General features: G+C 41.7%; 1 protein-coding gene across 1 annotated transcript; it reads right to left on the bottom strand.

The window, feature by feature from the left end:
• Positions 1–8,630: 8,630 nt before the first annotated feature.
• F13A1 (coagulation factor XIII A chain) lies at positions 8,631–65,884 on the bottom strand. The gene is made up of 15 exons (XM_057369133.1): positions 65,826–65,884; positions 64,740–64,893; positions 58,994–59,182; positions 47,638–47,889; positions 40,909–41,027; positions 35,194–35,301; positions 32,528–32,702; positions 28,982–29,120; positions 22,720–22,823; positions 21,821–21,909; positions 20,785–20,938; positions 19,922–20,209; positions 16,496–16,656; positions 13,800–13,936; positions 8,631–9,832 (listed from the first exon to the last, which is right to left on the bottom strand). Exons 2-15 carry the CDS (start codon positions 64,885–64,887, stop codon positions 9,688–9,690), a joined length of 2,208 nt encoding a protein of 735 aa, XP_057225116.1. The 5' UTR covers positions 64,888–64,893; positions 65,826–65,884; the 3' UTR covers positions 8,631–9,687.
• Positions 65,885–103,948: the final 38,064 nt, after the last annotated feature.

The following is a 103,948-nucleotide window of genomic DNA, read 5'->3' as shown; positions in this document are numbered from 1 at the left end:
CAAAACAAAACATAAAAAACAGCAGTGGTTGTTCTGAGGATCACTTTCTGGAGTCTGTGGCTCAGCACTAGTCCTTGGCTCCAGACAATGCTTGCAAGAAGTATGAACCTTTCCCAATTTTAAACAGGACACAAAATAGAGACTTGAACAATGATGCCCAGGAATCAACTGCAGAGCTAATTAATCCTGAATCACCTTCCAGCTCTATCTGGCTGACATCATTGCTTCCCTTGGCAAATGACTGATCCTCAGAAATTCCCCATTTGTCTGCCCTCATGAATGAGTTTAGTTAGCTCCTATAGTATGGAACTATTGTCCCTGTTCAGGGGCTCTGATTTTATTCCCATCATTCCCCTTGATCCTCCAGTTACTTTTGGTCAATATGTGTGACAACACGAGAAGCAACAACCAGACTTCTGAAGAAGATTTAACAGCTCTTCTTTTCGTTATGGTTTATCTTTCCTGGTGTGCTCTAGGCAGAGCTCCTGACTTCATGGCCCATGCCCTTCATCAGAAACTTGTTGAGTGGGTTGCAATAGCAAATGGATGTACTGTAACCCAGCCAGACATCAACAGTATAGCTCAAAATTAATGAAGCATGAAAAATAAAAAAGGAAGAGGAAAATCACCATTATATTCTGTTATTTGGTGACTCCCCATGTGTATTATTTTATTTACAAGGGATGGAGAAGTGAAGCAAGAAGTCAAAACTCTCTGCCCTCACTGGTGACTGTGATGGGCCAAGAAAAAGGGAGCTGGTATAGGCAATTACCAAACTCCTCTCAGCTACCTCCCAGCCACATCAATGTTCAAGTTCCAGCTCCAACTTCATCACCCTGGGTTTATGGTGCACCAAAGCTCTGAGCTGGTAGGGGCTGAAAGACTGAGAGCCTCTGGAGTGTCTCACACTGTAAGTCCATCAGCCTCAATGGTGGTGACTTTCCCTAAGGAGGCTCACCAGGATTTGCCTGAAAGCCCTGATCCTACTGGAAGACATACAATATCAATTAAAACAACAAATTGTAAAAATAACAAATTAAAAGAGCTGGACAATTAAGTCTTTGTAAATTTTTTTACTGCAGTGGCCCATCACTTCAGCCACTCTACTGCCATTGAAAGAAGCACAGAATACTCCCACTCTCAAGCTGCTGCACAGACAGCCTGCACCAAGCATGTGTTGCCACAAACATTTCAAAAGGGGGATCCCACCACCAGTACAATGGACACAGATACCCTGCTCCTTGGCCAGTTTTGCCTTCTGCCCTTCAGCTCTGTGACATGCCCTCATTTTTTTTTTTTTTTTGTGGATTCTGTAATGTGTCTGAAGTTTCTTCCTTAAATTAAATGAGGCCAAGGAAGTAGAGAAAGGTCTGGGGTGAGGGATCAATGAACACCACAAGCCCAGCTTGTCCTGCTCTTCCCACCCACTGGCTCTTCAAGCCCTGCTCAGAAAGCAGAGTCACTCTTTCTTCATAGGCATTCTGCTGTACACCAAGACTGCATTTTTCTGCATTCTCCCCGTAACAGGGAGGGTGGTGAGAAACCCAAAGTTGCCTGGAAAACCAAGATGCTCAATTAACAGCTGATTTTTGAGAGGAGTTAGATTTCCTGCCACATTTAATGGATTCAGTGTGTGACCCTCATTAACCGCTCCCGCAGCAATGAGTTGGCTACCCCTGCACCCAGGGGCCCTGTGCCATGAATCCGTCATCCAGAGCCACAAACAGCAGATTGCTCATCCCAAACAGACCCACCAGCCCATCACCAGAGGAGGGCACTGCCAGTGAACATACACACAGCCTAACAGTGATTGTCTTCAACTTGTTCTCCTGCTGATCCCTTCCCTTATCCATTACATTTCTGCAGATAATGACATTGGGATCCRAGAGGCAGGGGCTGCACTCAGACCAAAGTCCTTCCTGCCCAACCTCACAAACCATCCATCCTGGCCAAGTGAGGGACTATTCCTGTGGAAAAATGTGTGTGATAGATCTATACACAGGTGATGAGCACCCTGCAAAGGGGCTGACTTAGTATCAGTCACACATTCCTGTTTCTGAGCACTTTGCTGCGTCACCTGCTAATGCCTTCTACACAAGCCCAGCACGAGAAGGGTAAGGCACATACCTAGAAAGGAAAAATGTCTGGAGTATCTCTACATGCTTGGACCTGTCCTGTCAGAACAACCAACTGTGGACAAAACAGACAAAATCAAGGATAATGTAGTGCTATAATCTTGGAAAGCTTCAGCCTGTAGCTGTGGCCCAGCATCATTATTATTTTAGCCCATGTTTTGTTTCTAAGCACCTGTTTTCTAGGYACAGATTTTGTGCAAAACAGATCTATAGGTTGAACAAATTGTTGTGGATAAAAAGCACCCAAGAATGGGTGTGAGCCATAAAGTCCCTTTCCTGCTGCAGGAAGAGAGATATTTGACTGCTGTTTGAGCAGTGATATAAAGGAACCAAGATCCACTTGATGACAGGAATTACAGATTCAGAAAGAAAGTAGCATAATCAGTTGGACTGCTGGCATGTCTGTGTTGCTCTGGACAAAGCCTCTTCTGCCTCTCTCCCTCAACATTGTCTCTAGTTGTATTTGTTTCCCGCCACACAGTTTCGAAATACGTAAAAATCACACGTAGAGGTTCTTTTACTTTCTTAAATTCTTACACTCCCTGTCTGAAGTCTGTTTTTTTTTCCCCCATTTTCTTCAAAATGGTGGCTTTTCCCATTTACTTAACCTTACACTTTCAGTTGTAACCACAGTTGGATGCAAGTTAATTTGCAGTTTGATGATGACACTTCCCCAATGCTGAGTCTCTGAACACAAAGGTATTTTTTTTTCTTGGGCACCAGTAATGCTGATTGAGGTCAACAGAGCTTTGGGAATAGGTTTTATTACTGAAAAGCTCTTCCAGAACTAGCTGATTGGAGCAAAAAGTATTGKTTTATATTGCAAAAACTGTGGCTACCTAACTTAAACCAGTTGAAAGGCAGAAAATAATTCATCAGCATGTTGCAGTGGGGTTTATAATGGCCCTGTGCAAAGCTTATCTTAGTAAAGGAAAATGTCTTCCCACCAACTAAACTGTTTAGGCAGCAGAGGYTTTGAACATCATCTTTATAACAGTYCCTAAATTAGCTCAAGTTGTTTGTTCTATAAAGGACAACAAACCCAACYAACTTTTAAACAAACAGCAGGGCAAACTTTTCCAGCTGCAGAGGGGATCTGGAGGCAGTGTGCATCACCAGAGAAGTACACAGCATTTGGTTAAAAGGACACCAGTTCYCCAAGTGTGCATCTTGGTACAAGCRTGGGTACAGCCAGATCAGCATAAAGGTATTTCCTTTAGGAGATCACACAGGGTTAGTGTGCCACTCTGAGAGAGCACCAGCAACTCYTGCTGATACAAAACCAGACCTGAGGGAGACCAGAGAATGTTATCCCATAAAGCTGGGCTACCAAGCATTCCTACCATTGCTTCTGAAGGTGCACTTTCCTTATCTCCTGTTGCAGTGAGCAGTGGTGGTGTGACAACTTTTGTACCAGTACACCTACACAGAAAATACTGAATGCTTCCGTGCTCTCAGATCGCATTGCCCAGGCAGATCTCTGCCATGTAGCTGTCACAGATGCTGAGGCCTTGACCATCCCTCACATTTTCTGAACAGGAACAGGTTTTTGAAACAATTGCTTGCAGTGTTTTAGTTCATATCACCGTGATCTAAGAGCACATATTTGATCAGCTCAGTTTTGTCTGAACTGATTGAAGAGTGAAGAGCGATTGAAAATTGCATCAAAGGCTCTCCAAGGGCTCACAGCTATTGAGACCAGAAATGGGCAAGTCTAACATAAACCCTGCAAAATACAGGGTAGCTATTGGGTACTCAATGCCAGCTCCTGCACTCTAAAGATCTGCTCCTGTAAAACTCASTAAAGCAAACATAGGTGAAGAATATTAAAATTGAGCTACAGCTGACTAGATTTTACCCCTTACCCTGTGAGTTTTTTCCTGTGCAGCTGTCTGAAGTTCACAGCAGCATTTCACTATTATTCTGCAGGCTATTTCCATACAGAGSAATTTTGCAATCCGATAAAACAACCTGAAGAGCACCACACAACCACTGAGATTCTGAGACATATTTGCTTTGAAGAAGAGCAGCATGCAGATAACATTTAAGAGCATCTCARAATCCTMTGAATCTACATAGTGAAGAAAAAAMCAGTTGGTTTTCAAATGTTAATGCCCTACTTATTGCCAGTAAACTGCAGTAGAAAGATGGTCCATGGTCTTATCAAGAGCAGTCACACTTGTATGACAGTCAGGTATTTCATGAAACAATGCATGCAAAAGCAAAATATGTGTTCAACCAGGTCTTGCAACAAGAACAGGTTTTGATCCTGTTTCAGCCACAGCTGAGCCCAGGTTTAACCTAATAAATCTGGGACCAAGAGACCCACATTCTCCCTGCACAGGTAGGTCAGTCACTCATTAGCAGTGTCCTTTCAAAATGAGATGCTTAAAACTGCTGTGTCGAAATAGTWCTTAAAGTGACATAATATTGGGAGAAGTTCAAAGGAGAGAAACAAGACTGATCACAAGCATGGAAGAGTTACCATGCACAAAGTGACTGAGGTAGGACTCTTATATCTGAAGAAGATGTGATTTGGGTGAAATGCATTTCAGATGTCTATGAATATCTAGTTCACATGCCAGAGAGGGAAGGCCTCTGATTCTCCCAGTACCAGATATACATGATGTCAAAGGAGGTCATTGGGAGAATGAGGTTCAAAGTAAATCCAAGATATTTTCTTGTATCTGTTGATAGCACACCTGGGAATCTCCTTGGTAAATGCCCAAATCTAACAAAGTTGTGAAAGAGCACAAAAGAAAGAGCCGCCACAGCTCTCAAACAGAGATTTTATGTTGCATTTGTGCCCAACTAGGATATTCCTGTTGCATAAGCAAAATACTTCCATTTTCAACACCACTCATTGCTATTACCATTTTCATTAAACCAGATGTTTCCCACTCCTTCAATTAAGGTTGTCATGAAGCACTTGGATTGCTCAAAATGACAGGAAAATGTATTTTGTACATGAAACTCTATTCTTCCAACATACTAGGAAAGAAAGCAGACACTTCAAACTTTGCACAAGTTAGTCTAACATGCCAGTTCACTGATTCATCACTTAATTCATTATATTGCCAACTCATTGCCAACTCTGATTCATAACTCACAACTCATGCAGCAATGAACAAAACAGTTACCTAGTAGACAGTGAGAGTGCTCAATCTTCCTCCCCCATCAATTGTGGGAGTCCCCTGTTTCACACCTGGAAGCACAAAAGCCTCGGCAGTCTGGCTGCTGTTGGATCCACTTCAAAAGATTTTTGGGTAAGCCAATGTATTTATAACTGCCAGCTTGGAAGCTTGATCTACACCATTTCCATAAGTTAGTGAATTCTGAGGAAATTGTCACACAATCARTACACAAGGATTATGGCTGCAGGAGACAGCAAGCTGCAGGTGATGGCAGCTGCATAATGACCTCCTCCCCCTCCATCCATCACATCCTGCCTATGTGTCATTGTGCCTTTCAGAGGTGCTGCTTCCAGCGTACATCAGTGCCTTGTGTTCACTCTGTGGTAGCCAAAATTTGAGCAGGAGAAGCGTGAATGTTTGTGAAGGTCCCTTTTATTCCCAGACTAATCCTGTGGAGACCAGACAGGTACAACCCTGTTTGAGTTGGGCTGAAGGTGACATGGAAAAGGCTGAGCCTGGCCYGGACCTCTTCATAGCACACACTCATCTCTCCCTTACTAATTCAGCAATCATGCCAGCTCAAATATACAAGACAAATCCTCTCCTACCATCAACACTTACAGTACACTTTTGACTTTCCTCTTTCATAACAGGGATATTAATTCTGGTTTTCCCACCTCCTCTGATCTGGTTGTTTTCCTCTGTTGTGCTATCACTCAAACTCAGAAGAGAACACCAGCAGCCACAGCCTTCTCCTTGGGGAAAACAAGGACAAACATGAAAGCAATATGCTGAGAAAAGGGCATAGCAGGAAGGAAAGTATCCAGCAGCAGAAAAGGACGGGGGGCCAGGTGTGTCACCAATTTGGCAAAGCATTTATTGATTAGTTTGAGTTCAAACCAATTATCACTGGTAGAACCAGYCACTAGAAAAGTCAATGCTCAGTCACATTTTCTCATTTTGTTGCACAAATCAGATGCTGCTATTGCTTGTGAAAGATCACAGGTTGGTGATAACCTAGGAGCACAGGCATCGGGGCTCGTCAAGCTTTTTACCTGCAAGAACAATTATTTACTGACCTCGTATCTCCTACTGGCTTTCTTTTAGTTTTTGCTGTGCTTTATCCAATTGCATGGTCAAATGCTTGCTGTTACGTGTCCTYTTTGTGACTAGTAGACAGTAAGAGCAGATAATTATTCTGAGTAGAATGAACTGTTTATGACCCCAAAATAAAATGTAGCATAAAGGTTTACTAGGATGGGATGGTAACGGGGGCCTTGACAGTGCAGGTGYAGGATGATACGGGAGGCCTCGGGCCACAAACAGCTCTGGTCAAAGGGTACAACATTAGCAGGTAGGTAAGACAGGTTTTAGATGTAATGAAGGAGACCAAACAATGGGTACCCAAAACATGCAAAATGCATCACATGTAGCAAATTAGGATCCACTGTGTAGTCAAATCAATAAAAAAAGAACAAGATGTGGAGTGTACTAGGAAGTGTGTAAAAATGACCTCTGATGTATCATAGGGTGAGGAGGAAGAAACTTTCTTTTGTACTTATCCCAATGAAGAGGAAGATAAACTCTCCCCACTAATATCAGACTCTGCTTAATGGAGGACCTGGGACACTGGTGACTTGCTGTAACACATGCCCCCACCCAGAATGAAGATATCACAGGGGCAGTGTAGAAGTGCATGAAAAAGCAGAGGAAGTGGAGTATGCTATAAAGTTTATGTCTACCAGTTTTGCCTAATATGATCTGGACTAGAAATATTAGTATAGTTATAATAAAAATACAGAAATATTATTCCTTCCTAATTATTTCAGCTACTAGTAATTCTCTGATTAGATTATTTTTAACAAGACAAACAATATATTCTTCCCAGGTCTGCCTGTAAGGTGCTGGAGTTTCCTTTTGATCATAACAAGATTTGGAATGTGACAAATTGATGGCTACTGGAGCAACCTGCCCCACATCTTGGATATAACAAGCTGGTAACAAATGAGGTGTGCTTTGTTTGTATTTGGTAACTCTGAGTTGYTGGACTGCGGGATCTGTGGAGGCAGAGTTTTGGTTTTGGACTATTTCCTCCCAGTGCATCTCTAAGCTCTGATGGTTGTGTTGAGGATACAAGTTCAACCCACTCAAATAAGACCCTCACCAAAAATACAATTTTATGAGCATGGCTCAGAAGCAAATKTTATAATTTTTACAGTAAAGATGCACCAAATGCAACTGGTCTACAGTGCTACTATGTAGAAAAAATTGATCAAAATACACAACACAAGACACAAGTGCAATCAGACAAGCTTTATTTTAAATTCTTGTTACACTGTATTTATAAATTGTCTGGAATAGAAAGCAGGTTTATATGCAAGAGCACAAAATGGGTAATTTTATTATAAGATGTAGATCTTGGTGAGACTGCCTAATTACTTAACAGAGATTGTCACTTTGCACTGACAACACATTGYTCAGTCTCTTCTACCCCAGAGGACTTACATGGGAGACTTTGACATTGCAAAGTTTCTAATGTTATCACATAAGATATATAAAATGAGGGTGTGTCCTTGCCTGAAGTGAAAGCCCCCAAAAGTTTGGTTTTCCTGCATCCTGAGGTACTCCCAGAGTATATGAGGTAATATGAATTTTTGCTTTGCTCCCCAAGCTTTAATAAAAAGAGCAGCCCACATTTCTCCTCTCCCAGGACTTGTTCATTTTTAACAGCTGGTTACAGTTTTGCAGGAGGCACTGTGGGCAATGTGTGAAGGTGTGGCAACAAGAGCAGTAGGAGAGAAGGCATCTCCCTTGCTTTTCACTGAAACCAACAAATGACATGGCCATACAATAAAGCCCCAGTGTTTAAAGTGCAAAGAGGTTCCTTTTAAGTCCTTTAGAAGCTCAGCTGCCTCCTCTGTGCTGTTAATACACAACATGCTCTTAAACACACACTGTGGCCTGTGGAGGGGAGTTGCTGCGGCTTGTGGCACATGCATCTTTGTCTCATGAAAAAGATCCCAAAAAGAATTTCAGGAAAGTTGAGAAATGAACATACACACACACACCCCTGCTGCCCTAGCACAATGGGGTACGGGGCTTAGGATAGAGTGGGACCCTGCATGGAATGGCAGATTTGGAGCAGTTTCTGGGCCACCAGGACCTCAAGGGAGGAGCGATACCCTGGAAGGCCCCACTGCACCTCCCAGAAGAATATGCTGTGAAAAAAGCAGGAACAAGATCCAGCCTGTGTAAGCTTCTGACTCACTGGACAAATTTTTATTCCTTTCACAAAGGAGTTTCTGTCCCTCTGTATCCCTGGGGTTACTCATGTAACATGTCCTGTTTTAACTCTTGTCCTGTTTTAGTCATGGTTCTTGGGAACTTTCAGGCCCGTTTTAGTCTAAACTCATCTTCATATTTTCAGTCCAAACTCACCCCCAGCTCAGTGCAGGATATTAGCAAGGCTTGTGGGACTTGCAGGAAATGACCCCCAAGCTCCCTGCTCYATTCCTCTTTCTTCCATCCCATATGCCAGCCTGGACTGCTCTGGGACAGCAAACACTGCTGATACACCCATGTGGGAAATGTATCTACAGGGCAAGTACAGGAGAGAAAAAAAGGCAGAGAACAGTGAAGAGAGAGCACATCACACACACGAGATAGGGCCAGCAAATGCATGTTTGGTGTGATAAACTCTGAGCAGGGGCAGAAAAACTGCATTTTCACCCAGCAAAGCAGAGGAACAGCAAATCAACAGCATACAGGGTGTGATGAGGGTATGAAGAGAGTATGTGTGCATGCCTGCATACATGAAAGARTAGGAGAAAAAGCTTAGGGAAACTGCAAGAGGGAACAAGGGGCTGAGAATATTCTGGAGATAAAACATCCTGAGAGATGCTTGCAGCAAAGTGAGCTCTCATGAACCAGAACATTATTAATTTGTAAGATAAAGCAGACCCTTTAGCTAGAAATACCTGCTTCTATTGCAGCCTGAATGATCTATCATAACATTGTGGAATTCAGTCTAAGAATTTATAATACCAGATTCTTCAATTTTTTTCTTCCTTTTCCAGTGAAATACCAGGTCTTAATTAAAACTAAAGTTCAGATTACTCTGGCAAATGGAGCTTTTCAAATTCCCTTGCAGCCCTAATGCAAAAGACCATAAATACAAGTGAACTATAGGAATAATATGACCTAGAATTGCCTTTAATTACATGTATCTAATTTTAAATCATTGATCATCCAGGTGCTTTTTTATGCTCTCCCCCATCATACCACTCAGTTTGCTTTATCAAATCCTTTCAGCACAAGGATGACCAAAATAAAAATAAGCAGATTTATACCTCTCCCTCAGCTACCTCCTACCATGATATTTTGAAGTATAGCTAAATGAGAGAAGGCAGCACCTTGATTCATGGTTTCTGAATCTGGACATTCAGCTCACCATACACATGCCTCAAAGCATCAGAATTCAGGCTTGCAATCAGCTTCCGTAAACCTGGTCGCATTGGGATGCATTTTACTTCCCAGGTYAATGTAGAATTCATGGGGATTCTCCTGTAGAAAAAAAGAAAAGTATCAATATCGTGGTCAGTCAGCCAATGATCTCAACCTGACAAACACCAGCAGAAACCGATCATGTAACATGGATAATGTGGATGGATAATGTAACATGTCTCAAATCTTTTATGTTCCACTCATTCTCATAAATGTAATATAAATTATTCTCTCCATCTTCTATTCCTCTCAGAACTGACCCTGTCAAAGCCTTTTCTAGCCTTTCCTCCAGGCTAATTTTAAATTTCCAAAATGAATCCATTTTCTTCTGCCTCCTGTCAGTTCCTCTCATGATTACTTTCAGAATTACTTTCTTTATATCTAACATACTTTTCTTCTACTTTATAATTCAATTTTTTCCTGTTTATTATAGCCTATAGCCTGGTGGTGGTTWCTCAAAGGGTTAAATAAGTCCTTGCTATGAAGTGTCCAGGGCATTTCCCTGCAAACACAATGCAGGGCTGATGAGATGCTGAACCCCTCTGCCTCTCCTACCCTGAACCATGTGGCCACAGTGGTTAACATCAGCAGATCTCTTTTGAAGTGGCCAYTTCAGATGACTTCCTCACATCCATACAAACAAGCCAAAGTACTCTTGGGAGTCCTGCTGGTGGTGGTTACTCCTTTACATTATGTATGACTCTTGATAAYTCACATGTAAAACAATGGTATTCTGCACTGCTCTTGATTTTCATGATTTTTGCTACAATTAGGCACAGAGAGCCTCAAGTATTCAGTCTCTGTGTTTTCTCAGTGCTTTCACAATGTTCTGTATGCAGATTTTGAAGACTGGTATGGATTGATTGATTGATTGATTGATTGATTGATTGATTGATTGATTGTGTTTGGGGCATGTTGGGATACAACTGCTCCAAAAGAACCAATAGACAAATAGTGTAGTGGGGAGCCATTTATGAAAATAAATGATTTTTTCCTCAGCATTAAATTAGAGGATGATGAGTTCAAGCAGTGGTCTTATCGCATATGGCTACAGTGTTCTGAAAACACCTGAACAAAGTGAGAGCAAAGCAARCCTATACTTCAGTTTCTCATTCTATAGTGTTTCATATTCTCACCTGGTAAGATTTGGTTCTCAGGTGCCATGTCCTRTGCCAGGGTCAGGACAGAAATGTCTGCCCAGGCTTAGCACAAGCTGCCATGACACAAGAAACCTTAATTAGCTCTAAATGAGYTAGCCTGGAATCCTCCCACCTGAGTATTTGTTTCAGTGCAAGTGTGCCCCTGGTAAAATGAGAGATACTCCAGCTCCTTAGAGGTTAGCTTAGGTAKCTCTACATGGTACTGCACTGCATTTTGCATATACAGATATAGGTACCTTGGGGCATGTATCCAGTTTTAGAAACAAAAAGCAGAGAAAGATCATAATTTTGGTGKGAGCGTGCGCAGACTGCTTCCAGCAAGCATTCCCCTCTTTTTATCTTYGTTATTAATGAGAGATATCTTATTCCCCTCAGCTGCTCTGCTTGCACCCACCAGATGCCCACTAAAATGGAATCATAATAAAGCAATGACTTCAAYAGCTGAAGAAGGTAAAATACCTGTTAGAGTCTATGGGAATTATCTGCAAGGGATCATCTGTATGGAAAGTGAAGAAGTTATTATACAAGTCTGCTGGACAGACCACAATTCTTGAGTAGTTGGGGGGTCAGAATCTCTAAGGATGAAGGGTTTTAGGCCACAACTTTGCAGTGCTATAGTGAGCGAGGGTAGCGCTACCACCCATGTTTTACAGTGCTATCATCTCAGTACCTATGTATTTATATGTGTGTGTGTGTGTGTGTGTGTGTGTGTGCGTGCAGGGAGACAATAGCTGTGCTGGGAACCAAAACCCACCTTTTCCTGTCTCTCTACTATGCTAATACTAGCTTAGCTTTGACATACAGAAACACCCAGAATGACTTACCTGCTAGTGTGAAAGCATGCTTGGCTATAATCCTTTGAGCACTATCCATCACTGCCTGGTTAATTCTCATTTGTCATGCAAAGACTATGCCCCATGTAGGAATTGCTGCTGCCAAAGGCTTTTCCATAACTCATGCTCCTCATTTGTCTGAGGCTAATAGCTAAATATCAATATCGATATCTATATATAGACTTTATGAATGATCAAGACTGAAGCCCCCAGGCCAGTACATTGCTAGAATAATGTTGTATCAGCTGGGTCACACATGACCTGTTTTGTGGAGCCACTCAAGTGATACTGAAAAGCTACCTTAAAAGCACAGAGGTCAAAAACCTTATCCCCACAAAGAGCTGTACTAGCYCCATCCCATATGTGACTGTCCCTGGTAAATAGGAAAGCATTGGAAGGGGGGGATAGCTTAGAATGTGTTTAATTCTCTTTGCAAATGGAGTAAAGACACCCTGATTTTCCTGGGAGAGAGCTCAGTGATGAATGATTCTGCATAACATGCTGAGCCATCACCACACTGGAGCCATTTATCACTTTGAATGCATGGAGACAAATGTGATTATTATTTAAATAAACTACAACTGCCCCTTGCTCRGTCCTCTGTGTGTATCACCTGCATCCTACATTCATCTCAGAGAACTTAAATCTTAAAATGACTAAGCYGATCCATTTCCATTTTAAATGCTGCCAAGGGCATTACTGAAAAGGGGAAAACACAGTGACTCCAAGGAAAATTATGTGYGTTCCATGAGTCATTTTTCTCCCCTAACTCTTGTGGCTTTGATGCACCTGACAATTTGCATCCTTGAGGATGAGGGCAGTCCACAGAAGCTTTTGGATTGAAAAGGATGCAGAACAACAGAGAAACCTGGGCACGGCTGGGCAGCAAAGAGGGCTATTGCTACAACTTGTGTAACTCTTGCGGACCATGCTGAGTCATGCTCAGCAGCACCYGTGACATATCATGTGCACAAAGCAAACACGGTATGTTGCCCTTTCACAATTATTTTTCTATCAGCTCCACTCTGGAGACTGCTTTTGATCTTTTTATCCCCGTCCCTGGTGCAGTCAGGCTCAGACCACCCCTGCCGGCTGCAGAGGATGCTGACAATTTATGCAGCTGCTGAAGCACAGGCAATTTTTCAAACTCGTTTTTTACACACCTGGGGACCATCAGCTCAGGTAATGATAGATACTAAGCCCAGACAGATAGATGCCCAGGACTAAGCAATAGCCTCAAAATTTTCAAAGTTTCTCCATTATATACCCTTGGCTAATGCTAAGCTCATAACACTGAACTCAAATGGAAAAAGGATTTAAACCTTGCTTAGTGTAGGGGTATCATGGTGTCAGCGTGAGGTGTGATTCTGAGAGTAATGAAGGTGGCTTTCCTTGTCCTCAGGTCTGGGAGCACCCAGGTCTGGGARCATGGCTGTGTGCCAGGGCAGCCCTGTGCAGCGGAGCTTCTGGGGGGAGCTGTGTGCTCACACACATGCCACAGCTATGCCAGCACGCTCTGCAAACAACGCACATTTTGTGTCTTGACAYGAGCTTGAAAAGATCATCTGAGGTACCTGAACGTCTTTATAATCATGATTAACACGAGCAGAGAAAAGCCCTTTCTGAAAAACAGCACAAGACTCGATTTGCACATGCTGAGTGAGCGGCAGTAAACACTTCAAGTGCGGGATAAATCTTCCTCTCTGTGATAGCAGCTCGTAGGTGCTATTGTCAAGTGCTAAAAATAATGTAATACAGTGAAAAAGTAAACTTGGCACTAGCAGCTACCCAGAAACACTATCCATTTCTCCAACCCTGGTACTGAACAGATGAAATGCTCTCACAGTCTCTCTGGACAGCCCGACTTCGTCTGAGTATTGAGACCTATAGCTCCCCTGTGTATTGTATTTTAAAGCACAGAGAGAGTGTTTGAATTAAACTACTCAGCACAGCATTAGTTAAGTGTCTCTTGTGAGCTTCCTACTGTGAGCAAGCARGGGACAAACTCCCAGCTGGTTGTGCTTTCTTTCCTACCCGAACTGCTTTCTTATTGTTCTCAGCACRCCAGGTCCCTCGAGGCGCAGCGTGACGTTCTCCAGGGTTTGTTTCAGAGRATTGGTGAATTCCACAATCACGGACATTTCTTTACCAGCTACCAGTTCACCTTTGGTCTGCAAACAAGGAAAGGACAATGCACCAGAAAGTGATAATAACAGGCACACAGCACTTTCAAGACAGGACAATGGAGCACACAGCAAAACAGCACAAGGCAAAGAAAGCCCAGTGAGAAGAAAAATGTTGGAGGGGCTCATAGGTAYCACGGCACAGTTTTCCACCCATTACAGTTTTCCCTCAAACCACATGGCAGATCAAGAGGCAGGCCCTCAATTCCATAGAAAACCACAAATCTTCATGTTCGGTTCAGGAGCTGAAGGTGCAGCTGAGGGGGACTCCAGCTGAGGGTGCCTCTCTCTCAGACTGTGCCCCCCTCCTCAGGCTCCCCACAGCACTGAGGAGATCTGCTCAGGACACAAGCTCCAGAAGAAAAGGGCAGGACTTATTACCCTAAATCAGAAGCACCCGGCTACAGTGGTTGTACMCTCAAAACCACCATGCCCATCTTCCCCTTGCTTTTGCATTCTCTTTTCATGCTCCAAAGGCTTTCTAACCCTGCACATGTGCTCTATGGAGGCCTGAAGGCCAGTTTTCTTCCAAATCCATGGTCCATCAACTGATTTAAAGGGCCTTGAGAAAGGTAATTAAGAACAAGTATCTTGTTAATAAATTTGAAGTGCTGTTTTAAGGAAGTATGACATTTGCAAAAAGCTGCATAGACACTTGTCTAAGGAATCACTCTGTGCCAAATACCAATGCAATGATTCAAGTAGAGGAGGAGATACAGCTAAGCTCTCAATTTACAAAAGGACATCAGTGGCAATTTCAGAACTCCTGGCTCAGCTCGAGATCTTATATCCTTCTTATTTCAATTGACCATTTAAGGTGACTGGGTGTGATTTAAAATCATCCTAAAGTCCCACACATGCAGCTSAGACCATGATATGTATTTGCTGATYTTATTTYTGCAAMCTGGTCTCAAGCTTAGAATACAGTGTAATTTCCTCAACTGTTGAGTCTGACAATCTCCTTAGACTAACAGAGGAATATCAAAGATGTATTCAAAGACATGACAGGAGATACGATTTTTCATTCTTCACTCTCACATTAAGAAATCCAGTGTGTCAGTCACTTTCACTGATCAAACTTGGCAAGAAAACTAAATAGATAAACATTCTCACATTTCTTTAAAAAGAAATAAATGAAAATTTCCTCTATCAATACATGCACATGTACACACACACACGCACACACATTCTTTAAAAAATCCAGCTTTTAAAATTTCAGTGTATTTTCATRCATTACAAAGAACAAAAGAGAGAAATTTGGTTTTACTAAAAAACATTGGTTTTAGACAACAGCCTATCCTGTATGCTAAAAATCCTTTCTTCAGAATAGCAGGGAGGAYAAACTATTTTGAAGTTGAAAATCTGAGATGATGTAAAAGATGTTCTGTTTAAATACTGAATTGAAAGAATTCTTTACTTTTTAAATTTGATTACTGAAGACAGGTTATTTGAAGTAGAATTTATCTGTTTTATTTATCTCTCTAGAATGCTCAGTAAACCAGAAATACAATTATTTGATCAGGACACCATGGTATTTCTGAAGATCATGAACCAGAGTGGATGTTTTGCAAACTTTGCTGTAGTTTTGATCCATACTTTTAAAACAGCTTTTTCTGTGTAATGCTGCAGTTGCTACATAAAATATTATATAGATCATTGATTCAAATAAATGTATAAGGGGGAAAAGTTATATACATTTAGATTTCTTTCAAGATCATGGATTTTAGGGGGCTGTATTCATGCTTGTATAAAGCTACCTGAACAGGTGTTCTGTTTTTTTTTTCTAGTATTAGGAGAAAAGCAGATCCAAATTCCATCATTCGAAGCAGAGGCAAGCTTGGTGCTTTTGAAAACAATGCAATTTATTTAGATGCTCAGTTATGAATTGAGAAATCTAAATCCCAGCCCTGTGCTTGCCATACAACATAGGCTCTTTGTCCTATCACAAGCATTACACTTCTCCACTTTCACAGGTATTATAGTTCTGCAGAAATGCTTCAACTTTCAGAGAATAACACTGACACTACACTCACAGAGTGGCAGCAAAGCACTGAAATCCTCAGGCATTGTCCCAAATCATGTTGCCTGTTCAAGTCTGGAGAAACTTTCCACAATACCTGCAGAAGCTCTCGCAGCAAAACCACTTCAATTGCAGTGTTCTTCATTCTTCAACAAGAAGCCCCTGTGCTGTGTTGCTTTAAATATAATAGACTTTTGAAGTGGATAARGAACTTGAGTGACTTGAGTGAGTAATCTCTCTTACCCTTTGAGTTTCTTCAGCTTTCTCWGATCTTTTCCCTGCTTTCCTCCACTGAGATAATTTCAGCTCTTTACCACCAGTGCTGCTGTCAGCCTCTCTCTTCAATGTAGGGACACTCAATACATTATATAATGCACCGATACACCCTCACACACTCCAGCCAGACCCTGATCTGTAAGTTAGACACTCTGATGTGCACACATATACATACACTCCTCCCCACAGRTCAATGTGACAGCTTTGTAGACAATACCCCATGCATCACTCCCACCACAACCCTGAGCTACCTTGATCCTCAGGGTGGGAACTTCCAGGATGATGGCCTTCTGCACGGCCAGAATCTTGCCCGTTTCATTGATCCGYGCAGTCACAAAGAAATGAAAGGAGGCTTGCTCCAGCAGCTCACTCATGTACTCACTCGATTTGATCACAACGTCAAAAGAGCTGGCTGAGGGGAGAAATGGGAAAGAAAAAAGGYATCTGAAGCAATCTGATCACTGACTGCTCCTCCCATCACAGCCAATATCAGTTACATGAGTGCCTTGGAAAAAAGGTGGCCTTATGAGCCAAAGAATGGCTTTGATTTTTTTCCCCAAACTGACTTCATTTCTTTACTTCACCATTTCCCCTWTAATTTTTTCCTCTTTCCATTTAGCTGTGAGCTCCCAGGGGCAAGGACTGAGTTTGTGCATAGCCTCTGCCCACTACCCTCAGCTGGGCCAAAGGTCACTGTTAAATGTTTCTAGGAGCTACCACAAAATAAAATGAGCAGGAAGACTGGAAATAAATATCTAGTGGGAACAAAGGTCCAAAACAGCTTTTGAGTGTCATTCCTGTAAATATTTGCTATTTCACTTTATTCCTATGTTTTCTTTGCCTTTCTTCKTGGCACAGGGATGTCACCCGAGCAGCAGCTGGGAAGTGTGAGCCCATCCAGGCTGCCTAGGAGATCATCTGCTCTCCAGGACATGTCTGGATATCTGCCTTTTCTCTACACTAGCCTGCAAAATCTGGCAAGAAGGTGTTCCTGTCACCAGCATGATCTCCAGAGAGCTTTCATGTGCTTCCTGACAATAATTATTGGAAGGAACAAGTCCCTGTAGGCTAGACAGTTGAGAAGCAGGGAATCATTAATTTTAACTATATTGAACTGCAATTCCCAGGCCAACAATGGTGTGAGAATGTGATGCAGAGAATCAGACCTGCTAACTAACTGACCAAGAAAAATATATAGACCTGGAGSTCTTCTCTCTATAAACATTCATTATAAGCCTAGTAAACACATCAAGGTCTCCCATCTGTTACCTATGATGATTACTGTTATCCATTATTTGTATTGTATTTGTGACACACACTGWAAACACTGAGATAATTGAACTCAGTGTTTGGGTTGGGTAAATGACATTCACCCCTTTTCACTCTTTTGATCCGCTCACATCAAAACCAGTTCCTTGTTTTGGTTTCCAAGCTATTCCCTTGGAAGCCACCTGACCTGGATTTACTAGGCCAGCCTTAAATTTACTTGATGTGTTCTTGWTCCCTTCCTCTCACTCCTTATCTTATGCAAAGGAATTTCCCATAATGCCCTTATCTGTAAATTATAAATCAGGTGAGGTATTTCTCATCTAAGAAGTAAATAAATAAATTAGCTACAAACCAGGAGAAATTTGCTTTACAGTGGAAGAAAAGACAAACTTTTCAGTTTAACTTCAATCACTGTAGGGAAAAAAAAAGAAGAAATTTCCACTTCCTTAGAACTGGTTGTGCTGGAAAGCCAAGGGAGACACAACACTGAGTTGCCTTACAGTCTTCCAAAATAATGGAGAAAACTAAATATAACTCAGTAGATCTGAGAGCACCTTTGAAGGCACTGGAAGTTTTAAGCTATCTGAATCCTCAAAGATGTTTTCAACCCACACAATTCCTTTAATCATTATTCTGAAAATCATTCGTTCATTTCCAGTTTGAAAACTTAGCTTGCTCAATTCTTTTAATAGCATGGGCTGAAAGAATGCCTTTAACACGTCTTTCTTGTACTGTAATTTTTTGGTTACTTATATATATACAMACATAYGTACACACATGCTTCTTGCCCTGAAGAAAGCTTACAAATCCTGCTTGAGTGCCTTTGAAGGTACCCTCCCATTACACCCCTGACAGAGCGTTCTCATGCACTTGCAGATAATCACACACCCTTCCTTCACACCAYCCACCTGCTCAGACACTATTCCTGATTCCACATGTACTTCTTTCCAAGGCAAAGGTGAAAGAATTCATGCTCAAACTTCATGTATCACCTTCATAAATKGTGTAATTTGTGAGGAGTTTTTGTCCTGGTGCAGGACAAAGTGCCCCACAAGTTGATGACTGTAGCTCAGATATAAGCTAATTTCCACCCTTGAAAAGTGGGAATAACTTCAGAAATGTTTCATTAGCCAGAAGCAGTGATGGGGACATACTCTTGCTACACATACATAAAAATCCGTGTTCTGTTCTTTCAGGTGTCTCTCCCCCGTCTGTGCTCACTCACCATCACTCAATTCAGAGTTTCCAGCATGATTTCAAGAAGCATTTTCAAAGCATTTACTTAACTTACAAAAAATGAATTATGATGCTCAGTGATGTTAAACATCTATTAATTTCGTTTCTCACAGAGAGAAGCCAGGTGAATCTCAAAGCACAGCAGAAACTGTATTTCAGGTAGTAATACCCTACACAGATCTTTGATGCAAGAGCAGGCATAAATAAGTCCTGGAACCAAGCACAAATCACAGCCAGAAAGTGTAGCAGGTATTTGCACTACTGCTACAAGATGACTGAATTTCCCCTCATCAAAGAAGCAGCACAGAATTTAGACCAAGGCTATTGAAACTCATGAGTTTTCCTATACCTATTCAAATCTCCAAAAGTTTTGCAGTATTTCATATCAAATATTTATAAAGCTAAGTTTAGACAGATGTAAGTCACTATGAACCCTCACATTGTATTTCGATAGCCTGTGTTGGAACAACCCAATGTCCATTTCCAGGCCCCATGCAAAAGAGCCAGGGAGTTAGGAAGAATCAGCAAGCAGCTCTCAGGACTTTGTTACAGACCAGAGGCAGAAGTTTTGTTAACATTTACCAGTAGATCCCTATCAGTGGACTTCTACTTTATGGAGATTAATCAGATCCAAATAAAATGTGCAGTTTCAGATGATGTTCAAAGTAAAAAAGAAAGCTGAAGATTTTTTTTTTTTTTTTGTGGCCTGATAGGAACTGTCGTTCCACAGAAGCTTCTCACTGAGACAAAACTCACCCTCTTTGTCTCTGCACATGACACATGAATGAGAACTTCCCCTTCACTTGCTGAGAAAATAAAGGCACTTGCTGGGAAATAAAGGCATTCAAAGGAAAAACAATACTTTGCAGCTTAATACCTGTGTCACCTTGCTTTCTTTTGTACTAAATAAGAAAAATGAACAATTCCCAGAYATGCAGCTTGGTGTAAAAGAGCATCATGAAGGGAATAACAGCCTGAAGAAACAGCCTCAGTTTTTAATGACGCTGGTATCCAGCCAAGATAGGGAGGGGATCCTTCTGAAACCCAATACAATATYCTACCCCTAGTTACTAGAATTGGTTCTACCCATGGGTGGAAATATTAGTGACAGTTAATAACACAGAAAAAAACCTAGCACTCAATAACACAGARAACAACTATGCAAGTCTTACATGAAGAGGGCTCCAGTTTTGCACTGAAAGAGTGYTTCTTGAATTCACTTTTTGTGACTCCTGTATAGAACACTATGTTGCATGAAAGGTAGGTAGTAGCAGTGTAGGAGTTGCGACTTTTGTTCCTGAAAGTTATAGTGACTTTGAAGTCATTGCCAAGGACTGCCTTTTGCGCATGGAAGTCCATGTCAACATCCRTCTGTGGCTGGTACGCCGTGTCTTGGGTACTTTGCTTCTTGACACCATACATCACAGCAGCCTCGAGAGCCAGCCTTTCCTCGTCTGAGCCTAGGAATGAATGAAAACCACATTTAGAAAAGAAACAAGTGCGGCATTAGCTCGCCTACTGATCACAACAGTGTGTCTTCCATGGCTTGTAGTAGCTGAAATGAAGGGATGAGGACAGTGAACCCTCCTGGTGTAACACTAGCAGTGGGAGAAAGTCACAGCATCCAAGGGAGTTGGTGTTAAAGCTGTATCAGAAAAAGTGATGTAGCTGAATTCCTGYTAACACTGCTACACTGATTTACTATGTGTGAACATCTGGTCTGAGGAAGAAATGTCTAAACAGCTGTACAGAAAGCCTTGAATTATTTTGAATGCTTTGAGTTGCTACATGACAAGCCTTCATTTTCACTACAACTTACTTACTCTCAGGCATTTCTGAGCAGCAAAGTTTGTGCTCTGTTTGTGCCTTGTGATCAAGGCATATACAGCATTTCTGGGATGGAGTTMCAGAGTTCCAGAGTGCATTTTGGCAGCTTTTCAGGAAGCTCCCTCAGCGACAGAGGTTTCCAAGTCATCATCCAAGATCTGACTGAGGTAAGTCTACATCCGAATGGTCCCAGATCATTTCAGGTTACCTTCTCGGAACTTGTACTCCTCAGTAATGTTCATCATTCCATCACCTCCAACTTCCTTGGTCACAATCAACTGCCCAATACGTGTTGTGTCAATGCTTTCTACCACTTCGGTTCCATTTTTCTCCCTTCTTGTGTAAAAAATGTCACTATTCACCTATGAAATTAAATGAARAAAGATTGAGATATATGGATACAGGGAGAGAAAGAGAAGTCAGCCTMTCTCCCCTCAAAATAATGATACATTGGCTTGAAGTGGCACTAATTATTCACATCAAAATTTCATGTTTAAAATCAGTTGTATGCTGAGATGCATTTTACTGTTCACAGCTCTAGAATGAGAGAGGATGTAAACTTTACAAGACTACAGAYAGATCATTCAAATTTGGGCAGCACTGCTGTACATTACTTGTACCAAAAGCTTTAGAAATGGAGAGTGGAATGCTTAATAGATAAAACATCTTTATTATCTTCTGTCCTAAGCTATTTACAACTCAATTAAAGAGGAACTTGACCTGCAGCGTTGCAATTCTGGGCRTGCCTCCTCTGGTGATGCAAGCAGTTAAAACTCCAGACAAGGCCCTCTGTCTCCTTATTGAGATATTTCCTTCTCAGATCTCTCAGTCAAATCATCCACGTGAGATCCCCATGATCCACAGCAGCCAAAAAGAATGTGGTGAGCAAAGAGGATAAGCAGCTAGAGCTAGTGACCCATTTTCCACTAGCTAGAGCTACTGACCCATTCAGCCCAGCTGAATCTTGGAAGGAAAGGTGACCACAGCCTGAAGTTTTAATGGAGTCAGAGTAACCTTTTCTGAGTATTACACTGGGAAGCAGAGATTAGAGAAATCTCTGTCATTCATTAGAGCCATATCACACCTACTGGCCTGCATGTCAAAATATAGTAAGATTGTTCTGTGACATGAAGTCCACATGAAGTAACTTCTCAATCTATAGATTGCAGTGGAACCCTATCTTCTCTCTTACTATCAGCTCTCACTGATATCACTCATTGCAGTAAAAAATTTCACATGTGTACCTCAGCATAGACAAAAGGAGCATCAAATTGGAAGCAAACATGACCATGTTTAATGGCTTGAACTGAGGCCGGACCACACCTGTACATACCTATGACGAGAAGAGAGACAAAGTGAGACACTAAATTAATTTAAAACATGTCAAAATATTATATTTTCTCAAAGAAAAAGATTTCTTGGGGTTTGAAATACTTCTTTAATAGTTTACAGGAACTCCTGACTGAGAAGCAAAAAGCTTAATTTTGTTGTCAGCTCTGTAGATAACAYATAGTTCTGGAACAAGTCTGGAACAACCTGGTCATTCAGTACTTTTAATGGCACTACAACATCCACTGTAAGTTTCAAGTGCTTCAAACACAGTTACTACTGGTTTTGGTCAAAGCAGATAATTTTGGGAGGACTCGGGTACACCATGGGCTGAGAAAGACCTCACCACAAATTTGTGAAGATTGTATTTTACGGGCTGGAAAACTAAGGGCTTGGAAGAAACAGCAGTGACTTTTCACTTTTTTTCTCCCCTGCCTACTGCCTGCTTATGAAGTTTAGTTAGGGCTGCACAAAATAAAGGAGAATTAATTTGATCAGGCTTCTGTATAGGCACTCTGAAATGTTAAAAGCCATCTTCAGCAACAGGGTTACATCTCTTCTGTACCAAGCAGGGCACTTCTCATGCAGGATTTTGTGCCCAGGCACCATGAGCAGTGTTATAATAAGGACAGATTTATTTTGGAGCTCAAAAAAATTCAGGAGAAGGCCCTGAGGTGACTGTGGTTATTTGACTCAAGAAGTAGCCACTGGCCAGATGGTGCCAGGTGCCACTGGCTCAGCTATCACCAGCTTGTTTGACACAAAGATCTCAAACATTACAAAGTGAGCTAAGGAGGACTTCAAGCACTATTACCATCACTGGTTTCTTGAGGTGTCCCATCAACAACCTGCCATCCTCCGAAACCAACAGGAAGGTCAGGTCTGGTCATCCAAGCTTCGTTCCAGCAATGGTAATTCCTTAGACAAGAGATGGGACCAGTACATTAAATTCTTGGAAAGAAGCATACAGACCGAAACAAATCCTGTGTATTTATGTCCTGCCATTGCTTCAACAACACTGTTTGCCAGTTCTGGGATTAAAAAGTTGACTCTTTTAAGAGAACAGATTGTTAGGTCTATAAATCTGATACCTATCTGTTAAAATCTGAAAGCCACAATCCTTCATTGTAGTTTCTTGACTGCAAGTTGAAGAAGCTTTTTTGATTCTTCTAATGTGTTGTGAGTGTAAATGTGTCAGAAAATATGCCAGTGTTTGGAGATTGTCGGGGTATAGGAAAAGCTACACAAACTAGAATCCCTTTCCAACTAGACAACTCCACTTCAATCTATCTGCTAAAGCAAACTTTGAATCTTCAAGCCAATGAAACATGGTCTGCTTTATAATTATTCAGACCGAAGCTCTGGCATCTCTTCTAAAGAGATTCAGGATTAACTCCACAATGTACAGTGCATAGTTTTTTTTTTCATGGCTCAGAACAAGCATGCTTAGCTGGCTTCCATGTTGGTTGAGAAAAAGACCCTTCACAGCCTTTCTAAAACCATGATCACTGTGGACTTCTTGTAAGTTTYCCCCCRTGTATCATGCCAATGCATGATGTCAGATCTCCTAAAATATACATCTTTATATAAAACCCACTACAACCACTGTGGGCCAACTCACGTCTTTAGGGCTCAGGACAATGACCTGAGAGGTAAAATTCTGAGAGTAATTCATCTAGGTGCTCAGGATTAAAATGCTCTCACCTGCCTGGRTGCTCAGGAAAATTAAAACAACAGTACAGCATTGTCAGAGTCTGACCTGGGTGTTTCAAAGACGAGCAGAAAAGACAGGCAGGTGTTGTAGCTTSCTGCAATTCTACCAGTGTTCAAGGGACAGCACAAGCAAGGAAATAAGATAATCTGGAAAGAGAGTCTAGCAGTAAAGCCTGCAAAGTGTTTGAATTTCATTACTGAAAAAAAGTGTAAGAAGGAAAGAGTAGAGAAAGGGGCAATTTTGCTTGCAAATTATACATATCCTACAGCAGATCTGAATAAAATTACATCTGTGTAGCTGCTGATATAGCCTCTAGTACACGCAATGATATTAGCTACCAAAATGGGGATTGTTAAACTCTGACCATTTCATTAATAATAGGTGAAAACCAGCTATGGAGCAGAGTCAGAAGGATCTGAAGCTTGTCTAACAAGACATTTCAAAGTGGAAATGAAAGCTTGGATCAGGGTAAAACTTGTCAGTTAGGGGAGTTAATGAAGCAGCACYAGAGAAAAAGGAATTATTCAAGGAAAATGACGCACACTCAGAGAATTTTTGATGCTGTGAAAGTAGTCAGTGCTGAATCACGCTCACAGATCTTTGCTGAGGGCTACCCGAGAATGGGGACACACTTCATGAAAGGTGGGTATTTGAAAACTGTTGTGTCAACACATGAGAAAGACAATCCCTGCCCTGAAGCCTTCACTGGTTCACTTTGGATCAAAGTCAGATGTGTCACTGGCTTTCCTGTTCTGCGAAAGAATAACCTGAGGAGCAGGCATAAGGAAAGGATGATGAAAACAAGGCTGGGCATGGGGGAACAGCGTGGAAAATGGCAGATGTACTTCAGTGTTGTAATTAAGTAATGCAGGCTTTTTAATATTTTTTTTCAGTATTCATCTTAGGGACCGGACCTTTCTTTCTGCTTTCTATCGGTGTAGTGCTGGACACAACAGGATGGCAATTTCTTTAGGTCTGCTGCCACACAAATAGCAAATACATATAAAGATATAGAATCCAAATGGACAGAAAGACACTACTTGTAAAGCAGTGAGCATTAAGGAAAGGAGGATGAGGGAARCATTTGTCTTTCCAAATGTAGCACGAACTTTTCTATAGAAGTGAGCACAGCTGAGGAGCTGATTCTGTGACCATAATTTTTTGAACTGATTCTGTAATTCTTGTATTCTACAGCAAGCCTGAGACATTAAAGAAAGTGAGAATGGCAATAGAGATCAATATAGCGACCATTAAATATTTACAGAGATAATTACAGATAGACTAAACAAAGCAATGGGGAAATTAATAAAAGATGACCAGGTGGGTTTTATGCCTGGAAGACAATTCAAGAAGGATAGTTCATATTGCTTATGGGACAGGCACATGCTGGAAGCAGCTGCTGCCCTTTATGAATAACAAGTTCAGGTATTGAGGTCAAGAAAGGTGCTGATAATATTGCTGAGAAACTAGAGCAAAATGATCTTGAAGTAAATGGGAGAGCAGAAGTCTCAGAAAGGCCTTCTCCACAGGCCTGGACATGGATGAACCCCCATTGGGCTGGGTGACATCAAGCAAGTTTCTGCTGAAGCACAGATGTTGATCTGTTTGGACCTCACCGTAGGAGTGAGTCTTGATTCCCATCCAAGAGAAATAGTCTTTAAGTGTCTTTATATCATCATTAAGAAAGACARGGAGAACAGACAGTACTGATGGCCCCAAATCCGGCCAGATTTATAAAAATAACTTTTTGCAAAGTCTGTGTAATTTTGTATATGTGTTTTGTTGGTGGTGCTGTTGTTTCCTATCCTGAGGGAGAAGACAATCTTTAATAAAAATAAATAAACGTCAGATAACAATCAGAGGGAGCCCCACAGTCAGAGATTGATTGTACTAAAAATCCTGGCTGCAAGTATCCCTGATGTCTGAGAGTATTTAAGACCTGAAGACAGATCAGCTCCAGCAGTACAAGGCTAGAGTACAACAGAAATGATATATTAATAAAGAAAAAGAGCTTTGCTTCCAGTTTCCAAGAGATTATAAATATAAGTGAGAAATGCATTTTAAAAAATCATTATAAATACCTTGAGCTTGTCCTCTTGAAAAAAGAAATAAGAGACATTAAAAATAAAATCAAGGTTAAGACACAAGTCATTAGAAGTCAGCATGTGGGCTACCATGGAGTGTTACAGAGTAATGAAAAGAAAGGACACAGAGGAGAAATGAAAAGAGGTRTATATATTAAGTCATGCCCAAAGGGTTATGTGCACCATGTACTAATAAATGCAGCAGGAGGATAAAAGGATGAACAAGGCAGTTTAAAAAGTTATCAAGCCAAAGAAAAGCAAATGTAGGATGGAAGGATGAAATGCTAGTATAAAATTGCATATGGATTTCAGTGAGGCTAGGATGATTTTGGAATGATCTGTCCCTGTCCCAAAAGAATGTGGGAGAAAAATAGATTATATTAAGAAATCTTGGGAAACTGCTGAGAAAAAAGAGAGGTAGGAAAGTAAAAGGAAGTGTCAAAAGCTAGTAAGAGGTATTTCATAGATCAGGTTAGGAAAAGGAGAGATAAGACAGTGAAAATTCAGAAGCATAGCAATGATCCATTACTCCGCTTCAGGGTGTGTATGGACAAAGTATTAAGTCATCCAGTCACTGGGTCTTGTTTCACACCTTTTACATGCAGAGGAGGTTTCAGATGACTTCTGTTTTACAGCTCTCTGAGCTACAGGACCAGCCCCATAAGGCATGCGGAGGTATTTCTGTCCACAGACTACACGCAAAACTGCCTAAGGATACTAACAGGAGGGAATAAAGCAAATAGCAGGACCACAGCTCTGGATTTCAGGATAGTAGGCTTTGACATTTTTAAGGTTCTGCTTGGAAGAATCCCATGGGAAGCAGTTCTGGGTAGAGGATGGATGTGGAAGATCTGGCTGTTTTTCAGGAGTCACCTCCTCTAAGCTTAAGAATGGTCCATCCTTGTACACAGCTGGCACAAGTCCACAAGGTGGTACCAATTAAACATTTTTAGGTACAGGAAAGCCAGAATAGAACAAAGTATGTCCAGGGAAGAGCAGCAAGAAATGCAAGCACATCAGTGTCAGAAGGAAGACTTCAGAATGTGGTTTCTACTGTTGAATAGAACAGGTGACAAAGGATTAGGAGAAGGTATTCAATGTCTTCTTTACCTTGGTTTTTACTGCTAAGATTTGCCCTCAGGAATCACAGCCCATGAGGATCAGTGTGGAGGTTTGGAATAATGAAAATGAGACAAGTAACAAGATAGAGAACAGTTTAACAAACTGAACACACACAGGTCCAATGGATCTGATGGAAAATCTGAGGTAATCTCACAAAAAAATGCTGAGGGARCTTGCCAATGTCACTGTAAGACCACTCATACCTATCTTAAAAAGTTCATGGTAATCGGGGGAAGTTCCTGTGGACTGGAAGAAATCAAATATCGCTCTATTCTTCAAGAGAGAGAAGGAGTATCGAGGGAGAGACAGACTTGCCAGCTTCACTTTGATCTCTAGGAAGGTCATAGAGAAAGTTCTTCAGGAAAACATTTCCAAATGTATTAAGGACCAGATGATTGGCGGTAGTCAGCATGGATTTACAAGCAGCCAGCTGTGCCTGACAAAGCTGAGAGCCTTCTGATGAAATKAGTGACTGAAAGGACACAGGGGAACCAGTGCATGGGGGTTCTGTAGTGCCATCTCCCAGAACATCCTCACAGACAAACCAYTGAAGTAGAGACCAGACAAGTGGACAGCAAAGGATATTGAGAMCTGGCTGCATTTCTGGGATCAGAGGGTTGTGATCAGTAATGATCACCCCATCTGAAGCTTAGTCATTAGTTGTGTACCCCACGGGTCGATACTGGGTCTGACACTGTTTAACAGCTTGGATTACAAGACCTGCTGTACCCTCCGCAAGTTTKCTGATAYAGAAATAGGGAAGGAATGGCTGATATAACACAGACTGTACACAAGGAGAAACTAAGGCAGCCGGGGCAGTTCAATATGAAGATGGGAAGGCTCAGTGGGATCTTATCCTTGTAAACRTCTGATTAGGGAGTCAAGAGAAAGAAGACAGAGCCAGACTCTTCCCAGTAGCCCAAGGACAGGACAAGAAGCAATGGGAACATATTGAAACACAGAAAAATCAGTCTAAAAATCAGGAAACACTTTTTTTTACTGTGAAAATGGTTTAGCAATGGAACAAGTTTCCCAGAGAAATTGTGGGGTGTCCATCCTCAGASATACTCAAAGCCCAAYTGGACACAGACCTGAGCAACCTGCTGTAGCTGATTATGCATTGAACAGGAGGGTTCTGTGACTTCCAATGGTCCCCTCTAATCTCTGTGATGCTGTGATAGAAGCTTCAAATGTAAATGAACCTGTTTTCCTTAGAKTTCCTCTTGATTATGGAAATCACATAAAAGATGTCACAGCAACAGGTTCAATCATTTCCTCCACCACATAGTGGGTTTATTCCAGTTTTAATAGAAAGACTTCCAGAGATTAAGTTATTAATGAAACATGCTGATGAGCTGCTATGCTAATGAGTTGAAGATATCATTGACACAAGTCAGGTATATTAACATTGAACAGGACAAGTATCTCCTGAATATGGGAATGTAGAGGTCACATTCACTGCTTCCCTCTGAGGAGGAGAGGCTTGAGGGCCAATATTCCACACAGAGCATATAATCAATATATGCCACACTTCTCCTGTCAGACAGAAGACAGTAAGAGTTTGAAGAGCCAGTTAGAGGACTGCYTTCTCAAAAAGAATGTGTAAACTCCTTCTCTTGGCCCTAGGGAGTTTTCTTTTTATAAATCTGGTGATAGCATTTCAGTATCTTGTATGATACCTAGACTTGTTTCTTTTTCTGTTGAACCAGGATTTTTTTGAAAGGAACCTCTTTGCAATGGTGACTGTATGCACACAACATAAAACCAGCCTACAAATGTGGAAACTGGGCACAAGCAGATCAAGCATAGATATTGAGGTACCCCTTGGAACCTGGCTCCAGAAGGATGGAAGTGCCCATCCTACTCCCTTCCATTTTTAGGAACAGCTTGTCCCTAAGGAGCACAAGCCCATTCCAGCTCTCCAGTGTGCTTAAAYGAGCACTGTATAATCACATTAATAGCAGGATCCCCCAGGATTGGCCAGTTTACACAAGGGCTCCATGTTAATCAGCCTACCAACAATCCGTTCATTCTGCTTCACACAAGCCAGCAGAGCTCTTCAATGCACAGAGAAATAAATACAACATGGCAATGCCATCGTGTTTTTTACTACTTTTATCACTGATACACTAAAGACATTTTCCAAGAGGACTCACCAGACAGAATCTTTCGTAAGTCTGGTGTCCACCTTTCCTTCATCATCCAGAAAGAAGTCCATCCGTAAATTGGCATTGTTATCATGGGCAGAAGAATAGTTGGTAATGAGTCTTGCAGGTATCCCCAAGCATCTCAGAACTGTGGCAAAGACAGAAGTGTGATGAGGACAAATATGAAGACTACATTCATGGAWAACAGGATGAGAAGACAGAAATCTTAATAATTGGAATAAAATAGGAAAACTCAGTCAAATYAACCTAAATAATTCCATCTATCTGTTTTTATATTGCACATGMGAAATATTTTATTTGGTCGCAAAATGATGAGAATTCAAGACATGTAATTGTACAATGATTATAACCAAAGCATCTGAATATCAGTAGTTTTAGAGCAGTCTCGCACAGCAACCAYTGCAGCTTTCTAGGTCAAATCTGGGTGCAATGGGCCAGCTGATAACCAAATGTGATACAAAGAACAAGAAGTTTGAGCTTGAAAGAAATACAAAATATATTAGGCCTCTTAGAATCAGCAACTCAGTAGAATTATGAGACTATACTGAAAAGAAAATTAATAGAAAGTATATCCTTTTGATTGATTTGGAGTTTTCCTGTTTGACATCTGCTGCCACAGGGGATCTGGAGAACACAAAGAATAAAGCAGAAAATTATTGCTAGAAATGGGAAAAAGCTGTATTATTTGCAACTGAAATGGCAAGGTTTGAGAATCTGAATAAAATGCATTACATAATTCATATTACCTGCTAAGTAATAGCATTTTGGAGTCAATATTCCCTTCCAGTAAAGGACCTCAAAAGGAGGATCAAAAAAAAAGCCCCGAGCCCTAACTCTYACACCATCACAATAAAGCACTGATGATTCTTCTTAGCATTTGACAAGTGGCAAATTTAAGAACTRTGGAAAAACTGTGGAAATGCTAMAACTATGTCTGTAGTCTGCAACAGYGAATCAATAGGCTTYTGTGTTTKTTGTGTACCCTGGCACATAACTCGGCATGGACATCTCCAGGTTAGGGGAGCAGGTCTGTGGGGTGACACACCATCTCAGCAACACCAGATAACATATTTTGTCTCAGCCAAAAAAAGTTCCTGGCTTTCAATTTAGGAGCCAGTATGGTTCTGCAGAAAACAGAGGGTGAGGGTTTTTTGGTGGTTGGTGATTTTTTTGTTTATTTGTTTGGTGGGTTTTCTTTCTTTTTGTTGGGTTTTTTTTTGGGTGGGGGTTTGTTTGCATTTGTTTTGTTTCATTTTTGTTTGGTTTTGTCTGTTTTGGTTTTTTCTTTTGGGGGTTTTGTGGGTTTTTTGGTGGTAGTGGTGGTGGTTTTCGGTCTGGGGTGGATTTTTTGTGTGTTTTTTGAGTGTTTTTTTTAAGGGGAAAGATTTTTATTGAAGATCCTATTTAAAAATAGTTCCAGTGCTGCAGAGTTGAACAGCCCTGCTGCTACTGCTGGGTTTTGTATATTCATTACTGTCACTACYGTGACTCCCAATAAAGTGAAACACTGCACATTCATTTCAAGTTCCTGGATGACAAATTACCTGGATGCATCCAATACCATATGTACCTATTGATTAAACTTAATTCAAGTGCCCTCCCAGGCTTCCAGCACAKGAGCCATCAGGGCTCATTGGAAATAATTTGTCTGACAATTTCAAGATTAATGACCATTTTTTGGAATGTTTTAGCATTTTTAACAGATGAGTATCTGGAGAGTACAATATAGTAACCTTGGAAAGCTGGACTGGTCACAATGATAAAACACTGGCAGCTGASAGAGACTCAAAACCACCTCAAAACATGATTAGTTGCACATGATTGTTTGGACCTTCGCTGTCCCCTGTGCAGTGGTCAGCAGCTGGATGTGTCAGTGGCTATCATCAGATCAGCTACTGGACAATATTTCCATTTCATAATGCTCAACAAACTTTATAGTGCAGCAATCTTTGCAGCAGTGCAAAGTGCCAGGTCTCTTACTTGACTCTAACTTAGTGAACCAAGCCAAGTTTTGCCCCAGATAAATACGCCTCTCCCTCTAACACAGCAGGCTCTGGGCCTCTGCTGCATCGTCCCAATTTTAGAGTGGCCTGCAGGCAAAATATTGCATAGTGGTGACTCAGGGCAAGTGTGGGGGGAAGGTGGGAGAACTGGTGTGTGTGTCTGTGATATACAGAAATCCAGACAAGGCAATGGGCAGAGATGACAAAGTGGGCCATGSAATCCACTGTGAAGAATGGCATCCATAGGAAACCTTTGCATGAACATTTTCAAACCCATCGTGTTGTGCAGAGGCTGAGGAGCATCAAGTACAATCATGAGGTCTCAGGCAGKGAAGGAAGTAGCCCCTGGTTCTTTGGATGTGGATGATTGCTCATTATCCCACTGCACCAGGAATAAAATGAAGCATTTCATGTTTTGAAGGATGGAGCTGTTGCCAGTGATGAGTGGCATTCCTCAGGTGTTGAAACTGTTTAACATCCTTGTCAGTGACATGGACAGTAGGACTGWGCGCACCCTCAGCAGGTTTGCTGACAAYACSAGGCTGTGTGGGGCAGCCGACCCGCTGGAGGGAAGGGATGGCATCCACAGGAACCTGGACAGGCTGGAGAACTGGGACWGTGCAAACCTCACAGAGTTCAATAAGGCCAAAGTGCAAGATCCTGCACCTGGGTCAGGGCAAAKCACAAATACAGGCTGGGGGAGACATGAYTGAGAGCAGCCCTGGGGAGAAGGATTTGGGGGCGCTGATTGACAAGAGGCTCAACACAACCAGTCAATGTGTGCTTGCAGCCCAGAAAGGCAATTGTATCCTGGGCTGCATCCAAAGCAGGGTGGCCAGCAGGGTGAGGGAAGGGATTCTGCCCCTCTGCTCTGATCTGCTGAGACCCCACCTGCAAGGCTGTATCCAGCTCTGGGGCCCCCAACATAAGAACGATATGGACCTGTTGGAACAAGCCCAGAAGATGCCACAAACTGTGTTCTGTGTATTAGCAGAGGGTGTTGTTAGAAAGTGCTAGACAGTCAAACTATGGGACCAATCCAACACTCCTTTCCCCACTGKTTTTTATGACCTGCAACACCRGAACTYGTATTTGACCAAATGTGTTYTTYAGTAGGTGATAYTTGGCCTTTCTGGAGCAGAAAYACCATCACWTATCCYATATTGGGTAGTAATTTAATATTTRAGGTCTAAACRACAAGCACCCTGTTCATCTAAGATTTCCAGACAGAAATGTGGACTGTGCCAAAGCACTCAAATTTCTCTCTCTCTCAGATTTGCCCTCTTGAATCACTGCATACATTTCACTGAATCAAGAAATAGTTAAGAGACTTATGTGGACAAGCAGCTGACCTGAAGGACACACCAGAGTTTTATTTGAAGACCAATTATTTTAGCCACGTATTTTTAAGTATCTTTACTATTTACTCCTGAACAGCACACAACTAGGAAGTATTTTAGTTAGTTTTACCTATAAGCTCTGTTAAGAAGGAACTACATAGCAGCATGGAGCTTTCCCCACTGATACCTACATGTGTTGAAGACACCAGCGAAGACCCAGCACTGGCCATATCGGACAGGTTGCTTAGAACTGTAATACTCCAAGAGAATGTCCACACTTCCTGTCCAGGCTGAAGGTGCAACACCATAATCATATGTATTGTCCCAGGATCCAACAAGCACTCCATTGTCATCCCTGGAGTTAATCTAAAATCAAAGGAAATGAGCAGCAGGGATGTCAGAGACTGAATAATAAAAAGYTCCTTAACTCAGTAGACCAGTAGGATGGGAGGGAGTGAATAAAGCCATGTTTAGGCTAGAAAGTAAGGTAGAAATGTTTCATTATTAAGGTAGGGGATAAACAGGACAATCTTGTCAAGGGCCATGGATTCTCCATCACTGAACAATTTTGAATGAAGGTCAGACACTTAAAAATAAAGCTGAAATCTAATCACCACACTGAGTATCCATGTTGCCAGTTTAGTAACTTTTATTAACATTAAACATGCTTATTGCTATGTATTTTTAATAAACACAATCAATTATATACTGATAAGTAAGTCTCAGATATATTAAGCTGTATTCTTTCCATCATGTTTTTCTGTCCAGAACAGCTCAGAGATTTTAATAAAATCACTCTTGATTTACAGTAGCTTGAGAGGAGAACAAGTCTACAGTTATTTTTAGAGTAGAAACTAATTTCTTTGGTCTGGCACACACGAAAACAAGAAGGAATTTGCTGTGTAAGTTTTCCACTGGTAAGATTATACAAAGCAAAGAGTTTTGCTGACTAATGGCTATACTGATAGGCATTAACGAGCAATACATCTCCTGGCTGCAATTTGAACCAAAGCAGTTGAGGCTATGCAAAAAGCTCATTCGCTCCATACCTTTTAATTATGCTAATGTTGAACAGCTACACACTAGCCAAATAAATCACAATTCTCATTTAAAAGCTTTTGGCTGCATTAACTACTATTTTATAATTAGAAAATCGACTTCCTGTGAACTCTAGGACTGAACAGAGATAAGTATTCAGAGTCATAACCAAAGGGTTAAGAGGTTGTGCCCATCTTACTGGTGCAGGAAACATGCCAAGAAAAGAATCACTTCAAGGACAGGACAGCATRTTGATCTTCAGGCTCTACTCTGACTGTAATGAGAAGAAGAAGAGAGGGACTTCACTGCTCTGCCACAGCATGAAGCCTCAGAAGGATACCAGCATGGAGAGGTATGTCCTCAGACTAGCTCAGCTCTACCACATTCCAACTTGAGCAWGAATGAGGTTAAGGAACAGAGGTGAGAGTTCAGCACCTCTTGTCTATTTCTTACTCAGGTCCAGATTTCAGATGACCAAACCCTCTACTCTACCCCTACTCCTACCCACCTACTCCTATGGCCTAATTCTGCAGATTAAACCTAAAGTCTATTGAGTCCTCAATTTCCAATTGTGAATGCCTCCACATCTCTAAAATTTTTGATTGGCTCAAAACCTAAGTAATATCCAAGCCCTATTTGGATTCATTAAGTTTGTGCTATTCTGTCCTGAAGGTTTCCACAGTCCTTACACGAGGGACCTTTCACACCTACTAGCTCAGGGATGAGGAAACCACACTTGATTGTTTCTCCTATCCAAAGGTCCAAAGCCGTATTTCTGATATCTGGGGTGAAAGAACTAATTAAATGCTAAAAGACAAAGAGGAGTAGAGGTGTTCTCAATATTTCTTGCTGGAGCTATTCTATTTAACATCATGCCATGCAAGATTGAGAGGCTGGAGATTCCACTTGAATGCCATCTAAGACAAAGAGCTCATTTTCTTAAAGTCTGGGAAATGCTATAACAAATGGGTTAAAGGATCATCCATCTCCAGCAGCCATGTTTTGTGGACAGTCTATTTTAGTAGCTGGCTCGGGAGAACATCTAATTACTCTAGCTCAATGACTAGAGAATTATTCTGGGAAGCAGAAAGCTTCCAGACCTCTAATAAGGCAAAAGAGAGGACTCAGCCTCTGTCTTCCACATCCTGGATGAGTCTAGCATCTTGAATATTAGTGATGGGACTGCTCTTGCACCCATGGCATGATTCCTGGTGCCTAGCAACTGGAAAAAATGGAGGTCTGGAAAGTCTTCTCTTTGGTTATTTTAGGGTATGTTTTATGGACCTCTTGTTTAAGAGGACAGTTCCTACAGTGTTTTCTTCTGGGGCCAAAGCAGCTCATTTATGTAACTGTTCTCACCCTGATTAGGTCATTTGGGGCCTGAATCAAATACAACAACTGCACCATTGCAGTGCTCTAAGACCCCACTGAGGTTAGTGCTGGAGTCCACATAAAGTCCCTCAGTTCCCCATCCAAAATTCCACTCATCATGCCACTGTATCTTCCATAGCAGAAATAGCTTTCTCAATTATATCAGCTACTGGAAAATGAGCACATTGTCACATAAGAAATGCTTATGCCTGGAGTGCAATATCTAAAAGTGKCTTTCCCACCAGTGAGGCACCATTCTTGGGACAAGGCAATGAGCCAACAGAACTTGCTTGAACTTCAGTGGGGACAAATAAAATATCAGACCCCAGAATGGACAACTGATGTGTTGTGTGTTGTAGAGAGCACATCAGGGCAYGAGGGCCAGTTAAACCAGCCTGGCTCTGATTTAAGAGTCACTTCTGACACATATTAGGCATTCATTACATACCACTGCTGAGGCAACACGGCAGATTTTGATTGGGTTTCCGCGACCAGAGAGTTCCAACTCTGCCTTGTCCATCAGGAACAGGCAAGCATCCAGAACGTTTTCTTCAAACTAGATAAAAGAAAATAAAAAGGTAAACAGAGGAAAAATTGAGTCTCTTATTACTCCAGAAAACACAGGCAAAGCTAATTTTCCCTGTTGGTATAATGGATGATCAGGTTCAAAATTAGCTGGTCATATCAAAGCTCTGTGTTTAACAATGCAAGTTTTCTTCAGGAATAATCACCCATGTGTGGGGAGGGAAAAAAAAGTGAGAGGCTGTGAGGGAAGAGAGTGTAATTTTCGATTCAATCTCAGTCCAGTTTCCAGAAGGTTGAAATGACAACACAGACTTTCTGACAGGACATAAAATTTTAAGTGCTAACAAGTATATAATAGGAGAGTATTATAATAATAACTACAAGAAGCTTGTCTACTCGCAAAGGACTTTATGTCCTTCACAGATCCCAGACCTGCTAATTTCAGGACTTCATTGACACAGCCAGTGCATTGCTGGGAAGTTGAACAATAAGTGGTTTGCCACTGGTAATATGAAGACACTTGTATTTCAAAGTTATTTTTAAAATCTGTTTAAAATTGATAAGCCAAAAACTGATTATAGAGATAAATCCTGGTCTGCAAAACTTAGAAATCAAAAATACCAAGTGACCTAAAGTAGTCTTCTTCAAAAATAGAGTGAAAAGGCACATTTTTTTTCAATCTAGCATGAACAAGCACAAGAATGAATTGAGGGCAGAGGTGCCTTAATAGACCAGAAACCATTTGTCACAGAACTTGCCCTGCAATGTGTTTCATTTTYCTTAGGAAAAACTGCATAGCAAAGGGAAATATCTCTGTCCCCTGGAAAATGGTAGGAGACAGGGAAATGCACAATAATAAAACAAATACCTTCTAGATACACAAACTTAGGTTAACCATCAAGGCTGTGATGGAAACTCCATGGTGTTAGGTTTTATGTTCTATGCTTGCATCCTGAAAGATATTAKCCATGCTAATAGGATTTTTGCTCTCATGCTGCTACTAGAGCTGAATTGTTTCCTAATTCTCTCCAGCCTGGCTTAGGGCTCCTTGGCAGATAAGGCTGTCCAGAATTTTGCYTCCTGAAGAAAGTGAACAAGATCCCAGACCAAGTTGCTCCTTTGGCAGAGGACAATGAAGAGAGAGGTCAAAGAGCTGAACAGGAAKCCCCAAAGAGTAAAGGCTGCTGCTGATACTGCAGGAAAGATGGAAGGGATAGAAATGACATCCTAGGCAGCAGCTGAGCTCTGGCATAAGCCAAGAAAAGGGAAGCACTATCTCATTTCACCACCTTCAGCCATTTCCTGGAAGTCCTTTGCTTCTGCCTTGAGGGTACCACTGCCAAAAGGATCCTTTTCAGCAAATGCCCTCCAAGGCAGCACACCTCTCTCATTACCCCCCACTCTTGCACTGAATTACTTTCTCTGGAGCAGGCATTTGCTAAAGATCACCTTCTATCTGAGCAAAACTGAATTMATGGTTTTTGGAAATGGAGAAACAGGGATCAGTGCTTCTCAGTGTTTCTCAGAGACCTACTACTATATTTTATCACTCCTGGGAAGCTGAATAATTGCACATCCCAGTCCACTCCACTGGGCTGTGATGCAAATAATGTCAGATAAATGAGTGTACTGTGAAGAACCTSCTTCCCAATGAGAATCTTCACAACAGAAAATGTAAACTCTGAGCCCTCACAGCCAGCCTTCCTGGTTCAAATTTTCKTTTCTTCTGGTCTGGTACAACAACMTTTTACCAGGATCAAAATCTGCTTTCTGCTCTTCAAGTCATCAGACCTGGGTTAAATCAACAAAATGTTTATCCTGCAAATGAAACTTTCTCATCTACAGTTTGTGAGACACTGTCAATCTTGCCAGCATATACAGAAAGAATAAAGAGGAAATAAATTGCTATCAGGGTTGTTGCCTTCCACCCTAACATTTACAAAAAGACATGAATGCTTGTGAAATAACACAAGGAAATAACAGGAAAGTGAGAGGACAAGCTGCAAGGACTAGCTGGCTTACACTGCTGCAGTAGCATACCATGCAGAGTAGCCTTAACACTAAACACAGTTCTGCCACTCTTGATTATTCAGGGACTTAAAAAATATTAAATCAAACTAAATCAGTTTCCTGYCCTCACTTTTGTCATGAGGAAAGTGGAACAGAAACATTGCAGTTTTAAGACTGAATATCTCTGAAATATCAGAAGAACCAGAGCAGCAGTAGGAAGACTGGACAGGTGAGTCAACCTGACCCAGGCACAGGCACTGCCTGCTCCATACAAGCTGAAATGAAAAAAAATCTACTTCAGGAGCCAGGAACTTTGGCAAAACCACACAGGAAAGACTGCAGGTAAAAAACAAGGCATGAGAAAACGCACATGTGAAGTGCACACAGATGTGCCTTGTGTTACRGAGCAATACATGTAGCTGTCCTGGGCACCCTCCCTCATGTTAACCTGTTTCTAATAGATGACCTCCCATTTAATCAAATAAGAGGGGCTGTATCACCTTTTGCACTGGCTGACTTAAGGCTGTGTTTCTCACAGTCAGTTGCAGGCAAATGTGATCTCTTGTCACCTGAGGCCCGACCTGACTAAATGCATGTGCTGTGGAACTACATGGGCACAATGGGTTTCCAAGCTAAAGCAGATCAGTGTGKGGACATGAGAGAGGTCAAGATGGCAAGAGAACTCTATGACCATCTGTTTTATTTTATTTTTCTCACAAAACCAAAACTCAACATTATATGATCAGTGTAGCATCCAACTTCTGATATTTTTCAGCTAGAGGATTCCTATGTGCCTAGATCTCTTCCAAAGCAAAATTTCCCCTGAATCCTCCATTTTTTTTAGCATTTTGTGAGTGACTGCCTTTTACAATTTCTTAGGAGACATCACAGTCATGTTACAATGAACACCTCCATCCTCATCCACTGCAGCCAKGTCTCAAGTGTTCTGTTGTTTTATCTTCCTCGGTCCATGTTTCTTGTCTCCCCTACTCTCATGTTGATGCTTCTTGTCACAGCAGCAGTGAGGACAATCACCACTAGTWACCCAGTTTTAAACTGTATGTTCCTGTTTAATTTGCAGCCTGAGTTAAAGTTTCCAGTTGTCATTGTCCTAAGCAATTTTTTAGCCTAAGAACAGTACCATGCACAAGTCCACCTGCATTTTTGTATATGATCCTTTGTATATACGTTTCCCCTCTATGACTGTATGTGGCCTTGTGCTTTTTATTTACATCTTATTAAGGGATAAGTATCACAKATATAAAAAGCATACTTGGATGATAATATAGGCCTTGCTGCAAGTACTTTTACCCACTCACAGGAATGCCCTTATTCTTAACATCTAGGATTGCTGAAAATGTGTTTTTAATGGTTGGAAATGGACAGGGTAAGATCAGGAACATGATGTCCTCCATTTCCCTGAAAGTAAGGGAACCAGAAGAATATTTCTCTGTTGCTTTGCAGATTGACATGTCTGTAAAACCCATACAAAATAATCAATTCCATTAAAGGTCTTAGCCTGASCCTGCTGAGATGCATCTGCCACACTCAGCTTTCACATGGGCAACCAACAGCAAARGGTGCACTACAGTATGGGGTGGAAATCAGGTCCTCTGACTTCAGCCAACAAAGGAATGAAAGTACATGRCTAAGGACTGTAGAATGACCCTAACCTCCCAGACAGAAATACCTCCTAGCAAAACCAAATAAATAATGCAATTTCTCAAGGGAGGCTGGTGTTTATGTCAGGAAGATGACAGATTTGCAGAGTATAAACACCTCAGGCCAAGCCACCATAGGCCATAAATTTAGCATCTTAGGACAGAAATCCAGCATCTGGTTTAAGAAGCACCTTCCACCTCCATGTACTCCCCTCTCTCCCTCCCCCTTACATCTGTCATGGTGTGAACCCCAAATCTAGGAACAGCGCAAGCCCAAGAAATAACCCAGGGGAAAAAAAAAAATCAAGGGCATACTTATTCAGCTAGATCAGCTCACCAGTCTGAGTCACTGCACAGCTGCACAAGAGCTTGCAGGGGGAAAGAAGGGCCAGGAGGGGGCATTTTTGGTCAGCTTAAATTCATGGCCAGCTTTGGCCTCAGGATCTGGTTCCACATGTCTTATATCAGAGCGTCATCAGTTTATGGAATTTCTTCCCTGTGTCTTATTTAAGGGTTGTTTTTATCTCAGTCAGGAAACACGACCCTGCAAACAACGACACTGACACAACCTAAGGAATGGTGCAGAGGCAGGAACTCCCTAAGGCAGYGCTGCTGCAGGAAAAAAAGATGAAATAGTATCCTTAAATAAGGAAACTAGAGAGATGTGAGTTCAAAGAGCTCTCCAGGGCAAGCACAATGGCAATCCATCCAGCTCAACCTTTGAGGCTGTATTTAGCTGAGGGAGAGAGAAARCAAGATGTAAGGCCCCTTCTGCAAGGCTGTGCAAGGGAGCTGCCACAAAAACTGAATGGATCCATCACMAGAGTAGTAAGGAAACACTTCAATACCTTGTTAATTGTGCTCTTGTGGAAATCCAGGAGATGAGATGAGATGAGTTCACTATCTCCATTATCTGTCCAGTGGAGCCCCTCTGAGTGACAGCTAGGGTTATAGCTTTGCTATCACTTTCATTCTTTTTCCCATTCTAACACAATAAATTAACTCTTCCACCCCCTAGGGATTTTTAGGCTGGTTAATTCTTATGAGAAGGTTGAAGTAAAACAGGCAAGTAGTAAGTTTGAGATGAGGGGTGGTGGTTTTAAACTAAAAGAGAGCTGGTTTAGATTACATATAAAAAAGTAGTTTTTTACAATGAGGGTGGTAAATAACTGGAACACATTGTCCAGAGAAGCTGTAGATGACCCATCCCTGCAAGTGTTCCAGGCTAGGCTGAACAGGACTCTGGTCTAGCAGAAGGTGTCCATGTCCMTGGTGGAGTGATGGAACAAGATGATTTTTAAAAACCCCTTCCAACCCAAATTATTCTATGATTCTATGTTATTAAAGACACACCAATACCCCACTCGAGCCTAGTGGAGGGTGTCTCCCCCAGGCTGCAAGAAGCCACTGGAGACGGATGTTATCAAGTCCAGGCAGCAAAGGGAGATACCCCCGGAATTTAAAATTTTGTGATTAAATCCTATTTTGTTATAGGAAACTTGTGACTATCTGATCCACAAGAAGATCAGAATTCTTTTCACCAAGTTGCTAAAACCAAAAAGAAAACTCAAAAAGAAATACAACTTTCTGTTGAAAAATGAAAAAAAGCCAAACAAACAACTCTACTTTTCACAAATTGATTTGATCCTGAAGCGGCAATAATGCAGCAGCAGAAATACCTCTGCCCTGTGGAAACCTCAGCTAATGATTATAACTTTCAACAGGCAGCCTCTTAGTATCTGAAACATGYCCCTGAAACAAGGTCTTTAAATATCAGCTATTATAGCATTGCTTTTCTGGATTAGGCATATATCCACTTCATACAATTTTAAAACGATACCCCCTATGTTTCTGAAGGAGAAACCRATAATGCACTCCAGAGCCCACAGTCTCAGCCACAGTCTGGTGTCAAWTAAACTCATTTGCTGTCCTACTGGGAGCAGACAGAGAAAACCTAAACAACTCACCTGACCATAACTCCAGCTTCTTGATTTTATATCTTCGACATTTCCATGGAATACAACACCAACATCATTCAGGACATATTCTTCCCTTTCTTTCTCGTCATCCAGATACACGGCATCCACTGCATTAGTTTATCAAAAATAGTGTTAGTGTGTTTAATTTTCATATAGGACAGATAAAACATCTTAGTGTATAATACAGGCATCTGTTATAAAAAGTACCCCTTGTCCATCAAACAAAGCATTACTTGTTTCAACCGAGTACAGGAATAAAGAGGTAGTGACCCTWGTTAGGAATAGGATACACAACTTAAAAACATGCAAGATGGAAAAATGCTGAAAATTCCTGCCTGTTGTCTCACATCTAAAGTATGATTAGAATGTCACATCTTATCAAGAATTTTATGATTCCTGTGTACAACTAATTTAGAAGTTGGACCACCATGACGCAATTCTGCATCTGTACAAACAGATCAAAGAACAATTTCAAACCTTATAATATTAATGGRAAATAGCTCAGATCAAGAGATCTAAAGAAAAATTGTAGTGCATTACAAAAAAATGGAATACAGTTTTCATAATGCATTAAGAGAAAGGTTTGATTGCCTTTTCTGTCCATTAGTTATTGACTGGAGCATCCCTTTGCCACATAGCTTTACTGACCAGGTAACATGAGGAAAAATGCAAGTGTCTAAGTGAGAATTAGAAGTAAGTGGAAGAGACCTTTATCAAAACATACAAAGGGTACATTCTAGATCGGACTTTTATTAAAAATCAAGATCATATGCACAGACYCTCAACTTGTAAACATGATTTACATACATAAATAACTCATTCTTAACATTCATAAGGAACAACCCTGAATGACATGAAACTATTCAGACATTTAAGATAGGTATGAAGCAGGTTATGATGCTGTGATGCTAAAATAGTTGAAGATTTATTTCTGGTGCTAATGCTTGTATATTGAGACTAAGACCTACAGGTTAACAATTAATATAATGGGAATTAGTTAATTTGAGGAAATCAGTAACATGGTACCAGAGAGCAAATTAAAGGGAAGCAATAACTTATGACAGTTTGGTATGAGCAAATACCAAACTACCACTTCCTGTCATAGTAAATGTCTTCAGGACCCCACTACAAATTATTAGAGGATCACTTAACTTTTAAAAGCCTATTGATTTGTTGCATTTTCTTGAAATGCAAATCAGATTTACACTTCCTTGTCAAGCTCATCCTCAAAAGCTTCTTCATTTGTCCATGAAAATGCAATTTGATTGAAAATACGCTAAAATCTGAGCTCCAAAAAAATCAGTGGTGAAACACACATTGGCCTCATCTAGGTGAAGGGCTTTGCCAGTATTCACACCTGATCCTTCTGGAAGTTTAGTTTTCCCTGAATATATATTTCTATTTCTATGTTTAGACCTACATAAGGAATTATGCATAGACATGTAACATAATGACAGTGCACTGGTGTGCAAAGAATGATAGAGAAGCAGGAGTTAAATACAAGAACTCTGTGTTGCATTTGAGATCAGTGCTTGCCATTATGCKTTATGGCAGTTTCTGTACAGGCCCTGAGCACTGTGTCCAACTCTGAGCAAGCAGAGGAACAGCAGGTTTTATGGAGCTTTACCTAAGGCAGGCAGGTCTGACACCCACTCCTGTGTTTGACAGGGTGATGGTATTCACGTGGCTTCTAAAGGTCAGGCCATTYAGAAGGTTTTTTATAAGCTCTTCACTACTCATGGCCTAATCAACCGGCACCCAGGTACAAAYCGGATGGTCATGCCTTTAGTACATKCAGAGGTTACAGGGTGAAGGGGAGTGTTCAGACTTGATAGTGAATGAAAAGGCTGCAGCCATTTATGCAAGCAGGACTCTCATGGTTATGAAACTGTGTATTACATGACTTTTTTTGCGGTCCAACRAGTTCTGTATAACATCCCACTAAAAATACCGCAGATGATACMAATCAGCTAGGCTCTGTTTCATTAGGCTGGATTTGCTTGATTTGCTCATTGAACRGTTATCTGCATTCTCTCACTGAGCTCTGGATTTTATTAAAGCTTGTCCATACAAATAGTACAGAGAGTTCATTTACAGAAGGAGAATTCACACCTTCTTCTGTGCAGTTACACATTCAGTGAAGWGAGTGCATATGCCTTCTTGACAGCTGTTGTTTTCTTTTGGGGATTAAAAATATCAACATTGATCTTGTTGGTATCAATTGAGATRCTTATGTTATTTTGAGACTGCATGATCTTTGCTAAATCAGATGAAAATTGATTAACTTCTCTGTCGATTATTTTAAATATTTGTGGTTTTGATAAGGTAAAAAGGTCTTCTGTGTTTCACAGAGAAGCTGGCTGCTTTGATTTTTGACAGCTTTCACTACCCTTGAGACTGTTTAGAACAAAATATGAGGCATTTGTGACTACTTTGATGCTAAGCATGCTCTACATAATGCAACTCCTAATTATTTTGTGCAAGTGGAGGCTCACATCTGACAAACAGAAGAATTCCACAGAAATGTGCTGGGTTTGTTTGTTCTTTTTCTCTAGCAGCTCAGGAGTTTTTTTTTTTTTTTACTCCTTTCATCCTGGGGATTTACTAAGACACCAGCAATGCTACAAAGAAGCAAATTAGCTTCCATGCTACTCTGTTTGAAGTTGGGTAAGGTTAAAATACACTTCATGTGAAGAGAGCGTTGCAGGCAAGGAATCCCTTGCTAAATACAGGAGGAGTGCAGAGTAACCCTTTCTATCTGGGAAGGTGACTGAATATGAAAGGATTCTACCCAGTATGGAGGGGCCCCATACCCAGCACAGCAACCCTGTGGTGCTGAAAAWGCCATTTCTTCATACAGACAGTGAGAGCTGAGCACATCAGCACCAGCAGATGTGTGGAAGAGGGAGCAGCAGGCTTGTCCTGAGCTCCCAGCCTCCCTTCAACTGCACCCACTTRAATCCAGGAATGTAAGGCTGGGCCTCACTGGAACCACTGAAATCAGAACTCCCAGGGTTCATAATGGGAAGAGGACAGTGCTGTGATAAACCCTAAGCTGCAAGAGCTAAATACAGTTATGTACAAAAAACACTCAACACAGGATCAAGATCTGCTTTGAATAGTGCTAGTACTTGCCTACATTCATGTAGCAGAAGGATAAAGCTCTGTGTGAATTTTGCCCATGTGGAATCTATGACACAAGCAATCAAATTCAAGATTTGCCTATAAAAGCAAGAAAATGTTATTGGGCCAAATTTGGATGACTGGTAACATGTGAGAGGAGTCCAAAGTCAACCACATGTTACTAATCCTCAAACTGTGTTAGAACATTTAAGCAGAAGAAATGTGCAGCTGACTCAATAAAGTTGCAGTGCAYTTAATTGCTTCAATGTAATCCACTTTGCATGAGGCTTGGGGAGCAAAATGCAGACCTCAGCCCACAGGGTCTGCAACTTACTCAGCTACACTATGCACCTCCACCTGTGAGAGAGCCACAGAAAGCAGCACGAGGTCTTTTCCTGATAAGCACTTAATGYTCCCCAGCAGAAAGATGCGGGGACTCAGCATCTCCTTGGAAAGAGCTCACAGCTCCTTGGAAAGGGCTCACAATATCCAGATCAAAGGAGCTCCTCTCCGCTTTCATGTAGTCTGATATTGCCAAGAGTTTAGTTAAATTCCAAGAAGTTATCCGTAACTACTTGCCATTTGTAAGTTCTGTTCCAGAACTGAAGAGAGCTCTGCATGCCCAAMAGCACATCTGTTTTATCCTCAGCTATGTCAACTGGCTGAAGAAAAGATTCTGCCTCTCCACACAGACTTTACCATGCTTATTAAGTAATGAAAATTTCACCTAAGTAACTGAAATCCCAATCCACTAGTTAGGTTAATTCCCAGATGTTTGGGGCTGGTGTACACAATTTTCCAGAATCAGGCCCTGTGTCTTTAAAGTATTCTTGGTGATCAGCCTTAAATAGAGCTAAAGGGATTAAAGCATATAAAAGCATATGATGATTTTGGAAGCAAAGTACTCATAGCTTGACTGGTAAAACATTCAAACTTCTTCTGAAGCAGCAGAAAAAAAAAAAAACCAAAAAACCAACCATCCCTGCCTGGGAAAATATGTCAAAACTGAACTATAGYGAGAAAAGGAGTAATAAGAAAGGGCACAAATGCCTCTGTCTTAAAGRAAAGCTCATACTGACATATTGATGTTCCTCCAAAATGATGAGTCGGAAAGCTGCACTAGGCACTAGAGCCCATACTCTGCTCCCTGCTATAACAATCCCCATTCATTCCTGGCATCAATCTTTTCTCTTTTTAATGAGGCTTTTCACTCAGACTTTTCTGCTTAGCTATTAACCCAGCAAACAAGTCTAGAAGATTTTCAAACTATTGTTTTCTCTGCACTTTAACTGCCTCAGTTTTTCTACCTTTTGTCATTCCATTGAAAGATCTTTTCTAGCTGGAGGATAAAGCATGAAGAAACAGTCCCTGATTTTCTAACAYGGGGAAAGGAGGGACAGACAGATATAGGAGCCAATTAGCCCAAACGACCAGGGAGTAAAAGGAGGAACAAGAAAAGAGAATATATCCAAATCCAAATGAAACATGCRGGAAATGAAAACTACAGTAGTTAGCAAGGGACAGGACCTGAAGCCATTGAGACACACTTGAAAACGTAAGCTGCAGAAGAAAATGTGATCCCCAAGTTGCCTTCCCTGGATCCGGGGTCACACAGCATATCCTGTGCTGCTCAGAGACTCTTTTTTTGCTTTCCTTAGGCAGACTTTTTTCATCAGCCTTACAAACGCCTGCCACTCGAGCTAACTGTTGCATGTCTTGCTCCCTGTGGGTTTACTCCAATGKTGTGGTTTTAATCTTGTGGCTTTTGGACTCATTTAGCTCAGGTGTGAGGGAKGGAGGGCACAGGAGAGTTAAGTGTCCATATGCCATGAACAAAGGTGGATCCGTCAGCGCAGGGCTGCTGGGCAAGGAGATGTGAAGTAGGGATCAATTTTCCTTTTTTTCCCTCTAACACCTCACATCAGCTTGTGTGGTCCTAGTCACACCACAGTGGGGTAGCCAACTCCAGCCCCACATCACACTGTTTCTCCACATTAGGGCTGTATGCAGCACTAGCTCATTGTCTGCTGATCATGAGGCAAACTGAAGCAATTTAATAAACTTTTTCCTCGGGGTTTATCTCTTTCCAAAGATGTGCTGAGGCACTGCAGAGTCAYTGTGATGRCTGSTACAATATCCAGGACTAAAACCAARTAGTGSTCTACCTTTAGATGGAGAATTGCACCTCCCTGGCTGAAGTGAGTCTGATGTTGCCAAAACAAACCTTGAGAAGTTTTCTCTGCTCACAGTGGGTGATAMCTTTGGCAATGATTCCTCTCTTTCTGTTGCACACCCTCCAGAACAAACTGCTAGCACACTGCTCTGAGGTACCATACACTGCTTTCACAACTATCTCATGGTGTGGCAGGGCCCTGGGTCCTGCCCTTCCCTCCTATTCCCACTTAACTAACTCTGCTTCATTCAGCATTAATCTATATCTTCTTAAATAATGCATAAGCTAATCATTGCTTATATTCCCTCAGACTAGGGGCAAGTAATGAATCCAGCACAAATCATTCCATGAACTGACAGCAGTGCAGCTGAATAATGGGCTCTACTAATAATGCTAAACTTACTTGTCACTTGGTAGAAGGGCCCTTGTTTTGGACAGGATTATTTGATGCAAATACTGTAGTTAAAAAAATGGAAAGATGAAGGAAGGGTAGCAGGAGAATATTGAAGTTAGCTGGTGACCTAAATACACTGCAATACATATGACTTGGAGCCTTGCAAGTGTCAGAAGCTGAGACCCAGTGTTACAGCCTGTCAGAAGGCCAAATCAAACTGCTCTGGTCCTTCTTGCCCTCTCCTGAAAGTCAGACATGGAGTTCACTGGGTAAAATACAACCCTGTCAATATAAGGCCAAATTTTTTCCAAGAATCCTGGGAGATTAAAAATAGAATAAATTGTTCTTCAACCCACTGTATTATTAAAAAAAGGCTCATTTGCAAAATGTTTTGCTCTTCAGAGAGGGCACCACTGCTAATTAGTCACTACTAAAGGGGAAGTTATAAGGGCAAATGTCATGTAGCAGCAGGAAGGCACCACCAGTGATGCCACAGCAAGTTGACTCCACTCAACCTGTGCAGGAGCAGAAGTTCCTGTTGAATYCCTGCAAGATTTTGACTGCAGATATTCAATCCTAATTGTGGAAATTAGCGATGTGAGTCAACAGAGCATGCAAGGCTGCCACATCCTGCCCCACACYAAATTTTGGAAAAAAGATGCCCATATTGACTTGGTTAAGGCACACACAGGCACACTGGAGACTCTCACTATTGCCTGTTCAAGTCAGAGTAAAGCCGTGGGGTATGTTTACTATGAGAAATGGAGCCTGAACTGGCAAGCACAGGCTTGGCCTCATGAAACTGCAGTTTAGATAAAACATAGGCACTGGTTTCCAGCATGGAGCCCTGCTCACACAGGGCTGTTCCCCAGCCTGAAAGACTTCACTTTTGGAAGTTCCCGTGAATTTTCCAGACACAAACTGACGTCTCCAACCTCCTTGGTRCAAAGCTACCCTTCCTGTACCAACCCTCCAAAAACCAGATGAGCCCAGTAGAGAAAGTGTAAGCCTCTGACAAGGTACTTACGCTGGCACCAGGGATTGAACAGGATGTAAGTGTCGGTAGCTGAATTCCTCCGTGTCCGAAGGATGCCGAAGGGAGTCCAGACAGCAACATACAGGCGAAACTTCCCAATGATGCAGGTGGTAGAGGACATGATAGACAGCCGAATGGAGTTGTTTTCCCGGTGGATAATCTTGGCTCCCCACTGACCAGGTTTCAGCACATTACCTACTAGGATTGGGATATAAGTGCCTTTGTTTTGCTGTGGGTAGCGACCTGGAGAGAAAAGTGAAGAGATTCACTTTGTTTTCACAGTTTTTTAGTTTCCTAACATCCTTGGTTCCTTTGTCTTATTTTTGGTGGAGGTGGCAGGTTTCAGCGGGCAAAATTAACCTCCCTCTCTCATCGCCCTGCACAGGGCCTGGTCACCCGACAGCACAGCCACACAAACATCTGCAACAGCTCCCCACAGGCAGCCTATGCCCATAGCCCCCATCTTACCCCAACAAGCTTCAGTCTCATTTGAGCACTGCCAGGAGCAGAGCCCTGGCAGCATTAGCAGGGGCTGTCCCAGGCTTTTCTTGCTCTGTTTATCCCAGTGYAGCAAGCTGCACTCTAGTTTGCTCCTTGCCTTTGTGTCAACACCATCAGCCAAACTGCTGGTAAGTTTAGGTGAGAGCCCTTCCCCAAATCAGATGTACCCACCGCCCTCATCACTAGCTCACAAGTGCTCTCTAAGGCACAGTCCATCAGCTTTGGGGCTCCTTAGCAGAGCAGAACCTTGTTCTTCTCACTGCCCACCTATACTGCTAAGAAGAGACCAAGTGCTCTTTCATGAAGTTCATGCAGATTTCATGAAAGAGGAAATATGAGTGAGTCCACCTGCAGATACGCAGAGCTCGGTTCCCTACGAGCATCCACTCCCCAYGGATGTAGTGGGAACCAACTCTGGATGCCCGGAATATAAACCGCCACATCTGAGCTGATTCACCAAACTTCCTCTGCCAGAAATGGGTCCCAAAGTATGACACACCTCTAAAGTACTGCACGTGAGAGTCTGCATCACAGTAAGACAAATCTCACCCCAGARGAGTTTATTTTACTCTGCTAACTCTAAACACAGCTAGATGGATAGGCTACATGTAAACATGTACACTGCCAGGATTCAAAGTTGTGTGAGGCTCCACCCCCTGAGATTGAGGTAGAGCCAAACTAAATCTGGAAGCCAACCAGAAGCACAGACAGAAGAGACACTTGTGAGAAGGATGAGTTCCTTATCTCATTCTCAAATCTACTCATTTCATATTTTAGGCTGAAAGTCAGGCTCTCTCATTCAAAAATAGGGTAATGAAAAGCAATCACAGCAGACAGAGGGACAGACGTCTATATTTTTCATTCATACTATTTAAGAACTTCAAAATTAAACTCATAAAGGCGTTGATTTTCTTGCTTGCTTATTTTTATACTGCCGATGTAGAGATAATCCTAGATCTGAACACTGATACATTTTGGGAAAGGACAACTCCAGCTTTAAATCTGAAGCTTGCAAGCTGCCACGACATTTGTGTTTTTGATAAATCTGGGGCTACTGTGCTTCATCCAAGAGATTATTCTGAGCATATGATTTTCCATTTTGCAGATATTCAGTGCACATAAATAACCCTCTTTGCTCTGCAGGCCAGGGATGCTGTAACCCATGAAACTCATTCAGATCAGTGAGGAACACAATGGAAGGAAAATACCTACAGAAGAATAAAGAACTAGAATAAAAGAGCAAAACCAACAGAAAATGCTAGAATATAGAGYACTGGACACTTCAAATATAAACCATCAAAAGAAAGCCAGTCTAGAGAGAAGAGTCTATAGAAGTAACAGATCTGGGAGCTGAACACWTTCTTGTTCCTTGTAGTGCAACTGTGTATGACCCAGCTTGCCTCTACAGTTGAGATTTTGCTTTTAGTTTTGACATAATCTTTTTCTAAAAAAAAGCAATCCATGCAAACAAAGCAGTAGAGCAAACCAAGTAGTTGAACTGATACCCCTGAGAACCGTYAGCAAGTACTACTTTTACATATACCACCCATACCTCCTTCAGAAAGTGGGAGGAGGAAGAGAATACTATTTTAACATGGTTAGGAACTGACATCCTTGTCTTTGCTGGAAGCTGCATGTCGGTGTAGGAGCCTATTGGGGACAGGAGAAGCTGTGCTGTGGCAGTGACTTTGCACCACCATGTCTGTGTATGCCACATGTACATGGGGAGACTGCAGAAACACTTCCCAGAAAATCTGYCTACAGGAACCAGACAGAATCTTAAAGAGGCCAAGAAAATTTTTCAAGATATCCTTATGGCACCTCATAAGCAGGTTCAGCAAACTACCAAGCCTCTGATATTCTCACTTTTTCTRAAAACTCAAAACTTCTTCCAAACAAAGGTCCCTCCTGCAAGCAAAGCCACAAGACACCCTAATATACATTTTGCTTGACAAGGGAGCACCTCTAGTTGCTGTTGAAGGGTATGTAATGTCCTTTTAGCCCAGAGCCTCACAAAATAAGAGGTCAGTGCATTATCTTGCTCACCCATGAGGAAGAATTGCTCTGGGRCAATGCTTGCATCCCTGCAGATATAGCAGATTTGCCAGGGAGGGATATCRTACAAATCAGAACACTCTTTGCTCCTGACAATCAGGATTTGSTGCTTGCTAATGGTACATAAATCCTGAGCCTACAACGAAGTTTGAGAAGATGGGCAGAGCTTTCAAGAGCACAGTGAGAAATTTCCCATGTTTTCTCTGAAGAGTGAACAGGTCCACATATCTTCTGAAACCACACTAAACCAATCCTAACCAAACCAAAAACCAAGCCAAACAAGGTGCAAAATGGAAGAATAAGGGTTGTAAATGAAAGAGTAAGGGAATTGTTACTTCTGCCAGGAGCTTGTGGAGCTGGATTGTAAACAYACATCTAGACATCTGACAGCATCAGTCACACTAATCTCATATATACATCTGTTGTCGCAATACTAGAGAGCTGTAAAGTTGTGTAACTTTGGCATTGCATGCTAAGGTTGCTGGCAAAAGAATTTTTACGTAGGTTAAGTACTATGTTTATCTTTGTTAGAGAAGTCCTATCAGGATGGCTTGGCCATTTGACCTTTAGCTACACCTTGAGCACACATTTCTGGCTGCAGCACAAAAGTARAGCCAACTTTGGTTCATAAGCTGAGATATCTGTAATGTTGGCCCTTTCTCAGAAGGAATAATATGCAGTGGTGATTTCATTTTCTGGCTTAGTCTCTAAGGAAGAAGATTCAATACTACACAAASACTCATTACCAAAAGCCTGTGAACACCTGGCAGAGCACTCTTTGAATGGTCTCTGGTGCTAACCCAACCCACAGAGAGGCAGGAGGGTGTTTGGGTGCATGTCAGGACCAGGACATGTAGACAAGATAAAACCCTTTTTATGTTGACAGGCGGGTGCTGACATGATGCCAGTAGCATCAGCTGGCTCAGGATCCCTCCAGCTCTGATTTGCTCCAGGAGTTGGCAGCCTGAACCATGCTCCACAGCGAGTTCTTTGTGGTTGTCTCACTCCCCARTGCTCACGTTTGCTTTGGGTGTAGGAGGCCCTGGCCCTCACACGAGGACATTTCACAGCCAATTGCTCCGTGGCAGACAAAGTCGTTGTGTGACATCACGCTGTTGGGATGTCCCTGTCTGCTCACTGTAGCAGCACATGGAAATGGGAAAAACCAGCCTGAGAACTCAGAAAGTGTGGAGATTCCTGCACTGGGTGAATTTTTATAGGCTACTTCAAAGATATCATGTACTGAATGGAAGCTGCTGGCTGTCCTGCTTTTAAAGGCGAGGAGAGGACAGGAGAGAACTCACAGCGACCCCTTTTCTTGCGCCTCCAACCCTCTGCATTTCAGTGCTGAGCCACGACACTGCCAGAAGACATAACTTTTCACAGAGACCTCCCCTGTACAGAATGTTTAATGGCACAAACAAGTCTGTTTCCTGTGATACACAGTGCACAGATCTGCAATCTTTTGATACTTATTTCTTATCCTTTTCTTATTCCACCTTGGTTTCTGTAGCTAACCAAGCTGGTGTCCTAAAGCTCCTTCTCATTAAAGTGCATTATTTTCAACATATGCCTCATATGCCTTATCTCCTCAGCATGTCAACTATGGGGCCATCAGGCACAGAGGCAAGCTGTGTTAAATTCTGGGTAAAAATGCCACACCAGAGAGGGATTTACAGCAACAGAGAGAGGGTGAGAGATAGGTGCAGTGAGTTCAGCTGTCAAAACACAAGCGCTCCTCCTCCAGTTATCCAATTCCGCTGCTGTTCCTTATGGGTGACTAACAGGGACCAGGGCTTTCTCAGACAATTCTCTTCCTTTTCCTCCTCTGCCCAGTCCCTGGAAGCTCTTGGGCCTATTTAATTTAGTTTTCCCCTTGATGCCCAGTGGACGTGCACACTGCTCTGTGTRTGTGCATTAAACAGCTCGTAAATGCCACGGCTGAGTTAGTGCTGTGCCGTTGGCACAGACAGTGGAGGGACCAGCAGGTGCTCTTGGATAGGTCCTACAAAACTGAGCTTTACTTTCAGCAGGGGAGAGGGAAAGTTTGAAGCACAGAGGTTAGAGATTTAGGGAGCTTCATAGGAGKTTTCCTCCCTGATGGAAGTGGGATACCTCAGAAGAGAGGGAAATGAACAAAGCTATTTCTCAGTAGTCTTTGTCTTTTTGGGAACCCTCCCTGGAAGACTGGCTTTTCAAGGAGTMAAGTAATCTGTCTCCCTTTGGAATATATATTACACACAGTAATTAACAATTTTTCTATGGGTTCATTTGTTTTATTTAGATATACTGCTTCATATAAAGGGTAACAAATCTATTAMGTGCCATCCATGGAAGTATTATAATTGTGACAAATTTATGAGTAAGTCTGAGCTGGAAGCCACCAGTAAATTGGCTGTGCAGTGTAGCAGAGGCAAGCCATTTGGTAGCAAGCAGCCTTGGAGATKGGTGTTAGCATTTGGGAATCATGACAGGAAACACAGAGCAAAATAAAGAACAAAAAAACAGGAGAGGCACTCTAATAAAATTCCAAACAATCAAAAGAAGCAAGAAGAAGAAACTTTTTTTTTGTAAAAAGCAGTAGTCTTCAAATCTCTGCTTCAACATCTCACCTGGGTTCCTCCCACCCTCAAATTCCATTGCCTTCAGAAATGTCATATACAGACTTGGAGATGTAGTAAATGCAAATATCTTGAAAGAAGTTTTGCTCATGGCTGCAGTTCTAAATCCTTAGCATCTGGCCACTCTATCCCAGCAGGGAATGTTTCTAGTACTTTACAATTGTAAAACACAATCAGAGCCACACACTTTAGCTATTAAGCAACTTAAACATACAGCTAAATTTGATGTGCCACTTGATGCTGCTGTAGCAGTGCAAAAGTTGGCATAATAAAGATTGCTTTCCATGAAATACTGCATTCATAGAGTACCTCAAGGGGCTCCCTTCTCTCTGCTCCCCTGGGGCTTGGTTGAGAGTTCCAGAGGGGAAGAAAAAAACACCCCAATGCCTTTGTTCAGAAAGTGGTYTGTTGTTTGCTAAGAGCTGGAAAATGGTCTCTTGGCTGTTGGGAGTCAATCTCTAGAAAATGGGTTCCACTGAGAACAAATTATTTTTTTCTGCCACAAAATGAGACACTAAGTTTAGACCATCAGGTGTTTCTGTATCTCTGCTCATTTTTTTTGAGTTCTTTGTGAAAAGGGGATCTAATAAACTCGCAGTGTTGAATTAYATACTAACATGGTGTGTCCTCCAGACCAGTTAATTGTCTTAGCAGTGCCAAGAAAGCTCCTGAAGCATGAAGATACAAAATTTTCCAACTTTACCCAGAGTCAGAACTCAGCTTCACATTCCATCCCAAGTGCTGGGAGACATCTCATGTTCCAGCACCTTTGTTGGCTACAATCTGCCTTGCCCTCAGAACTGTTGAAGAGGACAGGTGACAGCAGAGGTAGCAATACTTCCCACTAAGGCAGAATTATTGCCAAACAAAATCACCAAAACCTCAATAACCCTGGAATCATCCCCAGCCCAACTCTGCTGTGAAAACAAGGAAAGGCTGTGGACATTGAAGGACAGAATGAAGAGCTCCACTGATTCTGGTGTGTGTGTATCCTGATATCCCTCTGACTGTAAGTGGGAATTTGGTGTCACCTAAATAAACCATATAGGATCAACTCTAACATCTTTATGTTCTCAGCTTCTTTGATAAGTTTATAACTATCCCTCTGGAGCTGGCCTGGGAAGACTGTGGAAAAAGGAGCAGTAAGCCTCTCATCTCAGGCCAGAAGCCAATGATTTATAGCAGCCTGAGGAGAGCATATGGACGGAAGCGTGGGTGTCCCCACATGCATACGTGTGGAAAGGTGATAGTAGCCTGGGGGATTGSAATTTATGGTCGTTCCAGAAGTGCGTCAATGAATAAAAAGTTCATAATAACATTTAGGGCTAGACCAATATATATATGGATTTATGAAGCCATTTAAGGAAAACACAAATAGACAAATATTTATGAGGATGTGGGGAAATACATCATTAGARTCAGGATGCACCATATAAACTCATCAACCCCTCAAGGATTTACAGCCACGTACTGGAAGCTATTACTAAAAGCAAGATGAGGGCTGTATAAGTGCATCCCATCATACAGCTGCTTTTTAGAGAAGTCCCTGCMAGTGCAGCAGTGCCAATAGAAACTTTGCAGTACTCACACCCAACTGGCTGCCCCAGGTGAGGGAGCCATGCTCAGCCAGGCTAAGCCTTGCACTGTGGAAAGCTAAGAGCAACACAAAATACCCTCAACACCCCAAAGGCAGGAGTCAGGACAGATCAAGACGGGTGAAGGAATCCATTGGGTCCTCTGGGTTCACTGAGGCTCCAAACAAACTGAAACTATTCCCACTGTGGGGAATTAGATGCAAGCACAGCATATGCACTTCTGGTGTGCCTGTTTCATTTCAACGCCAGACCAACAAAACGAGTACCACCCATGTGGTGGTGCTCACCTTCCCTCTTGTAAAAGGCAGGAAGTGGGCATGAGCAAAGGAAATATGTGGTGACGGAGCAGCTCTCAAACCACAGGTACTGTGGCAGGGCTGAGKTCCAGCACAAGAACTGGAATTACATCCAATTACTCTTTATAAGTGGATATTTTTCCACGAGGATTTTTTGGCACATTCATTGTGTTCCATACTTTGGCAGGCAACTATGGTCCTAATTTAATAAAGGATTATGTGCAAAACTGAATTTTATTAATTCACATGTTAGGATTTCAGTCAATTTGACCGGTAATGATTCTATAGAAAACAGTCTGTTAAACCAAGGACAACTTAAAACATAAGGAACCATCACAGAAGAATAKCTGTAAAAGTGACTTTCAAGAGATTGGGGTGAATTATTTATATATTTACATATGTATTTATATATTTACAKATATATTTKTTTATACAATTTAACCAATGAATTCTAAACTGTGTAAATGGTGTTTAAATTGACAGTGGATGGAATATAATTGTAATTAAAGATTGTTCTATGAATGCTTCAGACCTAGTTTCACATGACACAAGAAGCATTTGTCCCAGGTACCCTTGATTCATTATCAATAAGAAGGATTAAGCAGTCTCTACTTGCTTTACTTGCYTCATTAATCATCTTTTTAATGATGCAAAAGAAGAAAAAATAGGAGCAAAAGAAAGAGAAGGGAAAGTAAATTTTAGAGAATAAGGAAATAGAATAGTTCTGTGCACACCCACAGGATCAATCCATTAMAATTGTCACATTTTTCAGGATCAAAATTAGTCTTTAATAGATAAAAATCCTGTGATAGATTAATGTCAACTTAGGGAAATTTCCCTRAGCTGGGAACTAATAATTTCTGAATAGCTTCATAGGCACTGTTGTATAAACAGCCCCCACTGCAGGCACAGCCCTGCAAAAGGAGACTTTGAGTTTGCCCAGCTCCAACAGAATCCCTKTGAGCCAAGCCCAGCCATCCCTACACAGTTTCTCTGTACCTTATGAGAACAGAACTTGGAACCATTCTGAATTTCTGGACAGCCTGATCCACATTGCTTGGGGTAACACCCGTGCAGATACTCAAAACCTGCTCACAAGGCAAGGCCCASAGATGCTGGAGAAGCCGGACCTGCTTTGACCAAGGGCTAAAGATGAGACTTCTGGAGGCCCCTCCAACTTAGATTATTCTGTTTAACAGCTCTGCTGCACCATTTGGAATCTACTGCTTAGACACACAGAGTGCTCCTTGGAAAGGTCGTCTTACAACAGCCTGCCAATATTTCTGTGTGTCCATCACTTTAATCTTCCAAACTCAGCACATTCCTAGCAGGTATATTCCTTTCAGCATAAAAAGCTTCACTGAGCTCAAGCTGCCTCTACTCTAGGGCTGTTGTCTGAGCCATTCCCTAGGGATAGCTTCTGCCTGACAGTACCAAAAGGCAGGATTCACCTCCCCTGCCTTCAGTGTTCTTAAAGTCAGTCTGGTCTATGGGAAACAGTCAATAGAGCAAGGAAAAGAAATTCACAAGAGAGTTCATCCCACTTAAAGACAGCAGGGTTAAACTCTGCTTGGAGGTGTCTGCCTCTCTCCCTTGCTCACAGTCAGCCTGGGCAAGAGCTTTTGGTCTGGGTTCTGCTATTCAGGCAGTGTGAGAGGTCCCAGCTCTTCAGGAAGACAAACCAAAAAAAAAAAAAAAAAATGAAAATGGCCACATCTCCCTGTGACAAAAGGTTTGAGAGCATAGCACTGAGACATTCAGCATTCAGTTGTCTTTCCTAAGTAAGATAAATTTCCTTTCTCTTCTCAGCATTAAACATTGGACTTGATACTAAAAGGAGAAGTAGCAAGAGTCAAGCACGTAATTTCTGAATTTTCCTTCTTCATTTTGGACTGGTTTTGTTTTGCTTCCTGTTGCTAGCCTCTGAGAACAAATATACTGCATTTTCACCACATGTTCACAAAGAGAAACATTTGCAGASTGCTGAGTGTTAACCAGTTCCTAGAAGAGGACCTTGAACACCTCCCAGTTCAATCTCAGTGAGCTAAAGTCCTTGCAACAAGAGGGCAGTGGTGCTCTCAGAAGCAGACACTTAAAAAGCAGGGAAGGGCAATAGCATTGAACACTATCCTATATCTGCAACACTTTCCTGCAGCCAATTGTCAGCCACCCCACATGGACATCGGTCCTGTTTCACAGGAAGGACAGTAACAGTGAAGAACAGGGAGAGGAGTTTCACTACAGACCCAGGGCTAAATCCAAAGGAGTCATTCAAAGCTGTGTTTATCGCAGAGACTCCCCTGGCTCAGGCTGTATTTAACCCCATTCCTACCATGGCTGAAGATGAGGGGATTTTTATCCATGCTTAGAGATTCAAGGTACAAACCATGAACGAATGTGTTAAGAAAGAGCAACAGAAAAATAAGTAAATGTGTTCTCTTAAGTAGATTGTGCAATGTCAAAAGAAGTGTTAATTTTCTTCTTCCAATATAGAATATCTGATTAAAACAAATGCAAACTTCACAGAGTGCAATAAAAAACAAATGTTCCATTTTCCACTTCTTCTTGATACAGCTGTTTGTTTTAAACATATAAAGATTAAGGGAACAATCTTRAATTTAATTAAATCCCAGAAGAACTAATGATATTTATGCATATTAAATTTTTAAAGGCACTTGTGGCTGTTCAGCCAATCATTCACTGGACTGTCATAACATGCCTCCCAACCCTAATTTAAATTAGAAAGAAGAGACCCATGAAAAAAAATGTGCAGGCAGTAACATTTTCACTGCACATATGTTTAAGAGATAAACGCCCATCTAGCTTTAGAAGCCAACAAATCTAATAAATGGCCACATCATCATAATTCAACGATGGAAAAGACTCAGCACTAGAAATTTCAGAGCTGCATTTCATAGGAAAGCAAATAAAAACATCAATTTTAACCTACTTTAAAGAGTTGATAAGGAGAACATTGATGTCTTAAAACAGAAGCTCCCAGATCAATCCAGATGAAGATGGGGGTTTCCAAGAATTGTATTGTAGGGACCAGAATGTGGTGGGGTCATCTTTTGAGCATGACAGGATACCCTCTTACTTTTCTCCTTTTCTGGTGAGGTTATGCCCTTCTCTAGTCCCATTCCTTCAATGAGTCACCAGGTACCTTAGGACCTGGGCCTCTGATGAACACTTCTCAGCATGAGGAAAAAACTCTCTTGCTCTTTCTGCAATTAATCAAGAAAGYCTCTAATATCATCCTGAGTAAACCTCTCAGTGCTGGTGAGGCCTCACTACAACAAAGACACTGAGGTGCTGGAGCATGTGCAGAGAAGGGCAATGGAGCTGATGAAGGGTCTGGAGCAGAGCACAAGTCCTGTGAGAAGCAGCTGAGGGAGCTGGGGGYRTTTAGTCTGGAGAAAAGGAGGCTCACGGGAGACCTTATCACTCYCTACAACTGCCTGAAAGGARGCTGTAGCCAGCTGGGGGTCAGTCTCTTCTCCCAGGTAACAAGCAATRGGACAAGAGGAAATAGCCTCAAGTTGTACCAGGGCAGGTTTAGAYTGGATATTGGGAAAAACATTTCTTCATTGACAGAGTAGTCATGCATTGGAATAGGCTGCTCAGGGAAGTGGTGGAATCACTGCCCCTGCCTGGGTACATAGCTTGGTGGAAAACATGGCAGTGCTAGGGTAACGCATAYACTCAATGATCTGAGGGCTTTTACAACCTTAGTGATTCAATGATTGTATGGTTTTGTTTCTGGTCCAAAATTAGAGTTGCTGAACTTTCTCTCTTGTTATTAATTGTTTGTAAATGCAGGCTGAAAAGGTGCAAGATTCTTCCACCCTGTGTAACTTCCCCTTTTTATGTAATCAATATTTTGCTATCTCAGTTCATACAGTCACCTCTCCTACCTCAAACAACAGACTCCTCCTCCCTACACCTCCTAGACACTAACGAAAGATGTTTCCTATTTCACCTGCCTTTCAGCATTGCCATACAGCATTAACCAGATATAACTCTGAAAGCTCAAAAGTACAGCTTCTTATGAAACAGAAACCCCAAGATTATGCTCCTTCTTCTCTCACATGAAATTCTGATTTTCTCAAGAAAGGATTCAAAGCCTGTTTAGAAAAACACTTCCTTRCCTATGGCTAAGCCTGTTTTTATGGTTTATCAATCATAACAGGAAGAGACCCAGCCATTAAGTTCTGCTGTGCTCCTGTTTATGAGGGACTAACCCTTTGCTGATAAGACACAGCCTTTGTCAGACACTTACCCATCAAGTACTCCAGCCAGAATTGGTCCGTCTCTGGCCTGTAGGGTCGGTTGAAGTCAATGCGGATTTGGAAAGCCTGTCCCCGACGCACTATCAGCTTGGGGTTGTAGTACTTGTCAGTGTGGTGCTCCTGCTTGTTGATCTCCTGAGGATCCTTGAACATATAAATATCCACAACACGCAGGTAATCTGCAGAGACACGTAAATAAGCATGGGGAAAAGAGTTAGTGTGTTGAAATGTCAATATTGATGTCAACATCATTAGAGCCCATATCCTCACATTCTGCAGGGAAGGAACACCATGCAATAGGAGCATGCTCGATCTGTCTGGGGCTTACATGCTCCTGACTGAGCAGAGACTCATGGACCAACATTCTGCCCATCTGCCATTTTCACAGAGGCTACAAGGCTTCTAGTGCATGGCAAAAGCAACCACAGCAAGAGTGTGTTTCAAGGCACTGGAAACTGGATGGCCCCAAGTAGAGTCTGGCCCCATCTTTCCATTGGCACCAGCTTTCCGTAAGTCTGGGCCTTGTTGTCACAAGTTTACCAGTGCAATCAATCGGACTTTGACACCTGGGGCTTTGTGTCACCCTTCTTGCAGTCACCCATTTGTAAAATGCAAATTCCCTGAGGATTTGTGACACTTAAATACTTTAATGTTTGCAAAATGCCACCAGTACTGAGACCTGAAGAGCCTGAGAGGCAGATAATGATCATGCATTCAGSTGAGAGTTTGGATTGCCTGCATTASATAAGGTTTGGGTGTACTGCATGTGTCTAGACTCAGCTTCTCAGTACACCTCCACTGCTATTAGTGTCTTCTTCTGAAAACTAAATATAACATTACAGCATATAATTACAACACAGAGTTACAGGCAAGCAGCAATAGGTGTCTGTAACATGCACGAGCAAAGCTTTGCTCCCTTCAAATTAGGGCTATCTAAAGGGTTATAGCCTAGCACTGCTAGAAGAGTTTGTTCAGCTAATGACCAGTGTGGGGTGGCACTGGGACAGGCACAGCCACCTGCAGTCACCATAAGCTACATGACTGTAGCACTCCATGAATTTGCACAATGGGAGTCTTCTAACAGTATGAGAAAACACATGAAAATGAACTGGACATTGTTCTTAGGCACATAATCATGAAACCTCTGCCTGGAGGAGGAGGAGGGCCATTACTAGTCACCACCAGGAGAGAGATAGAAGAGTAAAGCTAGATTTGCAGCTCTCAGCTTGTCTTTCCAGGTGCTGATAGTTAGAAACAAGCTAATTCCTGCATTTTATACTTAGGGTGACAGAGCCAAACTCACGCCTGGCAAAAAGTGGGCAGCTGGTGGAGCTGTGTACTTGTGATGGTGGCTAATTTGGCCTTCTACTAAGCACACTGTGAGCAAGAATGATGTGCTCAGTAAATGAGTTGGACATTCAAGTCACTGAGGGCTGAATGTGGCCCCTTTCATTTGTCAGTTCCAGACAAGAAGCAGAGCCCTGCAGGCAGCACCTTCCCTGGATGGGAAGCATGGTCAGCATGGTCCTTCTCCTGCCCAGCCTGGGCTCTGGGCAACAGCTAATGGGAGATATGGGAGCAATGGCAATGRGAGGAGGTCCCACTCGTGCTTGCATCGCCCCTCAGCTCCCTAGCCATGTCCTTCAGGAAACTGAAAGAAAGGAATATGCCTGAGGACATGACAAGATAAGGAACTTTTCATGGAAAAGCCCTACATAACTGAACCAAAACAATCTGCCTCCTGCTAACCCAAATCTGCAAAAAGGCTGGAATATTCTGTTCAATCCTGAGTCAGGCTTAAAGTCCCATGACAATGTTATTGTTATTCTCTGCTCAATTCACCAGGCTTYTGGAGTAACTTCTGTTGCTGTAACCGCCACTGCCTTTAGCACTGGCTGAAGTTAGAGAGATGTCTGTATGGAACATTTTGCTCAGAAATCATTCTCACTGCCCCTCTGTGAAGTAGGGCATGTCTGCACCTTCCTTCTTGAAAAACTTACCAGTGCTCTCTCAAAAATGCTGACAAAACTCACAATAAAATTACACAAGGCAGGAATTTCCTGTACAGGGATAAAGCAGGGACAGAGGAGAGTCTCTCCCCTTTTATCTCCCAACCCCATCTGGGCCAAAAGCACCGCATTCAAAAGGTGTGTATTTTGGGGTTCTGTGAGGAATGACGCTACCAACAAAAAAGTGGCTCAGCTGCTCCCTCCTTCCAAAGAGGCACAAAAATGGAACTGAGCGTTTGTTTTGTTTTTATCTCCTGTTCTGCAATAAAAGGCAACAGTGACCCCACCCYTCCTCTGCATGTTAGCCCCTTCAAGGAACTGCAAAGCTAAGCCACCCTRAGCTTTCAGTTCAGTATTTGCTACACTTTATCACAGGACTTTACACGGCGCCTGTCAGAACCCAACCGGACACATCTGCAGAAAACRCATTTAATTTTTGGTCTCAGTGTTAAAATGTACCTTAAGCTTGCCAGATGAAAATAACCCATGGCTGTGCCTGTGCTAATTACAGTAATGGCAATTATGAAGGGCAAAACACRAGCATGATAATGGGAAGTGCTAACRCCAGCATCAGGRTGTGATCCAAAGGAAAGCTCCAGGCAATACTCATCTATTTGAGGGACAGGTGGCCATCRAGGCCTTCTTTGAAGTCAGGTCCACTTGAGGATTTGCCTGTAGCCTGGGATGTTGTTCAGTGCAAGCAGGTTTGCTGCAAGAGTCAGCAGTGTGATGCCTTCTTAAGGCTTTTGTAAGCTTGCAGAGAAATAAATAAGCACAAGCTTGAGAGGTTTTTCAAATTAAAAAAACAGCCTTCAAACAGCAGGTTTCCTTGGACAACCAGAGAGAAAGGGTTTTGAATTACTAAAAAAAAAAACCGTGAATTTCCACGGGAAAGTGCCCATCACTCCACTAGGAGGGGAAGCACAAATGCCTGGCGAGTCGCCGGACTTTGCAAAGAAGGGTGGGGTGGCTGGGCTGTGTACTCCCACCGAGCCCACTCCCGACACACCGCGGTGAGATGAGCTGGCCCGGATGAGCCAGGGAAAAGACACGGCACAGGGATGTTCCCAGAGACACAGGCTTCTTGCTGAAGAGGCTCTCCGTCCCCCTGATGAGCATCTCGTCCCACCCGGAGCTCCGGCAGCGGGCAGTTCGCTGACCGGGCTGGGGACGCAGCCGGCCCTGGCAGCCGCCGTGCTCGCCCCGGCTGTGATTCAGCCGAGGAGAAGTGGGTGTCAGCAGAGAGCTAGGCAAGCACAGGGTCTTACCTCATCCCAGAGTAGTAGCTAAAATAGGTCAAATGAATCACACCCTAAAAATGCCTGTTTCTCTCTGTTGGCTGTCAAGGGAAACGAGGGTGACTAGCTCAGCTGTAGACTCCTACACTGCACAGATCAAGGGCAGAATTCAGTTAAATTTAGGYATCTAAATGATGTGAGCCTGGTATATAACTCCTTATTATGGCCAGTTGATGGCTGGTTGCTGCAGTTGGTGGAGCTGAGAGAAGGGTACAGATCACCGTGGAACTGACATCCATTGAACTGACATCCAGAGACTCTCTGGCAACCTGTGCCCTCACCTCCACTCACTGAATGGCTCTGTGCTGACTACAGTCTGACACAGGTGAAGACACAGGTGTGTAGATGTTTACAGCAGGTGTCCAGAGGCTAGAAAACACCTCAGTTTTAACAGCAGAGTTAAAAGCATTGGCATGCTTTTTTCAGTGTGTTATGGCAACAAAATCAGGGAACCACTACAAAAAAATCTGGACAATCCAGAAGTGAAGGGGGGGAGGAGAAGGGGAAGGTGTCACAAGCAGCTCTCTGCCAGGATGGGCTCACAGCTCTAGAGCCCCTTCACCCTGGGCTGYTCCTGCTCTGCCCATGAATACTCATTTTAACCCCCAAGCAAAATACTGAGAACGCTCCAGGGCAAGCTTAGTTCCTGAATGTAAGGCTGAGCTCCATGGGGCAATAAATCTTTAATGTGGTCGGACGGGTGACTTACCCCAAGCAGTATATCCMGGCATCACACTTATATTGGCTGGTACCACAGGCTGAGATCACAGCTGATATGCACCAAAACAGGAATGCTGCTGCAGTCCCTTCAGGGACCCTTCAGGTGACYCTTCAGATAACCTTGCATATTTTTGCTACAAGCATTAGAGAATTTCACAGCAGAGCTGATCTACTGTACAAAAAGAGTTTTGCTATTATGTAGAGATTTATTTTTCAGCCATACCAGTCCCATAGCCAGGTTTACCCAATGGCCACACAAACTCTTACTTTGGACAAGGGATGTTTTTCTCAATGGTAGCATCACCTTAAGCACATGCTGGGCTCCTGCCTCAACTAACTTGACCTGACATTCCTAAGTTTCCACTGAATTTGTGAAAAGCAGGAGGCTGCCACCCACAAGCACCACACTTCATTCAGAGCCTGATGTGAAGCACATCAAAAAGCAATAGGAATTTTTCTCCTGGTACTAGTGGGCTTTAGCTACAGGCTGTATTCCTTCTAAGGTATCCCACATTTACACATCTCCATTTTCTGTGAGCATATTGGGTTTGAAAGTGTTTAGCTGGGACCTACACTGCATTGCRTTTGACAATTTAAACACACATACTTGCCCCAGAGCTACAGGGTTGTCAGAATAAGCTCGAGCAAAAATTTCTGTAGTCCTAACAYGCCAGTTGGTTTGTTCAGGCATTTTTAAAAATAAATGATTTTAAAAGAAATGTGTGTATATTAAGATGGGGGTGGGGATGGGTGTGTGGTGAGGGCTGTGTGGTTAAGGCACATGATTAGGTTAACAGAAATAATGCTTTGCAACTTGTCACTTAAATTCTCTTTGCCTGTTTCCCAATGTGTGAAATTCAGTAATTAATTCTTGTCCACATTTATTAAGTACTCCTTCAACTCTGGATGCAAAGTTCCCTTTGAGCATTAAAAATTATTACATCCAGCTACCGTGAACCACCAGGTTCAACAAATTCTGCTGTTCAATTCAAACAGGCAAAAAYGTTACATCATTTCATTAGTGACTCATTCAGAAGTTTATCCTATTTTGTTTAAAACCTAATCTTACATATTTTTTAATTTCTGGTTGACTCCAACGAGCTGACCCTGGGAGAATACTTTTATTTGTCTATCCTCTACCATGATATTGTTTTGTTTCCCCAGCAAATGATTCAAACATTTTTCACAGGAGAATAAGAATATGGGTATTYCTTTTAGTCTCATATTAATTTTTATGAGTGAGCTGTACAACTACAAYGAAAGTTTTACCTGCCAGACAACATTTTGCAGCAGTTTCATAGGCATTTTAAGGCCATATAAATGAGAAGGGCCATTAAGGGAGCAGACTCCTTCTGGCTCTTCACTCCAATGCTGCCACAGCCCTGCCTGAAGCCAGGAGATTCCTGGAGTGACTCTGTGATTGTGATCAAACAGGGAAAACCCATTCTTACTTTTTTTTAATCAGTCCCACAGTTAAAGCTGAAAACTGGTCACTCAGCTTCTCCACTTCTCCCCTTACCTACCCATAAACGGTGCTAACATTTCCATGGACACAGGTGGTTTCAGTAAGTTTTCCCATGAGCAACAAGAAAAACTGTCTGAGTTGGAAAGATGTAAGGAAAAAGTGGTTTAGATGTATTTTACAGACCTGTGCTGAGATAAGTATGGAAGATGTAAAAATAAGCTTGTGGCTTAATTGTACACTGTACCTCTAGGATTAAATCCCCTAGGTATCAATCCAAAAGCCTCCATCTCAGGGACCTCATTTTCTTCATCATTGGAGTTGTTTGGTGGGATGGCTCTTCTCCCATTCAAAGGAAGTTTCTTCTCCTCGTTGATGCCCGTTGTTTCAGACATCCTGTACTAAAAAACGTGGTAATACCATGAAAGAAAGASTGCAAGAAAAAGCAAACATGAACTAGCATGGCACATGCAAGATGGGAGAAGCCAAAAGCAATGTGGGGTGCCAGTGAGCTACACATTTTTAGACTTATATAAATAAAACCTGAGAGGCAGAACACATCAGTCTAATGATAAGTACAGCTCTCTAAGGATTGGAAGGCATTTTGTGTTCATCAAAACACATGAATAAGAAAAGAAGGAGGGGGYGGGAGAAGGAGAGGGAAGTCTAACACAGAAGTATTTGCCTAGGAGAGAAGCAGGGCACTAAAAAACATTAGGAAGTTTCAGGTAAAAGCACTCGAAAATCATTYGCTCTCTCATCCTCCATAACAGCATTATTGAATCCAAAATAGCAAATTATATTTTCAGAAAGTGCATCACACACTACCTCTCCCTAATAAAAATGACATTATAAGTTATACTGCAATCAAGCCAAATATTACAGCCTACAACAGCCTGTGGATGATTAGTGGAGAATTGTATTTTTGTCCCTATGCACACAAACACCCAGTATGTAAAGGGCTAACTCCTGCACCCAGACAATCCACTTTTGAGAAAAAGAGGAGGTGGGGGAGGAGAGAGGGGGGTAAAGCAAAAAAAAAAAAAAGGAAAAGAAAAAAGCACTTATCCACTTATTTCTTTCCCACTAACGTCCTTAAGGGAAWTCTTAGATGTAGGCTGATCAGAGACTTCTTTTTGAGCTACTCAAAACTGCTTTCACATCTATTTCAGTGTAAGCATGTAGCAGTGAAAAAGCCATGCCACCCTTCTAAGAAAATATTAATGACTGAGAAGAAAACTTCCCAAAGTCCCTGAAAACAGCAATTTAAAATGTAGCAATTATTTAATAGATGTAAGCTCTAAAAGGAAGTTTTTTTAGTTAGCAAGGGTACCTTATTTTCAGATAGTCTTTTTTTTTTCTTCTCCCTTGCAGAATTTCTGCAATGCAATAGAAGCAGGGAAAAAGTTGGGGGCTTTTAAGTAACCTCTGTATATCCTCCTCCTTCCTGTTGCAATAGGACAGTGCTGAAAGGGTTGCCAAGCCCTCCTCACGCCACCTCGGAAGATCTGTCACCACAGCTGGCATGTCTTTTCTTTCTCCCTCCCCTCCCTGCCTGTCTTACCCCAACTCTGCTCACCATGAGCATTTCAGGGCATTTGTGCTAAGGAAACACTGAAATCTCAGTTCTTCTTGAGACAAAGTAAGACTGATCATGGCAYAAGGGCCTATAAAGTGGGAGACTGGAGCAGATTTTCTGAGGGACATAGTTCAAGAAGCCATGCTTACCACRCTGCCAGTCTTTGATGGTGTCTCTAGCTCAGAGAGCCCGTGATGCAGCTTCAGGTGTTGGTTTCCAAGAGTCCTCCCAGACAGATACAGTGATGGTCCCCTGCTCTGTCCTCATAGCAATCTGTTCAGAGGACTGCAGGACACGTGAATGTGGAGAGCTCATTGACAGCCCAGCTTTTTCCAGAGATCTTGTGCTGTCCAGGACAATGAAGGTATTTTGCACAACACAGCTATATTTGGGTCAAATGACCTTCAGCGCTTGCCTGTGATAAAATGTGCATCACCTAACAGGTCCAGGGCAGCACCTCGTGGAAACATTTCAGCTTCGTGTCAACTTTCTTTTGTTTCACCAAACTCTAAGGTAGCTGGACACTGTGTGACACCTCCTCTGTCAGATGTAGCTCCACTGCTCTGTGGAGAAAAAGCAAYGGACAGGGAAGAATTCAGGCCTGGCAGCCACTGCTGTTTGCAGCAGAGGTAGAAACCACCTGCTAAGAGCATGCRTGGGCAGTGGAGAGCTCCTGTTACACACATGGGACCTGCCAAGGGCTCTTAATTGCCTCTGCTGCAGGACAGATGAAGGAACAAAGAGATGCAGTGAAGAGAACTCTACTCTTTTTCTGGAATTTGTGACTCCCAGCCCCATAGCACCAGAAAAGCTCCACTRGCCAAACACCATTGGAATCAAGCCAAGGGGCAGAAAAGGAGAGAATGTGGTCACATTCATGCAATGGGAAGCAGCAAGTAAATCATCTGGAAGACAGGACCCCCTCCTACCTCCCTGGGGATTTCACAGCYAGTTCCACAGATGTCAGGACACCTGCAGAGTGTGAGTCAGAGATCCAAGCTGGGGGCCTGGGAGCAGCATGGCTACACCAGGATGGCATTGTAACTGGGAWAAGGAGCTTGCCAGGGCTGATTGCCCAGGCACAGGACAGGGCTGCAGCAGTTTTGGGGGCAGCCTGATTACCTGCACACAAGTGTTGCACTACACTTTCTCACRGCTGAAGGGTATGAGAACTCTGCTGACAACTGTTTGGCTTGTAGCACAGAAAAGCACCTGGCTGGAGGACTCCCCTTCCCCCTGTCCTGCTCCCCAGGAGTGCAAGCACCCTGCGGGGACAGATCTGATCCCATCACACGCATCCTGAGCTGCAATTGCCATTGACTCACTTTTACACAGATGGGCCCTGTGGTAACCATCTGGAGGGTGAGCAGCACCCCTGGCACCCAGGAACACAATGAGCTTTCTGGGGGAGTAGGCTGATTGCCAATTTTCTTTACTTTTCTTCTTTTTTTTCTTTTTTTTTTTTTTTTCCCTTGCATCCACATTTCTATGTGGTGTGTTGTGCTGTGTGTCTCCCTCTCCCACTTCCAGCCAGCACTTCAGTTCCCAAAACTGCAGCTGCTGCGATGATGTTACAAAAACTGATATAAATATTGCCTCGGTGCCATGCCTGCTGCTGGAGGCCAGCAACACAAATAAGAAACACCGTCTCCCAAGGAAGTCATGTGCTTCCCCAAGTGGCTGCGGTGCTGTCAGAGCCAGGAGGAAAACTTTCCRTCAGAGCGAGGACTGGAGCAAGCGGATGCAGCAGAACAGATCCCGCTCCAGCCACTGTGCCTGAACAGGCAGTGGTTGCAGATGTCTCCCTGCGCCCAAGCACGGCACCCTGGGGCTTTCAGCAGAAGCCAGCAACCACGCAGAAAGCGGGAAWGCCAAAATTTTTGGTGGCAGCGGCAGGAGTGGGACTTTGCATCCAGGGAGAGTAATGTTTTGCAGGCTGTGATTTATTTATTTCRTGGGGAGAGATGTAAATTCATGCTTATGACAGCTCCAGATGGCAGGTATTTTCTCATTACCTTGACTTCTTAGCATTTGTTATCCCTTGCCTATTAGACTGCTCTGGCCTTAATTTAACTTTAGTGCTTCCAAACTACTGACGTCAGGGATGATGCAGGTGGGGGTACGGAAAACACGAAACCCTGATTTTCCTGTAGGGTGTTATATTTAATGAATGATGCACTGGGATGACCGGTGGAAGAGCGCTCTCTTCCTCAAGCCACCTCTGCATCTCACCCATGTAGGGRGCCATGAGCCCATATCCATTTCTCAGAAGCAGCCCTCAGATGCTTGTGGCCTTTGTCAAAGACCTTCACAGTCACAGACACCCTGCAGCAATAGACTTTGGATGATAGACAGCCCTTTCCCCCTAAMCCCACAGAAAAGCCCTTAAATGGCTGCAAAACTTGCACCCTAAAGGGTTATCTAAAATACACTTTCCTGTTGTTGCCAGAGCCAGTGTTGTTCTGTTCCAAGTCCTCCCATGCCAGACAAGAGTTTGTGGGGGGGAAAAACACACAAGTCAGTAAAGCTTTACAGCCAGAGGAGAGGGCRTGCCAAGATCTGTCACAGACAAACTGATCAACCAGGTGCTCACATAAATGGGTTGCTGTGYTGTGTGCCAACAACTAGATGGGAGGGATGTTTTGCCTGCTGTAGCTACACCAAGCACTTCTCAGGAGCAGCTGAGCATTGTAAAGCTCTCCAACAGGGTGGTTTCATTTCTTCTTCTATTTTTTTTTAAATATTACCCTTTTTCCATTTGCAGTGTAGATGGCTGTACAGATGCACTGGAACATTATACTACAGCATGTGCACAAGAGTACCTGTCAGGACATCATCCTCAAGTAACCAGACTCTCTCAACTCTGATCTTCTACACTTAATAATACAACTGTCCCTCTCTCTTTCCATCTCAGAGCTTTACTTATGAACTTGCACTCCTTCTTAGATGATCAAGTCTTGTCTTCCCCCTTCCTCTGCATCATGTTCCCAGAAATTCATGTTTCTCTTCCTATGATACTGTGCCTCACCAAGGCTGCAGGCAGTGTAGAGCAGATTCTAGAAGAAAGAAAACCAAATTAATAAAAATGTTATTTTTAAACAGAAGGAAATTTCAGAAATCTTGATTTGGTGGTTTTGTTTGCATATTTTGCTTTGGGWTTTTTAAAAATGCAAACCCAGTTAATATATCTGTCTGTGTATAACAGCAGCTCTGACTACCACACACAGAGGAATATATTTTAAGGTAATGCTGAAAATTCAGAAGGCCTAGCTCTGAAATGTGGTATGTGTACACRTGTCTGTATGTATGAAAGAGGGGCAGAGGCAGAGAGAGATAAAATGGCAGCTCTTCAGATGTTAAAACATTTGGAAAAGGGGATATAGGGCCAGTGTTCAAAAGATATTGTTGCAAATGTTTCTGTTGCAGGAAGAAAAATACCATCTATGTATATATTCATACACATATTCTGCTAGGAAAACACGGCTTAGGAAATTTTACTCTTCTCTGAAAAACTGTTGTTCCAAACTGAAAGCCTAAATTCAAACTGTAGACCTTTACAAGAACCTACATCTGTGCTGGCCATCTTAGGCTSCCTTTATCCTCCGCACAGATCTAGTCTAGGCAGTGATTCATCTCCTCCTACAGCAGACATGTAAATAGGTCAGATGAATCATGGCCTAAAAGTGCCTGCTCCCTCTATTCTCTGCAAAAGGAGCTTGTGATGATGGGTTTTGCCACATGTGTCTACACTACTGATGTCTGCAATGAGGTGAGATGAATCCTAGGTTAGGTACAGAAACAGAAAAGCATTTTATTTTGGTTTTGAGGCCTGACTATCAAGTGCTAAATTATCCTTTACTTTTATGGAAATATTGCTGCAAGTCACCAGCAGTGATACACAGTGTATCATTCAATAAATTTTTTTCAATCAGAATGTGTGTCTGCCACTGCCAATTATATAAAATGTATTTCTTATAGTGTCAGATTACAGTAATATACACAGAAGCTCAAGAAAACACATGCATCTTTTTATACTCATTTGTGTTCTGTTTCTTCAGACAGAAATATAATCATACATGTAGAACTGCAGCAAAATATTATTTATTAATTATAATAATAATAATAATTATTATTGTTATTATTATTATTATTAACATCTGAATCCAGGTTTCAACTCCTATTCTTACTCACATTTGAATCCAAAGAATTCTGTTGGTTGAATACTAGGGACTGCCCTAGTTTCTCACAGGAAGAGTGAAAGAGGAGCCAACCAAGGGCAGGGGGGTCTGTCATAAGAGGCAACATTCAGAGTCCACAGCTAAATTTACTGGTTTATGTTTTGATGGAGTTAGGCCTTAAAGGATGACAGAACATCTCTCAAAAATGGGATTAGCAACTTCTCTGCTGGTCAGCTGACCCAGAAGCTGTCAGGAGCACAAAGGCTGTGGACCTCAGATATTTATTTCAACACCAAAAGAAAAGGGCAGGATATCCAAGCAAAGCCATAACTACCTAGAGACTTAAGCAGGAAAGGCCACTTTAGATCAGAGTTTAAGTAGCTGCCACTTAGTTCTGCACCCAGGCTGGCTGCAGCAGAGAGGGTCAGTTGTCATGTACTGCATCAGATACAAATGATGGTGCTGTGCCCAAACTACCATGKCTCCTGGACAGTGCAGAATCATCTYGGGTATAYCAAAGGCAAAACCTACATGCCAAGGACGACCCAAACCACCTACAAGCACAAGGCGAGGGTCTGTGCGCTGCGTTCCTGAAGCACTTGAAGCACTTGCAGCAAAGATCTGGTACAAGACATTTGACATGTCCCTGCCTAAATCAAGTTGAACTGAACAGGGKTTAGTTGGTCCAGGTCTACTTTGTGTCCAGATGAATATCCTTGTTTTTCTGCTCCAYTGAGAAGCATGTGCATGGAACATTGCCTCTCAGCCAAGAAGCTGGACCAGATCACAGCTCTTTTCTGTGTCTATTCTGTAGGGGGTGGAAATACMCAACCCAGATAATCCCAGCATGCTTAGTTAACAGTTGCTTCTAATTAATTTAGTAACATATGCGGACATGAAATATTTCAATCTTAATGTCTCAAATCGTTTCAACATTGCTAACACACAATGTTTCAAGTATRCTCAATTACAAGATTTCTGGAATTAAAGATTTCCTAAATTTCATTAAAAGATAAAGCTTCCTGCTCCAGTCCAGAACAAAAAATACATTTGAAAATGCCTGAATGTCTTGTAGAACAGCTTTTCTTCTTAATACAAACACAGATGTAGTGTGTAGGCCCATACACAACAAAACACTTAAGCACATCTTAACTTCAGTCACGTAATTCCATCTTCAGGCATGCGCCAAAACCCTGTAATAGTCTCAACCAAGGCTGTACCGTATCTGTTTGTACAGAAACGCTTAAGCTGCCTGTTGTCGTTGCACTTCTGCATCATGAAGTTGCAGTTTAACATGTTTCTAGTGCAATTGCTTCTTGACCATTTCAAAGATGGTTGCCAGAGAGGGTTGTTGATCCATTTTTCAGTCCCAAGACTGACCTTATCTCTGTGCAAATGAGCTGCGGAATTGTTTATTTAAGGAAATGCGCGATCTATTGAGCAATAGGTTCAAATGTGGATTGTAAAATGTTGCAATTGGTTGGTTTGTTAATGGTGTATGCTCTGGAGGGAAAAGGGAAATCGAAAGGATGCATCATTATCCAGACGAAGTTCAAAAGCAATTCAAAATTCATTTCATAATCACAGATGTGTGCCAAATAAACCCATCCAGCAAAACAGCAAAAGCTGTAGGCTTTGATTTTTGTGAAGTCTGCAAGTTCTTTCCTTTGCTATTCCTACTATAACCTTTGCAGTGTGGCTAAAAATAAAAAAATTTAAAAAATAAAAAAAAAAAAAGAAAAGGTGAGAAGAAATGATTGCCTTCTAAATGCTCGATATACCTGTCTCTTTCTACAGTGTTGTGCTGCAGCCACAAAATTACTGTCAATGTGCACAGTAGAATACTAATACTTTTCCCTCTGGGCTTGTAGGGAGCTCATGGTTGGAATAAAGATAAAAGTCAGAGCAGCTGAGAGTGCATCAGGAGTGTAACTCCAGCATGCACCCACAGCAAGGTCCCTGGCTCCTCAGCTGAAGTGAAAACCCATGTCCAGACTCTCTGTAAACCCTGTCAGGGCTGTACAAAGTCCAGGGTTTTAATCACAGTCAACAGTTGCTCTCTCCATTTGTGGTTTATCCATCTTCTCACACAATTCCACCTCTGGTTGTGTGCCCCTAACAGATCAATCCTACAAAATTTTAGTTGTGCTGTTTAGGCTGTRAGCCTTCAAGAGCGGAGGCTAGGACAAAAGTCTGCAGGGAGATATCTTGTCCTTGATCCCTTGGCCTCTCTCTGGTGTCTGCCCCATCTCTCTCTCAGCTGTAATCTTCACAAAGTTTTGCAGCTACCATAAGAATGGTATGATCTTTCCCTTTCAAGCCCTATTCTTCAACAGAYTTGCACAGCTTTTGATTTGCTTACAAAACATCAGTGGTTGGTCACTGGGAGAGCATTTACTGCTTCATTAATAGATTGGACACTCATTCAGAAAGCAGTAGTGCAAAAAAAAAAAAACCAGGAATTGATCTATCTTTTATATTAAATGATAATTTTTTCAGAAAGGCTGTTGGAATTCCTAATCTTCAGACTTGTAAAATATTATCATTTGTTCAACTCATACAGAAAGAAAGGGCTTACTGGCTGTGGTTGAGACGTCTTGACACAAGTGCTTCATTTGCCTGGGATTCCTCCTAAGACTGTAGTTCCTGGGACTTATACAAATAATTCCTTGGAGAACTGCATGAAACAGAGTATAAACAGCATGGTAGGAAACTATAAAAAGAAGTGGCAGCAAAGTTAGGTTGAAGAAGTAGCCAATGGGTTTTCCAGTAAGAGTGTAAACATACTTCAAAGRCACTCATTGGAATACACAGGTGGAAGCGGGTTCTTTTAAAGTCCTGTCCCTTAAAATGGTCCACATCACCATCTTATGGACTGATTCCCACCTCTCCCTTGCAATTTAGACAGATAATGACAGAAAGAATATCATAGCATCACAGGAGTTTCTAGTCAAGAATAATGAGAATCAAGTAACCTGAACAAATGGCTTTAAAATGACCAATAAGCTGAATTTCTTTCCATTATACCACAATAAATTTTAACCAAGAACATGCATTCACTAAAAGCAAAGTTGATTTGTCGACCTCTGAAGGAAAAAATTGGGGCAAGTAAGCAAACTGGAATGACCTACTTGTTCAACTTTTCCCATTGGTAGGGACAATGTCTTATTAATACTTCTGTACCTGTTGACAGACAGCGTTCAAATGTTGAATCTCTCACTGCTCTACTGTCACCAACATTTTCTGTTGCATTCAATGGCAAATAAAATTTTTTGTGCCTGTTACGTGAAAAGCCAATAGCACCTCTTTAAGAAATGTGGCTCAAAATAAAATACTTGATTTGTGGGTATAAAAATGATGAAAAGCCTCAGAATGTGTAGAGGCCAGTGTTGCAAGTGTTATCTAATGAACATGACTTTAAGGTTGTGTTTATTCTCACAAATACCACAGTTTTCACAAAGGCAACTGAAATATACATGAAAAGCTTCAGCAATAATGCAAATTATGATCTAAACTCACTGTAGCCATGATATCTTTTAGAATGAACTCCTATCAGAACTCCTCATCTTCACAGCTCTGAAGGCTGAAAACATTACACCTTTTTAAGACTTTAACCATACAAAAAAAAAAAGTGCCATCTCACTGTAATAATGCTGTCTTAATTATGTACAATACTTAGCACTAGTTTTACACCAGATGAGTCATAGTAGAAGCTTGTACTTTACTGTTTGACTAAATCCCACAGCACTTAGAACTCTGTGCAGTGAGCTCTTACCAGCTTGTGCTCAAATCTTTTCTCTGACCATGTCTGCTGGAACCTTTGGGGAAGGTTGGTCTGAAGGGTGCTGCAATAGGATGAGTAGAYATTGTGACTGGAAATAAGGTCTCAGAGTCAGTAAGAACATGCCAGAGAAATGTCTTGAAGGCTGCTCCAGTGTCTGTGCTTCTTGAGTCATGTCCATTTGAATTAACTGGGATTCTAGAAATCATAGAACTGTGTTTTGTTCCTTTCTTTTTTAAAGGCAGTTTACCTTCTGAGTAGAAAGGTGTTCAGTTTTTGTCATCTTGTGCTGTTTGTTGTAACAATGAAGATGATGCCAAACAGGTAACTGAAATGCAGTTATTTTTGGAATCCCTCTTCACTTGCCTTATACTATCTACTCTTTTACTGCTAAAAATAATCCCACAGAAACAGATACCAATAATTTTATGAAAAATTTTTACCACKGGGGTTTTCAACAAGATAGCACGGACTGCTGGGCACTTCTTCAGATTTTTTTCTCCTTAGTGTGTTTTGGGGCTTGATGAGATCGGTGAAATATCTTGGTAAGTACAGGATCTTTTCCCAGGTCCTTCTAAATGTGGATACCTTAGAGAATACTTGCTATTCTCAAGTCAGTTGTTACTTTGACMGATCAAATTTCTTCATCTGAAACATATGAATAATACCCCTTTGTAGCCTTCATAAATGGTGCTGAAAATTTCAAAGGAAAAACACTTGTAGAATGATTTTTAACAAAAAAAAAATTATAAAGAGCAGATGGACTTGTAGCAGAGCAGTCTTTATTCACAGTCAGCAGGAGAGGTAGGTTCCAGGCTCTTTGAATCTCTGTCTGGAAGACCATGTGGGAAATTTAATGTTAGACATTGTGAAAAATTGGTCCCATCTGCCTCCCCTTCTTCACCCAATTGATACACAAAGTGCCCAAGTACCTGGCTATCACTGAGCACTGAGATCACTGCTGAAGCCTCTCTCTATGTAAATGACRGACATTCTACTCATTAAACATCCCTGTAATAAATGCCMTGSTATGGCAACTTCCAAGTGACTCTTSATTAATTAAAAGAAGCAAAACAMTTCATGTTGAAGTAACAGCTGGTTATGGTACTTACCAGTATCAGCTGATGATAGTCTAAAGACATACACTTCACCAGGAAGCTTTCACTCCTACACATTCTTTAAATAGAAGGGTTTTTTTTTAAAAACTTGGTACTTCTAAACCGAAGTCTATTAYATTTGGCTAGTAGGGTCCTTCTAGTAAACAATCAGTGTTTTYTCAAAGTCTTACCAAAAACTTTACCCAGAAGAAACCCTGAGGAGTGGTACGCACGCCACACTATTGTGTGATGCAAAAAGGATGCATCCAAGTGAAAGGACAAACAAATCTTTCTGCTCAWGAAAACATTACATTTCCATTTTAGCCAGGAATGCACTAAATAATGCATCATTCCTCAGCTACTTGAAAGGTCACCTTTTGGTCTATGAGCAGCTGCAGCAGCTGCGTTCCCTCAAGACCTGCTTGAGCACAGAACAAAGCRTGAGAGCTGACAGCAAACTTGGGGGATGCAGGTATGGGACAGGCTTCTGGAGACCTCCCAGCAGCTACAGTTAAGAAGCACTGCCAAATTTTCTTTCTCTCATCTTTTACTTCAATCTCAAATAACCTCCTTCTTTCCCTTCCCTCCCCAAGTAAATTAGTCATATGTAAAAKATGAGAAAATTAACAGCCAGCTCARATTTCGACACCATGCAGAGACAAGTATCCATGGAGATTAGGGACCTCCTGTTCATCACTGATTTCCCATCACATTTGACAGGAAGGTGCAATAAACAGAATAAACTAGTCCTCCAGAAAGGCACTCTGTGAGGCTGAGTCCAGCTTAGAGGCTGCCGAGTCTGTTATTCCCAAACAATAATGCAGCAAGCCAATTCCCAAACAAGACCCACAGCTGCTTTAGATATATCCCTCATATCTGAGGCTTTCATCCAGTTAATCTGTATGAAAGAAATTGGTGGCTTCTCACATATTATCAGGAACTTAAATATGAGTTTGGCAGCTGGAAATCACTTCGGCTTTCTAGACTGGAATGTTGGTTATAACATACAGACCTTAGTTTGGAGASAGTGATTTTGARGGGGAAAGAAAATCAGTGTTCATTATCATCCAGTTCAGAATCCGTCCTCCTAATAGGTAGGTCACGATGGTACAGAGGAGGCATCCTAACCAGATCTGACTTTGACAGGATGATGGGAGAAACCACATGTTGTTCTTGCAGGATTTTTGCATTTATATTTTCCACAGATCTAATTCAGTTCCATTTTCTGAACACCTAGATCAAAATTGCCTACAACCAGAATAGTTTTTGTTTCAAATTAAATCAAACAAGCAAGGAGAGAAATAACAACTACATGGGAAATGAACAAGAGTGTAACTCACTCTAAGGGCTATCTTGCATTGATGCATAGCATTCACTTCGAGACTACAGCCTGGGGAACACTTTTTTTTAAAGGTCCACACATAATAACAGAATCATACCAAACATACATCTAACCATATGTATCTTTCATATTTCCTTACCCACAAAAACAACCAAATCTTAAAAAGTGATGGGGAAAATAAACCAAACCAGAACAAACCACTGCACAAGCACTGAATTAAGTATTAGAATTCTAATGTCCTTAGTCTGTCCAGATGTGCTTTCATCTCCTCCACTCACTTACACATCAAGATTGCAGCAGACATCCATGGAAACCCTCTGAGCTCTGGGATTCCTGTCCTTGATCCTGGGTGATGTAGGATTGATTCATTAACTCCAGCTGCCGCTGTTTAGCTTTTCCCTACTGCAATGGCTCAGTGTCACCACCAACCAGCACAAAAGTGATGCCATGTGGCAAGGCTCTGTGGTTAAGCAGAGCAGCCCTACAGCCTCAGTGGGCACAGCAAGGTGGCAGCTATCAAAAGACAGAAAAGAGAGCAAGGTGGATGGGCTCACAGGGCTCTTCAAATGAGTTGGCAAGAAAATTTTAAAATTTGCACTTTAAAAAACAACAACAAAAAAAAGCAGAATACTGCAGAGCAACCAAATTTGCCATAAACTGCTCTTTACAAGCTGGAAGTAACAGTTGGAGTTTTCAGCCAGCCTGATCAAATTGAAGCCTCCTGCTTGCTCATGTGCCTCTCTGGCACTGACACACGAGGGCCCTGAACAGCACAGACTGCAAGTCAGGAGAGAGCCCCATATGCTTCTGACAGCAGCCACCATTACCATTTTCCAGCCATGCTACCATCAGGTATGGGTCATTACTGGAACTCAGTCTGCATCAACAGACAATACATATACAATATATACTGGACCCATCACTCACAAGATACTTCAAATGAGGCCAGRATATCTCTGGCATCACTTAGATCATTTGGCCAAATGCACTGGCCCGCATTAAAAAAAAAAAAAGCACTGTTATCAGTAGGTTTAAATTCATTCAGCAGGAGCACACACACCTCCTTTGCAAAACATYTGTGAATCTCAAAAGTAGAAAAGGCTAAAGACACAGACCAGTCAAGCCCCATTTATTTAAAACGTGTGATCCCAAAAATAATCGAGGATCCTTTCTAAGTAGAAATCCAAGCCAGAAAGCAACAGTAGCCCCCTGGCCAGACAACAATCTAGGGCTTAATTCTGGGCCTACAAASAGCTAAACAAGTGCTCAYCCTAATGACAAGAGAATGGGAAAGCACAGCCTTTGCACTYTATGCCTTGCTCTTTAGTGCTCAAAAGCCATGTCCTTCAGGCTTCCATATCGTTTTAGAGTCTTTAATGCATTATGAATTCACCAAAGAGATTGACATTCTTGCAACTATTCTAAGTCAAGTCCTTGGGCTGCCTCTAAAAAAGCCATCGTGTCTTCACTGACAGTGTGGGCAGCCTGGTGAGAGGAGGTTTCCAGTGCAGACACCTGCATAATGTGCTTAGAGTCAAGCAGTGACAATATTGCTCCTGCCCCCTCACCCTTCCACCCATTTTTCCCACCCTTGGCTACTGAGATGACTTATTTTGGCAGAGCAAACTACACCAAATATGTACAAACAACTACAAGACTGGAGTGTGTCTGTGTGAGCAAAGCAGCCATTTCTCAGCTTCACACTGGCACAAGACCAAGTGAGCATCAGTGACCTCTGTCCCACCTCCAGGCCACCACAGGCAGGAGAGCCCAGCCCAGCAGCGGSACTGGAGTCCCCCAGTGCAACAGTGAGCACTACCCTTCACATGGTATCTGCTGGCCTGTTAAGGTACAACCACAGTAATTTTTTGTCTCTTGAGCATATTTGCAGAGTTGTCCCCTTTGACTTAAGTATTTAATGGGTTGCAACCCAGTTAACACATTTGGACACACTCACAGACACACACACACACACAGAGTTGCTTACATATGGCTTTCCATACARTTCTGATAATCTGGGTAATTTATTCAGGTTGGCAAAGTTTGAGTGTTTTTCCATTTCTTCTGCAGAAGGGGAGCAATGTGATTGTTGCTGTGGTGATCCTTYCCTTAATATTTTTAGCCATAATCTGACTTAAAGTCATGACTGGCAGTGGAAAGTGTCATTTTTTTAAGGCACAATACCAAAACATTGGTGAACAGCCTTTTATTTTTCACACTGAATATTTTATATATATATATATATATACACATATGTATACATATATATGTGTGTGTATATATATATATATATATCTATGTACCTCTATCTTAAAATTCACATTGTAAATGTACAACATAACATATGTAACAAATGTAAACATGTAGACATTCCTTAATCATAAAGAGGCCTGGGTTTGACCTTTCTTTTGTAGGATTTTTTCTGCTTCATCCACTTGGGTTAAAGCTGCACAGTCAGAACCTCTGCTCACCTGGATTATGTTTTCAGAAGGGCACAAAACTTACTCAGACATATATATCAATGCTGATATTAAGAGTACTTGCATATGTAATCCCCCCGGCATGGGGTTGAAAAAGCTACCCCCTTCCCTGGTAGTGAGGTTAATGACTTCTCTGCAGAAGGGGAGCAAAGCGATTTCACTTTTTTCCTTCATTCAAGAGGCTGCAGAGCCAGCATTCCTCTCTGTGCTGAGAGGACAGCAAATGTCAGTTCCCTACTTTCATTTATGCCTCGATCAATGAAGCTGTTGGCAGAGAAAACTGTCAGACACAGTGAGGAAAGGAGAACAAACCTGATGGAAATGTGATGTTATTCCCATTTGTGGCATGAACTGTAGGCACATACATCTCTGCAGGGCTCTACCAAAGCAAGGGTGGCAGCACCATCCCATCAAACCCAGAGCTCTGYTTTGCATGGCACTGGTGCAGAGTACAGGAGGAGGTAAGGTGCAGGTCCAGCCCTCAAGTGCTGYATGCTTGTCTCCTTCCCTTCATTCTAAATAGGAAACCCGAGAGGCCTGGGAATGGGTATGTTCCTAAAGYTGCAAAACTACTTTCATTAGACTGCTTTTCCATAACCTGTTTCACAGTGAGCGKAATGCTTTACATTGAATTATCTCATGGGACTAAACATGGAAGAGGATGCCATGAAGTATAGATGAAAATAAACTCAACTGGGCCAACGGAAAGCTGTCATCCCATTTAGCTGCAGTTTCCTGAAAATTACCATTTGAGATAAAATTTTGTCATTTAAAATCCAGGATTAATCATTTGGGAAAGTTGACAATTCTGTTTCTCCATTTTGTATCTCCTGTGGGTGTTTTCCAGCATTTAAAACAATTTCCAGATTATTATTTTTCTGAGTCAGGGAAAAAGAAGGAGCTATTTATTTTCCATTCAGGCAAATTAAAATGACATTCCAGAAGATTATGAAACTTCCATCATTGMAACTAAATATGTTTGGTGTTTCTGAATAAACCAGATTTGGATATTTGTTCCTGAAATGCACCAACAGAAACTACCACAGCACTTTTCTTCTACAGTGGGATTGCAAATATAGGTGATATGAAACCATATATTGCCTTAATTTTAATATGAAGAACTCCTAGAATCATAAGTAGCGAAACTATTTAATAAACAAATGAATATGTACTTATTTACACACACACACGCAYATCTACTATGAACTGCATGAAATAGGATGACAGAATACCACAGGATAAATATGCCCATGTCTTTTGTTTCTCTTGCTGAATCAATTTTGAAATTTTTAGGATTTAATCTGCAAGTTTTCAGTAAGTGCTAGAGACTTGTGCCTTCCAAAAAGGCAATTCAATCCTCCATGATCTAAACATTCCCTGGATARACTGTGGTAGATTCAGCAGCCTGTTGATGCAGCAGATTACGTCAGAGGTGCAAAAAACAATTGGTGCCATACTGATGGAATTAGGTGGAACACAGCTTTCTACCAGTCCTTCAGTATTTCCCCACCACYATGAGCCTGCTGAGGGCCCTTGGACTCTGCCTTCCCACCGATCTCCCAAGGCCATGCATGAGACACAGATAGCATGCATGTGGCCAGACTGCACCCTGCACCATATTTTGGGGACACCTGGTTCCTCTGCAGTGGCTGAACACTGACTGTGCTTGTGCTCATCGGGGCAGTGCCAGCAGACCTCCCAGAGCTGCACCCAGCGTGACACTGCCCTTGACAAGTCCCCCACCAGACCAGGCAGGACATACTATCCTTGGGGTATTAATCATGTGCTGGCATGTGAAGGGCAGGAATTGAGAGCTGATTTGCTTTCACCTTGGCCTGTTTAATGCCCTGTCCTACTCTGTGATTGCCAGCACAAGAGTAATCTGTGTGCATGCAAATGGCATACGAGTATATTGTTATCCACACTATGCCTTAGGAATGAAAAATTTTTGCAAAGAAAGGAAGGGACAACTCTGAGAGCTGGGAATAAGCATGCCAGATCAGTTGAAGCTCTTTTCTAGCTCATTTTAAGAGATTTCACTACATAGACCCACTGCAATTTCAACCCAGTCCCAYTGTAAGAGAAAAAAATCACAAAGTAAAGCAGACTGTTGGATGGAGCTCAGCTTGCTTACAGCTGCCTTGAAACATTTCATTAGCTATAAATGCCAGGTCTTGCTTTCCGTACTGTCCCAAAGGTGCTGGACCTTGGCTCACTTCCCTTAGTGTGCACCAAGCCTGACCTAACTGGAGCTTCATGGGACCAGACTGAATGTCCAAAGTCGTGCTCTGCCACACACAGCTTCATTTCCRGGCAAAGCCTTTGAATTAAGGCAACCTTCCACCACATCCTCCAAGCAATTAGAAGATTTCCAACCTGCTGTATGGCAGCCTTATTGTGAGTGTGTATCACAGCATTGCTTTTTACATGCTATTCCACACCAGGATTGCTGCCTTTGTTTCAGGGGGCGGAGCTACAGACCCTGCAGAAGCGCTGAACGGTGCATTTGCAAGCAGAATGTAGGTTTCTTTGCTATTTCTGAAGCTCTGCAATTCACTTCCTGCCTTGCACGTGGATCAGGGTTTTGCTTAGATGCAAAGCTGAGATTGAGCTGTCAGTCACAATWTACTTCTCCTTTTCCCATTTTAGAAAAGGGATTCGTATCCCTAAAGGATGCCCTAACTGTAGCCCCAACTGTGTTGGCTCTGGAGCAAAGTATCAAAGAGAGATGAAGGTATATGCCACAATCAAGTCCGTGCTACAAAACAAGCCTAACTAATGTCTAAGTTCCAGCCTTGCTGAAGTACAAACAGCAGTCTCCTGTCCTGTGCAGGTAGAACTAAGCTGGTTTTTTAAGTGTATTTCCTAGCAATTTCAATGATTCTTGCTGACAGTTTAGTTTTAAGGACCAAATTCTCAGACAATAACTCGTGACCTAATTCTGAAGTCAAGACTACAGCTCACAGACAATTTTCCCAGTACATCCCTCAGCAATTTTAGAAAGAAAGGATTTGAAAAGAAGGCCATAGTAAGCACAAAAGAGACAAAAGCAGTTATCCAGACATTTAAACCAGATAAACTCAAGTTAGTACTAAATATGGATTTTCAGCAGCAGTTTTTCCAAGCTCCTGAAGGGGAACTTAGCAGCTCCAAAGTCAAGGCAGGTAAGAAATTGCAAAACCTTAACTGGTTACTGACTTGCCCCTCACCACCTGCTCACCTCCACCCCATGTGAAATGAAGGCAGAAGGTAATTCTCAGTTAAAACCAAACAATGTGTTCTTCCTTCCTGCTCCCTACCAAAAGATATTAAGATATTTATCTATCTTTAGTCAAATCTGTATTGTAGAAGACACAGAAAGCATTCCATTTTTAAATAAAGAAAAGAAAAAAAAACAAACATAAAAACAAACTGAGAAAGGCAGCAAACCAGGATATTTCCTGAATCACCTGTCTTCAGAGCTTAATTTTGAACTAACTTTGTGTCTTGGCTCATTGGTCCACGCACTCAGATTTTAAAATAATGATTGAGTTTTCCAACTCCTTAGAATACAGACTTAATTCTAGTAATCACAGCTGCTCATTGCTATAGATTGCTAAATCCTATTTAATTTTTGAGGCCTCAACTTTAAGCCTCCATCTCTGGGTATCTTTAAGGAGGAGTTAGACACACATCAGTTAGGGATGATGTTGATAAAGCTGCACTTGCATTCAGAAGGAAATATGGTTTAATGATCTCTTAAAGTCATCTTTGGAGGTAATTTTCCATGGCAAATCTGATCATAACACAACCTAACTGCACTAATTCAAGAGAAAGTTAACYCATCACAATGGCTCTCAGCTTTCCCCTCCAGCTTCTCTTCTGTTTSTATTTCAATAAATCCTTACTCTGTAGTGTAGTTTGGCTAAAAGAAAATTAGGAAATATATCTTTGAGAAACTACCCCTAGGCCAGATAGACAACTATCTGAGGACAGATCACCTTTCTCTTTCTGTTATACCATGAGTTGTATGTGACATAAAAACTAGGAAATTCAATACTGTGAGGAGAGAGGTAACAGACCCTCTCACCACAGTTTCACTGTCACAGACTTTGGGTTTCTCCACCAGCAAAGTGCTGGCAGGACAGGTTTGGTCTGGGCAGAAAATTGCACTTTTATCAAGTCAGTTGCAGTACCTGAGAWAAAGGTAACATTTGTTCCAGCACAAAATTTGCCATTACTATTTCCACCCTCAGAGAATCTTTGGGTCTTTRCACATTTGAGCTGTTCCCGGAGATATGTGGCATATCTATGTTGTTGATATCTGTGATACCAGTGCTCTGCAAGCTGTGCCCACTGTATCTACAAAAGGCTCCTTGGAGACCTTCCTGTTGGGTTTGCTCTACTGTCAGAGCCTTGTGTAAACAAATGAGAGCCTTGGCTCCCTGTCATTTCTGACAGACATTTTGGGGCAGATCCCATAAAAATTATGGAGCAGGTCACAACCCACATATGAATATTTTTGAAGTGCAAAATGTTCTAGAAATTCCTTGTGTATTTTCTACAATTTCTACCCTCTGTGCCATTTTTCTCCTTTTTTTTTTTTTTTTTTTTTTTTTTTTTTTTTTTTTCACTCTCCACTTCAGTAAAGATCAAAAGTCATTATATTGTTCTGTTTCATGGATCAAATCCCTCTAGACTAATCTCTGAAATAGCATACAGATATGTAGATGCATTTTTGTGAAAAAAGTTAAAAAGCATTTGAATATTGTTCAGCATATTATAATATTTTGTCTGTTCATTTTTAATTGCCTCTAGAGTGAAGCTTTATGTTTTTTATTTGAACACAAAGATTTCTTTTATGCCTGAGATTTAAATTAGCAGTGGGCAAAGCAATTCCATAAAGAGGAAAGGAGAGGGAATCAAGATTTCACCTTCCATCAGAAAATAATACACCCAAAGTGAGCTACAGAAGGTGTGTGCCCTGAGCTGGGACCTCCTCCCCCCATCTTCCCACTGCCCAGTCCTGTGATTTGGTGCAGACCCAAACCCACCCACCCCACATAAAACTCCTGTTCAACTGCTCCCGGGGAAACTTTGGAGACCAGCACAGAAGCTTTAAACCTCCCACGCTCAAACCAAGTGCTCCTCTTTGCTTCTTTGCCAAAAAACATCTGAGAGGACTTCAGGGGCACTCTTTTACAGATCTTGTTTCCTAAGCAGAGCTGTGCAGTGTGGCAAGACATGGTAGYAGACAATTGAAACCCTTCAAGTGCCAGTGTCTGTCCCCAGAAAGGAGTACGGGCACGAGCGGGAGAGGAGAGCACCTGGCCTGAGTGGAGCTACCAGAGTTTCAACAAATGCAGACTGGAAAGGAGACACTTGGTTTGTAGCCTGTTGGCCACTGATGGGAGAAGGAACAGGAGAGTAAAAGAGTTCCTCAGCTACAGTGGAAGAAGAGCATTGGCAACGTCAAAACCATGTGGATGTCAGGGAACTACCTGGACATCTTTCTGTGTCTTGCAGCTGATCTCCCAAATATATAATGGAATGCTGCTCCCCATGGTTTGCTGTTATTAACAGTAACATACAATTACATTTCATAAAATTGTATTACTTACAAACACACTGACTTGAAAAGGATGAAAGTTGGTGCTGGTTTTAAGTGTTTTTGGWTTATATCTTAGTTCTCTAAAATTAGCTATGGTAAACTGCCTGTTGATGGCGAGATACAACAGATTCAAAACCTTAATGTCTGCTTCTAAAACAAAAGMAGTCATCTGATTTCAGTTCCCTCCTTTACAATCCTTCAGTTGCCTTTGACTTCTTAGATAAAATGAAGGATTTGATCCCCTCCCCATTGCCTTTACACAATCCAAGGGGCAGTACTGAATACTATGGCATTTCTCCAATGCATCTGACCACCAACACAATCTGATCAGGTGACTTCAGAAAAAGTTTTCATAGTGGTACATATGTGCTATAACCTGCTAGGGGGAACAACAAACCCGTCTGCAATCCTTTGGTACACCACATCCATGACACAGCCCCAGACAGACATGTGATAGCACTGTGCCAAAACTATGTACTACAGACAAGCTCTCAGAGATAGGAGATAGGTAACGGAGAGTAACAGTTTCCATTTCTGATCCTCTAGCAGAGGTACTGTCAACACTATGCTTTCCTTACCCAAGAGAGGATTGACAAACAATACATTACTGCCCTTCTACACACCCCTCCTTTGGTGCAGAGCATGCTGGGAACTAGCCCATGCCCAACTCTTTGCCATTTTTCTGCCAGCATAGTTTTCAAAATTGGTATGGTCTTACTGTGCTTTGTGCCCAATCTCCCTTGCAAAGGCTCATTCCTGTTCCAAATAATCATTTGATCTTGGATTTTTCCAYCTATGCTGAGAAAACAAATGCCACGGTCTCTCAAGGAGTTCAGTTTTGATCAGATGAGAAATACCAATGATGCTGCACTAACATACAGTKCTCACAGTCTTTTGTAAGACCCTTTGTGTTGCCAACACCATTGCCTGGTTTATACTGAGCCAACAATCTCTCTGTTCAGTTTTTAGGTACCACATCATTTCTGTTTGAAAATATTCTGTGATTTGACTGGGTAGGCTTTTTTATGTTCTTGTCTATTGGTTTTGTTCCAGCACAGGTGTTATTTTTTCCTAGYATAGCATTGATCACACTACAAGATAACTTCACATATCCCATCCTAAAGGCTGCAGCATCTTCACAGTTTTTGAAGTCATCTAGCTTATGCATCACTTTCTAAAATGTACATCACAGTTAGGAAAAAAACCCAGGTACTACATGTGAAGTGTCATTGTTGTGAATTGGATTTATAACTCCTAAAGAACCACCAAGTGGACTAGCAATGTGATGTACTTAGATTCACATGCTAACTTCTCATGAGATGAAGTGCTTTCATTGAGTGCTGAAAACTGAACCTGGTCACGGTAGAGCTCCTAATTGTATTCTAGTCTGACCAAATAGAAATGTTTTTTTTTATCAAATCCAGTTACTGGATTTGTCAAAGACCTAAAGAAAGCCTGCATTATCCTAGAAGCTGCAACAGGAAACCTAATGGAGGGTTTCAGCATAACACCTAATGGAGAATCTGGCCTACAGTATAAACACAAGAGAATGCTACAGACYCACAGCAGAGCCTGCCATTTAAGAAAACAGTTCTGGGAACTGCAGTCTCATTCAYTGCCTTGGAATACCCAAATAGATTGGCTCTTGATTCCCTCTAAGTATTAAAAAAATCCTGGGGGATCTCAATTACAACCCTCTACAAAGCGAAGGGGAAAAAGCAAAGAAAAATAAAAAGATACATCAAGTACATTTGGGATGAAATGAAATTTGTTTTGATAGGGAACAGAGTATAGTATGGTTCAGCTGCATATAAAACCTAACTGCTCTTAACAGCATCCTGCAAAGTTGCTAAGGACCTATACACAGACAGCAGGATCAATATGAGCTAAACTTGCATTTCATAGCTGAAATCAGAGCCACTTCACAGTGACAAAATAATAAAACAGCACAAGAACAATGAGACACTCTGGCACATGTATACATTTTCTAAAACCACACATAATGAAGCTTTAGCAATGCAGAACTCAACCTCCCAGCTCAAAGTTTTATTGGCCATTATCTCACTGGATTTGGAACAGCAGCTCTGAATGCAGTAAAAGACATTCATTTTTCACAATGTTTCCCCACATAACTGACAAATTTATTATTGTTGTAAAAAAGGACACTATTTTGAAATCCTCAGGGTGCTTGACTTGTAATGGTGCCAAACATGTTTCTCTTTTCATTAGCATTCAGGGAACACTGAATATGCCCAAACCAACCAAATCTACTTTTCCAACTCATGTCAATGCAGCTGATGTTATATCTCCAGCYATCTCAGTTCCAATCCAAGATAATGGCTTAGGACCAGAGCAATCAAATATACTTAGAGGCTGTTTCCAAATTAGACTGGAGACTKCTAGGCATCCTCAGCATATGGGGCCTATTTGAATACACTGTGAACTCTGTAAACCTTGTGGCTACCTCACYTCACAGAATGGGCAATATTAGAAGACACCACTGCAGGTCACCTGGTCCAAAGTCRTCCCTGGCTGACAAAAATGTCTCAATTTGTAGGATGGTTGCAAGAGTAGATATATTCAGAAATTCAATTGATAAAATCTCACAGGTATTATGTAAACCTCTGGAATGTATTTTCAACAGATTTGGAACATCTTCCACCTGCACAGGAAAAAAGCAAGTAACATGGCAGCACATGTTGTACGTGGGTGTCTGAACAGACCTCAGGCAAAAAAAAAAGGACAGTAATTAATAGGCCATYAAGGTACTTGCTTAGCCTAATTTTGCAAAATCCTCCTTTCCTATTGCATTTGTGAAGAAAGCAGGAACACAAAGCCCAGAGATCTCCTGCTTTTTACCAAGACTGTTCAGCTCTTTGGTCCTCAGCCTGATGACCCACATCATTCTGTACACAGAATAACCACAAATCATTCTCAGATTATCTTTGATACCTTGTCTCTCTCATTCATGTAGTCATTTTGGAGGTCTTATATAACATAAACCTTGTTCCCCTCAGCTGGACATGCCTAAATTTCCCTACTGGAAGAAGGCTTCTTCAGGAAGGCTGGACTCTTTGTTCCATGACTTCCTCACTCTACCATCTGTCCACCCCCCTGGTCAGCACAGGCCTCTGTCTCCTCTTTGCCCACAACTCTCCCATCTCTCAGAAACCCATCCTGGAGCTCACTATATCCAGTGATAYCAGGGTGGTGGCCTTTCAATAATCCCCTGCTAGCCCCTTGCATCATCTGTGTCTCTGTCCCCAGGACAGCCAGGCTTCAGCAGTCAATGGTAGCACAGCAAGTGCTGTTAACCCAGTCACACCCACAGGTCACATTTTACATCACAGAGCTTGCAGCAAGGATTTGTCATCTTACTTTCCACTTGGCTTTTTCTTACCCACCTTCACTGTAGCCCTCACTCTGGTTCTGCTTTCTTGGGCATATTCAGACCTATCTCCAGTGAGGTCAGGTTGGATTCTCCTCCTCTCACCAYAGATAGTTAGGAGTTTGACACAGCCTAAATCAACACATTTGTTTATTCTTTCTCTGCAGTAAATGGAGAGAGACGGCTCCAGAGGGCTGTTCATCCCAGGTACATCAGCAAGGGAGTGAAATGCATCGTCTTCCACAGAGCAGGAGATCACACACAAGCTCAACATTCACATGGCTACAGTTCAGCACTATAAACCTTGGAGCACGAAAAATAGAGATCTGAAAACCAGAACCTGACTGACTGAGAGCTTCACTCCCATGAATACCCAGATGTCCTCTCTGTCCCATTATCATTTGCAAGTTGAGGCGTGGGGATGATGTTTTCTGGTATTCCCAGGAAACAGTGAAGAACTTAAAGGGTATAATCAACACAGTTCTGTGGGGCTGACATCAATTMTGTGCAACACCATGCTCACTATTAGGTTATCATTTGGGTCAACAGCCACAAATATTTCTTTCAAACTTCTTTCAGACTCTGCATCAAGGATAAGCCTAGTTCTCCAGGACTCACATCAACCTCCATTTAAGGCAAGGAAAACAAAGGAAACTGTCCCTTTGAAACTAATAATGATTGAAGCCTTTTAATTCTTTTCTTGTTTGCCATTAATTTCTGCCCTTGTGAGTCTCAGAGCTTGCTGCTTTATCTTCTAAGCCTTAGAAACCTTGTTTTCCTCAAGGACACATTGGATTTATGAACATTTCTTTCTTTGTTCACTATGCCCTTCCTTTTTTTTTTTTTTCAGAATCAGGAACTCTGAACCAGTTCATTCTTTCTCCTTGCCAAGTGAACCTTGAGAATGAAAATGAAGTGTTTTCTGTATGCAGGGAACCCTTTCTTGATAATTTTCCAAGTAATACAGAATGCCTATTATAGGGAAGAAATCTCTGCATATTCTTAGAAAAACATAACATTGATTAAAAGAGATAACTCTAGACTGATCCTCACTTTCTGTATMCCAATCTTCAAAACAACTAAAGAAAATTATATAGTATCTTCATTCAATGAAAAGATTCTCTCCCTTGTAAATCCACAAATTCACTTTTTCTCAAGTCCGCTGCTCCTTAGCAGTCTCCCACATACTTTCCTCCTTGCCTTGATTCTTCCCTCTCTGTTTATTATCATTAGGAGTCCTATTCTTACCAGGCATGAAAGAGGAATATTGAAGACTTTACTGGCACATCTCTGGTCTCATTTTTCCTTTATGATCTTCCTTCTGAGTCCAACATAAGCAGCACACAGTCAAGTCAGAAGCTGTGTATCATTACTGACAATGAGTTCTACTTACAAACACAAAATAAGTCAATCTTTTCTCTAGTTTCACAAGTCTATCACAATGGAAATTTGTTCACTCTAGGACACATCCTCATAATAGAGTTAAAAGTTATTTCAGGTCTCTTAATTCCCCTTGCCAGTTTGCACAGGCGAACATCATCCAAAGTACTTTTTAAAATAATAATAACCCCCAAACAAATGAACAAATGCCATTCCACTGGGCAAACGTGAAAAAGAGTCTGTATGACAGACCACCAAAATGTGTTGCCAAACCATCCATGCTGGCAGGGAAAGTACTGAAATAATGAACAAATGCCAGGCTGAGTTATTATAATGTTTGTTACCAAAATCACTCCTAAAGTGAACATCTTTCGTGCACCTCACTGATGTGGTGTGGAAGGCAAGAGCAAAGCAAAGGGCAGAGCCTGGACACATGCATGGGAATTATGGGATCCCACTTGACCTAGAAGACTGAGGTATTTCCTACTGTAGTGCTGCCTGTGATCCACCGGGAGGGACAGACAGGGAAGGGGATTTCCAGTCAGCAACCTCTGTGTTTAGTATAAGAGTCAAAAGAGGAACAGCCCTTGGAGAGGTCCTAGTGTTCCCAGAAGTGGGAGGGAGAGTCAATCCATGGAGAGGAAGAAAAACAAAAAAAGAAGAGGAACTAAGAAATTGGTACATTTGCAATTTATCCCTCAATCATAAGCTCAAACCTGTCTCAAGGGAAGTCAGTGACAATCAAAGATCAGGGTTCATTACAGTTTATATCTTTTCAAGGGACATTTGACAGATTAGCAAATATATACACTTCCAATTCCTTTCAGCACAAAATTCATGAGCTCTGTTATAATATAAATATTTAGAACTGTTGACTCCTGCATCTTGCTCTTACCTTATGGTCCTCAGAAGCTATGATCTAACAATTGTTACCCATATTTAGTTCATTCACTTAAAATCTCACCATCTTGCCTGCACAACACAGGTTCTCCTATGAATGAAGCCATAGACATTCCCCAAGCATATTTGGGTTGCTCCTTAGAAATTCAAGGAGAGCAAGGAACAACATGAGCAGCAGCCTATATCTGCAAGCTGTTCTTGTCTTCCTGATACACCATGGTGCAGCAAAGCACATAGTCTGTGTGAAAGAGCCTCATATGATAAAGCCAGAAAAAGGAGATAATCAGAAAGAGAAGTAGAGTTCAAAAATTTCTTACTCTGTTTCCGTATTTGTGTCTCCTCCTGAGTATTCTTGGGTGTGATGAGGAGGTGCAGGAAGGTTACAGCTTTCCTGATAAGCTGGACCCAAGCCTGAGTCCATATAATTCACGAAACCACGATATGGTCCAAAAAAAGCTGCAGAGTGAACAAAGCCTGGACACCTCACCATGGGCCCTCCTCTTGGAAGGAGCTCTCCTTCCAAGTCACAACATCGATATTAAATCAAAAGTTGTGAGAGAAAAATTGATGTGAGTTTAAAAGACCTGTATGCAGAAAAGTTATGGAGGAAGTTATCAACCCTGGAAAAGAGGCAGCCTATATGAAATTAAAATTAAAAAAGAGAGCACAAAGTATTGATCTGATCTTTGCCAGAATAAAATATTAATCATAAGACCCTTCCTTTACACCAACCACAACCATTATAACCATTAAAAACCTAGGAATCTAATAAAGTCATCGCACAGAAGAAGGAAGAAAATAACCCAAGGAGATACAGAACACCATTTGTGCTAAACATGTTTTCTTAAAATATTTTGTCACAAATAAAAGCCTTAACAGATCTTTTTCTTTTACTCTTACTAAAGGTTTACTTCCTTTTCTTGGGCAAATGTTTGTAAATTAGAGAGGAAAACAGCAGAAACAGGCTCTTGCAGATTTGCAGGGACCTTTTTGTTGCATATTGTGGGACCCTAGCTACTGTAGGAAAGTGAGGTCCACTGGGATGGCTGGGATCACCACACAATAAATCACAGAGAATTTTACTAAATGAATCTCTCCTGCATCTTCCCTTGTCCTCTGTCTAGTCATCTGTCTCTCTGCGATTTACTAGATAACACATCCCAGTTCTACAGGTTACTCCAATTAGCAGCAGGTCATAAATCAGCCTCTGGTTGCTCTGAMTTGCCTAACTTATAATCCAAGAGTCATGACTTTTTCATAATTTCTTCAACTCCCATCCTGCAAACACTGAAGTAAGGGCTCTTAGACAAAGAATATGGGGAATTTTCAATTTTTCTGGGAAGCGGAAAGAACGTAGTCAAAGCCCTGGAAAGTCCTGAGGCTTCCATTCAGTGTCATGAGGTTATTATTTTTTTTCTGGGATTTTGGGGTTGCTTTATGATTCTAAGTATTAGAACTTCTGACTAAAGCATTTGTCTTTGTGAGCAAATGAAAATAGCATATTTTCCAAATCTGTGTAAAATAGTTTTCAATKACTTCTACTGAGTTCTATTCTAGTAAAATCCACATAGCTTGTAAGCAGTACAAGTGGCACAGCCCCAGTAATGTGTGCAATTCTACTCCAAGCACATGCAGTCCCTGAGTGTCTGAGCCTGTCTGCAGGCACACACAACCGTAGGAGAAAAGTACTCCAGCACCAATACTCTTCCCATAGAGACTACACAAAAATGCATGGCAGGTCACTAACACTCAGTGGTCATGTGCCAGTTTCTCTTTCAAGAACTCTCTTGAAAAATACCCATGTGGCAGTGCTTAGGGTGCCTTAAGAGCTCAGGGAACTCTGAGTGAAGCATCTAGAGCCAGACACCATATCCTGATGGACACCATCTATTGCACAAGTCCATTCTACACATGTGAAAAAAAWCTGGCTGCCACTTACCTTAACTGGAGCCATGGAGGAAAAAATAGAGGACTCAAAAGTTACAAGGTCATGGAGAGACCTTTTTCTGTGCCATCTCACACAGCTGGCCCTCAATAGGACTGTAATGCCCAGGAGAGAYCTACAAATAGAGCATCCAAAAGAGGATKGAAATGCTGCAGAGTAGTTAGTGAGATACAAGGTCAGTAATGTCAACAGTTTTGAAGTAAAGGGTATTGAATAGGAGAACCTTCACCTTAGTRTTCAGTCTATGAAGGATTTTAGGGAATGATGATAGAGTTTAAACAGTGAAAATTTWAAAAAACCCTCAACACTTGCAGTTTGGGGAAACCAGTGGTAGCACAGACATGSGACAACTGAGAGATGCAGTTTTCTATAGCTCTTAAAGTAGATCAAGTATTYTGGCTTACATTTTTCCTGAGTCCTCACTTATACAAGTTCTCAGAGGCATTTCTGTAACTTTTTTTCCCCAAAAGAAAGCTGAGTAAGATTTTGGCCCAGGTGAATTTGCAATAAAAGAAACCATAGAAGGAGCAACTGCTTTTGGAAAGATTGACAAGGATCATCAATACTGTTGCCAAGCCAAGAAAGAGCATTCAAATATACTTGATGAAAATCAAATTTATTTCCAGCTGTTGCAATTTGAGTGTCATGTTGTCCTGTACTCCCAGAAGAGAAAAAACCATCTGTATTCATCCAGCTCTGCTATCATGCTCCAAGGGTGGGAGTTGGGCCAAATGTGTCTCATAAGCAACACACCTTCTCTGACAATCCCTGCACTAGAAACATAAATTGCTTTATATTTAAAAGAGGTCTAATAAATATAAGCCTATCTTTAGCTTTAAACTACAAGKTAACTATTTGTCAAACAGATAGATCTTGTTTAAATAGGACTAAGGAAAACTTTATCATAAGAAGGCATTTTCCTTKCTGTCAAATTATTTAGGAGTTGTTGCTGCTTTTCCCTGGGTCCTTTGAGACACCATGACAACCCTAGTATGTCAGGAGCAGGCAGAGGTCAACACCAGAGCTCAGCTCTTTCTTCTGGAAGGAGCTGAGTCRTTTTGTTCAGAGAAATTGCTCCACTAACACCAGACCACTAACAATAGTATTGAAAGAATAACTTTCTTTGGATCATTAGATTTTAAGGGATGAATTTTGCCTCTGGATTACATGACTGCTTCTAGACAAAAATTTTGCCTGGTGCTGTCTCCTCCTGATGTGAAGAAATCTGTGACTCCCTGACCACACGAAGTGTTTGGTGCCATCAAATATGATGGAAGGAATCAGGAAGGAGGTTGTATGAAAGATCAGGTTCTCCATAGCTGAACATGCCTCAAATGAAACTTTCTAGGTGGAAATTCCATTAGAAACCTTCTGCTTTCTGCAGAAGATTTATTGCTCAAGGGATCAACAAAATCCAGTCAGCAGACCCACTCCAAACCTGATTAGCCGCAGCAATAACCATTACAAAGCAGCTGAAATTTTCAATGGAAATTTCTATCTAATTTCCAAAATCYGTGGAAGAAGCCACTGGCATGTATTTACAATGTTCAGATTTRCCTTCAAATGATTTAGTTTCAGCTTTGTGAATTTTCTACTTAKGTCTTCAGCTCTGGAGTTCTCACAGATCACCTTTGTTAAAGCCAGGCAGGCAGCCAGCCTGCCAGCACCAGAATTGAGAGCAGGCTTCAACAATGACACAACGCAACTGAATCTTGACCTCAGGGCACAAATTTTTTTCTGGTACAGCTAGAGATTTGTGGAATGAGCAATTATGCAAGAGTTCTCAGAAGTCAGGGGAGGTTAAAGGAAAAACCCCAAAATTCATCAACCCTGTACCCTTGCTGGGATTTCTGRACAAGGATTTTAACATCAGGTAATATCTTCTTATGCAGCTTGACTAAAACTTTGCAATTCTTCACCACCCATTGAGGGCTTTCTTGTTTAGGATTTGAGGGAAGGAAATTGCAGGTAAGTGTGAGTGTGCATTTYTTATGAAAGTGATGAAAAGATAGAGGGGAAAATACCCAAGAAAGAGAAAGTAATTATTTTTCTTTACTCAGAATTAATATTCTCTTCCAATAGCTACGGTTCTCTCTGCTTGTTTTTATTATCATCAGAGTACTGAATATCACCACTTTGGCATTGACATTCTCTTCAGAATGAAGAGGTGATGATGAATGCATTACCCATGATTTCAGTTCACCTTTCTAAATGCTTGCTATTCCAAGCTCTATTATCCATTTAGTTACGAATATCCCTGCTTCCTGCATCTCCTCCTCAAATTATTTTATAAATGCCTGCAAAATAAGTATCCCCAACTTTGTCTGAGACACATAAAGAAGCAATGTGTAAAGCACAGGTTTTTTAAAGTTTTTGTGTATCTGAATGTTGACTAAGAATAGTAACAAAATTGGAATTCACCTTCAAGTCACCAAGCAGCTTAGACACATGATTTTATGTCTTTGTCATGTTTCCAACACTGACAGGAGGAAGAGTCCAACTCTATTCAGCTGCTGCTTTCATACCTTTGAACAACTTGGTATTGCTCTCCATGTTTTTTCTATCCCTCCTCAAGGATTCCCTTCATGAACTCTCCAATGTGTACATGAGTATTTCTCTCACCAGTTTCAGTGGATTTTTTGGGGTAATTTCCTGAATCCTCCATCAGTGGTACCCAGCAAGTACCATTCAGCAAGTACCCAGCAGCTGCCATTCAGGCAAGGATACCTTTGAAGACTGCATCCATCCCTTCAATGACACTATTTCAGAGCAGGCAGAGACAGTGCCCCATCATAGATCCCCCACATGCAACATGGTAGATTAACTGACCTGAGCTGGTCTTTTTCTTGGCTTCTAGTCAAACTCTGGCTCTTCRCATTTCATCTCTCTTTTGAGCTGCAACCACCTCAAAGGATGASTCGCAGGCAGCAAAGTTCTCTCCAGTTTACACCTGAAGTCTGGTTCTCTGTTTTCCATCACAGTCTGAGGGCCTTTGAATCACTCTGTCTCCTCTGGAGGGTTGCAGACACACCTGTGATTTTCCAACCGCAGGATATTCTGAASAGAGAAATTTCAAAAGACACATAAAAATAAGAAAGAGCTGATTCACAGGTACTCTACGGCAGAAATAGTGGGAGTATTTCTTTAGCACACTACTGAAAAGACTCTTTTACTTCAKGATGAACGTGTCATTTTAAATAGCATGCTATGAGTCCATGTGTATGTCATAATTCCTTACTGATCTCAAGGGCTGTGGCTATCTGACCGTCACTCTGCTACAAGCCACAGAATTTTCCCAGATGTCATTAGTCTGTGGGAGATCTTTTTCTGTCCCTGATGCCTGTGAGATCAAGTCCCAAACCAGGCTGTTTTGATAGACCCTAATCCTGAAAAGAAGTACACAGGGGAGTGGGCACATAGTTTTCATTTTAAAGAGCCTAACTCAGCACATTCCATTACCATACATCTAATATTATTGATATCTTGTGCTAATTTTGAAGTAAATGCATACAGAATAAATAAAAGCGCTGTAAAAAATGGGTTGGCACTATCAGACTTGAACACTTTCATTCCCTTTACATAAAAAGCAGTTTTTSTTTTTCCAAGAAATACATCTGGCTTCTCTTTTGAAATTCAAACAAATGTTTTAGGAATAATGGAATTCCCCGTGGAATTGATATTTCAGTTCCTAAGAAACCTTAGGTTTAAATTTTGCATTTCTGTTTTGMTTTGTTTTCTAACAAGAGCAGGAACTATAAAGATAAGATTTGGGCCAGTAAGTAATTTTTTCCAAAATAAATAGTTAATACAACAAGAGTTGAGCAATTTATAATGATTGTAAAGCCTTCTGAAGACAACTGAATTATGTATATTATTCTCTAAGCAAAGTAATAGCAAAAAGCCAAAGACAACATAAACCCATTTTTAATCTTTCAACTGTACAAGTTCYCAAAATATTGCCAAATTAATGTTAGCCAGTTCTTAAGAACTAGTAAAAAAACAAATTTTTACAAAATCTCAAGTTTATAAAAATATTTCCTTTCACATTCTTATGAGCAAAATTTGAATTAATAAAGTGAAATAGTCCTTTTTAAAAGTTTCTATTTTAATAAAGATCCTTCCAAACGGGCATCATTCTTTCAAATTGAATAAAAAAAGTTCAAGCTTAACTTTCTATTTCTTATTTTTACATATATATGTATGCATAAAGAGGAATGAGCAGGGAAAAAAAGAATAGCAAGCAAAAATGGRATTTAAAGATTTTTTCAAGTTTTAAATTTTTTTTAAGGAAGATACATTTTTTAAATGATTCTGCATACAAATACCCAAAGAGATAGAAAGGAAAAAAGCTATACTCCAACGTGTTGCATGAAAGAGCATGAAATRTTTCCACTTCACCCTGTCAAATGCATTTTAAAATTCTTTGTAAGATTCCCAGTGTAGGCCAGGACTAAAAACGGCTCTTTAACGTAAGATGGGCTATGCCAAGCAAAAGTTCTACCGTGTATAAGCAAGAATATCAAATGCTATGGCACACGCACTGTTCAGCTTCAACTGCAGCAGAGAGGTAAAGAGAGTCCTGACACGTGGCATTTGAGAGCTGAGAGTATGGACTGACATGAGGGAAGAGTGRCATACTCTTCTTTAAGAAAAGCATTTTAGGATAACGCCTGGAATATGTCAAAACTAGAAGAGTGTAAGTGAAGAAAACAGAGCCACCAGGAAATYTAGCTGGTCAGAAGCCAGGTAATGTGAGAGGTTAAGAGGAGGGATGTGAGAAGGCACGAGAGCTTTTCCCTGGGCTAGCTCCAGAAGCTCTCACACCTGACCTGGCTGAGATCAACCTTCAAGATAAGTTTGCATCTGCTCTTGTAATTTGAGTGGCTTCTGGAAAAAAGAGCAATGCATCTCTTGAGTTGTATGGCGTTAAGGGTAGTGGGAAGCCTGTCATGGCTGCAGCTGTGGTTAGTGTTGCACAGTCACCACTTAAAACAGATCTAAAGAGTGCAAAGGTGCCATGCTCTGGAGGGTCACAACATCACCATTAATATAATTACTGAGCCAGTAATGGGGTGCTGGCAAAGGACACTTGACAAATGCTGCTTAAAAATGAGCACTTATGTAGCCATGAGTGTTTCCAAGGAATTCCAGAAAATCTAAGCCACCTCATTTCAAATACCCACTTATTTTCATTTACCTTTTAGAGCCAAAACTTTTCTGCCTGTCTGAAATTTCATTAAAATGACTGTTGATCAGAAGAGGTTGGTAAAAACCCAGGTGACTTTTTTATTGCATTCCAGCAAGCCATCACATTAATTTTTCTCCAGCTGTGGAACACTGTAATATTAAGCAATGCATTCTCGCACATTGTGATACCTGAATTTTTTGCCTCATTTTTGAAGCTCATTATTTTCTTCACTAACAGGCCAAAAGATGCAATTTCTTTAAAGACAATTGTTTCCATTAATACAATATCACTTGGTCAGCCAGAGMCCTAGCCCTGCAAAGCTGGACTTAACACGCACCGTTTGTGTGAATAATCTGTAGTCTCTTACGAACAGATCACAATAGTAAATTTACCCAGTGACTGTTACAAGAGATACGTGAAAGAGAACTCCAATTTTACTTATTATATAAACATMTTTTCCTTATGTGGACCTCCAAGTATCGTTACTGCCATTACAGCCAGCACTGTTCAAAAGACATGCTTGAAGAAGCACTTTGGTGGTCAGCATTGGGATTTCAGGCTGTTTTTATGAGACTAAGAATTGACCAAGAGGTGCTTTCTAACCTAGCTACAACTTTCTGGAAAAATAATAAATATTTGACACAAGAAGTGGAAATTGAATGGGATATGCTCAGACATTTCTGATGTAAAATTGAAAAACTGCAATAAATGTGTTTTTAAATTTGCCTCCTCAGAGAAAATATCTCTGCTTCAAACCTGCTGCTCTCAAAATGATTTATAACCCTCATCTTCAATGATATCAAGATCTTTAAAATATTTGAAAACTGGTGATTCATGGCTATTCCATGGGGTGATGCAGCATGATACTGCTTGGAAATACACCCAGACTTTCCATGGTTTGCATCACTTGGAGATACGCTGCCATGGTGGAACAAGAGCTTGAGAAGGACAGTAATTGTTCTTTTGCTTCAGCAGTGAGAAAATGCTAGGATAGTGAAGCTATGCTTTGAAATGAGTACAAGCCCATTGCTTCTACTCCTTCCAAAAGCATTGTAAACCATCCTCACATCTCTCATCCCCTGGAACTGTACCTTGCATTCCAGTTAGGGCCAGGCMTCCTTACACAAGCTATTCATATGAGAGATTTCCAAGAAGTTCTTCATCACAAATTCTGTTGACCAAATTGGTCAACAGAAGCTATTTCAGAGAAAAACACCAATTCTGATAAAAATCATCAACCAGGTATCTTACATAACACTTCCTGACTTCTAGAGCAGCAGTTATTTGATGATTTTCCAAGACCTCATCCAAGACACAAGAGAACAGCAAAACARAACTTTATCATGTGTCTCCCTCATGAGTATTTTAGTCCAGCAAGMCATTCTTTTCCTGGAGAGCACAAGGGATATTGGTGTCTCCTTTGCCACCATGAGAAGTATCACCATTGCAAGCGAACTGAAAAGCAGCACTGGAATAAAAACTTTTTTTTTGTCCGGCCATAACATATTTAAATATTCAATCAGTTTAATTACAGATATAACTGAAAGACTGCCAATACAATAAATTTCTTGYATAAGACTGAAGAAAAGACCTTGGAATACCTAGCACAGGCCTCAGTTTTCAAGAAAGTTTCAGACAGAGGAATTTATATCTCTGACTCCTAGTAATTAGACACCTAGAGAATTATACCTGGGTTTGTGCCTGGTGTGAACCAAAGGAGACCTGGAAACAATAGAAGGAGACCCTGATAAACTGCAGGACAGAAATTCATCTTTTTATGACCTCTGACATTTAGGCTTCATTTTAGTAGGCTCTTCTTACACCTGTAAGTTGTTGTCTGAATTTCATTGTAACACATGAATGAGTCTGAAATCTAGCCTTGAAAGTATTGACTCCTCTAAGAGTCCTCACATTATTACTGCACTAATAGTGTCCTCCATTACAACAACCATAAAATAATTTGCCTCCACTAAGTGTTGAACCATTTTTTGAAAGAAGGCTGGGCAACCAAAATGGAAATTTGAACAGGACTTGAGGCTTACCATAGCAGGGAGAATTAAAAGACAGTACATGTTTCATAAAGGAACATCTCTCTCTTCATACATCTGGCATATCAACACATACCTCAGCAAAACTACAGATTCACATCAAGACCCAAACCACAGGTTCGTTTAGAAGGACAGACAGTATGCCTTTTTAAAAAAACTTCACCCCTTTACTGTAAAGTGTTTCTTTATAGAGACTGTATTGCAGAGAGATTGCAATAGTCTCACCGCTGAAAACCCCAGCACAGCAGATTAAAAGGAAAGTTGTGCAGAGGCATCAATGTGTTGTACCACCCAGGGAGAGCTTGGGTACACATCAAATGAGTCCGGCCTTCAGCATGTGGGTGTGCTGAGATTTTAAAGAGGTTCCCAGTCGAGAAGGAAGAGGAGTCTCCATTTGAGCTAAGTGCCACACTCCACATGTGTTAAGCACGGTAAATTTCCAGTTTTCAGGGAGCCTGCCTAAGATGCAGTTAAGGTATTCCAACAGATAAAATCCTCTCTCCATGCTGCATTAAAACACAACAAGCTGAGAGACTGACCTCTGCTCTGCCCATTGTTCTTGGTGTCAGTAGAATGCAGAACAGCAGGGAGWCTACAAGGTGGAAAACCAAAGTAATGCAGGAAACCAGGCACTACTTTTTCACAGGGTAGCTGGAACAACAGTGCTGAAAGTAATTTATTATACACAGTCATAGAATACCAACCTTTTTTGGCAAAAGCWTGGTCTAGACAAGACAGCCCAGCACCCTGTCCCACTGAATCTTGGAAGTGTCCAATACTAGGGAATGCACTAATTTCCCGTACAACATTATTCCAAGGGCTGTTTGTTCTCATTGAGAAAAATCTCTTTTGTCCAAACGGAATCTTCCTGAGAGTAACCTGTGTCCCTTGTCTTTTTCATGTAACTTCTTGCAAATGGGAATATCCATCTTCTTTATAGCCACCCTTGAAATACTAGAACAYGGTTGTAAGGTCTCCCTAAGCTTCCTTTCTCAAGGCTGAACAAATRCAGTTCTCAGCATTTCCTCACATGTCAGGCTACCCAGGACCTTAATCATCTTTGTGGCCCTTCTCTGGACCCTCTCCAGCCTGTCCACAGCTTCTTTTTAAATCATGGAGACCAAAACTGAACACAGCATTCCRGTGCAGCCTGACAYGCACTGAYTGGAGTGGGACAATGACTTCTCCATCTCTGCTGGTGATGCCCATGTTGATGCAGCCCAGYATCCCCCTGGCTTTCTTTGCTGCWGCAGCATCAGCACACTGCTCACTCAGATCGAGCTGCTGTCCRCCAGGACTCCCARGTCTCTTTCCACAGAGCTGCTCCCCAGGTCTTATTCATTTATTAGCCTTAGGTCTAAATCATGACCCTCTGAGGAGTTTGACTTTTTGGCATACAGACAGAGAGAGCCATGCCCACTTTCCTCCATGGCATTGCAGAGAGCCCCTACGTCTACCCACTGTGCAGCAATCTGGACACAGTTCTGATGCATGCACTAACGAATGCACAGGTGGAGAAATAAGGTATACATCTCARACCTGAATTGCTGCCCTGTGACAACATGCTGCTCTGCCAGCTGAGACACCACACTGCAGCAAGGCTGGGAAAATCACCCTGCATGCATCCTCCCAGACCAAGGGAAACAGCCCTGCCCTGCTGGGGAAACAAAGGCCAAAGCATGGACCTCAACCTACTCATTTTTACACCTGCAGGTGCAATGGCTTTGTAGCATTATGTTACARTAAAAGAGGAGGAACATTATTKACCTTAGATCTGAGAGCCAGGAAGATGCTTCCCTTATTCAGGACCATATGAAGGGTAAGAGGTGTGTAAATGCGTTCACGCCTTCACCAGCATACAAGCGGGGATGCAACAAACCTGTTTATCTATCAAAACCACCAACTTTTTCTTTGTAAAACTAAGCTAAATACCTTCCGAGAGCAAAATAAAAACTGTCTACTTCAGGAAGTTTAGCCAAACGAGACTGATGCTTCAGGGTAGCACAGAGCTGTACTTGTGAGACTTTAAAACAAACCTGTTGATCTAAGGTGACAGAGACTCWGGGTCTTTTCCTCTAAGTACACATATGATCTCCTAAACAATGTTTTCCAGTTCTCATTCATGATTAGCCAATGCATCTGAACCAAAATACCAATGACAAAATATTTGTGGCCAAAACTTAYCTGACACCTAAACATCCCACTTGACAGACTTTACAGGTCTGTTCAACATCAGACTTTTTGCACTAATCTGTCTTTGATCTCACTTTGTCACACAGACTGTGATAAATTTCTCTTACCTGTGCCAGTACATACACAACTTCTMGGTTTCTCTTTATCTCAAAGTCAAAGTCTATAGACAGCAGCTGATTTATTGGCAGGAAGATATAATTWTTCACAGGAAATATTCAGGTGGGAATACACTAAAGCTGAGCAACTTCATCATTAGGCCTYCTCCCTGTCCCCATGGGGACAGCATGTTGATGGGGTCTTGCAAATACGGAAGAAAGATGAGGGAAAATCCCACTCCCCCACTGCTATAGCAGTTCCACCAACTCCTCCATTTCTCTGAGGCATTTTTCCCCTCCAACACAGCACTTTGGCACCTTTATTTCCATGTGAATTGAGGTCCCTCCCCRTCTACCTCAGAGATAACTGCTGTGCTAGCAAAAGGCTGGGTACTGTTTTCTGAAACTGCAAGCTGAGCATGGGTCAGCACTCAAAAACATCACCTCCTTCACCTGCTGCTCCACCAGGTGACTGACATTTGGACACACTACTGTGTCACAGCTTTTGCAAGCATGTGCAGAAAAACTGCCCATAGAGGAAAACCCTGAACTTGGAGCACATGAAAAAATTGTACTTTTACATGCTAATAACAATGCACTAAAATCCTCTGAACTGAGGCACCTCAATGAACAGTAAATTGTTGACTTTTAACAGCTGTAAAAAAGAAAAGCTACTAAAAACCTTGGTATAAGTAGTTTTTAAGAGATGTAAAAATACAACACACACAMAAAAAAAACCAATTCAAAATTACATTTGCTKCTTTACATCTCATTTAACACTTATTTGGAAACTCCCAAAAGTTTACACTGTAATATGAATTTAAGCACCACTTAATGACTTGGCTCCAGCTGAATATATCTTCATTAGGCAAATATGTCTTAATTTGTTCTGATTAAGCAACAAAAATTGTTCTTGGCCAATGTTATATGAGACAACTCCTAAAATGGTCCCCAGTAAAGCAGTCATCCCAGCTAAACATAAACAGAAATTCAGACAGAGTCCTTCTTTAATGTCCACTAAATGTTTCATCTGATTCTATAATTATTTATAAAAAATCACTTCCTACCAGTGATAACATCTCACACCCAAAACAAAGGCCACAGATAAAACAAATGGAACTTCTTTAAACCTTTGACACTGTTCTCAGTAAAGACAACAGGGCAGATCTTTCCAAGACTGAGGAATTCATCCTTGTAAGTCTATTAAAATCAGTAGGCAAATCCCTAGGAGTTTGAAAATTTCAGCCCTGACTTGGTTGYTCTCACACAGGACAAACCACAGACCAAGAGACATAGCTCACTGTCACAGACAGRCAGTCTCAGAAGCCTATAGAACACAGTTATTGACACTGTGTTGGTTTGAAAGACAGGTGTCTGCCAAAAAAAGGTGGAAACCTTCCTTGGAATAAAGAACATGACCTCCCCTTCCCTCATTATAACTTTGAAATCATGGGGCTTTCAGGCAAAGATACGGGAAAAGAAATAACAGTTCTTTACTAGTATTAACAACAAGGCAAACAAACAAYAACTATGGCAGCAACAACAAACCAACCAGAAACGCAGTGCCAGCCTGCTCTGGGCTGCCAGGCACCTCCCCTATGGTCACACCCGCAGGGGCGCTGGTGGCTCCCGCTGCTCCTCCGGGCAGGGAGGGTGCTGTGATTCCCCCGCGCCGACAGGGAGAGCTGTAGCGCGAGTTCAGTTTGCTTTTCCACATGGTAATGGCGGGCACCACCAGTGGGAAAAGGATGGAAGAGGGGCTTCCTTTACCGCCTTAGAGAGGGCAGCCCATGCTGGTGCCTCTCCAGACTGTGAGACATCCTGCAGCACGGGGTATTGGAGCAGCAGCAGGGCACAGCAGGGTCTGACTCCCSCTAGGAGTGACAAAAAGTAACAGAGACACCAGGGCCATGCCCGAACTTGCAGGGAACTTGGGTATCACTACAGTACAGCAAAAATCCCTGAAACGGTCGAGACCAGCGGGGCTGGGAAGGGGATTGCTCCCTGGGAAGCTCACCRGCGATGGCTGGTTCCTGRATCTGGGCTGTACACATAGGGCGGTCTCCAGTGGGGAGCGGGGTGCCCCCGAATCTTGGCGCGGCAGGCACTGGCTCTGGGGTCCCAAGACACAGGGAAACAAAGCCAGTAAGCTCCAGTCGTGCTGCCAAAGGAAAAGAAAGGGAGGAAAATACCAAGCGGCCACAGTATCTTATGTGAGACTGATCGCAAGGGGTGCCTCCTGGAACCAAATCCTACCCTGGAAGAGTGATAT

Source organism: Malurus melanocephalus, unplaced genomic scaffold (assembly GCF_030028575.1).
Source record: "Malurus melanocephalus ecotype Western Australia unplaced genomic scaffold, MMel_1.1 scaffold_103, whole genome shotgun sequence".
Classification (NCBI taxonomy): Eukaryota; Metazoa; Chordata; class Aves; order Passeriformes; family Maluridae; genus Malurus; species Malurus melanocephalus.
This window is presented reverse-complemented; position numbering and strand designations above follow the sequence as displayed.